Genomic DNA, 144,179 nt, shown 5'->3' with positions numbered 1-144,179 from the left:
ATGTTATTCCTTTTGTTGCAATGGTAAATGGGAGTGTTTCCTTAATTTCTCTTTTAGATTTTTCATCATTAGTGTATGGGACTGCAAGAGGTTCTGTGCATTAATTTTGTTTCCTGCTATTTTACCAAATTCATTGGTTAGCTATAATAGTTTTCTGGTAGAGTCTTTAGGATTCTCTATGTATGTATAGTATCATGTCATCTGTAAAGAGTGGCAGCTTTACATCTTCTTTTCCATTTTGTATTCTTTTTATTTCTTTTGCTTCTGTGATTGTTGTGGCTAAAACTTCCAAAACTATGTTGAATAATAGTAGTGAGATTGGGCAACCTTGTCTTTCTCCTGATCTTAGTGGAAATGGTTTCAATTTTTCACCATTGAGAATGATATTGGCTGTGATTTTGCCATATATGGCCTTTATTATGTTGAGGAAAGTTCCCTCTATGCCTACTTTCTGGAGGGATTTTACCATAAATTGCTGTTGAATTCTGTTGAAAGTTTTTTCTGCATCTATTGAGATGATTATATGGTTTTTATTCTTCAATTTTTTAATGTGGTGTATCATATTGATTGATTTGCATATATAGAAGAATCCTTGCATTCCTGGAATAAACCCTACTTAATCATGGTGTATGATCCTTTTAATGTGTTGTTGGATTCTGTTTGCTAGCATCTTGTTGAGGATTTTTTCATCTATGTTCATCAGTGATAATGGTCTGTAGTTATCTTTCTTTTTGACATCTTTGTTTGGTTTTGGTATCAGGGTGATGGTGGCCTCGTAGAATGAGTTTGGGAGTGTTCCTCCCTCTGCTATATTTTGGAAGAGTTTGAGAAGGATAGGTGTTAACTCTTCTCTAAATGTTTGATAGAATTTGTCTGTGAAGTCATCTGGTCCTGGGCTTCTGTTTTTTGGAAGATTTTTAATCACAGTCTCAATTTCAGTGCTTCTGTTTGGTCTGTTCATATTTTCTATTTCTTCCTGGTTCAGTCTCAGGAGGTGGTGCTTTTCTAAAAATGTGTCAATTTCTTCCAGGTTGTCCATTTTATGGGCATAGAGTTGCTTTTAATAATCTCTCATGATCCTTGGTATATCTGCCGTGTCACTTGTTACTTCTCCTTTCTCATTTCTAATTCTATTGATTTGAGGCTTCTCCCCTTTTTTGTTTTTTTGATGAGTCTGGCTAATAGTTTATCAATTTGTTTATCTTCTCAGAGAACCAGTTTTTACTTTTATTGATCTTTGTTATTGTTTCCTTCATTTCTTTTTCATGTATTTGGGATCTGTTCTTTATGATTTCTTTCCTTTTGCTAACTTTGCGGGGGGGTTGTTTTGTTTTTCTGTCTCTAATTGCTTTATGTGAAGGTTGGGTTGTTTATTTGAGATGTTTCCTGTTTCTTGAGGTAGGATTGTATTGTTATAAACTTACCTCTTAGGACTGCTTTTGGTGCATCCCATTGGTTTTGGGTCATCATGTTTTCATTGTCATTGGTTTCTAGGTATTTTTTGATTTCCTCTTTGATTTCTTCAGTGAGCTCGTGGTTATTAAGTAGTGTATTGTTTAGCCTCCATGTGCTTGTATTCTTTACAGATTTTTTCCTATAATTGATATGTAGTCTCATAGCATTATGGTCGGAAAAGGTACTTGATACGATTTCAATTTTCTTAAATTTACCAAGGCTTCTTTTGTGATGCAAAATACGATCTATCCTGGAGAATATTCCAAGAGCAACTGAGAAGAAAGTGTATTCTGTTGTTTTTGGTTGGAGTGTCCTAAAAGTATTAAGTCTATCTGGTCTATTGTGTCTTTTAAAGTTTGTGTTCCTTATTTATTTTCATTTTGCATGACCTGACCATTGGTGAAAGTCGGGTGTTAGAATCTCCCACTATGATTGTGTTACTGTGATTTTCCCCTTTTATGGTGGTTAGCATTTGCCTTATGTATTGAGGTGCTCCTATGTTGGGGCATAAATATTTACAATTGTTATATCTTCTTGGATTGATCCCTTGATCATTATATAATGTCATTCTTGGTCTTTTGTAATAATCTTTCTTTAAAGTGTATTTTGGCTGATATGAGAATTGCTACTCCAGCTTTCTTTTGATTCCCATTTGCATTGAATATCTTTTTCCATCCCTCACTTTCAGTCTGAATGTGTCCGTAGGTCTGAAGTGGGTCTCTTGTAGACAAAATATATATGGGTCTTGTTTTTGTATCCATTCAGCCAGTCTCTGTCTTTTGGTTGGAGCATTTAATCCATTTACATTTAAGGTAGTTATTGATATGCATGTTCTTATTACCATTTTCTTAATTGTTTTGGGTTTTTAATTTTAGGTCTTTTCCATCTCTTGTGTTTCCTGCCTAGAGGAGTTCCTGTAGCATTTATTGTAAAGCTGGTTTTGTGGTGCTGAATTCTCTTAGCTTTAGCTTGTCTGTAAAGTTTTTAATTTCTTCATCAAATCTGAAAGAGATCCTTGATGGGTAGAGTAATCGTGGTTTTAGGATTTTCCCTTTCATCACTTTAAATATGTCCTTCCACTACTTTCTGGCTTGCAGAGTTTTTGCTGAAAGATCAGCTTTTAACCTTATGGGGATTCCCTTGTATGGTATTTGTTGTTTTTCCCTTGCTGCTTTTAATATTTTTTATTTGTATTTAATGTTTGATAGTTTGATTAATGTGTGCCTTGGTGTGTTTCTCCTTGGATTAATCCTGTATAGGGCTCTCTGTGCTCCCTCTAATTGATTAACTATTTCCTTTCCCATATTAGGGAAGTTTTCAACTATAATCTCTTCAAATATTTTCTCAGTCCCTTTCTTTTCCTCTTCTTCTTCTGGAGCCCTATAATTCTAATGTTGGTGCATATAATGTTGTTCCAGTGGTCTCTGAGACTGTCTTCAAATCTTTTCATTCTTTTCTCTTTATTCTGCTCTGCAGTAGTTAGTTCCACTCTTTTATCTTCCAGGTCACTTATCCATTCTTCTGCCTCAGTTATTCTATTGATTCTTTGTAGAGAATTTTTTATTTCATTTATTGTGCTGTTTATCATTGTTTGTTTGCTCTTTAGTTCTTCTAGGTCTTTGTTAAACGTTTCTTTTATTTTCTCCAATCTATTTCCAAGATTTTGGATCATATTTACTATCATTACTCTGAATTCTTTTCCAGGTAGGCTACTTATATCCTGTTCATTTGTTTAGTCTGGTGGGTTTTTAAGTTGCTCCTTCATTTTCTGTGTGGTTCTCTGTCTTCTCTTTTTGCTTAAATTACTGTGTTTGGGGTCTCCTTTTTCCAGGGTGCAGGTTTGTAGTTACTCCTGTTCTTTGTGCCTGCCCCAGTGGCTAAGGTTTGTTCAATGGGTTGTTTTGGCTTCCTGATGGAGGGGAGTAGTGCCAGTGTTCTGGTGGATGAGGCTGGATCTTGTCATTCTGGTGGGCAGGTCCACGTGTGGTGGTGTGTTTTGAGGTGTCTGTTTCCTTATTTTGATTTTAGGCACCCTCTCTGCTAATGAGTGGAGTTGTGTTCCTGTCTTCCTAGTTGTTTGGCATAACATGTCCAGCACTGTAGCTTGCTGGTCATTGAGTGGAGCCTTGTCTTAGCATTGATATGGAGATCTCTCGGAGAGCTTTTGCTATGTGATATTACATGGAGCTGGGAGGTCTCCAGGGTGCTCCAGCCTGGCTAGCTGATTGACCAGTGTCCTGAACTCGGCTCTCCCACCTCAGAGGCACAGCCCTGACACCTGGCTGGAGCACCAAGATCCTGTCCACCACACAGATCAGAAAAAAAAAAAGAAAGAAAGAAAGAAAGAAAGAAAAGAAAATACAATAAAGTTATTAAAATAAAAAATAATAATTGAAAAGGATAAAACAATTAAAAAGTAATAAAGAAAGAAGTGAGCAACCAAACCAAAAATCACATCCACCAATGAAAACAAGTACCAAAAACTACACACACAAAAAAAGCCCAAATAAACGGACAGAGAGAACCCTAGGACATATGGTAAAAGCAAAGCTCTGCAGGCACAATCACACAAAGAAGCACAGACATACACACTCACAAAAAGAGACAAAGGAAAAAAAAAAAAAATATATATATATATATATAAAATTGTTCCCAAAGTCCACCACCTCCATTTTGGGATGATTTGTTGTCTAGTCAGGTATTCCACAGATGCAGGTACATCAGGTTGATTGTGGAGATTTAATCTGCTGTTCCTGAGGCTGCTGGGAGAGATTTCCCTTTTTCTACTTTGTTCACACAGCTACTTGGTTTCAGCTTTGGATTTGGTGCTGCCTCTGTATGTAGGTTGCGTGAGGGTGTCTGTTCTTTGCTCAGACAGGATGGGGTTAAAGTAGCAGCTGATTAGGGTTCTCTAGCTCACTCAGATCGGGAAGAGGGAGGGGTACGAAATGCGGGGGCACCCTGCAGCAGCAGAGCTTGCCTGATGTTGCAACAGCCTGAGGCGTGCCATGAATTCTCCCTGGGAAGTTGTCCATGGATCACAGGACCTTATCAGTGGAGGGGTGCACAGGCTCCCTGTAGGGGAAGTGTGGATAGTGACCTGTGCTTACACACATGTTTCTTGGTGACTGAAGCAGCATCCTTGGCATTTCACTCCCGTCTCTCGTGTCTGTGCTGATAGCCGTGGATCGCGCCTGTCTCTGGAGCTTAAGTGGTGCTCTGAATCCCCTCTCTTTGCACAACCCAAAACAATGGTCTCTTGCCTCTTAGGCATGTCCAGAGTTTTCCCCAGACTCCCTCCTGGCTAGCTGTGATGCACTAGCCTCCTTCAGCCTGTGTTCACACAGCCAACCCCAGTCCTCTCCCTAGGATCTGACCTCTGAAGCCTGAGCCTCAGCTCCCAGTCCCCACCCTGGCCAGTGGGTGAGCTGACAAGTATCTCAGGCTGGTGAGTGCAGGTCGACACCAATCCTCTGTGTGGGAATCTCTCTGCTTTGCCCTCTGCACCCCTGTTGCTGTGCTTTCCCCCATGGCTCCAAAGCTTCCCCCCTGCCACCCCCAGTCTCCACCAGTGAAGGGGCTTCCTAGTGTGTGGGAATATTTCCTCCTTCACAGCTCCCTCCCACTGGTGCAGGTCCCATCCCTAATTTTTGTGTCTGTTTTTTCTTTTTTCTTTTGCTTTACCTAGGTATGTGGGGAGTTTCTTGCCTTTTGGGAAGTCTGAGGTCTTCTGCCAGCATTCAGTAGGTGTTCTGTAGGAGTTGTTCCACATGTAGATTTATTTCTGATGTATTTGTGGAGAAGAAGGTGATCTCCATGTCTTACTCTTCCACTATCTTGAATGGACTGTCCCAATGGGTACATTTAACAGTGGGACTGAAGATAAGATCCTGTACAATAAATTTACCAAGAGCTTGTATTTAGTTATTCATTCATGTATCCCTAAAAGGTAGTGTTTCACACATGCTGTACTTTCTCTATAATTGTTCTTTTTAACAGAATCAAACTTTACTGTTAAACCTAAAATATAATACAAATGGTAGGCATTTTAAATGACTTAGGAAGAGGAGAAAATTGATTGATTCAAGAGTGGAACAAATGAAATTGTCCCCAAGATGTGTGTCTGGGTGTGACACAATAATGATGGCTCTAGCAAGTCTCTAGCAAGTTGATGGTAAGTCCAGTCCAGGGTCTTCTATTTCATCTGCTGTTAAGGTTTTTTTTCCCCAGGATCATAGACAGTTGGAGTGTGAGGGAAGTAGAGTTGGAAGGGTGAAGACAATAGATGAACAGCTTGAAGAGTTTTAAATTAAAGGCAGTAAAATGTCCATTATTGGGGATGTTCAAGCTTATTTTTTTCACATATTTGGCCATTGGGTTAAGTTTAACTGTCAGTGGCAGAAGCTAAGTTGCTAAATTGCATATTTTCTCATCTCCATGGCCAGGAGTAAATAAGTGCCTATTCTTTATGAATGGAAAATTCACAAAGACTGTTTCTGCAAGAAAGCCTCTAGGCAAGTTTGTCTTCTGCTCAATGCTACAGGCAATAACTAGGCAAAAAATTGTGCATTCACTGAAATAATCTGCACTTTCCACCAGATGCTGGGCCATAGAAAAGACATCATTATTTGTCAGAAACTGGCGATTAAAACTCAAGCAGTGAACCTGTAGCTAATACCTGACTCCCCCACTTCTATTTGTGTATCCTGGGGAAGTTTTCTTTGGGGATTAAAATTTTCTCATATGTAAAATGGAAATAATAAAATATGTATATCACTAGGTTCTTTTTTTTTTTTTTTTTTTTTACGGTATGTGGGCCTCTCACTGCTGTGGCCTCTCCCGTTGCGGAGCACAGGCTCCGGACGCGCAGGCTCAGCGGCCACGGCCCACGGGCCCAGCCGCTCCGCGGCACGTGGGATCCTCCCGGCCCGGGGCACGAACCCGCGTCCCCTGCATCGGCAGGCGGGCCCCCAACCACTGCACCACCAGGGAAGCCCTCACTAGGTTCTTTTGAAGATGGGTTAATGCCTGTAAAACAATTAGAACAATGACAGTTCTGCATCAGCACTCATTAAGTAATAGCCAAGAACTTGCTTTTACTCTCCCAAGGAAATATCACCTCCTAGTCATTTGGTTATTAAATATCAACAAGTCAGACATAAGCTATGCTTCTTTATTCAAACCTCAGGAATACTAGTTAGTCAATGATGTACCAAGGGCTTAATTTAGCACGAAGCAAAATCTGGTCCTGTATCTCAGTTTGTAAGTTAAGTTTGAGAAATTATACCTGAGGAAGGAGATAGATGAGTTTTCAATTTCTTCCAAATCTACATTTTCCCCTAGAACAAATGTCTCCATGCAACTCACCCAACCCTATTGAAGAAGAGGATTTAGTGTTTCAGATGGCAACTGTAAACAATAGATTAACTGTAAGTCAGCACAATTTACTTTTAATAATCCTTGAGACAATTAAAAATACAGACTCACAAAGCTGAACAGGGCTTTATGGTCATTGAGTTCAAAATTCACACTTCACAAATGAAGAAATGTGCCTTCATTTGGACTCCTTAATTAAACCCTTCCTTACCACTTTGAAAGGACAGTCGAGAATGGGAATTTTGTTCCTTAGCCATTACTGCCTGCTGTACAGGCTCCCATGTACTTGCTCTGAGAATGAGACTGCTGAAGGCAATTCAGGATAAAGGTCTTGATGTCTATGCTTTTCCAAATGCATAGTGCTTCATCCAACTCCCTCCAGCTATTGTATAATCATCAAGCCCATAGGTATAATTTTATCAGCACAAATGTGAAGCTTCTTTGGTTCCAAAGAACAACACGATTAATGTAGATGTAAATCTCTTACTGACCTTTAATTCTCTTGAATTTATTCATTTGTGACCTGGAATTAAAGTTTCCTCAACTTTATAATGTTCGCATTAAATATATATATATATATATATATATATATATATATATATATATATATATAATCTATTTGCAGTGGGTTCTGAATAATTAGACCTCACACATGACAATACTGAGGTTTTTCACTTCAGATTTAGAATTACATGATGACAAATATAAAAGTAACTGGACATAATGCATTTAATTTCCTAATAGATGACACAAATCAAATTTAGCATAGAGTAACTGCACATTCCAGCATTCACAGGAGCCCGTAGTACACATAAGGCAGACATCTAGCCAGAGGAAATGTGGTGGCCCAGATAGTGCAAATGGCAATTTTGGCCTGAGGTAAACAGGCAGCACACTGTCATATTTTAGATGACAGAAGAGGCTATCCAGGGCTGTGAGAGTTTTCAAAACAATACTCTTGCACTTTTAGGCTTCCATGACTGCTCAGAAGGAAGATATCACCTTCTGACTCCACTGTCTTAGAAAAGAGATAAACATTGTGGCACTACATGCCTAGGAAATGGGAATGGGGAATGTTATTATTATTTAAAATATTGAATAGAGTGTATTTGTATGTTGCTGAAAAACAAGACAAAACATGTATGTGTGTGTGCACAAAACATACATATTGTAAATCAACTGTATTTTAATTATAAATAAATGAATAAATAAATACCCATTGGAAGAAAAAAGTAGAAAAAATACAGCTATTGCAAATTTTTAAAATCTCACCTTTTTTCCCACTTAACTTGACAGTAATGCTTTATTTATGATCAGCTTATTTAGAATAACATATGTCAGGGAGGATGATATTTAGTATTTTGTTTTTATTTTTTCATTTCCACAAAGTTGAGTTTACAATGCATAGACATTTTCTTTAGAGCTGAATTAAAGTATTCTGAAAATTAAAGATCGTTAGTTCTTTTAAAATGATGTCAGTTCTTCCATATTGCTTAGTGAAGCCTTGACCCTTAAATGACAAGTTTTCCAAAAAAAATTTTTTTTTTAAATTTTATTCCTTAAAATAATAAAATGCTAATCCTCAACAAAAGACTATCAATGTACTGCATCATTTACATGATAATTCGTTTCTAGTATTGTCAATTAATTATAACATAGTCTAGTATATTTAGGTTAGGTTGAAGTCCCTAAGTAATTTCCATGGTCATTTGAAAGAATTGTCTTCATATTGTTTTTTGAAAGGAAAACAACTAACCCTTCATATCTAAGTAGGGCAGTAGGATTTCTTTGAAATCAATTTGAAATTCAATTCTAAAGTAGGGCACTAGCTACTCTCAGTTCAAAACAGACCCTTTTATTTCTCTGGAATTCTCTTCCTTATCCATGACTTCCATAAGTGAAGTCTCTCTGTGATTTGCATGGTTCTGTTACCTGCCATTGACTATTCACTTTCTGAGCAGAGACAGCTGACTTTGGTGGTCTGCTTAAGTACTAATTTTTCCAAACTTTGAGCCAGGTCAGATATTGATGCATCCTGCTTTCTCTGCCATTTTAAGATATATCCGAAATTGCCTGAGCTTGCTGAATATTTCAGCTCCAAAGAGTTTTTCTTTAACAATAGCTTTTTTTTTTTTTTCTGGATAAGGACAGAAAGCATGAATCTTTGAAATTGAAGAAGATAACATGCAGGTAATAGTGTTTTGTTAAAATTCTCTAACTCATCTTCATTGTGTCTGCATGATAGGCTTATCTTGAAAAGAAGTTCACAGACTTATACTTTCATTTTGCTCAGCTTGATCCCTAAAATTCAGTAAAATCTTGGAATTAAGTTCCGTTTTTTTGTTTCTTTACATACAAGTCCATGTCTCAAGAAGAACTTCATAACAAAGCCATCACTCCATTTCTCACCAGATCTCCATTATGGTGAATTGTCCGTTTTTGGGGGTTTTTTTGGTCCAGTTCACAACACACTGATTTATTGTGATATGTACCCCCAATTCTATTATCAAACAAGGAGAAGTGACTATTATTTCCTACTTTGTTCAGGTCTTTCTTACAGGACTTCTCAGAGTGGTTTTCTTCTACTTGCTTACACACCTTTCTCACTAAACATTTCCTATTTATTTTTATATTCCTGGTCTTTGATATATTGTTGTCAAATGAATGACTTGAATAACACATATTTATTTGTATATGCAAATGTAAAATTTGTCACTTAATTTTGTGCAAGGAATTTAATCACATTAAACCTCAATTTACTTGTTACACATAAAAACAATAATGCCTCCTCAGTATGGCTCAAAGAGTTTGAGGGTTAAATAATATAAAACATGAGAGGGGGCAGAGCCAAGATGGCGGACTAGGAGGACACAGAATTCACGTCTCTGAACAACTAGGGCACCTACCAGGCACCAGTGGGGGACCATGGACACCTAAGGTGACAGGAGGAACTCCCAGCAACTGGGTAGAAAATGAGTCATAAGAGGGAGTGAGGGGTGAGGAGAACTGGAGGCAGGATGGGACTGGTGCCCCTGAGGGGCTGCTGGGGGAGGGGAAGTGATCTCAAACATGAGGAGAGAAATTAAGGGACCATTAGGAGGGCAGAGGACCAAAAAGGAGCATGGCCAGACTTCCCCTGCCCACTTGGGCCCTGGGAATCTGCTGAGATCCCACACCTGATCCTCTGTCCACCTAGACCCTCTCCAGCCACGTGGGTCCTGAGGGAGGGGAAAAGAGGGAAGGGGGAGCAAAAGTAAAAGCTGGACCTCTGGGACCAGCATCCCTGAGGGGTTCCTGGAAGAGGGGAGGAGTTCCTACACCCAGCAGGACCCACCCATGGTTAGGGGTCCAGCAGGAATGGGGGAGACCCTGGGAGAGATGTGTGGGAAGGGCATGAAGGAATGGAAGGGAACATGACGAGTGCTTTCCCTGTCCACTTAGGCACCAGGAAGCCTCTTGGGCTCCCAGGCCTAATCCTCTGCTCTTGGAGCCTCTCTCCACTGTGCAGAGCCCAAGCCCCAGCCCTACCTCTACACATGGAGATCCCCTCTGAGAACCCCTCTAACCATGCTAGGCCTAAACGAAACCAACACAACCTCATCCAGGGCCTTACCTCAAAACTATGGAACTCAACACTCTGGAGGCCCTCTTTTGGAGGTGCTGCCTTTCACCTTCCATGCTCAGGTCCTAAGCAGAGACCCTGCCCAAAACTTGAACGTCACCCAACCTAGGCCACGCCCACAAGGCCTTTTCTGGCTGCATGGGTCCTGAGCATAGGCCCCGCTCCACACTCAAACATCATCCCCCAGCTGCCTAGGTCATGTCCAACACTATATACAGCCCCTGTCTAAATTCCACCCCTGCCTAAACTCTGATCCCATAGCCAAGCCTTTTTTTTTTTTTTTTTTTTTTTTTTTTGCGTTACGCGGGCCTCTCAATGCTGTGGCCTCTCCCGCCGCGGAGCACAGGCTCCGGACGCGCAGGCCCAGCGGCCATGGCTCACGGGCCCAGCCGCTCCGCGGCATGTGGGATCTTCCCGGACCGGGGCACGAACCCGCGTCCCCTGCATCGGCAGGCGGACTCTCAACCACTGCGCCACCAGGGAAGCCCGCCAAGCCTTTTTTAAATTTTTATATTTTCCTCTTTTAGACTGGGGTTCTGTTTTACCTTGTTTATTCATTTATATTTTTTGTAATAAAACTTTATTTTTCTAATTTTATCTTATTCTTTATAATTTGTTACTTTTCTGCTCCTTTTGGCTTGTTCCCCCCCATCCCTTTTTTTTTTTTTTTTTCTGTTGTGGTTTTATTTTACATTGTTGCAGTTGTTTCAATTATATTTTTATTTTTCCTGATATATTTTTTATCTTTAAATTTTTATTTTGTTTTGTTTTTTTATTATTTTGCATTTTTTTTTTTTTTTTTTTTTTTTTTGCTACACCACATGGCTTACAGGATCTTGGTTCCCAGGTCAGATGTAGGGCCTGAGCTCCTGTGGTGGGAGCTCTGAGTCCAAGCCACTGGACTAAGAGGGAACCTCATACCGCAGGGAATATTAATTGGACTGAGGACTCTGGAAGGTCCTTATCTCAGTAACAAGACCCAGCTCTATCCAACTGCCTGCAAACACAAGTGCTGGATGCCTCAGACCAAAAAACCAGTAGGACAGGAATACAGCCCCACCCATCAAAAAGAAAATTGAAATGACAAAAAAATATGTTACAGATGAAGGAGCAAGGTAAAAATCTGCAAGACCAAATAAATGAAGATGAAATAGGCAATCTACCTGAAAAAGAATTCAGAGTAACAATAGGAAACATGATCCAAAATCTTGGAGATAGAATGGGGAAAATACAAGACATTCAACAAGGATCTAGAAGAACTAAGGAGCAAACAAAGAGTGATGAATAACACAATAACTGAAACTAAAAATACTCTAGAAGGAATCAATAGCAGAAAAACTGAGGCACAAGAACAGATAAGTGAGCTGGAAAACAAAATGGTGTAAATAACTGTCAGGGAGCAGAATAAAGAAAAAAGAATGAAAAGAATTGAGGACAGTCTCAGAGACATCTGGGACAACATTAAATGCACCAACATTTGAATTTTAGGGGTCCCAGAAGAAGAAGAGGTAAAAAAAAGGTACTGAGAAGATATTTGAAGAGATTATAGTTGAAAACTTCCTTAACATGGGAAAGGAAATAGTCAATGAAGTCCAGGAAATGCAGAGAGTCCCACAGAAGATAAACCTAAAGAGAAGCACACCAAGGCACATATTAATCAAACTACCAAAAGTTAAATTCAAAGAAAAAATATTAAAAGCAGCAAGGGAAAAGCAACAAATAATATACAAGGGAATCCCCATAAGGTTAACAGCTGATCTTTCAGCAGAAATTCTGCAAGCCAGAAGGGAGTGGCAGTATATATTTAAAGTGATAAAAGGAAAATACCTAAAACCAAGATTACTCTACCCAGCAAGGATCTCATTCAGATTTGATGGAGAAATCAAAAGCTTTACAGACAAGCAAAAGCTAAGAGAATTCAGCACCACAAAACCAGGTTTGCAACAAATGCTAAAGGAACTTCTCTAAGCAGGAAACACAAGAGAAGAAAAAGACCCACAAAAACAAACCCAAATCAATTAAGAAAATGGTAATAGGAACATGAATATCAATAACTACCATAAATGTAAATGAATTAAATGTTCCAACCAAAAAAAACCCACAGGCTGGCTGAATGAATACAAAAGCAAGAACCTTATATATGCTGTCTAAGAGACCCACTTCTGACCTAGGGACACATACAGACTGAAAGTGAGGGGATGGAAAAAGATATCCCATGCAAGTGGAAATCACAAGAAAGCTGGAGTAGTAATACTCATATCACATAAAATAGACTTTAAAATAAAGACTGTTAAAAGAAATAAGGAAGGGCAGTACATAATGATCAAAGGGATCGATCCAAGAAGAAAATATAATAATTATAAATATGTATGCACCCAACATAGGAGCTCCTCAGTGTATAAGGCAAATGTTAACAGACATAAAAGGAGAAACTGACAGTACCACAATAATAGTGGAGGACTTTAACACCCCACTTACACCAATAGACAGATCATCCAGAAGGAAAATAAATAAGGAAACACAAGCTTTAAATGATACAATAAACCAGATAGATTTAATTGATATTTTTATGACATTTCACCAGAAAGCAGAAGAATGCAATTTCTTCTCAAGTGCACATGGAACGTTCTTCAGAATATATCACATGTTGGGTCACAAATCAAACATTGGAAAATTTAAGAAAATTAAAACTGTAGCAAGCAACATTTCTGACCACAACACTATGAGATTAGAAATCAAACACAGGAATAAAATAGTAGAAACACAAATACATGGAGGCTAAACAGTGTGCTGCTAAATAACCAAAAGATCACTGAAGGAATCAAAGAGGGAATCAGAAAATACCTAGAAACAAATGACAACAAAAACACGATGATCCAAAACCTATAGGACACAGCAAAAGCTGACAAGAGGGAAGTTCATAGAATTCAAGCTAACCTCAAGAAACAAAAAAAATCTCAAATAAACAATCTAACTTTACACCTAGAGCAACGAGAAAAAGAAGAACAAAGAAAATGCAAAATTAGTAGGAGGAAAGAAACCATAAAGATCAGAGCCTAAATAAATGAAATAGAAACAAAGAAAACAATTGCAAAGATCAACAAAACTAAAAGCTAATTCTTTGAGAAGATAAACAAAATTGATAAACCTTTAGCCAGACTCACCCAGAAAGAAAGGGAGAGGATGCAAATCAATAAAATTTGAAATGAAAAAAGAGAGATTACAACTGATATCACAGAAATACAAAAGATCATAAAAGACTACTACAAGCAACAATATGCCAATAAAATGGACAACCTGAAAGAAATGGATAAATTCTTGGAAAAATAGAACCTCCAAGACTGAATCAGGAAGAATTAGAAAATATAAACAGACAAATCACAGGTAATGAAATTGAAACTGTAATTAAATATCTTCCAAGAAACAAAAGTCCAGGATCAGGTGGCTTCACAGGGGAATTCTATCAAACATTTAGAAAAAGGATAATGCCTATCCTTCTCAAACTCTTCCAAAAAATTGCAGAGTTAAGAACACACCCAAACTTATTCTATGAGTCCACCAACACCAACACCCTGATACCAAAACCAGACAAAGCTATCACAAAAAAGAAAATATTAGACTGACATCACTGATGAACATAGATGCAAAATCCTCAACATATTACTAGAAAACAGAAACCAACAACATATTAAAAGGATCATACACCATGATCAAGTGGAATATATCCAAGAACTGCAAGGATTCTTCAATATACACAAAGAGTTATAATAAAATTTTCCAGAAAATGGGCATAGATTGAACATGCCTCAACACAATAAAAGCCATATATGACAAATCCACAGCAAACCTCATTCTCAATGGTGAAAAACCGAGAGCATTTCCTCTAAGGTCAGGAACAAACAAGGATGTCCACTCTAACCACAATTATTCAACATAGTATTGGAAGTCCTAGCCACCTCAATCAGAGAAGAAATAGAAATAAAAGAAATACAAATTGGAAAAGAAAAAGTAAAACTGTCACTCTTTGCCAATGACATGATACTATACATAGAAAATCCTAAAGATGCCACCAGAAAACTACTAGAACTAATCATGAATTTGTTAAGGTTGCAGGATACAATTTTTTTTTAACATCATTATGGAAGTATAATTGCTTTACATTGCTGTGTTAGTTACTGATGTATAACAAAGTAAGTCACCTCTACCTATACATATATCCCCATATCCCCTCCCTCTTGCATTTCCCTCCCACCCTCCCTATCCCACCCCTCTAGGTGGACACAAAGCACCAATCTGATCTCCCTGTGCTATGTGGCTGCTTCCCACTAGTTATTTATTTTACATTTGATAGATTATATATAACAATGCCACTCTCTCACTTCGTCCCAGCTTAGCTTCCGCTTCCCTGTGTCCTCAAGTCCATTCTCTAAGTCTGAGTCTTTAATCCTCTCCTGACCCTAGGTTCTTCAGAATCATTTTTAATTTTTTAGATTCCATATATATGTGTTAGCATACGATATTTGTTTTTGTCTTTCTGACTTACTTGACTGTGTATGGTAGTCTCTAGGTCCATCCACCTCACTACAAATAACTCAATTTCCTTTCTTTTTATGCCTGAGTAATATTCCATTGTATATATATGCCACATCTTCTTTATCCATTCATCTGCCAATGGACACTTAGGTTGCTTCCATGTCCTGGCTGTTGTAAATAGTTCTCCAATGAACATTGTGGTACATGACTCCTTTTGAGTTATGGTTTTCTAAGAGTATATGCCCAGTAGTAGGATTGCTGGGTCGTATGGTAGTTCTATTTTTATCTTCTTAAGGAACCTCCATACAGTTCTCCATAGTGGCAGTATCAATTTATATTCCCTCCAACAGTGCAAGATGGTTCCCTTTTCTACACATCCTCTCCAGCAATTATTGTTTGTAGATTACTCGATGATGGCCATTATGACGGCTGTGTGGTGATACCTCATCGAGTTTGATTTGAATTTCTCTAATGATTAGTGACATTGAGCATCTTTTCATGCATTTGTTGGCCATCTGTATGTCTTCTTTGGAGAAATGTCTATTTAGAACTTCTGCCCATTTTTGATTGGGTCGTTTTTTTTTTCTGATATTGAGTTGCATACGTTGCTTGTATACTTTGGAGATTAATCCTTTGTCAGTTGAATCATTTGCAAATGTTTTCTACCATTCTGAGGGTTGTCTTTTGGTCTTGTTTATGGTGTACTTTGTTGTGCAAAAGCTTTTAAGTTTCATTAGGTTCCATTTGTTTATTTTTATTTCCATTTCTCTAGGAGGTGGGTCAAAATTGATCTTCCTGTGATTTATGTCATAGAGTGTTTTGCCTATGTTTTCCTCTAAGAGTTTTATAGTGTGTGGCCCTACATTTAGGTCCTTAATCCATTTTGAGTTTATTTCTGTGTTTTGTGTTAGGGAGTGTTCTAATTTCATTCTTTTACATGTAGCTGTCCTTTTTTGCCCAGCACCAGCTATTGAAGAGGTTGTCTTTTCTCCACTGTATATTCTTGCCACCTTTATCAAAGATAAGGTGACCATATGTGTGTGGGTTTATCTCTGAGCTTTCTATCCTCTTCCATTGATCTGTATTTCTGTTTTTGTTGCCAGTACCATAAGGTCTTCATTACTGTAGATTTGTAGTATAGTCTGAAGTCCAGAAGCCTGATTCCTCCAAATCCGTTTTTTCCCCTCAAGACCGCTTTGGCTATTCAGGGTCTCTTGTGTCTCCATACAAATTTTAAGTTATTTTGTATTAGTTATGTAAAAAATGCCACTGGTAATTTGATAGGAGTTGCATTGAATCTGTAGATTGTTATGGGTAGTGTAGTTATTTTCACAATGTTGATTCTTCCAATCCAAGAACATGATATATCTCTCCATCTGTTTGTTTCACCTTTAATTCCTTTCATCAGTGTCTTATAGTTTCCTGCATACAGGTCTTCTGTCTCCCTAGGTAAGTTTATTCCTAGGTATTTTATTATTTTTGTTGAAATGGTAAATGAGAGTGTTTCCTTACTTTCTCTTTCAGGTTTTTCATCATTAGTGTATAGAAATGCCAGATATTTCTGTACATTAATTTTGCATCCTTCGACTTTACCAAATTCATTGATCAGCATTAGTAGTTTTCTGGTAGCATCTTTGGGATTCTCTATGTATAGTATCATGTCGTTTGCAAAGAGTAACAGTTTTACTTCTTCTCTGATTTGGATTCCTTTTATTTCTCTTTCTTCTCTGGTTGCTGTGGCTAGGACTTCCAATATTATGTTGAATAATAGTGGTGAGAGTGGGCAACCTTGTCTCATTCCTGACCTTAATGGAAATGATTTCAGTTTTTCACCATTGAGAATGATGTTTGCTTTGGGTTTTTCATATACTGCCTTTATTTTGTTCAGGTAAGTGCCCTCCATGCCTACATTTTGGAGAGTTTTTATCACTAATGGGTGTTGAATGTTGTCAAAATCTTTTTCTGCATCTGTTAAAATTATGGTTTTTATCCTTCAAGTTGTTAATATGTTGTATCTCATTGATTGATTTGCATATATTGAAGAATCCTTGCATTCCTGGGATAAACCCCACTTCATCATGGTGTATGATCCTTCTAATGTGCTCCTGAATTCTGCTTGCTAGTAATTTGTAGAGGATTTTTGCATCTATATTTATCAGTGATATTGGCCTGTAGTTTTCTGTTGTAAAATTTTTGGTTTTGGTATGAGAGTGATGGTGGCCTCTTTGAATGAGTTTGTGAGTGTTCCTCCCTGTGCTTATTTTGGAAGAGTTTGAGAAGAATAAGTTTTAGCTCTTCTCTATATGTTTGGTAGAATTCTCCTGTGAAGCCATCTGTCCCTAGGCTTTGTTTGTGGAAGAATTTTTTTATCAAAGTTTCAATTTCAGTGCTTGTGATTGGTCTGTTTATATTTTCTATTTCTTCCTAGTTCAGTCTCGGGTGGTTGTGCTTTTTTAGAATTTGTCCTTTTTTTTCCAGGTTGTCCATTTTATTGGCAAATAGTTGCTTGTAGTAATCTCTCATGATCTTTTGTAGTTCTTCAGTGTCAGTTGTTACTTCTTCTTCTTTTCCAATTCTGTTGATTTAAGTCTTCTTCCTTTTTTTTCTTGATGATTCTGGCTAATGGTTTATCATTTTTTTTATCTTCTCAAAGAGCCAGCTTTTAGTTTTATTGATCTTTTCTATTGTTTCCTTCATTTCTTTTTTATTTATTTCTGAACTGATCTTTATGATTTCTTTCCTTCTTCTATCTTTGGGTGCTTTTTGTTCTTCTTTCTTTACTTGCTTTAGGTGTAAGGTTAGGTTGTTTATTTGAGATGTTTCTTGTTTCTTGATGTAGGAGAGTATTGCTATAATCTTCCCTCTAAGAACTGTTTTGGCTGCATCCCATAGGTTTTGGGCTGTCATGTTTCCATTGCCATTTGTTTCTAGGTATTTTTTTATTTCCTCTTTGATTTATTCAGTGATCTCTTAGTTATTAAGTAGTGTGTTGTTTAGCCTCCATGTGTCTGTATTTTTTACGGAATTTTTCCTGTAATTGATATCTAGTCTCATGGCATTGTGGTCGAAAAAGATACTTGATATGATTTCAACTTTCTTAAATTTACCAAGGCTTCATTTTTGACTCAAGATATGATCTATCCTGGAGAATGTTCCATGAGCACTTGAGAAGAAAGTGTATTCTGTTGTTTTTGTATGGAATGTCCTATAAATATCAATTAAGTCTATCTTGTTTAATGTATCATTTAAAGCTTGTGTTTCCATATTTATTTTCACTTTGCATGATCTGTCCATTGGCGAAAATGGGGTGTTATAATCCTCTACTATGATTGTGTTACTGTTGATTTCCCCTTTATGGCTGTTAGCATTTGCCTTATGTATTGAGGTGTTCCTCCGTTGGGTGCATAACTGTTTACAATTATTATATCTTCTTATTGCTTTGATCCCTGAGCACTATCTGGTGTCCTTCTTTGTCGCTTGTAATAGTCTTTATTTTAAAGTCTATTTTGTCTGATATGAGAATTGCTACTCCAGCTTTCTTTTGATTTCCATTTGCATGGAATAACTTTTTCCATACCCTCACTTTCAGTATATATGTGTCCTTAGGTCTGAAGTGGGTCTCTTGTAGAGAGCATATATACGGGTCTTGTTTTTGTATCCATTCAGCCAGTCTATGTCTTTTGGTTGCAGTATTTAATCCATTTACATTTGAGGTATTATCAATATGTATATTACTCTTACCATGTTAATTGTTTTGGGTTTGTTATTGTAGATCTTTTCCTTCACTTATGTTTCTGACCTAGAGAAGTTCCTTTAACATTTGTTGTAAAGCTGGTTTGGTGGTGCTGAATTCCCTTAGCTTTTGCTTGTCTGTAAGTTTTTAATTTCTCTGTCAAATCTGAATGAGATCTATGCTGGGTAGAGTAATCCTGGATGTAGGTTTTTCCCTTTCATCACTTTAAATTTATCCTGCCACTCCCTTCTGGCTTTCAGGGTTTCTGCTGAATGATCAACTGTTAACCTTATGGGGATTCCCTTGTATTCTATTTGTTGTTTTTCCCTTGCTGCTTTTAATATTTTTTCTTTGTATTTAATTTCTAATAGTTTGATTAATATGTCTTGCTGTTTTTCTCCTTGGATTTATCCTGTATGGAACTCTTTGTGCTTTCTGGACTTGATTGACCCTTTCCTTTCCAATATTATGGACGTTTTCAACTGTAATATCTTCAAATATTTTCTCAGACACTTTCTTTTTCTCTACTTCTTCTGGGACCCCTATAATTCGAATGTTGATGTGTTTAATGTTGTCCCAGATGTCTCTAAGACTGACCTCAATTCTTTCATTCTTTTTTCTTTATTCTTCTCTGTGATATTTATTTCCAATACTTTATCTTCCAGGTCACTTTTCCATTCTTCTGTCTCTGTTTTTCTTCTATTGATTCTTTCTAGAGAATTTTTAATTTCATTTATTGTGTTTCTCATTATTGTTTTTTGCTCTTATTTTTTTCTAAGTCTTTGCTAAACATTTCTTGTACTTTCTTCATTCTAATTCCAAGGTTTCGGATCATCTTTACTATAATTACTCTGAATTCTTTTTCAGGTATACTGCCTATTTCCTCTTCATTTGTTTGGTCTGGTGGGTTTTTACCTTGCTCCTTCATCTGCTGTGTGTTTCTCTGTCTTCTCATTTTGCTTAACTTACTGTGTTTGGGGTCTCCTTTTCACAGGCTGCAGGTTTGTAGTTTCCTTTTTTTTATTTTTTGGTGTCTGCCCCCAGTGGTTAAAGTTGTTTCAGTGAGTTGAGTAGGCTTCCTGTTGGAGGGGACTGGAGCCTGTGTTCTGGCGAAAGAGGCTGGATCTTCTCTTTCTGGTGTGCAAAACTGTGTCCGGTGATGTGTTGTGGTGTGTCTGTGAACTTTCTATGAATTTAGGCCACCTCTCTGCTAATCAGTGAGGTAGTGTTTCATTTCTTGGTAGTTGTTTGGCATGGGTTGTCCAGCACTGGAGCTTGCTGGTCATTGAGTGGAGCTGGGTCTTAGCACTGAGAGGGAGATCTCTGCAAGAGCTCTTGCTGATTGATATTACACTGGACCAGGAGGTCTTTGGCTGTCCAATGTCCTGAACTTGGCTGTCCCACCTCAGAGGCTCAGGCCTGACACCCGGCTGGGACTGCAAGACCCTCTCAGCTACACAGCCAGGTCCGTGGGGATTTTCTTGGCTTTTGGTAAGTCTGAGGTCTTCTGCTGCCAGTGTTCCGTAAGTGTTATGTAGGAGTCCTTCCACTTATAGAAGTATTTTTGATGTATTTGTGGAGAAGAAGGTGATCTCCATGTCCTTCTCCTCTGTAATTTTGAAAGTCCTCCTCCCAGGATACAAAATTAATACAGAGAAACCTCTTGCATTCCTATACACTAACAACAAAAGATCAGAAAAAGAAATTAAGGGAACAATCCCATTTACTATTGCAAAAAAAGAAAAAAAAGAAAAAAACCTAGGAATAAACATACCTAATGAGGCACAACACCCGTAACTCAGAAAACTATGAAACATGGATGAAAAATCAAACATAACATAAACAGATGAAGAGATATACAATGCTCCTGGATTGGATGAATCAATATTGCAAAAATGACTAAACTACCCAAAGCAATCTACAGCATCAATGCAATCCCTATCAAATTACCAATGTCATTTTTCACAGAACTAAAACAAAAAAGTTCATCCAATTTATATGGGAACACAAAAGACCCTGAATAGCCAATGCAATCTTGAGAAAGAAAAACAGAACTGGAGGAATCAGGCTACAGTATTTCAGACTATACTACAAAGGTACACTAATCAAGACAGTATTGTACTGTCAGAAAAACAGAAATATATATCAATGGAATAAGATAGAAAGCCCAGAGATAAACCCACACACATATGGTCACCTTATCTTTGATAAAGGAGTCAAGAATATACAATGGAGAAAGACACTCTCTTCATTAAATTGTGCTGGGAAAACTGGACAGCTACATGTAAAAGAATGAAATTAGAACACACCCTGACACCAAACACAAAAATAAACTCAAAATGGATTAAAGACCTAAATATAAGACCAGGTACTGTAAAACTCTTAGAGGAAAACATAGGCAGAACCCTCTATGACATAAATTACAGCAAGATCCTTTTTGTCCCACCTCCTAGAGAAATAGAAATAAAAACAAAGATAAACCAATGAGACCTAATGAAACTTAAAAGCTTTTGCACAGCAAAGGAAACCATAAACAAGAGGAAACGACAACTTCAGAATGAAAGAAAATATTTGCAAATGAAGCAACTGACAAAGGATTATCTCCAAAATATACAAGCAGCTCAATACCACAAAAACAAACAACCCAGTCCAAAAATGAGTGGAAGATCTAAATAGACATTCCTCCAAAGAAGACATACAGATGGCCAACAAATACATGAAAAGATGCTCAGCATTACTAATCATTAGAGAAATGCAAAACAAAACCACATTGAAATATCACCTCACACTGTTCAGAATGTCCATCATCAAAACTCTACAAATGATAAAACCTGGAGAGAGTTCTAGAGAAATGGGAACCCTCTTGCACTATTGGTGGGAATGTAAATTGATAGAGCCACTATGGAGAACAGTATGGAGGTTCCTTAAAAAACTAAAAATAGAACTATCATATGACCCAGCAATCCCACTGCTGGACATATACCCTGAGAAAGACATAATTCAAAAAGAGACATGTACCACAGTGGTCATTGCAGCATTATTTACAATAGCCAGGATATGGAATCAACCTAAATGTCCATCAACAGATCATTGACTAAAGAAGATGTGGCACATATATACAATGGAATATTACTCAGCCATAAATAGAAACGAAATTGAGGTATTTGTAATGAAGTGGATGGATCTAGAATCTGTCATACAGCATGAAGTAAGTCAGAAAGAGAAAAACATATACTGTCTTTAAACCCATTTGTATGGAATTTTAAAAAGCGATACTGTTGAACCTAGTGGAAGTGCAGGAATAAAGATGCATACATATAGAACAGACTTGAGGGCACGGGGTGGGAATGGGAACCTGGAATGAAGTGAGAGAGTAGCATTGACATATATACACTACCAAATGTAAAATGGATGGCTGGTGGGAATCTTCTGTAGAGCAAAGGGAGATCATCTCAGTGTTTTGTGATGACCTAGAGTGATGGGATAAGGAGGGTGGGAGGGAGGTTTAAGAGGGAGGGGTTATGGAGTTATATGTATACATGTAGCTGTTTCACTTTGTTGTGCCACAGAAACTATCACAACATTGTAAAGCATTTGTACTCCAATAAAGATGTGAAGAAAAAAAAGATAACTAGTAAGACCCTACTGTATAGTACAGGGAACTCTACTGTACACTCTGTAATGGCCTATATGGGAAAATAATCTAAAAAATTGTGGATTTATGTATGTGTATAACCGATTCACTTTGCTATACACCTGAGACTAACACATTGTAAACCAACTATACTCCAATAAATTCTTTTTCTAAATGAGGAGATGGACTTCCCTGATGGCACAGTGGTTGAGAGTCCGCCTGTCAATGCAGGGCACATGGGTTTGTGCTCCGGTCCAGGAGGATCCCACATGCCGTGGAGCGGCTGGGCCTGTGAGCCATGGCCGCTGAGCCTGCACATCCGGAGCCTGTGCTCCACAACGGGAGAGGCCACGATAGTGAGAGACCTGCGCACTGCAAAAAAAAAAACAAAAAACAAAAAAAACAAACGAGGAGATAGTTTATAAAATGCATAATATATAGTTGTGGGTGGCATAAGATTTCAATCATCATTCATATAGACTCAAATTACCTCTCTTTTTATTTTTCTTTGCCAGAAGAACTTTTTTTTTCAAATAAGGCATTAAAATTAAAAGTTTAACTGAGGTCTACTAATATATGATTTTGAAAATAGCTTAGAGACCTAATAGCAGATAGATATATTATGATTCTATTTATTTTAAATTGTGGGCATTTAGAGGGACATGTGGAAATATGGTCAAAAAGTGTCAGTGTGATTTCAGGTGGGGTTTCATTAATTTTAGAAAGTTTTTGGATTCTTTATTTTTTGAGAGAGCAGTTATCATTTTTACAGTTACACAAGAATAAAATTCACAAGAAAACATGTAGGAAAAAGTTTGTTTCCCTTTACTGTTTTCCTCACACTTCATTCATTCTTAAAAATTCTACACTGTACTTGATAACCCCACCACTTTGTGAAAATACTCTTGCAGAAATATCAATGGTTACTTGGTTGCCAAGTGTAATAGACTTTTAAACTCTTTCAACTTACAAGACACCCTTGAGATATATGACCCCCCTTTCTCTTGAAACTTTTCCTCCCTTGATTTGGGGAATATATATTACACCTTGTGTTCTTTTGCTTCTCTGAACAATCATTTAATTGCCCTCTTTTAGCTGGCTTTTTTTCTTTAGTTTTCTTAAAGATAACTTTCAATAAAGGATAAAATAATGACTCTCATACAGATATAAAAATAAACATATTTTAAAGATCTAATCATTTGTAATGGAATCAGACATGTTATAACTGGTTCAAAAGAGAATTTAAAAACAAGCACATTCATAGACCAAGAATATGGAAATGAATATGTAAATGGTGGCAAGACTTGTTTTTCTACCCAGTAGAAGGGAAGATAACTGAACCTCTACTAAAAAAGTGTGTCTATCAATGACCTACAATTTACGAAGTGCTGTAAAATAGCTCAATCAAAGTTTAGAATTAAGCAATTCCTGGAAGGCTGTGCTATATGCAAAGAATGCATAGTATGCTATTGAAACTTACTTTTCCCCGTACAGTCCCCTATTAATATTATTTCTCTAAATTCTGATCTTTTCTCTTCTCATTCTACACACTCCTAATTCCATATTGAATTTATATATAAACAGCACTGATTTGTTTTTTAGAAACACTTAGGGACTGATTTCATGATCCTTCAACTTCTTATGTTAATTTTAATTACAATAAATACTTCTTGATTGTGGTTTATGATCCTTTAAATGTATAGTTGAATTTGGTTTGCTAACATTTTGTTAAGGATTTTTGCATCTATGAAAAAATATTGGGATATTGGCCTGCAGTTTTCTCTTCTTGTAGTGTCCTTGCCTGGCTTTGGTACTGGGGTAATGTCGTCTGTATAAAATGAGTTTGAGAGTGTTCTCTCCTCTATTCTTTGGTAGAATTTGAGGAGAATTGGTATTTTTTAAATGTTCGGTAGAACTCACCAGTGAAGTCATCTGTTCCTGGACTTTTCTTTGTTAGGAGGCTTTTGATTACTGATTCAATCTCCTTACTAGTAATTGGTCTGTTCAGATTTTTATTTCTTCCTGATTCATTCTTGTTAGGTTGTATGTGTTTAAGAATTTATTCATTTCTTCTAGGTTGTTTAATCAGTTGGCATAAAATTGTTCATAGTAGCCTCTTGTGATCCTTTTTATTTCTGTGATATCAGTTGTAACATCTCCTCTTTCATATATAATTTTATATATTGGAGACATCTCTGTCTTTTTCTTGATGAATCTAGCTGAAGATCGTTATATTTTGTTTAACTTTTTCAAAACCCAGCTATTACTTTCACTGCTAATTTCTATTGTGTTTTTTTCTGTCTATTTCATTTATTTTCATTCTGAACTTTGATATTTCCTTCCTTCTACTAACTTTAGCTTAGTTTCTTCTTCTCTGTCTAGTTCCTTGAGGTGTAAATTTAGGTTGTTTATTTGAGATCTGTCTTGGTTCTTAATGTAGGTATTTATAACTATGAAATTACCTTTTAGAGTTGCTTTGGATGCATCCCATAAGTTTTGATATGTTGTATTTCCATTTTCATCTGTATCAAGATATTTTTTATTGATCAATTTGATTTGTTCTTTGACCACTGGTAGCAGGTTGTTTAATCTCCACATGTTTGTGAATAATATTCTTCTCTTAATTAATTACTAGTTTCACAACAGAGAGGTCAGAAAAAAACTTGATATGATTTTAAACTTTTTAAATTTATTAAGACATGTTTTATGGCCTAACATATGATATATCTTGGAGAATGTTCCATGTGCCCTCAAGAAGACCGTGTATCCCATTGCTGCTGATTGGAATGTTCTGTACATATCTGTTAGGTCCATCTGGTCTAATGCAGAGTTTAAGTCCAGTGTTTCTTTATTGATTTTCTGTCTGGATAATCTATCCATTATTGAAAGTGTGATATTAAAGTCCCTACTATTATTGTATTGCTGTGTATTTTCCCCTTTATATCAGGTATTATTTGTTTTATGTATTTAAGTGCTTCTACGTTGAGTGTATAAATATTTACAAATGTTATATTTTCTTTATTCAAGAGTATATGCCCTTGCACTTTAAAAAAATCACTATTTTGGGCTTCCCTGGTGGCACAGTGGTTGAGAGTCCGCCTACCGATGCGGGGGACATGGGTTCATGCCCCAGTCCAGAAGGATCCCACATGCCATGGAGCAGCTGGGCCTGTGAGCCATGGCCACTGAGCCTGCATGTCCAGAGCCTGTGCTCCGCAATGGGAGAGGCCACAATGGTGAGAGGCCCGCATACCGCAAAAAAAAAATCACTATTTTGCATTTGCAGTTTATAGCAGTGTAATTTAATTTTGTTTGTTGTCGTTTCTTAAAGTGCGTGTACACTTCTGCTTCTTTGTATTATATAAGGCAGTGCAAAGCTATACACATATCAAAATGATACTACTTAATTCTTTTGGATTATCTGTATTCTTAGTAACTTCTGTTAATACAGTGGTGTGCAGATGGCAGCCATTAGCCCTACAAATTGATTTATATAAACATTATATATTTATTAGATATTTAATTGAAGTATATTTGACTTACAGTATTATATTAGCTTCAGTAGTACAGCATAGTGATTCAGTAGTTTTACAGATTATACTCCATTTAAAATTATTACATGATAATGGCTATAATTCCCTGTGCTGTACAATATATCCTTGTTGCTTACCTATTTTATACATAGTAATTTTTGTCTCTTAATCCCATATTCCTATCTTGCCCCCCCCGCTTGCCTTACACCTGTGGTATCCACTGATTTGTTTTCTGTATCTGTGAGTCTGTTTCTGTTTTGTAATATACATTTAAATGTTTTATTCTTTAGATTCCACATATAAGTTATAACGTACAGAATTTGTCTTTCTCTGGCTGACATTTCACTAAGCAAAATACTCTCTAGGTCCATCCACGTTGTTGCAAATGGCAAATTTTCAAATTTTTATGTATGAATAATATTCCATTATATATATTTCACATTATTTATCCATTCATCTGTTGAAGGACACTTTAGTTGTTTCCATATTTTGGTTATTATAAATAATGGTACTATGAACAGTGGAGTGCATGCATTTTTTTTTTTTTTTTTTTTTTTTTTTTTTTTTTTGTGGTACACGGGCCTCTCACTGTTGTGGCCTCTCCCATTGCAGAGCACAGGCTCTAGACGCACAGGCCCAGTGGCCATGGCTCATGGGCCCAGCCATTCCGCGGCATGTGGGATCTTCCCAGACTGGGGCACAAACCCATGTCCCCTGCATCAGCAGACGAACTCTCAACCACTGTGCCACCAGGGAAGCCCCTATGCATCTTTTTGAATTAGTGTTTTAGGTTTTTTCAGATATATACTCAGGAGTGAAATTCCTGGGCCATATAGTGGTTATACTTTTAGTTTTGAGGGGAACCTCAGTATTGTTTTCCAAAGTGGCTGCACCACTTTACATTCCCACCAACAGTGTACAAGGGTTCCCTTTTCCCCACATCCTTGACAACATTTGCTATAAGTAGACCTTTTGATGATAGACATTCTGACAGGGGTGATGTGATATGTCATGGTGGTTCTGATTTGCATTTCTCTAATAACTAGCAATGTTTATCATCTTTTTATATGCTTGTTAGCCATCTGTATGACTTCTTTGGAAAAATATCTATTTATGTTTTCTGCCTATTTTTAATCTGTTTTTGTTTTTTGTTTTATACTGAGTTGTATGAGTTTTTTTTTTTTTTTTTTTTTTATGTGGTACGTGGGCCTCTCACTGTTGTGGCCTCTCTCACTGCTGAGCACAGGCTCCAGACACACAGGCTCAGTGGCCATGGCTCACGGGTCCAGCCACTCCGCGGCATGTGGGATCTTCCCAGACTAGGGCACGAACACATGTCCCCTGCATCAGCAGGTGGACTCTCAACCACTGCGGCACCAGGGAAGCCCTATGAGCTGTTTTTGTATTTTGAATATTAGCCCTTTATTTGACATAGCATTGTTGTCTTTTTATTTTGTCAATGGTGTCTTTTGCTGTACAAATGCTTTTAAGTTTAGTTATGTCCCATTTGTTTATTTTTGCTTTTATTTCTTTTACATTAGGGCACTGATCCAAAACAAAACAAAACAAAACTCTTGCTACTACATATGTCAAAAAAATATTCTGCCTATTTTCTTCTAGGAGTTTTATGGCTTCTAGTCTTACACTTATGTCTTTAATGCACTCACTCTACTTATAATTTAAGCAGAAACACGTAACTGTATTGTTAGTTCAAGATCATGAATGACATTTTCACCCAGGAAAAGAATTTATATGTAAGAGAATAGAATTTATGAATGGAAATTGATGTTTCACATTTTATTAACATAGAGCTTAATTGCAAAAAATAAGTGTCATAATAGACTGGAAAAACCTCTATCTCTTTATTTGAAACTGAGATTATAAAAAAGTATCTTTCAGTATAGAATAGGGCACTATGAAAATAGGAAATGCATGCAAATCTGTTAACATACCTCCTGCTACATTGTTTCTGCTCAGTAAATATAAAATAGTAACTATCCAACCACTAGATGACCATTTGTTTAATGAATGAATGAATGTAACATTTTCTTCTCTTCTTTATTGCATATAACTATATATCTAGAAACATATATACAAACATCTATTTTAGCTAATCTCTGATCTAAAAAAGAATAAATAGAATGTTTTTCATGTAAAGGTGTGTATATTAATGACTTAAAATATTTTAAAATTGGGGATTAAAATAAAATGATGCTAATCAAGTGTCCTGGTTCCATGTGATTAGAAACACTATCTTATATCTTCAATCTTCAGTGCATGAGAGTTACTACATCATTTAAGGACATTGAGGTTTCTTTAATTGTGAAATATTCATATGATTGCTAAATATGTTCCATAGAGCAATTTGTGACATAGTTGACATTTATAAAAAAGATAATGCTGTCTACCTCAATATGTTAATTATACTTCTGTTTATTTATAATATTCTAATAGAATTTGCTTTTAAAGTGGTCTTTTTTGGTCCAGTGTATTATGGTCAATCTACATAGATTCAATCAGTGTTTTGTTTTGTTCCTCTACCTTCTGCATCACCCTTACCATAGAAAGCATTGGATGATCTTCTCTAGAAGGACATTTATGTTTTATCTTTTTGTTGTTGTTAGTTTCTGCTTTATAACAAAGTGAATCAGTTATACGTATACATATGTCCCCATATCTCTTCCCTCTTGTGTCTCCCTCCCTCCAACCCTCCCTATCCCACCCCTCTAGGTGGTCACAAAGCACAGAGCTGATCTCTGTGCTATGCTGTACTATGCTGCTGCTGCCCACTAGCTATCTATTTTACATTTGGTAGTGTATATATGTCCATTCCACTCTCTCACTTTGTCACAACTTACCCTTCCCCCTCGCCATATCCTCAAGTCCATTCTCTAGTAGGTCTGTGTCTTTATTCCCACCTTGCCCCTAGGTTCTTCATGACCTTTTTTCCCCCTTAGATTCCATATATGTATGTTAACATATGGTATTTGTTTTTCTCTTTCTGACTTACTTTACTCTGTATGACAAACTCTAGGTCCATTCACCTCACTACAAATAACTCAATTTAATTTTTTGTGGCTGAGTAATATTCCGTTGTATATATGTGCCACATCTTCTTTATTCATTCATCTGTTGATGGACACCTTGGTTGCTTCCATGTCCTGGCTATTGTAAATAGAGCTGCATTGAACATGCATTGGTACATGTCTCTTTTTGAATTATGGTTTCCTCAGGGTCTATGCCCTGTAGTGGGATTGTTGGGTCATATGGTAGATCTATTTTTAGTTTTTTAAGGAACCTCCATATGAGATATCATCTCACACCAGTCAGAATGGCCATCATGAAAATATCTACAAACAATGAATGATGGAGAGGGTGTGGAGAAAAGGGAACCCTCTTGTAGATTTTTATGATCATATGCCCATTCCCACACTTCCTTTGCTATAAAATGGGTTCCTTGGTTTACATAATATTATTTGAAAATCATATGTAGATGGAGATATATATGACCTTGGATAGTGTACTTGTTTAGGTCTTGTGGATAGGAAATGAATGAAAACTTAACCAAGAATATGTACTTATTCCAGTCACAATGACTTAATGACCTTTCCAGGATAGAAGGAATTCAATGTAATCAACATTCCAACAAATGGTTTGCTGTTATCCTCTATGGATAGTGCTCTATCAAGGGCTCAACATTGGTCTCTATCTTGGACAGATTGGACATTTGACAGTGGCAGTGGTCTTAGATATGTCAACCTTTGAGATACTTGATAAATATTTTTTGGTTGATACTTTACTAGGCATGCTTTAAAAATCAGGGAATCTAGCTCTAACTGAGCTCACACAGAGCTAAATTTTTCTGACAAGAAAATCCAAGAGGAATATTAAATACCTAAAGAAAGAAAAGATCAAATCTAGAAGACACAATAATCAAGAAATATTCAGTAGTAATGTTTGGAGTGAAATGCTTTGTGATGTGTAAAAAAACTTTTCTTCTGTTTCTCTTAAAAAGATAAAAGAAATTTAATGTATTTTCCCCACACTAATATTTATGGTATACATTTTCTTGGGTAATGCCAAGAAGGATTTTTTCCTGCCTCAAGGCTAGCATTAAACAAAAATATTGTAGCCACAACAGAGAGTGAATTTTACTATACTTATATATAAAACAGTGAAAGACACTATCTCATAAGCACATTGCTGAACAGCATTTAATAACTGAACTTTATATGCTGAAAAAGGAGGTACAACTTCTTCCTCTTGGTTGTTTCATCTGCAGTACATACCAGAATACCTCAAATATGTAAGGTTTCCACTTAATTTTTAATGAAATAGTCAACATATTTGTACTTTTTACACTGTCTAGTTGCACATATATATACATATGAATATTTTGTTTCATTGTGTATGAGTTAGTGAAAATAAAATATACTTCATTTAGTTGTTACTAATGCATTTATCTGTTCAACAAATATATATTTTATCTATATTATGTTTTAAGCATTATACTAGTAACCAGGGGCAGACAAAGTCTTCCTTGTATTTTATCTAACAGAGAGATATACCATTTAGCAACAATTAAAATAAAGAATGATAAATTCTATGAAAGGAGATAAACAGATATTAGTACCCAACATTCCTAATAGGTAAATTAGGAAAATCAAAAAATAAGTAATAGATTGATATTAAGACCAAAATGATGATTAAAAGTTATCTACCAAAACCAAGAGGAAGCAGAGATACACACCAAGTGGTCTCATGAAGAGGTGTAATGCATGTCTAAGGGAAAGCAAGAACAATGAAGGTCAAAAAGGATCTTGCTGTGATTCATGTCATAGAGTGTTCTGCCTATGTTTTCCTCTAAGAGCTTGATAATTTCTGGCCTTACATTTAAATCTTTAATCCATTTTGAGCTTATTTTTGTGTATGGTGTTTGGGAGTGTTCTAATCTCATACTTGTACATGTACCTGTCCAGTTTTCCCAGCACCACCTCCTAAAGAAATGGAAATAAAACCAAAAATAAACAAATGGGACCTAATGAAACTTAAAAGCTTTTACACAGCAAAGGAAACCATAAAGAAGACCAAAAGACAACCCTCAGAATGAGAGAAAATATTTGCAAGTTAAGCAACTGACAAAGGATTAATCTCCAAAATTTACAAGCAGCTCATGCAGCTCAATAACACAAAAACAAACAACCCAATCCAAAAATGGGCAGAAGCCCTAAATAGACATTTCTCCAAAGAAGATATACAGACTGACAACAAACACATGAAAGAATGCTCAACATCATTAATCATTAGAGAAATGCAAATCAAAACTACAATGAGATAACCTCTTACACCAGTCAGAATGGCCATCATCAAAAAATCTAGAAACCATAAATGCTGGAGAGGGTGTGGAGAAAAAGGAACACTCTTGCACTGCTGGTGGGAATGTAAATTAACACAGCCACTATGGAGAACAGTATGGAGGTTCCTTAAAAAACAACAAATAGAACTACAATACAACCCAGCAATCCCACTACTGGGCATATACCCTGAGAAAACCATAATTCAAAAAGGGTCATGTACCAAAATTTTCATTGCAGCTCAATTTACAATAATCAGGAGATGGAAGCAACCTAAGTGTCCATCATCGGATGAATGGATAAAGAAAATGTGGCATGTATATACAATGGAATATTACTCAGCCATAAAAAATGAAATTGAGTTATTTGAGTAAGGTGGATGGACATGGAGTCTGTCATACAGAGTGAAGTAAGTTGGAAAGAGAAAAACAAATACAGTATGCTAGCATATATATATGGAATCTAAGGGGGAAAAAAAAAGGTCATGAAGAACCTAGGGATATGATGGGCATAAAGACAAAGACCTGCTAGAGAATGGACTTGAGGATATGGGGAGGGGAAGGGTAAGCTGGGACAAAGTGAGAGAGTGGCATGGACATATATACACTACCAAACGTAAAATAGATAGCTAGTGGGAAGCAGCCGCATGGCACAGGGAGGTCAGCTCAGTGCTTTGTGACTACCTAGAGGGGTGGGATAGGGAGGGTGGGAGGGAGGGAGACGCAAGAGGGAAAAGATATGGGAACATATGTATATGTATAACTGATTCACTTTGTTATAAAGCAGAAACTAACACACCATTCTAAAGCAATTATACTCCAATAAAGATGTTTTTAAAAAGAAAAAGGAACAATGAAGGGATAAGGGGATTGGTTGTTACTTTATTTTAGAGTACAAGACAGGGAGTACCTAGAGATTATGAAAGGCAAGGCTTGACTATGTTAGATCAGGTCTGGTAGATTTAATCCTAAGGACAATGGGAAGATATTGGAGAATTTAAAGCAGGAAAACTTTCATAGGGTGAGGACTCCAGTAAGGAGATACGAAAAATTATTCTCGTGAAAGGCAATATTGGGCTTAATGAAAATTTTGGCAATAGAAATGGAGATAATGGGTAGCTTTGAGAGACATAGGATTTAGAGGTCGATTTGGTGTGGATGTAGAAAAAAAGGGAGACGGCAAGGAGGGCTCTTTGTTTCTGGCTTTGCTGCTGGTACCATTAACTTCAACAGAGAAATTTAGATGTATAGCATGTTGGGTGTTGAATTGCACCCTGCTAGCCTGCAAGCACTGTACTTACTCAGCTTCAAGACTGAAGAAAGAGCCCATATCCGCAGCAGAGATATCAATAGTTTAATGGATAGGAGGATCTTACATGTCTGAAGCAAGGTCCTGGAGTGACACACCACTGTGTGGGCAGGACATGGTGGCAGTCTTTGCACTGAGGGAGAGGGGCAGGTTACCAGTTATAGGAGGAACTGATGTCAGTTTGGCTCATCAGTTACTAGGGAAACTAACAGAGGGACATGGCCCTCACTACCCCTTTTTTAAGATATCGTGGTAGAGATGTTTTGATCTAAAGATTAGAACAATCACTAGCTGAGGTGGGGCAAATATGTAAGAAGGTCAGTCATGTAACTACTGTGTAGGTGAAGCAGACACTGGTTGAGCAGGGGATGTACAGAAAGCAAGAGAACAGCTATTTTCGGTGGCCTGACCATATACTGGGCAATCAGAGATAAGATGACATCACATTTGAACTTGCAATACATCCACTGGACAGTTTGAATAAAGGGTTGGGTTTATGGGTCTAGACCACAGGAAATACAGATTTTAAAACGATGTCTGTATACATGGCCACTGAATCCATAGAAATAAATAAGATATTCTACATATAAAAGAGGACAAGTGAGTCTATAAATAAGGAACTGAGAATATCAAATATAAAGTGAGTTGTAAAAGTGAAGCCTGTCTTTGGAAAATTAATGAGAGAAGTGCCACTGAATGCAAAGAATATAGGAGGTTAAAAATCAACCATGACTTTTTTTGGAGAGAAGTCAAGTAACTAATTTTTTCCTTTGGATTTAAGAGTGATTAGTGACCCTGGAAAATGCATTTTCTGTGAGGTAGTTGTGACAGGAGTCAGATTTCAGTAGCTTTACAAATGAGGGGACATTAGAAAATTAAGAATATAAATTGAAACAAGCCGTTGAATGATGCTATTATAAAGGACTTTGAGATTTTTAAGCTGGAAGAAATATGACCAAAGTCAGAAGATATCAGCAGAAAAGAAGCTGTGGTTACACATGATATCTACACAGAGTTATACAGGAGCTATGTGGCTCTAAGTAGAAGATAAGGATAAGTGGAAGGTTAGCATTCTATGTTCAAAAACTCCTATTACTTTCCACCATCTCCAAAACAAGTCACATCATTCATCCTCTCTCATTCTTTATGTCTTTATTTATGACTGTAGGAGTATTATTCTTATTATTCCCTTATTATTGACCAGCCATCACATTTTGGAGAGAAATAAAATCTTATCATATAAAACAATGAAGAAATTATACACTTACCTAACTGTCTTTTAAGAGTAAAAATACAATTAACTGTTTCCACAATGGCATTTCATTAATTAAACAAACATGAACTGAGGGTCTACTAAGTGTGAAACACTGGAGATATAGAAAGGAATGTAATATTTAAAAAAAAAAAAAAAGAGGTTCCAGTCCAAGAGGGTGATATAGGAGGGTCAGGAGCTCACTTCCTCCTATACACTGAATTCACAGTCACACACAGACCAACTCTTTCTGAAAGAGGTCCAGAAACTAACAAAAAACCCACAGTACCCACATCAAAATGGGTAGGACAGGCTGAGACACACTCTTGCCATAAGCACCACACCTGGCACAGTAAAATACCATCTGGAGGGAACTCACAGATTCCAGCTTCTCCTTGAGGTTCAAAGGGTTTGGATCCAATATATAGCACCTCATCTTATAATACGTCCACCTGAGGCACAGCCCACAAAACACCTAATTCTGAAAGTCAGTGAGGCTTGCATCATTGAGATGCACAAGACTGTAGCAGACAAAGAAGCAATTCTTTTTCTTTTAAATAATTTTTACTGGAGAATTGTTGATTTACAATGTTGTGTTAGTTTCTGCTCTACAGTAAAGTGAATCAGATATATATATATATCTCCACTCTTTTTTAGTTTGTATTCCCATATAGGTCATTATAGAGTATTGAGTAGAGTTCCCTGTGCTATACAGTAGGTTCTTACTAGTTATCTATTTTATATATATTAATAGTAGTGTGTACATGTCAATCCCAATCTCCCAATTTATCAAACCCCCTTCTTTCCCTCTTGGTAACCATAAGTTTGTTTTCTACAGCTGTGACTCTATTTCTGTTTTGTATATAAATTCATTTGTACCCTATTATAGATTCCACATATAAACAATATCATATGATATTTGTTTTTCTCTGTCTACATACTTCACTCAGTATGCCAATCTCTAGGTCCATCCATGTTGCTGCAAATGACATTATTTAGTTCTTTTTTATGGCTGAATAATATTCCATTGCATATATGTACAGAGTTTCTCTATCTATTCATCTGTTGATGAACATTTAGGTTGCACCCATGTCCTGGCTATTGTAAACAGTGTTGCAATGAACATTGGGGTATGTGTATCTTTTTGAATTATGGTTTTCTCCTGATATATGCACAGGAATGGGAATGTGGGATCATATGGTAGCTCTATTTTTAGTTTTATAAGGTACCATCACACTGTTCTCCATAGTGGCTGTACCAATTTACATTCCCACCAACAGTGTAGGTGGATAACCTTTCCTCGACATGCTCTCCAGCATTTATTCTTTGTCGATTTTTTTGATGATGATCAATCTGACTGATGTGGGGTGATACCTCATTGTATGTTGATTTGCATTTCTCTGATAATTAGTGATATTGAGCACCTTTCATGTGCTTTTTAGCCATCTGTATGTCTTCTTTGGAGAAATGTCTGTTTAGGTCTTCTGCCCATTTATTAATGGGTTTCTTGTTTTTTTGTATTTTTTTTTTTTTTTTATATTTAGCCACATGAACTTTTGTATATTTCAGAAATTAATCCCTTGTTGGTTGCTTCATTTGCAAATATTTTCTTCCATTCTGTGGGTTGTCTTTTTGTTTTGTCTATGTGCAAAACCTTTTAAGTTTAATTAGGTCCCATTTGTTAATTTTTGCTTTTATTTTCATTACTCTAGGAGATGGTTCAAAAAGATTCTGCTGTGATTTATGTCAGAGTATTCTACCAATGTTTTCCTCTAAGAGATTTTGTCTGGCCTTACATCCAGCTCTTTAATCCATTTTGAGTTTATTTTTGTGTATGGTGTTAGGGAGTGTTCTAATTTCATTCTTTTACATGTAGCTGTCCAGTTTTCCCAGCACCATTTATTGAAGAGACTGTCTTTTCTCAATTGTATATTCTTGCCTCCTTTGTCATAGATAATGTGACCACAGGTGTATGGGTTTATCTCTGGACTTTCTATCCTATTCCATTGATCTGTACTTCTATTTTTGTTTCAATACCTTACTGTTTTGATTATTGCAGGTTTGTAGTATAGTGTGAAGTCAGGGAACTGGATTCCTCCAGCTCCATTTTTCTTTCTCAAGATTACTTTGGCTATTTGGGGTCTTTTGTGTTTCCATACACATTGTTAATTTTTTTGTTCTAATTCTGTAAGAAGTGCTATTGGTAATTTGATAGGGATTGAATTGAATGTGTGGATTACTTTGGGTGGTATAATCATTTTGAAAATATTGATTCTTCCAATCCAAGAGCATGGTATATCTCTCTATCTGTTTGTGTCATCTTTTATTTCTTTCATCAGTATCTTATAGTTTTCTGAGTACAGGTCTTTTGCCTCCTTAGGTATGTTTATTCTTAGGTATTTTATTTTTTTGATGTGATGGTAAATGGGATTGTTTCCTTGATTTCTCTTTCTGATCTTTTGTGGTTAGTGTATAGGAATGCAAGAGATTTCTGTGTATTAATTTTGTATCCAACAACTTTACCAAAATTATTGATGAGCTCTAGTACTTTTCTGGTAACATATTTAGAATTTTCTATATATAACATCATATTATCTGCAAACAGTGACAGTTTTACTTCTTCTTTTCCAATTTTGATTCTTTTATTTCTTTTTCTTCTCTGATTGCCATGGGTAGGACTTTTAAAACTATGTTGAATGAAGGTGGCAAGGGTGGACACCTTCTTCTTGCTCCTGATCTCAGAGGAAATGCTTTCCATTTTTTACTGTTGAGAACAAAGAAGCAATTCTTAACAAGCTATCTCCCTAGGGCTCAACACAGGGAGAGCTGACAGAAACACTAATCTCTCAGTCTTTCTCTGAAAGAGGCCTATTTGCATACTTTAAAAGCTGCAGCCTGAGAGTCAAGCTTTTAATTTAGTGTGCATCTAGAGTATGACTGTGATCCTTTCATTAGACCCAGGAGTCCTATAGGTGCAATCTCTGTGTTCTCCCTCTGACCCACTCCAAGTACCTAGAGTCTCCCTGGAAGGAGCTTGTTCACAGATCTTGTTCTCCAGCTTTTGTAGCAGCCACCCAGGGAATGTACCCCTTGATTGACTGGCTCCATTAGCCAGATGGACTTCCATTCCCTAGCCCTGCAGAACTGTAGCAAGGAAAAAAATAGTTCTTTACCAGTTATCCTTCAGGGTTCAGTGCAGATAGTCTTTCCCTGAAATAGGCCTATTTGCATACTTTAAAATCCACTTCCTGAGCATCTGTCTTCCAATTTAGGTGTTGACTGAGATCATCACCCTTGGAACACTGACTGGTCTTGACACAATCTCAACTACTAGGAGCTGCTAAACAATCACAAAGGATTGAGAGAGAATCAAGAGCTTGGGCTGGGCTGAATGATAAGTTTTATCTCCTCCATGAGACCACACTTTCAAGACTGGGAGAGGTGATTTTATATCCAATGTATAGCACCAACATAGAGAGTTTAGGAAATTGAAGAAACAGAGAAATATGTTTCAAAAAAAGAACATTATAAAACTCCAGAAACAGATCTTAAAGAAATGGCCATAAATAATTAAAAAGATAAAAGTACTAAAAATAATTATAAAAATTTGTTAATAGATTCAGAAGGTAAAACTATGTAAATTGTGACATCAAAAGCATAAAATGGAGGGAGGAGAGTAAAAATGTAGAGCTTTAAGTTTTCTATTATTTATATGTGGAATTCTAAAAAAAAATAAAACTCATAGAAACAGAATTTTGAAAAGTAGTTGCTAGAGGCTGGGGTGTGGGAGAAACAAGGAGAAAATGGTAAAAGTGTACAAACTTTAGCTATAAGAAGGTCTGAGGGGGTTTCCCTGGTGGCGCAGTGGTTGAGAGTCCGCCTGCCGATGCAGGGGACATGGGTTTGTGACCTGGTCCGGGAAGATCCCACATGCCTCGAAGTGGCTGGGCCCATGAGCCATGGCTGCTGGGCCTGCATGTCCGGAGCCTGTGCTCTGCAATGGGAGAGGCCACAACAGTGAGAGGCCTGCATACCACACACAAAAAAAGAAGATCTGAGGAGCTAATTTAAAATATGGTGACTATAGTTGATAACACTGTATTGTATAATTGAAATTGGCTAAGAGAGTAGAACATAAATATTATAAAAATGAAGATAAACATATGAGGTGAAGGATGTGTTAATTAACTGGATGGGGGAACCGTTTCACAATACATATGTATATCAAATTACTATGATGTACATTTTAAATATCTTATAATTTTATTTGTCAATTGTACCTCAATAAATCTGAAATTAAAAATAAAATAAATAGTATAACAAAAACAAAAGCCTGCCTTATATTGCTAACATAGAGCCCTTACTTATAATTCATTTTTATATTAAAGTTAATGAGTTTCAAATATATTTTATATATAGATAAATTCCATTAAATTCCAAGGTAAGGGATGAGGTGTATCATTTCTTGTTCTTTCCCTTTTCCCTTCATGTCTAATACTTTATCTAATAGTTCTCTGAATAAATGAAATTAATATTAAAATCACCCATTTAATTACTACAAAATTTTTTTCTGCAAAAATATTGGTGACTAAATGATTAAGGATATTTACCAGTATGAGATATTGAATTGCTCTTGAATTTGAGGTAGTCATATTGTCTGGCTGTGTGTTATGTACATGAGGTTGGCCCAACTTGATATAATAAAGGGAGAAACCCAGAAATTTTCTAAGGGAGAGGACAGTAATCTTTATCACTGCCCTAACCTTAACCATTTTGCTTCAACTATTTTGGACTTAAAAGTATTTAGACTAGTCTTGGAAATTTCAAGGTGAACTCTTTATCATGTAACAAGACTTTATCATGTCAGCTTATAAATTGACCTTCATCTGTTTCATTTCTCATTTAATTCTCCATCAAATTAGAGAAAAGATATAGTAATTATTACCATTTCCTTTCAAAGTTACTTTAACAATAAACAACAATGTACAGGTAATTGGATCTCTGAAAGTAAAAATGAAAGTACTACCTAAAGTAAATATCTTCTCACTAATAAAAATGTGTTGTTCTCAAGTAACTCAATAGCAAAGACAATCTAATAAAAAAAATGGGCAGATGACTTGAATAGATGTTTTTCCAAAGAAGATACAAATGGCCAACAGATGTTTTAAAAGGTATTCAATATTACTCATCTTCAGGGAAATGCAAATCACAACCATAAGGAGGTATCAACTCATACATATCAGGATAACTATTATCAAAAAATATTAAAGATAACATGTTTTTGAGGGTGTGGAGAAAAAAGAATGCTTGTACTGTGTTGGTGGGAATGAAAATTAGTACAGCCATTATGGAACATAATGGTTCTTTAAAAAATTAAATAGAGGTTCTTCAAAAAATTAAATAAAACTGTTATGTGATCTAACAATTCCTCTTCTGGGTATATACCCAAAGGAAATGAAATCAGTTCCTGGAAGAGGTATCTGCACTGTCATGTTCATTTTAGCCTTATTCACAATAGCTAGGACATGGAAACAACAATCTAAGTGTCCACAGATGGATAAATAAAGAAATTATTGAATAAATCCAACCTTAAAATAGAAGATCTTTACATTTGCAACAACATGGATGAAACTGGAGGACATTATGCTGAGTGAGATAAGCAATACACAAAGAGAAATACTGCATGATTTCATTTATACATGGAATCTTAAAAATATTGAATGTGTAGAAGCAGAGAGTAGAACAGTGGTTATCAAGGGTGGGGAAATGGGGAGATGTTGGTCAAAGAGTACAAAATTGCAGTTATGTAGAAGTCTAGAGATCTAATGAACAGCATGATGACTGTAGTTAATAATACTGTATCGCATATTGAAAATTGCTGAGTAGATTTCAAGTGCTCTCACCACACATGCAAAAAATTGTAAATCTGTGACAAGACAGATATGTTAATTGGTTTGAAAGTAGTGATTATTTCACTATTATATGTATATTAAAATATCATGTTGTATAGCTAAATACATATAATTTTTAAAAAATAAAAAATGAATAAAAATGTATTGTGATTTTATTTTCAAGTCTATGTTGTAAATTCATACATAAAATGAAAAGTAATTTTAAAAATTATTTTAGTAAAGTGAAAGGCAGCACCACAAATAACTTTTACATGATTCTGACTAACTGGTATAAAGGAGTCATTGAAATGCAAAACCTGTCACTGTCGAGCTTGCACCATCTGTAAAGCATAGAAAGTAGTTTAGTTACAGTACTATGTATTTGAAAGTGTAACTTTAGTTTAGTATATTTTTGTTACACAAATTTGAAGTACAAAGGAAAAAGGAATAATAACAAAATAATGAGGCTCTCAACACAGCAAGCAAGTTGGAAATTCGCCAATTAACAATGATAGCAGATTCTGTATAGCAAGTATAGCACTTACTATACACTTTAAAGAAATGCCTCTTTAAGGAAACTGCAATTTAATATTTCTCATAAAAATATAGAAAACAACACTGTCTCAATACAAAATAAAATAAAAACATACTGATAGATGAAGTAATTGCTGTGTTCAAGTTATCTTGTCCATTTTTTCATTAAAAACATATGCCCTACTTTCTTATTCCCAGCTCCAGAGATGGAAAATATATATATATATATATATATATATATGTGTGTGTGTGTGTGTGTGTGTGTGTGTGTGTGTATTGCATTTTAGATTGAAGCCATGCTCACATACCTTGACAATAGTAATGTATACTTAAACTCTCATATTGGGAAAGAGTAGAATAAATCCACATTAACAATAGCTTGTAACATAATTAATATGTTTGTGCTACCATATTCTCTACCAAAATTTTTAGGAAAAAAGACAAAATATTTGTAGTTTAACATTTTGTCTGTTGTAAGGATGCAAAAACAGATACATTTTAAATAGTATTTTATTTCTCAGCTATTAGTATTTTATTTCTTATTATACTTTGTTTATTCAAGAATTCATCAAATATATATGGAAAATGCAGCTTTTTGCTTTTTTCTTTTTATTTTAAAATAATTATAGATTCATAGGAAGTAATAAAAATATGAACACAGTGTAGACATCAGTGAAAATGGCGTATTAGGGAACTCCAAAATTCCATCTCACCAATAAAGCAATGGATAATATACAACTGGCAAAAACTGTCAGAATCAACTTTTTTGGAATTTGGATACTACTCAAAAGCTTACAGTAAACTGAGGAATGTTTAAATAAGAAGAAAACAGCTGAATCTCAGGAGAGCTTGGTAACATTTTAGGTTACCATGATTCCATCCCCCTGATCCCCAACTTGGCAGTGGTCTTGAAAATACTGGCCTGCATTCCCAGTACAAGTATCTAACAATAGAGAGAGTAGAGTGGACCTTACTCATCAAGAATTGTGGTTGCTCATTTTGACCTGTCTGATGGCTCCCTGAGGGCATAGCCCGAATGGCTTGTCTCTATTTTGCCTAACTCAGAACTCTTCTAGGTCTGAGAAGGTTACCCAGTAGCATTTGTCAAAATTATTTAAAGGCAAATGTAATAGTTGCTGCTGCTTGGAGCAAGAGATAACAGTTGGAAAAGGTAATCGACTAATCAAAAATTTGAACAAAGAATTACCCAGCATTTCCACTCCTAGGTATTTCCAAACTATTTGAAAACATATGTTAAATGGAACAAACACTTGTACATGAATATTTATAGTAGCATTATTAATAATAACCAGAAAAGTGGCAACAACCTATCCATCATGTGACAAATACATTAAAAAAGTGATATATTCATACATGAAATATTATTTGGTCATAAAAAAGAATGATGCATGACATAACACTGATGAACCTTGAAAACCTTTTCCTGAGTGAAAGAATCCAGACATGATAGTCCACATATGGTATGATTCCATTTATATGAAGTGTATACAATTGGCAACTCTTTAGAGATAGAAAGATTAGCTGCCATAGGCTGGGGAAGGGGAACTGGGAGATTAATGGGCAAGGGATTTCCTTTTAGGGTGATAAAAATATTCTGAAATTAGATAGTGGTTATGGTTGCCCAATTCTGTGAATATACTAAAAGCCACTGAATTGTACATTTTAAAATGGTTAAAAGAATAGATTTTTTACCGTATGCTAACACATATATATGGAATTTAAGGGGAAAAAAATGTCATGAAGAACCTAGGGGTAAGACAGGAATAAAGACGCAGACCTACTGGAGAACGGACTTGGGGATATGGGGAGAGGGAAGGGTGAGCTTTGACAGGGCGAGGGAGAGTCATGGACATATATACACTAACAAACGCAGTAAGGTAGATAGCTAGTGGGAAGCAGCCGCATGGCACAGGGATATTAGCTCGGTGCTTTGTGACAGCCTGGAGGGGTGGGATAGGGAGAGTGGGAAGGAGGGAGACGCAAGAGGGAAGACATATGGGAACATATGTATATGTATAACTGATTCACTTTGTTATAAAGCAGAAACTAACACACCATTGTAAAGCAATTATACCCCAATAAAGATGTTAAAAAAAATAAAAATAAAAAAAATAAGGAGGAAAAAAGAAAAAGAATAGATTTTTTAATGTGAATTTTATCTCATATACATGTTCACCCATACACAAAAAAGTGGTTCTGGGCCATGGGTAGAAGTACAGGTTGTTCAGCTCTGACTTCCCTGCTGTATTCCAGGGTGGTAGGGACACTGGGATACCAATACCATAGATTTTCCCCTAAGTCTGTGTCAATATGCAAAGCCCCTTCCCCATAAATTGTCCTTTTTGCTTTTATTACAGTGTGCAGTTCAGCATTCATTAATGTGTTTATTTCATTTCTGTTTTTATCCACCATACAGAATCTCATCCAAGCTATTTGACACTGAGTTCTCACATCAAGATCAGAACAAATACTCACTGAATAAAGGAATATAAAACAGGAGGGGAAAATGTACAAAGAGATCCTGTGTACAATTTATCCATTTTCCCTCAGTGGTAAGATCTTGTGTAACTGTAGTACAATATCAAAATCAGAAAATTAACATTGATAAAATCCATTGGTCTTATTAAGATTTCACTAACCTTACATGCACTCATTTTATGTCTATAGTTCTACACAATTTTATGTATTTATTTTTCTTAATTTTTATTGGAGTATAGTTGCTTTGCAATGTTCTGTCAAGTTCTACTGTACAGCAAAGTGAATCAGCTATACATATACATATATCCCCAAATTTTTGGATTTCCTTCCCATTTAAGTCACCACAGAGAGCTGAGTAAAGTTCCCTGAGCTATACAGTAGGTTCTCATTAGTTATTTATTTTATACATAGTATCAATAGGGTATATATCTCAATCCCAATGTCCAATTCATCCCACATACCCCCTTCCCCCCCTTGGTGTCCATATGTTTGTTCTCTATGTCTGTGTCTCTATTTCTGTTTTGCAAATAAGATCACATACCATTTTTCTAGATTCCACATATATGCATTAATATATGAAACTTGTTTTCCTCTTTCTGACTTACTTCACTCTGTATGGCAGTCTCTAGATCCATCCACATCTCTACAAAAGACCCAATTTCATTCCTTTTTATGGCTGAGTAATATATCATTGTATATATGTACTACATCTTTATCCATTCTTCTGTTGATGGACATTTAGGTTGCTTCCATATTCTGGCTCTTGTAAATAGTGCTGCAATGAATATTGCATGCATATGTCTTTTTGAATTATTGTTTTCTCTGGGTATATGCCCAGTAGTGGGATTACTGAGTCATATGATAGTTCTATTTTTAGTTTTTTAAGGAAACTCCATACTGTTCTCCATAGTGGCTATATCAATTTACATTCCCACCAACAGTGTAAAAGGGTTCCCTTTTCTCCACACCCTCTCCAGAATTTATTGTTTGCAGATTTATTGATGATGGCCACTCTGACTGGTGTGAGGTGATACCTCATTGTAGTTTTGATCTGCATTTCTCTAATAATTAGTGATATTAAACACCTTTTCATGTGTTTGTTGGCTATCTGTATATCTTCTTTGGAGAAATGTCTATTTAGATTTTCTGCCCATTGTTTGATTGGGTCGTTTTTTTTTTTTTGATATTGAGCTGCCATATATGACAAACCCACAGCAAATATTATTCTCAATGGTGAAAAAATGAAAGCATTTCCTCTAAGATCAGGAACAAGACCAGGGTGTCCACTCTCACCACTATTATTCAACATTGTCTTGGAAGTCCTAGATGTAGCAGTCAGAGAAAAAAAAAAAAAAAGAAATAAAAGGAAACCAAATTGGAAAAGAAGTAAAGCTGTCACTGTTTGCAGATGACATGATGCTATACATAGAAAATCCTTAAAGATGCCACCAGAAAACTACTAGGGCTAATCAAAGAATTTAGTAAAGTTGTAGGACACAAAATTAATGCACAGAAATCTCTTGCATTCCTATACACTAGCAACGAAAGATCAGAAAGAGAAATTAAGAAAACAATGTCATTTACCATTGCAACAAAAACAAAAAAAAAAATACCTAGGAATAAATCTACCTAAAGAGGCAAAAGACCTGTATGCAGAAAACTATAAGATACTGATGAAAGAAATCAAAGAAAACACAGATGAGGAGATATACCATGTTCTTGGATTGGAAGAATCAATATTGTGAAAATTACTATACTACTCAAAGCAATCTACAGATTCAGTAAAATCCCTATGAAATTACCAGTGACATTTTTTGCAGAATGAGAACAAAAATATTTACACTTTGTATGGAAACACAAATGACCCCGAATAGCCAAAGAAATCTTGAGAAAGAAAAACGGAGCTGGAAGAATCAGGCTCCCTGACTTCAGACTATAATACAAACCTGCAGTAATAAAGACAGTATGGTACTGGCACAAGAACAGAAATATAGACCAATGGAACAGGTAGAGAGTCCAAAGATACACCTATGGTCACATATGGTCACATTATCTATGACAAAGAAGGCAAGAATATACAATGGAGAAAAGACAGCTTCCTCAATAAGTGATGCTGGGAAAACTGGACAGCTACATGTAAAATAATGACATTAGAACACTCCCTAACACCATACACAAAAATAAACTCAAAACAGATTAAAGAGCTGAATGTAAGGCCAGACACAATAAATGTCTTAGAAGAAACCATAGGCAGACACACTTTAGCCTAAAGTGCAGCAGGATCTTTTTTGACTCACCTCCTAGAGTAAAGAAGATAAAAACAAAAATAAACAAATAGGATTTAATGAAACTTAAAAGCTTTTGTACAGCAAAGGAAACCATAAACAAGATAATAAAACAGCCCTCAGCATAGGAGAAAATATTTGTAAACAAAGCAACTGACAAAAAATTCATCTCCAAAATACACACAGTTTTAATATATGTGATTTCTGTAACCACCACCACTGTTATGTTGATGAACTGATATACTTTTGTAGCCACATCAAACTCCCATTTCTGCATCTCTACCCTCTGACAAAACTGGTCTGCTCTTCATCTCTATATCTTCTTCTTATTTCAAGAATGTTTTAACTATAGAATCAAACAGTACATAAACTTTGAGATTGACTATTTTACTCAGAAAAATTTTCTTGAGGTCCACCCAAGTTGCTGTGTTAATGGTCCATCCCTTCATACTGCTGCATAGTATTCCATCGTGTAGAGGTACTAGTTTTTATTTAATCATTTGTTCATAGAAGAATACTTGCCTTATTTCCCATTTGGGGCTATTATAAATAAAGTTGCTATAAACACTCATAAACAAGTTTTTGTGTAAACATAAATATTCATTTCTCTGGGAACAATGTCCAAGAATGTCCAGTTTTTTTTTTGTTTGTTTGTTTTTGTTTTTTTGTTTTTGTTTTTTTCCGGTACGCGGGCCTCTCACTGTTGTGGCCTCTCCCATTGCGGTGCACAGGCTCCGGACGCGCAGGCTCAGCGGCCATGGCTCACGGGCCCAGCCGCTCCGCGGCATGTGGGATCTTCCCGGACCGGGGCACGAACCCGTGTCCCCTGCATCGGCAGGCGGACTCTCAACCACTGTGCCACCAGGGAAGCCCCGAGGATGTCCAGTTTTTGATAGACTTTATTCTATGCATTTGAAAACTAATAGACTATTAAAGAAAAAGTTTAGTTGAATGAAAAAAATGTATTTTAGTAGGAAGACAGACAATAAAGTAAATAAATAAATTTTAAAAGTAATGCAGATCATGATAAATGCTGTGAAAGAAAGAAGCTGTGATGCAATGGAGGGTGAGTAGGGCAGAAATCTACTTTAGAGAGTAGTCAGTGCAAAATTCTGAGAAGAGGTAAAATTTTTACTGAAAACTGAAGTGAAATGAACCAACTTTGAATATTAAAAGTTATTTTTTATTTTTCTCTATATTTTCTTGGAGAATTTACTAGGTCAGTGATTACAAAGCCCTGCCTTCTCTGTCATTACCACAAACAAATGAAGTTAAACTTAAAATATGAAACGTTTGCATAGTGGCCATTGATATATAAGTGGCTAATATTTCACAGAAAATGTAGTAACTATTATATCCTACCACATCAAGTTTAAAGATATATGTAGGACAAGCATTGCCAAAGTTTCCTGAAAATCAAAATCTAATTGAAAAGTGGGCAATTAGTGCAACTCTCTAGGGTAAAGGGTGGGTAATCTAACAACTACTGGGATATTGTACTTTTTTTGACTAGAGGAATTCCTTAAATGTTTCTTCAATTAGATCATGTTGTGACTTCAAAGATCATGACACAGAAACAATATATTGTCATCCATGGAAGTTATCAATAAACCATCATCCATGGAAGTTATTAATAAGGCTCTTGTTTTGGATAGGCTGTGCTCCAAAGCCTAAAGTCTACATAGATCATCCATAAAATAGGACATAGTGAAAAAGAATTTCTGAGTTGGGGAAGATGGCAACATTTAAAAGAGCCTTCTTACCCTCCTGGATGAGTGTAATCACGATGTAAGGAGATGGAATTGGATCAGTAAACCTGTTTGAAGACAGATTACATGGTAAGACTTTAAGATTCAACAGTCGTTAATTAGTCTATTGGGGTGCTCTGTTTTAGAAGTTTGTCTTATTTTCCAAACTGTAGAGGCAATAGTGAATATGATTCTGATCCTACCATGAACTTTTTGATGTAGAAAAAAGAAATAGGCTTATAATGCTTAGAACTGTGGGCTGGGGACTGCATTTAATGACCTTGCTTTCTGACCAAGACAGCCTAACATTTTCCTTGGCATGACTAAATTTTAGACAGGCTGTTACCTCACTATAGGACTCTGACCTCCCTTTTCTTAGAGCATTTACTTTAGAAAACTTACAATTGTAGATTTTCTCTCTGTTCCTTGAGATGTAAATCTTCTTCTAGTCTCTTGCCAGTATTACTACCCAAGAATGTCTTTCTCAAGAAATATAGTGCCCCTATCTTCCAGTCTTGGTGAGAAGGCAGGAGCCTAAATTCCATAAACACCAATCAGCAAACACATATGGCCTAATGCATTGACCAATCTCTCCACTAATGTCTCTCAGTACTTTTCCACTAGCTCACCCCAGTGCTTAAAAATTCTTCCTGTACTTTTCTCAATGGAGTTGACTTCAAACTTTCTCCCCTATTGCAATAAATTGTTTTTTGCCTATTTTTCTGGTCTGTTGAAAATTTTCTTTTACATTTCCTGAAACAATATTCTGATTAGGTTATAAATTTAAGTTGTAATCCAGTGTTTCCTAAAGTTGCTTAACACTTTCATTCTTAGTAGTGTGGATAGTCAAAAGTTGAGAGTGAAGGAAGGGTCTGGACCAGAAGATTGACATGTAAACATGTTTAGAGTTTTAAGTTAATGGAGATTAATAAAGGTAGAATTGTCAGATAGAAACAATATGACAACTCAGGAAGGGACTTGAGTACCTCGAGACTAGGTAAATCAAAGTAGAGGAGGAGTGGACACTTCCCCGCAGAAAAGAGATCGACAGAGTGAGGAATTTTAGCAGCACAAGCACCATTTAATAGATTGAGAGTGGGTGTGACGGTGGTAGAGAGAGGAAAAGAGCAAGAGATCCAAGCATATAGTATGTTTAAATAAAAGAGCAAATCTCAGCAAGAGTCTGTATATGGCATATGGCATAGGACCCTAGCCATAAAAACTATCCTTCCTTTCCAGGGAATTTACTGAGTCGTCCCAGACAAACAAATGATTACAGCTTGCATTTTAAGAACCAGTACCTCAAAAGAGATATAATCCCATTAATGAAACTTGTCATCATTCATCTATGCTTATATTACACTTATGTTGGGATTTTTTGTCTGAAATTATCTTCTCTGCCCTTTCTTATCTATCATTTACCCAATGTTTAAGACACAAATATTAGATTCTTTCTTTCTAGTGTATCTCTAGGTTATTTGCTCCTCCTTTCTGTTCTCTGTGTATCCTTTGTCCCAGATGCTTACCTTGAACATTAAATAGCTATTTGTGAGAAGACTCCCCATCAAACTGTCTGTGCCTTAAAGTCAAGGACCATATTTTATCTCTCTTTTTATCTCTAACTTCCATTAAAATCACTACATCAACTTTTACTCCAATATAGTTTATATTGGAGTATAGTTGATTAACAATGTTGGTGTCATGTCAGGTGTACAGCAAAGTGATTCACTTATACATATACATGGTAATCTATTTTTTTTCAGATTATTTTCCATTTTAGGTTATTACAGAATATTGAGCAGACTCCCCTGTGCTATACCATAGGTCCTTGTTGTTTATCTATTTTTAAATATGGCAGCGTGTACATGTCAATCCCAAACTCCCAGTCTATACCACCCTCCCACCCTTCCCCCTTGGTAACCATAAGTTCATTCCTTAGACTGTGAGTTTGTTTCTGTTTTGTAAATAAGTTCATGTTCATTGCATCACTGTTTACAATAGCCAAGTACAGAGAAGAAATCTAAATTTCCATCAACAGATGAATAGATAAAGAAGAATGTGGTACATTTTATTCAATGGACTATTACTCAGCCATTAAAAAGAATTAAATAATGCCATTTGGGGCAACATGGATGGACTCAGAGATTATCATACTAAGTGAAGTAAGTCAGACAGAGAAAGACAAATATCATGTGATATCACTTACATGTGGAATCTAAAGAACATGAAACAAGGTTGATCTAGTGATTTGAATGGAAGTAAAGGTTTCAAGTTTTGGTTTTGGAAATCCATTCTGGAGGGTACAAATATCATTGTGAAGAAGATTTTCTTGTGGTCAAATAGAATTGAAGTAAAGAGGAATAATCTCTCAAATTGCAACTCTTTTTATTATTCTATGAGTCTTTATCAATATCTAATACTCTTGAAAGAATCATGGAGGCCATGGATCATGTTTTATCTTCATGCCAAGATGCTAGAATCCCACGGATCAATGGACTTCTAGTATCTTGGCATGAAGATAAAACACTTTGAATTTCAGTCATAAATGGTATTTAAATTCTTATCTATAAGTGATTTTATTTCCTTTCCATCTAGCTTAACATCCAGTATATCCAGCATTGTTGAATTCACATACTTTTGGGGAACATATATCTTAGTTGGGAATTTTTCCCATATCATAAATATTTCTGAGGAACAATTCTGTTTCATATACTATGGTAGGTGCTATGTATACAGAAATAAAATAGGCATGTTCCTAATCCTAATGGAGCATTTAGTACTAAGGGAAGATAAACATTAAAAAAAAATAAAACACACAAACACACACACACACACACACACACACTGTAAAATATATAATTACAAATTGTGATGAATGCACTGAAGGAGAAGATAACAATAATTTTTATGCCAGTAAACAGCAAGTAAACAGAGTTTGTGGAGTAACTAAGGTGAGAAATTTCTTGGTTAATTGTGGTTCAGAGAATGGAGAAAAGACAGTCTCTTCAATAAGTGGTGCTGGGAAAACTGGACAGTTACATGTAAAAGAATAAAATTAGAACACTCCTTAACACCATACACAAAAATAAACTCAAAATGGATTAAAGACCTCAATGTAAGGTGGGATACTATAAAAACTCTTAGAGGAAAACATAGGCAGAACACTCTTTGACATAAATTGCAGCAAGATATTTTTTGACCTACATTCTAGAGTACTGAAAATAAAAACAAAAATAAACAAATGGGATCTAATTAAACTTAAGAGTGTTTGCACAGTGAAGGAAACCATAAACAAAACAAAAAGACAACCCACAGAATAGGAGAAGATATTTGCAAATATTTTTGCAACTGACAAAGGATTAATCTCCAAAATATACAAACAGCTCATACGGCTCAATATCAAAAAACAAACAACCCAATCAAAAAATGGGTGGAAGACCTAAATAGATGTTTCTCCAAAGAAGACATACAGATGCCCAAAAAGCACATGAAAAGATGCTCAACATCACTAATTATTAGAGAAATGCAGATCAAAACTACAATAAGGTATCACCTCACCATCTTCTCTCTATATAGTTTTCTTTAGATAAGGAAGAAAGTCAACACTCTCTTTTTCCAGTTCTAAAGCTTTTAGAAAATGTGAGTGATTCTTCCTGAGAATTGTCATGTCAGACCAAAGATACACTCAAATCCAGTAGAGGATTGAACACTTCTGAGACTGAAGGGCTATGAAGCATGCCAAAGCAAGACCGGGTGGGAGGTGTGTCTTCCTTCTCTCATATCTCAGAGTGTGTGTGTGTGCGTGTGTGTGTATGTATGTATGTGCACACTAGTTTAGGGAAACTATGTGTATTCTATGTAAGTTTCACTTATATAATTTCTTCTTATCTTCAAAATGCATATCTTCTTTTTTTATTTTGCTTTGTTTTTTGTGGTACTGTTTTGTTTTTTGTGGTACGCGGGCCTCTCACTGTTGTGGCCTCTCCCGTTGCGGAGCACAGGCTCCGGACGCGCAGGCTCAGCGGCCATGGCTCACAGGCCCAGCTGCTCCGCGGCAGCATATCTTCTTTTAAAGGCCAACTTTAATGAGAACATTTCTCCTATTTGCCTTCCTTAAACTCTCAAAGGATCCTAGACTCCCTTTTCCTTTTTGGATCTTTCAAAGTCTGGCGTCTCATATATTGGACTGATGTTAATGGAGGCTTCTTCAGCCTAAGGTTGGCTAACTCTGATAAAAGCCAAGGGCTCCATTCCCTTGAGATAGATAATCTTCTTCATTCTCTCCACCAGTAAATGTTAAAGATAATTTTTTCCCAAATTACTCAAGGGAAAACACATGAGTTTTAAGCATATTAAATATCCTCTAAAGAGTACATGGTTTAGTCTCACTAAAGAATGTAAATTTATCCTATAAATTTTATTTTGATCTGACTTGAAAAGTAATAGCCTTGACATTATTGTTCTCGAAGTATTTGCCTCCTTTGCAAGTCTTCTTTCAACACAAAAGCCCACAGCATTAGCTGAGAAGTATTATGTAGGAAATTATGTTAATGAAGTGGTAGTCTTCAATATACTAACCGAGAAGCTATCCCAGAATTTGAAACAGAAAGTCTTTCAGACTAAATAAAAATGAAAACGTGACTTATCAAGTCAATTAAAACACTGAGCAAGAAGGAAGGAGAATGAAATAGGTCAAATTAACACATTTAGATAGGTGCAAGCAGGTTAAAAGGACCACTCTCCCTGAGTCCCAATGTTCCCAATGTTCATAAATCCTGCTTCTCTCTTGCTATATCAGCCTTCCCAACTGAAGTTTTAGTGATGAGGACCAGAGTTGAGGTTGGATCAAGGAAGAGTAACAGAGGGATATATCTTGAGCCAGTGACACACACCTGTTCTGTCAGAGTTGCAGGGGAATTCTACTTGATGCAAGAGTATCTGCCAATTAGCTTGTTTAACAGCCTTTGGTCTTATTTGCATTCCTTGGGTAGAGCACTTGTATGACCAGAATGGGACTCTATTGGATTGTCAGCAAATGGTGTTAAATTCATATATGATCAAGTCCTAGTCTAGACGTTGCATGATCACAAAGTTGGTCTTTCATCCCTTTGTATCTTTAAGCAGCATATTTTTACTTCATTATATTTTATATTTATTCTGTCTTTGTCAGTCTTACTAACTTACTATCTATGAATCTAAATCATATGAATTTAGTAATCTAAATACTAAATCATATGAATTCTGCCTACATTCCAAGAGTTACTTTTTATTCATTATATATAAACCTATCCTATGAGTTTTGTTTATATCGCATATGTTTACTTTGTAGCATATTACTATTTATACTTAACATTTCTTATGAATTCCATCCACTTTGTTGTTTTCTTGTTTTCCAAGGTAGAATTGAATATTCTCAGCAGTACAGAAAATGCTCATTACAGAATGCCATTGGCTGAGTCATTTAATTTTTTTTTTTTTTTTTTTTTTTTTTTTTTTTTTTTTTTTTGCGTTACACGGGCCTCTCACTGTTGTGGTCTCTCCCGTTGCAGAGCACAGGCTCCGGACGCGCAGGCCCAGCAGCCATGGCTCACAGGCCCAGCCACTCCGAGGCATGTGGGATCTTCCCGGATCGGGGCACGAACCCATGTGCCCTGCATCGGCAGGCGAACCCTCAACCACTGCGCCACCAGGGAAACCCTGAGCCATTTAATTTGATGAGTATCATAATCACAAAACCTATTCTTTCTATTCGCCAATATATCCCCAACAAAAAAGGAGAATTTGCGTGTTTTAATGGCATTAAGACACACTTGCAGTAGTTCAGGTGAGAGATGATGGTGTCTCAGCCTGGACTGAAAGTATAGGATGTTGTGAAATGGATGAAACAGAGAGGGAATCTACATATCTAGGTGGACAAAATTTAAGTGAGGTTTTCAGAAGAGAATGATATCAAAGATACTCCCAAGTTTCTTTATCTATATGTGTATCACTAGATTAAAAAAAAAGTGAGAAGAGTGGAAAAGAAGTAAGTTGGGGACTGTAAAGGTGAGTAATTAACACAAATTCAATTTTGGAATTATGCTCCAAGGGAGATATCTAGTTTGTAATTAGTTAAATACTAATGTGAAATTTAGAAGACAAAACTATCAATTATATACAGTGAGAATATTTTAAAATATATCGATAGATAGTATTAAATACCACGAAATTGAAAAATATCATCTAGGAAGAGAATGTAGAAGGGAAGAGAGACTCAGTGAATCAATATTATGAGCAATATACATACATGTTTATAGGGTACCAAATGCAGGTTACTTTTGAGTTTTGTATTGTGTCAACTTACTAAGCTGGAACTAGGTTTCTCAGAATTTCCTTCCCTGCAAGTTCAAATTTAGACTTAGCCACAAGAGATATTTTCATGAGATTTGGAATGTCAGTGAAGCAGCAGCCATGTTTTCTTTAAATATGGAAGGTCAGTGAAGGACATGAGACAATTTACAGCATTACCACCTACATGCTTAGCTTGGAAAAACAGCCAGGCCCAAAACTCCTCCAGGTCCAGTCGATTTCCTCCTTCAGCTTTCTCATCTCTTGGGTCTGATAAATGTTGAATTACAGATGTGAGTCCTGAAGGACACAGCCATCTCTGAAGTTGGAGGCTTGGAAACAGTGAAAGACTGATGACTTTTATCTTGGTTTCTATGTAATCCTTGTAGGTTTCAGCTGAGTTGCTTCCTTCACTTCAAGTCCATCTTCCTCACCTCTTTGTTTCCCAGTGAACTTAGGCCCCAGTCATTGACACAGGCATTATCTTTACGCAGACCTTTTTATCAGCTTCCAGGTCGTTCAGCTTCTCTGACTGAATCCTGAATGATACAGTTATGAACAACCTGAATTTTGTGGTAATACTAATGTAGCACTGAGAAAAGAAGAGCAGAATGACATTGACAACCTACAGAACACAAAGCCCGGCACTGTACCAATCATTAAACGATTCTTTATTAATTTCAAATTCACCCTTCCATATTCTCCTTCATGATGTTGGGGCTGGAATTCTGCAAACAATTTTTCTTTGGTCAGCTAGCATCCAGTTAGGCTCTACCAATAAGGGGTAAAGACAGAGATAAGAAAGCATAAGGATAAGAGAATAAATTATTTGTTTATCTATTCCTGTCAGCATTGGCAAAGCAATGACCCTTTATTCCTGAAGTGGTAATTAGTTTCAGATCTGGGCTTATTGCAACACTCCTAGAAGCAGCTTCATCCCATCCCCTTGAGAGAACTCACGTCAAAAGTGGGTAGAGCATTTTCCTCAGAGGTCTAGAGTCTACTTCATGGAATTTCCATGATCAGGCTTTAAAAAACCAAAGCTACACCATTATGCCTTCCTCAGAGGTCTGAGTACTAATTTCGAAGACCCTCCCCTCTGAATATCAAAACTTAGGTTTTGATAACCCCAATTACTTCTTTTGAATTCCCTCTACCCTAGATTGATTGGTAAATGCTTCCTGCAGATATCACCTTAGTGTTTCCTCAATATTCCTTTTTTTTCTTTTTCAGTGTTTGAATACCAAATTAATAAATCCGTATATTAAGTTTCATCTCTTTATCTATATACAATAGTATCTTTTGTTGTCCTGTGTGGACAGTGCCTGATAAATACTGCCCCTCAAGAACATGTGAAAACATGTTGGAGGGGTTTTCCTGGTGGCGCAGTGGTTGAGAGTCCGCCTTCCGATGCAGGGGACACGGGTTCGTGCCCCGGTCCGGGAAGATTCCACATGAGGCGGAGCGGCTGGACCTGTGAGCCTGCGCATCCAGAGCCTGTGCTCCGCGATGGGAGAGGCCACAACAGTGAGAGGACCACGTACCGAAAAAAAAGAAAAAAAAAAAGAAAAAAGAAAAAAAAAGAAAAAAGAAAATGTTAGAGGAGTGCCCAATAGCTAGGAGAAAAGTATCAAAGAAAATTACCCTGGAAAACTGAATCTTCAATAAGAAAATATTTATAAAGTGTTTTGTGAGTTATTCCAGGGAAGCAAGATTAGTACACAGAAAGGCATATAGAGCATTCAGAGGCACATAAAACATGGAGACTTGAAAGTATTTCAGCATAGCTGGGATTCAAAATCGAAAAGGAAATGTTGGAGGAAGTAAGGACACAACAGAGTTTGTGAGTTATGAGAATATGTTTGTAGCTTACTCTGAAAAGAATAGGGAACTAATAAATTTGTGAATGATGAATGACATTCATTTCAGAGCAATCTCACCAATGATAGTCTAGTGTATTAGAAGAAGACAAATGTGAATTTATGTTGACCAGTTATGAGTCTATGTATTACTACAGATGACAAATAAAGGGGGTTTGACCTGAACAGGTGAGAGTGATTATGGGGAGAACAAAGAAGATTTGGAAATGCCAAAGTAAAGCTGGCAGATTTGGTGATTGATTTCATGTCAAAGGAGGAAAAAGAAGGAGCTAACTTACAAAGCTAGGATTCTGGCAAGGAAAAGTGTGGGGATGGAAATGCCAGCCATCAACATAACAATTTTGGAAAAAAACAGAATTGGACTGAGATTCTTAGTTCAGTTTTCAGAACATGATATTCATTTTAACATTTGGGCTGCTGTAACAAAATACCACAGGCTAGTGACCTATAAACAGAAGAAATGTACTGCATACAGTTCCAGAGGCTTCAAGTCTGAGATCAGGGTGCCAGCAAGGTCAGGTGAAGTCCCTCTTCTGGTCACAGATTTCCCCTCATATGTTCACAAGAGGAAAGGAGCTAGGAATCTCTCTGGAACCACTTTTATAATGGCACTAATCTCATTCATGAGGGTTCTACCCTCATGACCTAAGCATCTCCCAAAGCCCTCACTTTCTAATACTATCAAATTGAGCATTAGGATTTCAACATATGAATTTTGGGGGGGACACAAACATTCATTTGATAACAGTGTGTTTTAGATATTTATGTTAAATAAACTCTATATAAGTAGCAAAGCTGTCTATCTTTTTCATTGTTGTATCTCCAATGGCCACTATTGAATTAGTCAGAGAACAATCATACAAACTATTTATAGAATGAAAAATGTTTGGTTGTGAAGAAAACAATGTATTATGAATTTCTAGCACATAAATAGTAGATGTTCTCAAGAAGAATCTAGAAAAAATGGCTTAGGTTTAATAAAATAAAAAATAGCAATCCTCAACTAAAACAAAACCTAAGTTTTGCACTGAAAAAAGTTTGTATTGCAAAGCTATTTGCAAAGTGTATTACATATTTTATCTCTCTAGCTACATGGCAAAATGTTTTCTAGATATATTGATTCACCTAGTCAAAAATTGGTGTCTTCTCTGTGCCAGACACTATTCTACATTCTGTGAATACAATAACAAACAAAGTCACTGCTCTCATGAAATGAGATGGACATATAAATAGTCAAAACAAAATTATGTGGTGTGTCGTACGTTAATCAGTACTGTGAAACAAATAATGAAGCAGGATAAGGATGTAGGGAGTATCAGAGACAGGAAAGGGCATGCTGTGTTATTTAGAGTGGTTAGGGAAAGCTTCACTGATAAAGTTAGGTAATTTAGCAGACATCCAAAGAAGGGATGTAGTAAGTCTTACAGATATGGGGAAGGGAGGGGTTATTTTTCCAGCCAGGGGTTTTAGCAAATTCTGAAGTAAGAATGTGCTTTTAGTTAGAAGGACAAGCCCTGGAAGTGTTTGAAGTCACTGAGGTAGCCTAGGTGCCAGTTCCTATGAGTTTAAGACAACCCTATATAGAACTTGTGGGCAAGAGGAGGCACCAGCTAACATTTAAATAGTATACAATGACCAGTAAGTGTGGGAAAGAAGCTTAATCAATTTATAAATCAAATACATAAAAATTAAAATGATTTTGTTTTTAACCCGACAAATTAAGGAGATTGATCATGCATGATATTGATGAAAATATAGAAAAATAGACTATATCACTTTTGGCTCATGGGGAGGGCACATGTGGACAATTTTTTGAATAATACCTTACATAGAATTTTTAAATTTTAATGCTTTTGACCCTGTCATTTTAGTTTTGAGAGTTTATCCTAATAATATTATCAGAGAGAAACTTAAAGATATATTTATAAGGATTTTTTAAATTTTAAAATTGCTTAAGATAAAAAATTTGGAAATTACCTAAATTAGTAATATACATTCTAATATATCCGTTAAATGGGATATTAGGTATCCATTGACTATTGAAACAATGTATGGTAGAGACACTGTTGAGACCAAATATGTTTTCTTTTTCCTTTCCTAGTAGAAACTCCATTTTTTTTGGTTAGGCATGTGGCAACATGCAATAAACACTTAATTCCTCAGCTTCCATTGGAGCTATGATTTGCTTTTTGACTAAGTTATGATTAATTGCTTATTGGAAGAAAAGCTTTTCTGAAAGGGATTGGGCATGTGCTTTTTCATCTCCTCTTTTTTCTTGACAAAGATTTTATCTCAGTAATATAATCATTGCTTGATATCAGAACACCTATTAATATACTCTATCAGTAGTTCAAATAGAAAGATCATATTTTCTTTCTCTTTGCTCTAGTCTACATAAGGGCCTAAATAACGTTCATCTCTTAGAGGGAGAAAAAACATATGAAAATAACAATGTAAATATACACTTTATTATCAAAAAATCTTGCTTAAATCAGCAGAAGGAACACTATCCTTACTGATGAAACACTGGAGGCATTTCCACTAAAATAATAATTAAGAATGCCCACTATCACTATTTTAATGTTTATTTTATCTAGAGGTGTGTGATAAATATAAAATTTCATGAATATGAAATAAAAGCTGTGAATAGTGGCAAGGGAAAGACAAGTTTATGATTTGCAGATAACAAAATTTTATATGTAGGATTTTCAAAAGAAAAACTAAGTGAAAGATTCTCTACAACAATGAATTTCAATATAGCTGCTGAATTAAATTTATATATAATTAAGAATCAACAGTGCCTGTCATTTTCTTTTCTTAACACTCACAGCAATAACCATTTGGAAACTATGGAGGAAGGTATTTTCATTCAAAACTGTAAAAAATACAATCTATTCAGGAATATCTTTATCTAAAAATTTGAGAAAGTTATGTGAAGGAAAATCTAAACTTTTGCTTAAAGATACAAATATAATATGTGGCTTAATGATTACATAAAACATAGTCCTAAGGATGTACTTATTTTAATTCCATTAAAACCCCCTTTTAGTTGTCAGAAAACTTATAACATCTTTCTAAAATTCATCTGAAAACATGTACAATACAAGAATAAGAAGATTGTGAACAGGGAGAAATAAAGAAGACTATAAAGCAATAGTAATTAACAGTGTGATGTGGCATAGCCCTGAAAGATAAATCAGTGCATGTAACAGTAATGACTGCTACTATCAAAATTGCCCACTATGTGACAGGCAGTGTAACAGGGAGGCACTTCATACACATAATATTGTACCTGCTCTATATGAGTCAAGTGTTAGTGTACCCACTTCATACTTGGAAAATTGTGTCAGAGAAGTTAGCTAATTTATTAAAAATTATAGATTTTTATAGATGCAAGATTTAAAAGAAAGACTCATGCTACTTTGGAGGGGCTAATCAGAGAGAATGATTTCCTGACTTTCAGTTTTCTAGACCAGATTTCCAGAGACATGGCTATTTTTTTGTTTTCCACTTGTAGGAATATTAGATTACCTGCTGTATGCTTACTTTAAGACTGTTATTTTGGTGTTCTTTTTTTTTGTTTCTTTGTTTTGTTTTGTTTTGTTTTTTTGAGGCTAGTTTGAGTGGATTCCAATCCCTGGTAGTCAAAGACTCCCTAATGTAAAAACCAAAGTCTAGTATCTTTATTTTATATTATCCAAAAACAAGTAGCCCAGAGCACATTCTAAATTAATATTAAAGACAATTAGTAAGAAAATGAAGCATGAATCAACAAGTATTTCTTTAACAATTTGTAATTCGTTGGAAAAAATATCAATAATATCCTTAATAATAGTATCCCACAATTCATAGGAAACAACATATATAATTTAGAGAAAGATAAAAAAATCTTAAAAGCAATTAAAAAAATTATAGATGAAGTAGTGCAATATGTAATTTAAAAGGTAGAAGTAAATGCAGAAAAAATATAAGTGGATGTCATTACTGAAAATGTCAATGTTCTACATGTCACATAATATCATACACAAAATATAATATCAAACTAAGAAATACTTGCTAACATATGACAATGATCTAATAACATAAGAACATGGTCTAATCCTTCCTTCTAATACAGGGAGTATTTGCACAAGTTGATAAGAAAAACACAAAAAACTTGAAACAAAATAGGAAAATAATATGAATTAATAATTCATACTAGCTAATAAAGACATTAAAAATATGTTCCAATGAAATTTTTTTTTTAAAACATCTTTATTGGGGTATAATTGCTTTACAATGGTGTGTTAGTTTCTGCTTTATAACAAAGTGAATCAGTTATACATATACATATGTTCCCATATCTCTTCCCTCCTGCGTCTCCCTCCCTCACAGCCTCCCTACCCCACCCCTCCAGGTGGTCACAAAGCACAGAGCCGATATCCCTGTGCTATGCGGCTGCTTCACACTAGCTATCTGCCTTACATTTGTTAGTGTGTATATGTCCATGACTCTCTCTCGCCCTGTCAGAGCTCACTATCCCCCCCCCATATCCTCAAGTCCGTTCTCCAGTAGGTCTGTGTCTTTATTCCTGTCTTACCCCTAGGTTCTTCATGACATTTTTTTTCTTCTTAAATTCCATATATATGTGTTAGCATATGGTATTTGTCTTTTTCTTTCTGACTTACTTCACTCTGTATGACCGACTCTAGGTCTACCCACCTCATTACAAATAGCTCAATTTCGTTTCTTTTTATGACTGAGTAATATTCCATTGTATATATGTGCCACATCTTCTTTATCCATTCATCCGATGATGGGCACTAAGTTTCCATCTCCAGGCTATTGTAAATAGAGCTGCAATGAACATTTTGGTACATGACTATTTTGAATTTTGGATTTCTCAGGGTATATGCCCAGTAGTGGGATTGCTGGGTCATATGGTAGTTCTATTTGAAGTTTTTAAGGAGCCTCCATACTGTTCTCCATAGTGACTGAACCAATTCACATTCCCACCAGCAGTGCAAGAGTGTTCCCTATTCTCCACAACCTCTCCAGCATTTATTGTTTCCAGTTTTTTGATGATGGCCATTCTGACTGGTGTGAGATGATATCTCATTGTAGTTTTGATTTGCATTTCTCTAATGATTAAAGATGTTGAGCATTCTTTAATGTGTTTGTTGGCAGTCTGTATATCTTCTTTGGAGAAATGTCTATTTAGGGCTTCTGCCCATTTTTGGATTGGGTTGTTTGTTTTTTTGTTATTGAGCTTCATGAGCTGCTTGTAAATTTTGGAGTTTAATCCTTTGTCAGTTGCTTCATTTGCATATATTTTCTCCCATTCTGAGGGTTGTCTTTTGGTCTTGTTTATGGTTTCCTTTGCTGTGCAAAAGCTTTGAAGTTTCATTAGGTCACATTTGTTTATTTTTGTTTTTATTTCCATTACTCTAGGAGGTGAGTCATAAAGGATCTTGCTGTGATTTATGTCATAGAGTGTTCTGCCTATGTTTTCCTCTAAGAGTTTGATAGTTTCTGGCCTTATATTTAGGTCTTTAATCCATTTTGAGCTTATTTTTGTGTATGGTGTTAGGGAGTGATCTAATCTCATACTTTTACATGTACGTGTCCAGTTTTCCCAGCACCACTTATTGAAGAGGCTGTCCTTTCTCCACTGTATATTCCTGCCTCCTTTATCAAAGATAAGGTGTCCATATGTGCGTGGGTTTATCTCTGGGCTTTCTATCCTGTTCCATTGATCTATCTTTCTGTTTTTGTGCCAGTACCATACTGTCTTGATTACCGTAGCTTTGTAGTATAGTCCGAAGTCAGGGAGCCTGATTCCTCCAGCTCCTTTTTCATTCTCAAGATTGCTTTGGCTATTCGGGGTCTTTTGTGTTTCCATACAAATTGCGAAATTTTTTGTTCTAGTTCTGTGAAAAATGCCAGTGGTAGTTTGATAGGGATTGCATTGAATTTGTAGATTGCTTTGGGTAGTAGAGTCATTTTCACAATGTTGATTCTTCTAGTCCAAGAACATGGTATATCTCTCCATCTATTTGTATCATCTTTAATTTCTTTCATCAGTGTCTTATAATTTTCTGCATACAGGTGTTTTGTCTCCTTAGGTAGGTTTATTCCTAGAGATTTTATTTTTTTTGTTGCAATGGTAAATGGGAGTGTTTTCTTGATTTCAATTTCAGATATTTCATCATTAGTATAAAGGAATGCCAGAGATTTCTGTGCATTAATTTTGTATCCTGCTACTTTACCAAATTCACTGATTAGCTCTAGCAGTTTTCTGGTGGCATCTTTAGGATTCTCTATGTATAGTATCATGTCATCTCCAAAGAGTGAAAGCATTACTTCTCCTTTTGCAATTTGGATTCCTTTTATTTACTTTTCTTCTCTGATTGCTGTGGCTAAAACTTCCAAAACTATGTTGAATAACAGTGGTGAGAGTCGGCAACCTTGTCTTATTTCTGATCTTAGTGGAAATGCTTTCATTTTTTCACCATTGAAGATGATGTTGGCTGTGGGCTTGTCATATATGGCCTTTATTATGCTAAGAAAGTTCCCTCTATGCCTACTTTCTGCAGGGTTTTTATCATAAATGGGTGTTGAATTTTGTCAAAAGCTTTCTCTGCATCTATTGAGATGATCATATGGTTTTTCTCCTTCAGTTTGTTAATATGGTTTATCACATTGATAGATTTGCGTATATTGAAGAATCCTTGCATTCCTGGGATAAACCCCACTTGGTCATGGTGTATGATCCTTTTAATGTGCCGTTGGATTCTGTTTGCTAGTATTTTGTTGAGGATTTTTGCATCTATGTTCATCAGTGATATTGGCCTGTAATTTTCTTTCTTTGTGACATCCTTGTCTGGTTTTGTTATCAAGGTGATGGTGGCCCTGTAGAAGGAATTTGGGAGTGTTCCTCCCTCTGCTATATTTTGGAATCGTTTGAGAAGGATAGGTGTTAGCTCTTCTCTAAATGTTTGATAGAATTCACCTGTGAAGCCATCTGGTCCTGGACTTTTGTTTGATGGAAGAGTTTTAATCACATTTTCAATTTCAGTGCTTGTGATTGTTCTGTTCATATTTTCTATTTCTTCCTGATTCAGTCTTGGCAGGTTGTGCATTTCTAAGAATTTGTCCATTTCTTCCAGATTGTCCATTTTTTTGGCATAGATTTGCTTATAGTAATCTCTCATGATCTTTTTTTATTTCTGCAGTGTCAGTTGTTTCTTCTCCTTTTTCATTTCTAATTCTATTGATTTGAGTCTTCTCCCTTTTCTTCTTGATGAGTCTGGCTAGTGGTTTATCTATTTTGTTTATCTTCTCAAAGAACAAGCTTTTAGCTTAATTGATCTTTGCTATTGTTTCCTTCATTTCTTTTTCATTTATTTCTGATCTGATTTTTATTATTTCTTTCCTTTTGCTAGCTTTGGGGTTTTTTTGTTCTTCTTTCTCTAATTGCTTGAGGTGCAAGGTTCGGTTGTTTATTCGAGATGTTTCCTGCTTCTTAAGGTGGGCTTGTATTGTTATAAACTTCCCCCTTAGAACTGCTTTTACTGCATCCCATAGGTTTTGGGTCGTTGTGTCTCCATTGTCATTTTTTTCTAGGTATTTTTTAATTTCCTCTTTGATTTCTTCAATGATCACTTCATTGTTAAGTAGTGTATTGTTTAGCCTCCATGCATTTGTATTTTTTACAGATCTTTTGCTGTAATTGATATCGTGTCTCATGGCGTTGTGGTCGGAAAAGATACTTGATACAATTTCAATTTTCTTAAATTTACCAAGGCTTGATTTGTGACCCAAGATATGATCTATCCTGGAGAATGTTCCATGAGCACTTGAGAAGAATGTGTATTCTGTTCTTTTTGGATGGAGTGCGCTATAAATACCAATTAAGTCCATCTTGTTTAATGTATCATTTAAAACTTGTGTTTCCTTATTTATTTTCATTTTGGATGATCTGTTCATTGGTGAAAGTGGGGTGTTAAAGTCCCCTACTATGAATGTGTTACTGTCGATTTCCCCTTTTATGGCTGTTAGTATTTGCCTTATGTATTGAGGTGCTCCTATGTTGGGTGCATAAATATTTACAATTGTTATATCTTCTTCTTGGATCGATCCCTTGATCATTATGCAGTGTTCTTCTTTGTCTCTTCTATTAGTCCTTTTTTTAAAGTCTATTTTGTCTGATATGAGAATTGCTACTCCACCTTTCTTTTGGTTTCCATTTGCATGGAATATCTTTTTCCATCCCCTTACTTTCAGTCTGTATGTGTCTCTAGGTCTGAAGTGGGTCTCTTGTATACAGCATACATAAGGGTTTTGTTTTTGTATCCATTCAGCCAATCTGTGTCTTTTGGTGGGAGCATTTAGTCCATTTACATTTAAGGTAATTATCGATATGTATGTTCCTATTCGCATTTTCTAAATTGTTTTCGGTTTGTTATTATAGGTCTTTTCCTTCTCTTGTGTTTCTTGTCTAGAGAAGTTCCTTTAGCATTTGTTGTAAAGCTGGTTTGGTGGTGCTGAACTCTCAGCTTTTGCTTGTCTGTAAAGGTTTTAATTTCTCCATCAAATCTGAATGAGATCCTTGCTGGGTAGAGTAGTCTTGGTTGCAGGTTTTTCTCCTTCATCACTTTCAGTATGTCCTGCCACTCCCTTCTGGCTTGTAGGGTTTCTGCTGAGAGATCAGCTGTTAACCTTATGGGGATTCCCTTGTGTGTTATTTGTTGTTTTTCCCTTGCTGCTTTTAATATGCTTTCTTTGTATTTAATTTTTGACAGTTTGATTAATATGTGTTGTGGCATATTTCTCCTTGTATTTGTCCTGTATGGGACTCTCTGTGCTTCCTGGACTTGATTAACTATTTCCTTTCCCATATTAGGGAAGTTTTCAACTATAATCTCTTCAAATATTTTCTCAGTCCCTTTCTTTTTCTATTCTTCTTCTGGAACCCCTGTAATTTGAATGTTGGTGTGTTTAATGTTGTCCCAGAGGTCTCTGAGACTGTCCTCAGTTCTGTTCATTCTTTTTTCTTTATTCTGCTCGGCAGTAGTTATTTCCACTATTTTATCTTCCAGGTCACTTATCCATTCTTCTGCCTCAGTTATTCTGCTATTGATTCCATCTAGAGTACTTTTAATTTCATTTATTGTGTTGTTCATCATTGCTTGTTTCATCTTTATTTCTTCTAGGTCCTTGTTAACTGTTTCTTGCATTTTGTCCATTCTATTTCCAAGATTTTTGATCATCCTTACTATCATTATTCTGAATTCTTTTTCAGGTAGACTGCCAATTTCCTCTTCATTTGTTAAGTCTGGTGCATTTTTATCTTGCTCCTTCATCTGCTGTGTGTTTTTCTGCCTTCTCATTTTGCTTATCTTACTGTGTTTGGGGTCTCCTTTTTGCAGTTTGCAGGTTCATAGTTCCTGCTGTTTTTGATGTCTGTCTCCAGTGGCTAAGGTTGGTTCAATGGGTTGTGTAGGCTTCCTGGTGGAGGGTACTAGTGCCTGTGCTGTGGTGGATGAGGCTGGATCTTGTCTCTCTAGTGGGCAGGTTCACGTCTGGTGGTGTGTTTTGGGGTGTTTGTGGCCTTATTATTATTTTAGGCAGCCTCTCTGCTAATGGGTGGGGTTGTGTTCCTGTTTTGCTAGTTGTTTGGCATAGGTTGTCCAGCACTGTGGCTTGCTGGTTGTTGAGTGAAGCTGGGTGCTGGTGTTAAGATGAGGTCTCTGGGAGATTTTCGCCATTTGATATTATGTGGAGCTGGGAGGTCTCTTGTTGACCAGTGTCCTGAAGTTGGCTCTCCTACCTCAGAGGCAGAGCCCTGACTCCTGGCTGGAGCACCAAGAGCCTTTCATCCACACGGCTCAGAATAAAAGGGAGAAAAAGTAGAGAGAATTAGTAGAAGTATGAAGAAAGAAAGAAGGAAAGGACGGAAGGAAGGAAGGAAGGAAGAAAGAAAGAAAGAATCAAAGAAGGAAAGAAGGCAAGATGGAAAGAAAGGGGGACGGGAGGAAGGGAGGGAGGGAGGAAGGAAGGAAGGAGGGAAAGAAGGAAAAAAGACAGAAAGAAAGGAGATACAGTAAAATAAAGTATAATAAAGTTATTGAATTAAAAAATACTTATTTAGAAAAAAAAAAAAAAAGGGGACGGATAGAACCTTAGGACAAATGTTGGAAGCAAAGCTATACAGACAAAATCTTACACAGAAGCATATACATACACCCTCACAGAAAGAGGTAAAGGTGAAAAAAATCATAAATCTTGCTCTCAGAGACCACTTCCTCAATTTGGGATGATTCGTTGTCTAAAGGAGGGAAGGAAGGAAGGAAAGAAAGAAGGAAAGAAGGAAAGGAAGAAAGAAAGGAAGAAAGAAAGAAACAAAGAAAGAAAGAAAGAAAGAAAAAGAAAGAAGGAAAGAAAGAAAGAAGGAAAGAAAGAAAGAAAGAAGTTAAAGTATAATAAAGTTATTAAAATTAATTATTAAGAAAAAAATTTTTTAAAACACCATGGACGGATAGAACCCTAGGACAAATGGTGGAAGCAAGACTATACAGACAAGATCTAACACAGAAGCATACACATACACATTCACAAAAAGAGGAAAAGGGGAAAAAAATCATAGATCTTGCTCCTAAAGTCCACCTCCTCAATTTGGGATCATTCCTTGTCTATTCAGGTATTCCACAGATGCAGGGTACATCAAGTTGATTGTGGAGCTTTAATCCGCTGCTTCTGAGGCTGCTGGGAGAGATTTCCCTTTCTCTTCTTTGTTCTCACAGCTCACAGGGGCTCAGCTTTGGATTTGGCCCTGCCTCTGCGTGTAGGTCGCTGGAGGGCGTCTGTTTTTGGCTCACACAGGACGGGGTTAAAGGAGCCGCTGATTCGGGGGAGCCGCTGATTCGGGGGCTCTGGCGCACTTAGGCCAGGGGGAAGGGAGGGGCACTGTGTGCGGGGCGGGCCTGCGGCGGCAGAGGCCGGTGTGACGTTGCACCAGCCTGAGGCCAGCCGTGCGTTCGTTCTCCTGGGGAAGTTGTCCTTGGATCCTGGGAACCTGGCAGTGGCGGGCTGCACAGGCTCCGCGGAAGAGGGGTGTGGAGAGTGACCTGTGCTCGCACACAGGCCCCTTGGTGGTGGCAGCAGCAGCCTTAGCGTCTCCCGCCCGTCTCTGGGGTTCGCGCTTTTAGCCGCGGCTCGCGCCCGTCTCTGGAGTTCCTTTAAGCAGCGCTCTTAAACCCCTCTCCTCGCGCACCAGGAAACAAAGAGGGAAGAAAAAGTCTCTTGCCTCTTCGGCAGGTGCAGACATTTCCCCGAACTCCCTCCCGGCTAGCCGTGGTGCACTAAGCCCTTCAGGCTATGTTCAAGCTGCCAACCCCAGTCCTCTCCCTGCGCTCAGTCCAAAACCGAAACCCGAGCCTCAGCACGCAGCCCCGCCCGCCCCAGCGGGTGAGCAGACAAGCCTCTCGGTCTGGTGAGTGCCGGTCTGCACCGATCCTCTGTGCGGGAATCTCCCCGCTTTGCCCTCCGCACCCGTTGCTGTGCAGTCTTCCGGGGCTCCGAAGCTCCCCTCTCCGCCTCCCGCAGTCTCCGCCCGTGAAGGGACTTCCTAGTGTGTGGAAACTTTTCCTCCTTCACAGCTCCCTCCCACTGGTGCAGGTGCTGTCGCTATTCTTTTGTCTCTGTTTTTTCTTTTTTTGTTTTGCCCTACCCAGGTACGTGAGGAGTTTCTTGCCTTTTGGGAGGTCTGAGGTCTTCTGCCAGCCTTCAGTAGGTGTTCTGTAGGAGTTGTTCCACATGTAGATGTATTTCTGGTGTATCTGTGGGGAGGAAGATGATCTCCACGTCTTACTCTTCCGCCATCTTCAAGGTCCCCCGAAATTGACTATTTTTATCTATTAAATTAGTAACAGTCTTAAAAAGAGACATGTATCTTCATTTGTCTGCCAATTATTATCAGCATTATTTCTTGTATGCATATAACAAATCTTGGCAACAAAAAAATGTAGAAGTATTTAGACTTGCATCTAGAAATACCAAAAAGGTTAACAAGTATTATTTCTTCATTAAAATTTTTGTTTTTCTATACTTAAAATTTGTTTTGTAATGAGCATGACATATTTATGGTAAAATGAGAAAGCAAGCATAATTTTAAAAGAATTTATGAAGCATTAATACAGCAGTAGTATAGGAGTGATTTTACCCTGTTATTTTTGGAGGATGGGCAGTTGGGAAGTTTATATAAAAATATTCTTAATTAAGTTGACCTTTTAAAATAGTAGATTCATAGGAACCATAATGCCTTAATTTTCCTGGAAAAAATAAAGAGAAGAGAACATGAGTAATTGGGCTTCTAAAGATAAGATATAAATAGAACTCATCTCTCCTGTGAGATTTATCTTCACGAAAGGGCTATGGACCCGTCATCCCCAAATGGGAAGATCTACGCTAGAAGCTCATTGCCTCAGCATAGATCCAGCAATAACAGTTGACACTGTGGTCCAGGCAGCCCTCATCACAAAGAGAGAAGGGATGTGAATCAGCAAAACTGACTTCTCAGAAGTCAGGAAGCTAAACACCTGTTCTACATAGCATGTCCTATTATTTGGTTTTGTGCATGCATAAAAACTAAATATGTTATATTCACTGAGTAGATCCTTGAGAGAAATGAGGACTGAAATGTTTTCTAGCAAGCTACCATTGGACTTATCATTTCATGTGCAGTCATTATACAATGACCAAAGTCAAATAAAACTACAGTTTCACCAGCAGCCAGTAAGAAAAGGCAGATAAGACGAGCCTCAGTGACTACGGTGCTGCAGCACTCTGTCATTGTTCTCCTTTCTGTACAGACTTTTTGTATAGACTCTGAGCAGGGAGCACCCAAATCCACTTTTTGGATACATTTACCTGGATGCTTTGCATGATTTTAATTCCCAGGGAAGAGGTAGAAATATTGTGTCATGGATATTCTTTCAATCGTGGGCATCTGGGTCAGTACATTTGGGGTCTCAAATGTATGTTGAACCTAAAATACTAAAGAAATCTTTTTTAAAAAATTTAAAAGGGAATTCTGGACTTCTTCTCAGAAGTGAGTATATAGTATACAGTTTGTATTAAGGCTGTGGTCAGATAGTACAATATAAACAGAAGAACTTTTTAGCTTTTCCTTGGATATAGTACCTACACAAATGAAATAGTACTCTCAAAAGCACTCATTAAATAAGCAAGCCTATCAGAATCAGAAAAACTCACTCTGGTTCTACATAGTGTGCTTCCAAAAACTTCCTCTTTAAATAAACTTGGAGTGCAGGAAGGAGCATCAAGATGACTTAAGAGCTTCACGATTCACAGAAAAGCTTTGCAAACAGTTCTACAGGGTTTTCTGGGACATAAATTGAAAAGACATAGAGATTCCTACCTTTCGAAAAATCTTCTGCAACTGATAACACCAAGAATATTGGTTGAAGTAGTAGATAAGTTGGGAAATGAAGAGAGAGCCATTTGTGTCAAGTATCCGAGAAACATTGCCTGAAAATAAACGGTTTTAAAATAATGGGGGGATTCAGCCACCATATAAGTGTACAAGACTCTTAGAGCCATAGCTTTTGAACAAAGTTTGATTCTGGTGCTTCGTAGGAAGGAGGGAGGTCAAATCTGGATAATGCTGAGATGTCTCCATAACAGGTCCAGAGAAGCCATCATAGACCCTCAATTATAAATTCCTTTGACTTTCTTAGTAGGCAGGGCCAACATTACGGCCTCTAGGACTGCAAGTAGCAGAAAAGAACATAAATCCTTTGAGCATTTACTACATAATAGAATAAAAGAAGCCAGGTCTTGACAGTCGTTGACTCTGGGCCTCCTCTTCATCCATACTGTTTTAATACTATAATTTTTTGCACTCACTGTTTTATTGAGTAAACATCTATTTTTTTAACATCTTTATTGGAGTATAATTGCTTTACAATGGTGTGTTAGTTTCTGCTTTATTACAAAGTGAATCAGTTATACATATACATATGTTCCCATACCTCTTCCCTGTTGCATCTCCCTCCCTCCCACCCTCCCTATCCCACCCCTCTAGGTGGTCACAAACCACCAAGCTGATCTCCCTGTGCTATGAGGCTACTTCCCACTAGCTACCTATTTTACGTTTGGTAGTGTATATATGTCCATGCCACTCTCACTTTGTCCCAGCTTACCCTTCCCCCTCCACATATCCTCAAGTCCATGCTCTAGTACGTCTGTGTCTTTATTCCCATCTTACTCCTAGGTTCTTCATGACCTTTTTTTTTTTTCTTAGATTCCATATATATGTGTTAGCATACGGTATTTGTTTTTCTCTTTCTGACTTAACTTAACTCTGTATGACAGACTCTAGGTGAACATCTTTTGAATTATTACCTCTCTTTACCATTGCAATGTGATCAAATTTCTCTTATCAGAAAAAGCTAATATTCTCTGGTCACTTTATCTGAAACTACCTTCCTCTCCTTCCTTTTTATAGTTAAATTTATCCAATTTATCTATACTCAACATCTTCATTTCCTCCTAGCCTGCTCACTCCTGTCTGTCTTCTCCTTCCCACAACAATTTTACCAAATGACTTTCCCCAAGGTCATACATGACCTCTAATTCATTAAGTCTAATGGTCATTTATCAGGCCCCACATTTACCTGGTCTCCCATTCACATCAGAAAATATTGGTAACTCCAACAGATTCTTTCTTCATAACTCTGACAACATATCCTCCTAGTTTTCTTATTCCCTGACCATACTTTCTTAGTATAATTTGTTGACTAATATTTCTGTCTCAGATCGTAAACTCTAGAGTTCTTCAAACCTTAGCTTTAGGATTTATTCTCCTTCTATTCTCTGTTGCTAGATAAATTGATCCATTTTTAGAATATTAGATATCATTCTTAGGCAAGCATCTCCCAAAATTCAAATGCTCTCTCCTCTAGAATATACAGCTATGTAACTCTCCACTCTTCATTTCATCTTGAAATATGCCAAAGGCATCTCAAATTTTCTGGCAGGATTTCCATTTTAATGAATAAACCATAGTTCTCCACTGCAAACTTGAGTCACCTCAATCATGTCTTCATGTTCATCAGACATACTTACTAAACTACTAGGCCATATAAATTTTATATACTAATTATTTCCTGGATCCAAATATTTATCTCATCCCAAGAATATCATTATCACCTATGGCTTGTAATACTGCAATAGCATTTTAACCTATCTCCCTACATCTAATTTTGTTGTACTGTAATTCATTCTCCACAGAATCCTCACAGTGATCATCTTAAAAGAGACACACAGATGGCCAAAAGGGACATGAAAAGATGCTCAACATCACAAATTATTAGAGAAATACAAATCAAATCTATAGTGAGGTATCACTTCACACCAAGCAGAATGGCCAACATCAAAAAGTCTACAAATAATAAATGCTAGATAGGGTGTGGAGAAAAAGGAACCCTCCTAAATTATTGGTAGGAATGTAAATTGGTGTAGCCACTATGGAAAACAGTATGGAGTTTCCTTAAGAAACTAAGCATAGAGCTACCATATGTTCCTGCAATCCCACTCCTGAGCATATATCTGGAGAAAACCATAATTCAAAAAGATACATGCACCCCAATGTTCATAGAAGCACTATTTACAATAGCCAAGACATGGAAGAAACTTGTGTCTATTGACAGATGAATGGATAAAGAAAATGTGAGATTATATATATATATATATATATATATATATATATATATATATCACAATGGAATACTATTTAGCCATTAAAAAGAATGAAATAATGCCATTTGCAGCAACATGGATGGACCTAGAGATTATCATACTACGTGATGTAAGCCAGACAAAGACAAATATATGATATCACTTATATGTGGACTCTAAAAAAATGATAAAAATGAACTTATTCATAAAATAGAAATAGAAGCAGAGACATAGAAAACAAACTTATGGCTTCCAAAGGGGAAAGGGGGGATGGATAAATTAGGAGTTTGGGGTTAAAATATACACACTATGATATATAAAATAGGTAACCAACAAGGACCTACTGTATAGCATAGGAAACTATACTCAATATCTTGTAAAAACCTATAATGAAAGACAATTTAAAAAAAGAATCACTTTTCTGTACACCTGAAACTAAAATAACATTGTAAATCAACTATATTTCAATAAATTTTTTAAAAAGAAAAAAAAAGCAAGAAAATCTTATCATTTCATTGCTTAAAGGTCACCTAAGCAATGAAATAGTATAAAGTAAAATTAGTAGTATAAAGTAAAATTAGTATTAAAATATATTAATACAAAAGACCAAATCCTTCCTTAACATATGAGGCCTCAAATTATGTGGCTCTTGTGTACTTCTCCAAATTCCTTCTGGTTACTGTCCCCTGGCTCTGTGTTTTAGCCACACTGGTTCTCTGGTTCTCTTTTCTAAGCTCCTTTCTTTCTTTCTCACGCCTTCCTCGTACACTGCTTTTTTTTTTTCTGTCTGGAATATTCCTCTCTTACCCTTGTCAGCCTAAAAATGTTAAGAGGCAATAATCAAGCAAAAACATTTATTTGGGATTAAAGAATTGTTATTCAGGGCACACAGATTTGGGTAGCAATCCAAATAGTTTCCCACTAAGGGTCAAAATCAGAGGTTTTTAAAGACAGAAAAGGGAATGTTTACATAATTTGCTTACAAAGAATTTTGATTGGTGTTGCAAGGCAGAAAGCTAGACTTGACTGAACATGATTGGTTGCCAAGGCTATCACTCAGCAAAAGTCCATTGCTGGAGCAAGTAGCAGGTGTTCTTGCAGAGTTATTGGAATATTTGGCATATTTGTAGTTTGGTCCAGCTCAAAAGTTCATGTTTCAGGGCTTCCTTGGAAGCTTGGTGGCGCAGTGGTTGAGAGTCCGCTGCCAATTAATTTCTGTCTCCCTGGCCTGACCATACACTCTGTAATCTGTAATGTTTAGTGACCATGCCTGCTTTAACTGTGTATCACATGCCCTGCACCTAGTACATTATCTGCACATAGTTATGTATATAAAAATATTAATGCAAGAATTTCACATATTAGACTTTATTTCCTCAATTAAATTAAATAATCTCTTAGAGTATGTATCAGACTGCATATACTTTTTGAACTTCCTTCAATAGCTAAAAGCACAGAACTCTTCTTTCAAATAAAATATAATTAAAACTCCAGAACTCTAGAACTATTCCAGTTGTGTAATGGGTGTTTCCTGTACGGTCTCTTTCCTATTTCCCCAGGTAGACTCAGAGGGTCCTCTAATCCCTTCCTAGTCACAAGCAGCCATGAACCAACAACACTGCATCACCATGGAGCTTTTAAAAAATGAAGACTCTCAGGCCCTGCCCCAGACATACTGAATCAGAAATCTATGTTTTAATGAGGTTCTCAATGATTCCCATGCACATTAAAATTTGAAATTACTACACTAAAGCACTTAGAACTTGTATAAACTAGGTTTTTAAAACTGCCCTTGTTATCTAAATCATTGATAAAACAATATCACGAATGACTGTTAAATAGATTTTCTACAGGTATGACCATGAGCAATCAAGAATATTTTTTATTTCTACCTTCTACTCTGACTTTCCTGCCAAAGAAAGATTTTCAGTCACTGATTGCACTCTCATGAAGTCAGGCATTTGAATGTTAACTAATAACCTAAGACTAGATTCAAATAACAGGCCGATAGGTGTTGAGCAAGCATGTGTTGAGCAAGCTTTACAATTTCACTGGTTGGTTCATTTAGTTGTTAGTAGATCATCAGGTGGACCAAATCTGAGAAGATGATACATTTCTGTGCCATTGCTACATCTAAAAAACCTCTTGATTTATGTATAGACTGTCTTAAATCTGGGTCTTCACCGAAGTCCTGTTTATTTTGAAAATTTCCTCCAGTATCAATACATACACGTTTCCAGTCATGAAAATCTCAATACTTAAATATCTTCCCCACCTAAATATCTCATTAGTTAGGGAAGAAATGTTCTTATATTAGTGATAAGATATGATCATAACCAAGCCTGTGATCAAGAAACTAACAGGAGATCTAGAAATTGTTCTCTCTGAAGTCACTTACATGAAGTCAAAGATTTGAAAGCAATGAAGTCTTTCTCCACGTGGCTGTTTGTAATGGCAACATTCCAGATGGAACACTGCAAGAACTGGTCATACCTATATGCAGAGGCTTCTCTCATGTCAGTCACTCAAAAAACCCCAGCACCTTCTGAGACATCCATGTCTTATAAAAGATGTTATATTAACACACACACATACACACAGAAAGTCTTTTACAATTATTCCTTTCAATATGGCATTTATTAAAAATGCAAATATCTTGCTACTAGAAAAACTACCTCACTGACTGGGAACCACATAAAGCCCACTTAAGTTTAGAATGACCATGTTGAAAACCTAGTCCCAAATAATTAGGATATTCCTCATTATTCTAGGCTACTTACCATTTCTTAAAAAAAAGAAAAATAGTACAGGCTTATTAAAATTTCTTTCTGGACTGGACCTAAGAGTTGTACTGAAATATTGTTTCTCTCCCCATCCCTGGGAAAATGAAGGTTAGACACTAGACTAATAGAAAGAAGTACATGGCCACTCCCTGGGTTTCCTGAACTCAGACTCACTGCCTCAGCAGGCCTGCATAATGATGACCTTGGGTTTATCTTTTAGACTCTAGCAGTTACAGCTGTTGAAAATTTGGAAGATGGTATCATCACGAAGAATATCTGGGTCTGTCCCACAGATTCCATCCAGGGTGCCATGTGACATAAATACAAGGAATATGCTGTCTGAGGATTAGTGATCTTGGCAGGCAGCAAACTGTCTTAGTGCTGTTTCCATTTCCTGAAAAACACTCCAGAATTACTATTGAGGAATTCTCCTTATATAGTTTATACTCAAATATTAGGTGGAATTCACAAAAAGGAGCAAGCACTAAAGAATCAGGTGATTTGGACTGAATGGAATTGTAAGAGAAATTATATTCTGACATAAAACCAGGAAATTAGATGTGTAAAATATTAAAGTTAGTAGAGATTTTACATAACATCTAGCCCAATGGTTTTCAATAGAACCTTACACTTAAGAAGATACTGGGAGATGGAGTATAATGAGGGGCAAGTGAGATGATATGTCTCCAATACGAGAGCTTTGCTTTCATCTGTTTTACATGTTGGAGTTCCTGTAAGTTTTTATTAAAAAAGAGAGAGACAGAGACAGAGGCAGAGACAGAGACAGAGAGAATTTTCTATTGACAAAAATTAGAAACACAACAAATTCCTTCATCTTGGAACAGCAGAAAGTTAGGTTTAAAATGGTTTGTCTAAAGCCCTCTGGGATTATTTTTGGCATGGCCAGAATAATATTTTCTTTATGTGTGTATGTGCAATTTTTTTCTACACACTTTTACATTTACACAGATGATATTGAAATTGTAAAAGTCTCATAAGCTCTTTCTGTAGATATCAGTAACTTTCAGGGTCCAGAGCTTATGTCTCATCCAGGCTATCAAGTAATAGATGCCTCCCAGATTGAGAACTTCAGAAAGGTCCCACATTTGGGGGGAAATACTGCTACATAGAGCTGATCTAAATATTTTCTATGAGACTGTGCACGGGAGGAGGCTGAAATTAAGGGGATCATATTCTGGAGCAAATATAATTTCTATAACATGCATTTTATTCTTACAGCTGCTAAGAAAGAAGTTCAAAACTGTTTAGGAGGGAAGGAAGCTTGTCCCACTCTCCTGGTCCATTACCAGAACTGTGAGATCCTCTTTTACAACCACTGAGTATCCAAGGTTTTCAAGCAAATCTTGCATTCCCAAAAGGTCAACCCCAGAACCATATCGATTAGAAAGATAGTCAAATTCTTTGTTGCAGATGATGAGGGCCAGGCATGTCCAGACTTCATTCTCCATCACTGGATATAAATGCAATTAACAGACACAAAATGAGTTGCTCCAGACCTCCTAATTTTGCCTCCAAAGTTCATACAAAACAGCCCCTTTCAATTAAATAGTGGATGGCTGGAGAGCCTGGAAATGGAAATATATTCTCTTGAGGAAAGAGGCAATACCTGAAATTGAAAACATATACTAGGTCTGAGTATACACTCTAGGAACTTGGCTTTTGTTGGGTGGTGGATAGGAGTTCAGAATGTGATGGAAGAGACAGGAAATCAAATGTAAGAACCAGTTAATTAGATAAGATGATTAAATAACATCTTGTGCCTTTGGTCTGATCTTAGGACATTTGTAACAAGAACTAAAATTGAGTGAGTCCCGGTATCTTGTTTAAATGGAAAATCTTCCAAAGCATATCACCTCATCTGTCTTTGTTGTCTTCAGTGTATGGAAATGATCAGGAGGACAAAGTTTTAACTTCCCATGTTGGGAAGCCTGTGTTTCCTGAGGAGCTAAAAGAGAAAAAATAGCTCATTAAACAGTAGCATCCACTGTCATGAAGTCACACAGATCTTTTGACTGGGCTTTCATTTTCCAGAAATGCTTACTGCCAGCCCACCACAAAGTTTAATATAATAAGAAAATTATTTCATATTTAAAATGACTAAAACACAAATCTTGAATACTCCCCCTTTTGCTTTCTGCTTCTTACTGAACCCACCATAAATTTCTGTTTTTGGTAGTGGTCATAACTTTGATTGCTTTCTCAGACCCAACACACTAGACTCACATAAACATGATATCTAAGATTGGGAAGGAAGCCTAATGTTCATCTTGCCTAATAAGGTCATTATTCAGATATTTGAACTCTGCTGAGTATATACCTACTTTATTATTACCACTCTCTGAAATATCTCCACTAACAGGGTACTTACAACATTCTAAGGCATTTTTGAACAGTTCTGAGCATCATAAAGTGTGAACTTTCCAAGCACTAATATGTTTTTTCCACATTGGGAACATACAGAAAAAAAATCTAATTCCTTTTCCTGTAAAGCCCATGAATTCTCCCATGACTTCAACATATCTTTCCCTATGTTTCTATTTTTTTTGATGTAAATGCCCCATATAAATAATTATTTTTATCTTAATTGTGTTTACAGTACTGTAAGCATAATTAAGACAGGGAAGATGTCTTTAATCTCTGTATTCCTAGTATCTAGAATGATACCTGGCACAGATTAAAAGTTAATGACTGCTTGTTAATGAAGAGTTATCTTCTCATACTTGAAAATAGCTACCACATATCCCCTGGTTCACATTTTCCCTTAGGCAACAAACATTCTATTCCTTCTAATATTTTTGCATAAGAATATCATTGATGGAGGTCAAGATGGCAGAGAAGTAGGAGAATGTGGATGGAGCTCATATCTCCCTACAAATACATCAAAAATACATCTACAAATGGAAAAATTCTCACAGAACATGGCTAAACACTAGCAGAGGGGGGCTTCCCTGGTGGCACAGTGGTTGAGAGTCCGCCTGCTGATGCAGGGGACACGGGTTCGTGCCCCGGTCCGGGAAGATCCCACATGCCGTGGAGCAGCTGGGCCCGTGAGCCATGGCCACTGAGCCTGCGCGTCCAGAGCCTGTGCTCTGCAACGGGAGAGGCCACAGCAGGGAGAGGCCCGTGTACTGCAAAAAAATAAAATAAGATAAAATAAAACACTAGCAGTGGACCTCAGGCACCTAAAAGGACAAGAAAGATCCCTGCATAGCTGGGTAAGATGAGGAAAGGAGAAGGGAAAAGGAAGAGGAGAGGAAGCAGGATGGGAACGGCACCCCTGGGTTGGGGAGCTGAAGGAGAGGAGAGGTTGCTGCATCCAGGGAAGCACCTCACCTGTGGGAAGATCAGTTGGAACAAAAGGGGAGCTTCTGAGGCTGTTGGAAGAGAGTACAGCAACTGGTTTGTGGCAGGCAGGACAGAGTGAGACCTACACAGACAGTCTGTGCCACAGCCCTGCATGCCCCAGCCTGAGATGCGTGTCCACTGGTGTGCACAGGGCCTGGGTGTTGGAACATGGTGTATGGAGAGCAAACCCAGGGAAAGAACTACTGTTTGCTGCAAGGAGATAGCTTAAGGGTACAGGAGTGAGGAAATCCACAACCAGGAATTCTTGTGGAGGAAATCTGGACTGCCGTAGAAGCAAAGCACCAAGGTTAAGTGACAAGGGGTGGAGAAGCCGTTGCAGTCTTTCTCCCCACATGTTGGCCGCTGCCTCCCCAGGCCAGCTCCCTCATGCCCAGGACCACTGCCTTACTGCATTCCCATAACCACCAGGGCTCTTGTGACCCTGGCCTTAGTGCTGCATCCAAGCTCCCTCCCCACTGGGGCAGACTCGTGTGCTCCAGGGAAGACTCAGGAGCAGACCTCTGTGGGTGGCCCACATGCAGAGGTGGGGCTGAAACCACAGCTGATCCCACAGGGAACATGCAACTAAGGAAGAAAAACTCAAATCTCTCCTCACAGCTGTGTGAAGATTCAATTGACACCCCCGTGACCAGCCTTGTTATCTCAGCACCTACAGAATGTCTGAATGGGCAACAAGTGCTCCCACAGCCAAGATGGACCTAGCTTTAGCATTTGTAGACTTTGTGGGCACATATACATAGGGTTTGGGCCAGGCTAGAGTCAGAGCTGTCCCCATAGCACCCACAGTAGGTCCAGATCCATGACTACTTGCAATCCTGGGACCTGAATTCAGTGGATCTATGCTGGAGGTCTGGTGAAAAACATATCTGAGAGATACCAGGGACAGTGGCTGGCATACCCACAGTTAAAGTGGGACTGAAAGCAGTGCCAACAGCAGTGTAACCTGAGAGCTCTCACAATGGGTGAAAGGTGACACAACAGAGCACACCCATAGGTGAACAGTTCCAGAGGAGGAATACTCAGTGGCTTCCTTCCCAGTAGGAGTACTGCAATCCTGCCTACCTCAAACCACAGATCAGAAACACAGCTAAGAAACAGATCTGGGGGCCTCTCTTCCAACAACTAGGGAGCATACCCCACCTCTGGCAAGGAAGTAGCAACCACAGGGCAAAGGGGAGGCCCTGCTCAATATCCAGTGCAAGCTCTGGACACTACAACATCAGTCACACCTCCTATAAAGGGAATAACAGCCATCATACAGTGAGGAAAGAGGTGGCAGACATCTATATTAAAAACAACCCTTGCACCAAAAAATACTAAACCCATGCAGGCTACACGGAGAGGTTACACATAAAATAGCCCTCCAATACAGTCTGAGGGTCTGGCATTGGATGGAAGAAGCCACAGAGCATTTTAGTCTTGAAAGCCAGCAGGCTTGTGTGCAAGAGTTCCACAGTGCTGAGGGAAAAAGAGACTCCACTCTTGGAGGGAGACAGCACAAAGCAGTGCCTCCATAGGAACCCAGGCTACAACTACCTAGGGGTCTTAGAGGGTCTCCTGGGAAGGCAGATATTAACTATCACTCACTGTGAGTGCAAGGAAACTGGTAGCAGAAGCCCCAGGGAATATTGAATGGAGATCTCCCAGAGGTCCAAATTTCAGCAGAAAGACCTGGTCCCATCCAACAAACTTAGGCCCCAGAGCTGGAAAGTCTCATGCCAAACAACCAAGGTAGGAACACAGCTCCACCCATCAGAAGACATGCTGCCTAAAGTTGTACTAAGCTCACAACTGCCTCAAAACACACCCCTAGACATGGCCCTGCCCATCAGAGGGACAAGACACAGGCCCATCTGTGAGAGGGCAGGCACCAGTCCCTTCCACAAGGAGGCCTACACAAGCCCCTGGGCCAACATCACCCACTAGGGAGCAGACACCAGAAACAAGAGGAACTAAGATCCTGCAGCCTGTGTAAAGGGGACTGTAAACATAGAAAGTTAGATAAAATGAGATGATAGAGAAGTATGTCCCAGATAAAGAAACAAGATAAAACCCCACAAGAACAACTAAATGAAGAGAATATAGGCAATCTACCTGAAAAATAATTCAGAGTAATGATATTAAAGATGGTCCAAAATCTAAGAAAAAGAGTTGAGGCATAGATTGAGAAAATACAAGAAATATTTAACGAGGAACGAGTAGATTTAAAGAACAGAACGCACAATACAATAGATGAAATGAAAAATACACTAGAAGGAATAAAGAGCAGAACAACTTAGGCAGAAGAATGAATAGGTGAGCTGGAAGACAGAGTGGTGGAAATCACTGCCAAGAACAGAATAAAGAAAAAAGAATGAAAAGAAATGAGGACAGTCTCAGAGACCTCTGGGACAATATTAAATGCACCAAAATTTGCATTATAGGGGTCTCAAAGGAGAAGAAAAAGAGAAAGGGCCTGAGAAAATATTTGAAGAGATTGTAGATGAAAACTTCCCTAACATGAGAAAGGAAACACTCACTGAAGTCCAGGAAGTGCAGAGAATCCCATACAGGATAATAAACCCAAGGAGGGACACAGCAAGACACATATTAACCAAACTGATAAAAATTAAAGACAAACAAAAATATTAAAAGCAACAAGGGAAAAGCAACAAATAATATACAAGGGAATCCCCATAAGGTTATCAGCTGATTTTTCAGCAGAAACTCTGCAGGCCAGAAAGGAGTGGCAAGATATATTTCAAGCAATGAAAGGGAATAACCTACAACCAAGAATATTCTAACCAGTAGGTCTCTCATTCAGATTCGTTGGAGAAATCAAAGGCTTTACAGACAAGCAAAAGCTAAAAGAATTCAGCACTGTGAAGCTAGCTTTACAACAAACACTAAAGGAACTTCTCTAGGCATGAAAGAGACCAGCAACATAAAACAATCTTGTACATATATAGAGTACTAAATCAAAACCTCAAGGGAACAACAAACCCCAAAACTACAATAGATATATACATAAAAAAGAAAAATCAACACAAACACAACACTAAAGATGGTCATCAAACCATAAGAGAAGAGAACATAAGAGGAAGGGAAAAAAAAAAAAGACCTACAGAAACAAACCCAAAGCAATTAAGAAAATGGCAATAGGAGCATACATATCAATAATTACCTTAAATGTAAATGGATTAAATGTTCCATCTCAAAGACATAGACTGGCTGAATGAATATAAAAACAAGACCCATATATATATATATATATATATATATATATATATATATATATATATATATATATATATACACTGTCTACAAGAGACCCCACTTCACACCTAGAGACACATACAGATTGAAAGTGAGGGTATGGAAAAAGGCATTCCATGTAAATGGAAATAAAAAAAAAGTTGGGGTAGCAATATTTATAGACTTTAAAATAAAGACAAAAGAGGACAAAAGACAAAGAGGACACTACATAATGATCAAGGGATCAATCCATGAAGAAATTATAACAATTGTAAATATATATGCACCCAACAGAGGAGCACCTCAGTATGTAAGGTAAATGCTAACAGCCATGAAAGGGGAAAATGACAGTAATGCAATAGTGGGTGACTTTGGGCTTCCCTGGTGGCACAGTGGTTGAAAGTCCGCCTGCTGATGCAGGGGACATGGGTTTGTGACCCGGTCCAGGAAGATCCCACATGCCATGGAGTGGCTGGGTCCGTGAGCCATGGCTGCGGAGCCTGCGTGTCCGGAGCCTGCGCTCCGCAACAGGAGAGGCCACAACAGTAAGAGGTCTGCATGCCGCAAAAAATAAAAATAAATAAAAAATAAATGGTGGGTGACTTTAATACCCCAATTACACCAAAGGACAGATCTTCCAGACAGAAAATTAGTAAGGAAACACAGAGTTAAATGACATATTAGACCAGATAAACTTAACTGATATCGATAGGTAATTCCATCTAAAAGCAGCAGAATACACTTTTGTCTCAAGTGCACATGGAACATTCCCCACAACAGATTACATCCTGGGCCACAAATCAAGCCTCAGTAAATTTAAGAAAATTGAAATCATATCAAGCATCTTTTCTAAACACAACAGAAATCAATTACATGAAAAAAAACAACAAAACTGTAAAGAACCCAAACACATGGAGCCTAAACAGTATGTTACTAAACAACCAATGAATCACTGAAGAAATCAAAGTGGAAATTAAAAAATACCTAGAGGCAAATGACAACAACAACAATAATGATGATCCAAAACTTATTGGACACAGAAAAGCAGTTCTAAGAGGGAAATTTATAGCAATACAATCTTAGCTGTGGAAACAAGAAAAATCTTAAGTAAACAACTTAACCCTACACTGAAAGCAACTAGAGAAAGAAGAGCAAACAAAACCTAAAGTTAGTATGAAATAAATCATAAATATCAGAGCAGAAATAAATGAAATAGAGATGAAGAAAATAATAGCAAAGATCAATGAAACTAATATCTGGTTCAATTTTTAACAGAACTGATAGATTTTAGCCTGACTCATCAAGAACAAAATGGAGAGGACCCAAATCAATAAAAGTAGAAATGAAAAAGGAGAGGTTACAATGGACACCAGAGAAATACAGAGGATTATATGAGACTACTAAAAGCAACCTTATACCAATAAATGGATAGCCTCGAAGAAATGGGCAAATTCTTAGAAAGATACAAGACTGAACCAAACTGAACAAGAAAAAAATAGAAAATATGAACAGACCAATCACAAGTACTGAAATTGAAACTGTGATTAAAGAACTTCCAACAAACAAATGTCCAGGACTAGATGGCTTCACAGGTGAATTGTATGAAACATTTAGAGAAGAGTTAACACCTATCCTCTTTAAACTATTCCAAAAAAAATCACAGAGAAAGGAACATTCCCAAGCTCATTCTCCAAGGCCACCATCATCGTGATTCCAAAACCAGCCAAACATATCACAAAAAAAGAAAATTATAGGTCAATATCACTCATGAATATAGATGCAAAAATCCCCAATGAAACACTAGCAAACTGAATCCAACAACACATTAAAAGAATCATACACCATGTTTGAGTGGGATTTATCCCAGGGGTGCAAGAATTCTTCAACATATATAAGTCAATCAATATGATACACCACATTAACAAACTGAAGAATAAAAACCATAAGATCATCTCAATACATGCAGGAAAATCTTTTGACAATATTCAACACCCATTTATGATAAAAACTCTCCAGAAAGTGGGCATAGAGGGAACCTACCTCAACATAATAAAAGCCATATACCAGAAACCCACAGCAAACATCATTCCCAATGGTGAAAAACCAAAAGCATTTCCTCTAAGATCAAGAACAAGACAAGGATGTCCACTCTTGCCACTACTATTCAACATATATTTGGAAGTCCTAGCCACAGCAATCAGAAAATAAAAAGGAAAAAAAGGAATACAAATTGGAAAAGAGGAAGTAAACTGTCACTGTTTGCAAATGACATGATACTATACATAGAAAATCCTAAAGATGCTACCAGAAAACTACTAGAGCTCATCAATGAATTTGGTAAAGTTTCAGGACACAAAATTAATGCACAGAAATCACTTGCATTCCTATACACTAACAATGAAAGATCAGAAAAGGAAATTAAGGTAACGATCCCATTTACCATCGAATCAAAAAGAATAAAATACCTAAGAATAAACATACCTAAGGAAGCAAGAGAACTGTACTCAGAAAACTATAAGATACTGATGAAACAAATACAAAAAACAAAGAACCTTCTGTTCTTTCCCTCCTACTAAAAAGAAAGATATGGGGCTTCCCTGGTGGCGCAGTGGTTGAGAGTCCGCCTGCTGATGCAGGGGACACGGGTTTGTGCCCTGGTCCGGGAAGATCCCACATGCCGCGGAGCGGCTAGGCCCGTGAGCCATGGCCACTGAGCCTGCGCGTCTGGAGCCTGTGCTCCGCAGCGGGAGAGGCCACAACAGTGAGAGGCCTACATACCGCAAAAAAAAAAAGAAAAGAAAAAGAAAGGTATGTTCTTCCTCTGATCTAAGCGTGATACCACTCCTTATGAGTTCCTTTCCCTCTCACACACAGGAACTTTACTCAAGCATTTATTCAGCCCTATCTTCTAGAGCATCAATTTCTACCTCTCTCCCTTCTATGCTATCCCCGTTGGCATATTAGAATCTTAATTTATCTTTTAAAAACACATTTCCTTGACTCTGTTTCCCCTCCATCTATTGTACCATTTCTCTGCTCCACTTCTCAGCACAGTCGTTAAAGGCATTGTCTATTTTCACTATTTTCATGTTTTCAACTCTGATTTTTTTTTCTTGTATGCATAAAATGGCTATTATCCTCACAACTTAAGCAAAATACCTGTTATCAAGGTTACCACTGACTATTTGTTGCTTTCTTAGCATTTAGCATGGTTGAACACATCTTTCTTGAAAAATGCTCTCTAGGCTTCTGTGATCTTACATTTTCCAGCTACTCTTTCAAAATCTGTCTGTTCATTGCTAACTTTTCCTCTTTTGCCAAACTTCCCAAAGTGGGATTATTCTATATTAGAGTCTCTGTTATTCTCTATCAACATCTCTCCCTAGGTGGCCTCTTCTAGGTGGCACCAACATCTCTCTGTGAATTCCTCAGTTGTACATCACCTGTTTATTCAACATTTTCTCTTGGATGTAACATGTTTTAAACTAAACTTACAAAGAAGGACTTCTGATACCGTCTTCTTCTACAAATAGGTTTCTCCCAAGTTTTCTCTAAACCACAAATTTTCTCTCTCTCAGGAATTGATATCTTTCACCCAGTTGCCAAGCCCAAAACTTAGAATCATTTTTTTGCTATTTTTTTTTATTGGGGTATAGTTGCTTTACAATGTTGTGCTGGTTTCTGCTGTACAGTGAAGTGAATCAGCTGTATGTATACATATATCTCCTCTGTTTTGGATTTCCTTTCCATTTAGGTCACCACAGAGCATTGAGTAGAGTTCCCTATCCTATACAGCAGGTTTTCATTAGTTAACTATTTTATACATAGTAGTATAAAATACATACAGATTAGTGTATATATGTCAATCCCAATTTCCCAATTCATCTCACCTCCCTCTTTCCCCCCTTGATGTCCATAAATTTTTTCTCTACATCTGTGTCTCCATTTCTACTTTGCAAACAGGTTCATCTGTACCATTTTTCTAGATTCCACATACATGCATTAATATACCATATTTGTTTTTCTCTTTCTGACCTACTTCACTCTGTATGACAGCCTCTAGGTCTATTCATGTCTCTACAAATCCTTCATTTCTTTCATTAGCCCATATCCAATCCATCTGTAGTTTCTGTTGATTCTATCTCCAAAATAGATCCCAAATATAACCACTTGTTATCATCTCTATTACTGCAACACCAGCTTAAAAGCTATTATCTCTTAACTGAAACACTTAAATAGCTTACAAGTAGATTTTCTATTCTATGTTTATCACTCCTCTGCTCAAAAAATTCTAAAGGCTTTGCATTGCAAATAAAATCCAAATTGTTTTTCATTCTCTCAGAGACCCCACATACTGTGGCCGTCCCAGTGTATCTGACAGCTCCTGCACCCATACGCCCCTCATTTCCTACTCCCCAGCCAGACCAGCCTTCTCTATTACCCTTTTGCATGACAAGACCTTTCCTGACTCACAGCTCTTGTTCTTGTTTCCTCTTTCCATGGAATGTTTTTGCCTTAAAATTTGGCACAATTCCCTTCCTATTGTTCAGTTATATACTGAAATATAATCTCAAAAGAGTTCTCATAACTGTTCACCCTGACTCATGTGTACCACTTCCCTCAACAACAATATCGCTTTCTATGGCCTAATCCTCTTTCTTGTGTACATACCCTCAAATTATACTGTTTATTTTTTGAGAGTTTACTATATATCTGCCCTCACTACACTGTATGAAAGCAGTAACTTTATCTTGCTCACTGCTATAAACACAGTAATTAAAGTAGCATACTGTAGATTTTCAATTAGTATATGAATATATAATGTATGAATGGATATAACAATGAATAAAGATGACAAAGTTTTTATTCCTTTTGTAAGTTTTTCTGTAACTTTTGAAAATATAGTACTCAGAAGACAATACTATCATTACCCTTTTTATGGATGCTATGGTTCTTTAACGTGGCCCAATAATTCATCAGATTCTTTGGTGACCACATAGTATGTGTGACTCATGCTGTTTTTTTTAATGTGTTTTTCTTAATCACATCCTTATTCTGTTTTGTGCAGTTGGTAGTTGCCTATATCTTTGATGTTTTATGAATCCTTTCAAAGATGTGATCAACTCCATTTAAAAATGTGAGTCTCAGAAACGTTGGTTATACCAGCAAATATGGTTAATCAGTGACAGTGATGGGCTCAGTGTTACAGATTTCTTGGGTTTTACTTCAGTTCTCTTTACACTACACCATAAGGAGTTTCTTTATCTGTCTTTGCTCTAATAATGTCATTATGTGTCCATGATATTACCTATCATAATTAGAACAGATACCTGGGACAATCTAGCATTCTTCTCAGTTTCATAATCTTCACTTTCAACTTCTACATTCTTAGGAGAATTGAATATCAGGGATGTAAATGCTAACCTTACTTTTAAGGGACTTTGTTAGGTGCAGAGGAGAGAAATAAGCCAGATTTTCTGAGCCTCAGTTCAGTGGTCTTTCTACTATAATGTAGGGACGTTGTACAGCTGCCTTATCCCAAGTAATGAATGAGGGTTCCCTTGAGCCACTGGGTTTGGGGGCAGTCACCTGTTGGAGGGAGAGCCAATGCCTGGGCTGATTCAACTTTTTCCTCATCTCTACTTTTTTCACTTTCATCTTCAGATTCTGAGGTGGAATGAAAAAATTTAAGGATCAATGCTCTATTCTGAAGGTTATTTCCAAAGATGAAAACTGACTGAGAACATATAATTTCTAGGCTTTTAAGGAGATACTTTCTAACTGCACTAGAGGTCTAAGAGTTTTCACTTGAGATGTGAAACTTGGAGTCAGTTACCTGTCAAAGAAGAAGACGATTCAGTGCTCTAGATTCATCATTCTCAGTTTCCAGATGAGATCCTGAAATAATAGTAAAATAAAATTTGTTAGCAGAACTAAGTTTATAGAACCTATACACTTCAAACTCTTTCCCTTTCACTGACTAGGAAATGACTATGCTCAGCATGGGGCTGACTACTCTGTGGAGCATGGAGATTTGCCCCATTCTCTAAGTTCCAGGTTTGTTTTAGAAAACTGTAACTTTGTGCTAAGTGAAAGAGGAGGCAGATTTTCTCTGAAACAAAAAAGAGCTCATTATCTTCCTCTTCTGTAATTCAAGGAATATTCAAATTCATTAATCAAGGTTTTCTGAAATAGCACTTTTCATTATGAGGAAGAAAAATACATTGTTATACAAAAGTTAGTCTTTCAACAATAGCAAAATAGTCTCAGAGGGTGTTCCAAGAATTGGGGATATACTGATGTATAATTTTACTCTGAACTAGGGGTCAGCAAACTATGGCCCACTGTCCAAATTCAGCCTGACACCTGTTTTTGTAAATAAAGTTTTATTGGAACACATCCACACTTATTTTGTACTTACTTTCTATCGCTGATTCTATACTACAACAGCAGACTTGAGTAATTATTACAGAAACCATATGGTCCGAAAAGCTTGAAATATTTAATCTCTGGCTCATCAAAGAAAAAGTGTGCCAATACATGCTCTAGAGAGAAGGACACATCTATGTTCTTCAAACTTTCAATTTCCCTTTGTCTTCCTTTAACAAGGAGAAATACAGGTTCTCAGAGATTTTTTCCTTGGGTAATCCACAGCTAAGAATAAGATGGTGGATTTTGTTCCACTGATCATTCTATATCTGGGAATGACTCTAAAGGCCACAGTGTATGGCCAGAGTAGCACAGATTAATTAAAGACTATCATTTAATTTAATACAACACCAGCACCATTTATTCCTTTAACAAATATTTACTCATCACCTAATCTGCGTCAGACTGGGGATGATGGAACAGGGACTGGGTAGATCAGGGCATTTTGTGGCAGTAAATAAGATAGACAGTCAGGCAAAGAAGGTGCTAGAAATGTGAATAGTATATTATCCACTTGCAAAAAGAAATACAAAGGCAAAAACTGCATGAGGATAATAGATAAAGAACAAGTTACTAGCCCTTTACTGAGATACTCACTTAAACTCAGTTGTTTCTTGGGGTTGAAGAAATGGTCCTTAAATATTTTGCCTGCCATTTGCATTTTCTCCATGAGATCATCAACCAGGTCTCCAGTCCTGTTCACAATGTGGTCCACTTCTTCCCCTAATCTTTGTAACTCACCCCTATTTAACACTTTATTTTCCATCAAATCATCAAAAATACCATCAAGCACGTTCCTGGACATTAACTTCACCATGTTGACCGGATCTTCTTTTGGTAGTCTCTTCTCTGTGAGAATGATAGGATTTTAGATACGGAGAGGAGCTTAGATATCTTATTCCAGGCCAGTGGTTCTCGATTTTAAAAAGAAATCTCCTGAAAAAGCTTGATAAGCAGAGCTTTTTGCACTCTATTCCCAGAAATTATTTTTTGATAGATCAGGGTGGAGCCCATGAATTTACATTACTAACAATTTCTGAGATGGTGCCAAAGCTGCTAGTCTGAGGACCACACTTAGACTAATACTTATGGATGTTCAATTCTCTAATTTTTTTTTTTGGATGGGGAAACTGAGGTCCAGAGAAGTGAAGCAACTTCACTGTAAGTCAGTGAGAATTGACTGACTCAGTCTAGTCTTTGTATCACCGATGATGCCTTCACTTCCTGTCATTTTTATCAATACCTAATTTAAAAACACATTATATTCAATATGTATAGCAGTAAAACATATTACACCTGTAAAAGAATGCATTTTTATTTCCATGGGCAGGGCTGACAGGGCAACTCTCTGTGCAGAGATTGAGAGCACAAACTGTATCTGGTTTGCTCACTGTTATAAACTAAAATTCACACAGAGAGCAGAAATATGGAGGAAACTCAAGTTAACTCTGCATTTTTACTGCATGGCCTTTCACTGTGACAAGGTAACATTTAGGTGAGAACTCTGGGTCAAGTCCAGAAGTCCAAAGAAAAGCCTAAAATCAACAAGAAAGATTTAAAAACATAGGTCCAGATTTTCTAAATTTTCCATTTTTCCAAGAAGTTGTAATGTACTGTCTAAAACACTTTGTTAGCATACTCATTACTGTGCCCCAAGCTTCCATCCCTTACAGTCTCAGAGTAAAATAGTTGTGTCTTGTGTGTGCCCCCTTCATTGCTCCTTCTCCTCTCACCCATTCCTTCCTCCTGAGCTCTTTCTCCCCACAAAACATAGCCATAATGGAATATTACTCAGCCATAAAAAGAAGCGAAATTGAGCTATTTGTAATGAGGTGGATAGACCTAGAGTCTGTCATACAGAGTGAAGTAAGTCAGAAAGCGAAAGACAAATACCGTATGCTAACGCATATATATGGAATCTAAGAAAAATAATTGTCATGAAGAACCTAGGGGTAAGACAGGAACAAAGACACAGACCTACTAGAGAATGGACTTGAGGATATGGGGAGGGGGATGGGTAAGCTGTGACAAAGCGAGAGAGAGGCATGGACATATATACACTACCAAATGTAAGGTAGATAGCTAGTGGGAAGTGGCCGCATAGCACAGGGAGATCGGCTTGGTGCTTTGTGACCACCTAGAGGGGTGGGGTATGGAGGGTGGGAGGGAGGGAGACACAAGAGGGAAGAGATATGGGAACATATGTATATGTATAACTGATTGACTTTGTTATAAAGCAGAAATGAACACACCATTGTAAAGCAATTGAACTCCAATAAAGATGTAAAAAAAAAAAAAAAAAAACAGAAAACCTGGAGCGACTCACCAGCCATTGCTGCTCCAGCTCCCTGGGCAGGAAAAGCAATGAAAATGAAAGTAGCTTTCTTTCTTTGTTCTCAGTGGACCAGCATTACCTAAAAAGGAAACTGTAGCTTCTCAAATTCTCTCATACTTTGACAGGATAGAATTTGACTCCTCCTCTGATATGTAGCTTCTCTCTTTTAGAACACAGGAAGTGAATACTGACTTTTCTCCTTACTGTAACAAAGTCACCAGAATGAAATACACACACACACACACACATACACACACACACACACACACACACACAGGGGTACAAACATAAGTTTCTATGTTCTGTTTTCCAGACTATTTTTAACACAGTTAATAAGTCAAATTGACCCTTATTTGTCTCTGTGCCACCCCTTAGCCACTAAATAGTAGGGGTGCCTCACTTGACTGATGTCTCCTCAACCCCGGAAATGAAGTGTGAACTTAGAAGCCTTGGGTGAAGGGGAGCGAGAAATTGACTGAGATATGCCAAACAGTTTTAAAAACCCAGATAAATGATCTCTTTACTTCTCTCCTCATCTGCTATTTTGTCAGTTCTGGGTATTGTTTATCCATGAGATTCATGTGTATACTTTTATCTGTTAAATGCGCAAGGAACTCTTAAAAATTTCTTAAAATAATACATAGATGTTTTCCATGAAAATGAAACAATAGAAAATTACGTGAAACAGAGTAAGATCATCCAGCTTCTTTAATTTCACATTACAAACATACAACACTATAAATATATAATGCAATTATATGTTTAGCTTGCATCTTTGTGAATCTTTTTCTATTCTTATAAAAAACACATAGTACAATACTGATTTTATTAATGGCCACAATCATTGGCCTACTTGTATCCATGCCCCTTGCTCTGACTACAGACTGGCCTTGTAACTTGTTTTGGCCAACATGATACAGTAGAGGGACATTGTGTAGTTCTGAGCACAGATCTTCAGAAGCATTGTGCACTTTAACCTCTTGGACACCTGAACCTCCATGTGAATAAGCCTGGCCTAGCTTACTAGAGAATAAGAGACATCACATACAGGAAAGCCCAGTTGTCTTAGCCAAGGTCATGCTAGAACAGCTTTTTTTTTTTTTTTTAATTGGAGTATAGTTGTTTTACAATGTTGTGTTAGTTTTTACTGTACAGTGAAGTAGAGCTCCCTGTGCTATACAGCAGGTTCTTACACATTAGTGTATTTATGTCAATCCCAATCTCCCAATTCATCTCCCCCAACCTTCCCCGCTTTGTGTCCATATGTTTGTTTTCTACATCTGTGTCTCTGTTTCTGCCTTGCAAACTGGTTCGTCTGTAACATTTTTCTAGATTTCACATATATGCATTAATATATGATATTTGTTTTTCTCTTTCTGACTTACTTCACTCTGTATTTACACTTTAGAAAGCCAGATGCTTTCCAAAAATATAGTAGGTCCCAACAATGTCAGTATAGATGCTTACCCTACATGCAGGTGATCTCAGACACATGAATAATTCCAAAGAAAAGAGCCACTCAGTGAACTGGTCAACTTGTGAACAATAGTAAATGTTTATTGTTTTAAGCCACTGCAGTTTGGGGTAGTTTGTTGCTCAGCAATAGATAACTGATAAACACATATTTACCTATAACTTCTTTCCCATATTATCAATAATTTGCTTTTTAAAAAATTGACAATGTATGAAAAACCTCTAAAAAAGTCAACACATTAAGAACTATCTCATTTTTGATGACTATACAGTATTAAAGTGCTGATAGATTATAATTTTAAAATATTTTGTCAAATTATGCACACTTAAGGTAACTAATCCAGTAGTACAGCAAAGTGTTTAATAAAAAACATATTCTCCAGTATCTCTCCCAATCTTTGATCCCATATCCTACATGTCACTTGCCTAAATGATTTCTATTTTTATTTTCTAGTGGTAATCTTCAGAATTCTCAATAACTTGCCTATTTTATCCCTCTATTTTCTTATATATCAAATACAAACAATGCCATTGATTACCTTGAAAAATGAGATGCAGTTCATTTACACTGCCTCATTTACATCTTATTCTACCTAATATTTGATATCACAATTTTTAAATATTAAATAATATATTTAACCCTCATTTCCTCTTCCATCAGTGTTGCTCAGTAGCTTAATTTTCTTCTATGTAAATTGAAGATTTTTGCCCTCATACAATCTCCTCCGTCTTTTCTCACCTCCAATTATGCCAATATTTTTAACCTATATTTTTATTTTACATTGTCAACTTATTAAGATTTTCATTCACTTGTGTATCCACAACCAAGCCTTCTGTGCTTTGTCTGTTATAATAACCAAATGTTAAAGAACCAATGAAGAACATTTACATTATTTTTGGCTATGTACATATTGCAATCTGTCTGGAAAAGTGATATGTTGGGACTATACTTCCTTCTCTTTGGGCCCAATCTCCCAAATAATTTTATCCCAAAGAATATTTCTAGTCTCAAGATCTACTAACTCACAATTACCTGGTCTCCTATACTTGGCCTTCACTCCTGTAATTCTATCTAAGGCCAAGCCATCACTCTCTTCATTCTATTCACTCACTCTCACCTACACAAGGACATTGTTTAACAATAGTCACATTGCTCTCTTACATCATTGATTTTCCCACTTACTCATATCAACACTATAACCATAAAAATACATTATAATACTCCATATTAAAAAATCCTCCCTGATCCCACTTCCCCATAACTCCTCAAAATCATTATCTATCATTGCTGTCTCCAACTGTTTTTTATTCTGTCTTGAACCAGCTCCAATCACCTTTTTGTCTCTAGCCCCCTACCAAAATGACTCTTGTTAATGTAACCAGTGACTTCCACATTGTCAAATTAAATATTTAATCCGCAATAGCCTTTTTGACCTATAGAAGCATTTCACAGTAATATTTTCACCTCTTCCTGAAACCCTTCATTCATTTGCCTTTCAAATAACAACCCTGTGTTGATTCTCCTGCTACTTCAGCTGGCTGCTTCTTCTAGTAACGCTTGCCAGTTAATTCATATCTTTGGTCTCTGTTCTGTTTTTCCTCATTTAGCAGACTCATCCAGTATCTTGGTTTTCAATACTGTTTATGTATAGGAAGGCACCCAACATTTTAACATTCAGCCTATGCCTGTTCCCTGAATACCATATTCATATAGCCAATGTCAATGGGCATCTATTTGAATGTCTGGTAGATATCTCAATCTTGACACTTCAACCCCCAGCTCCCATCTACCTCCTCTGAGAGTGTTTTCCATTTTATTCTTACAGTTATTCAAGCCAATTTCATTGTTCCGGTTATTCAGAGTGGAACACGTAATTCTTTTTCTCCAAAACTTTATCCAATCTGTTGACTTTACTTTCAAAACATGAATTTTGCTCATGACCGTCACTTCTACTCTTATCTATTCTTACTATCTCACCTTCCAAACAAACAGTATAAACAACCTGTCAAGTTCAAGAAAATACTCTGTTAGATTTTCTAGGGGATTCTGTTGGGTTTATAGATTAATTTGGGTAGAAAATTGAAATTTTTACATTTATTTGTCTTATCGATGATGATGATCTATCCCTCATTCTAGTCAATCTTCTCTTATATCATTCAATGTTTTTAAAAAATATTTTTCCACATATACTTTGCAACTATTTGTTTAGAATTTTCTATAAGTATGTTATATTTGTTGCTTTTGCAAAGAGAGGCTTTAAAACAGCAAAAAGTACTTCCTAATTAGTTGTCTTTTGAATATAAGGATGCTATTAAATGTTGTATATTGACTCAATTCTTGCAAATGTGGGGACTATATATTAATTCTAAGAAATTTTCAAAAAATAATGTCATATTTTTCAGGAATAGTGATGGTTTTATTTCTTGGCTTCCAAATATTTTTACTTTTGGTTTTATTGTCTTGGAAGTCTAGTGCAAAATTGAATTTTTTAAAAATATTATTTTATCTAAAGATAATACTTCTGTATTTCTGTACAAGAAAGCTATAGATTTTCTCATATTAAGTGTTATTCCTCTGTTCCTTTTTTCCTGATAGGCTTTTATTAGATACATGCTTTTAGATTAAGGGATTGCTTTTCTCTCTGTTTTTCTTTTTTATTATGAACAAATTCTGAATACTATTGAATGCCTTCTAAACTTCTTAAAATATCACAATTTTCCCTTTAATCTCTTATTTTGAGGAATGCTATCATAATTATTTTTATTATCAAACTATAACTGCATTCCCAGAATAAACACTAGCTGGTTAAAAAATATTAGTAATGTTTCATATATGGCTAGAATTGCTTAACATGTTATTTAGAATGTTTACATCAATGTTCCTGAAAAATCATCCTGTATTTTTCTAACTTTGCTTCTACCTCTCTAGTTTCATATCAGTTTTGTACTAGATCTGTAAAAGAATTGGAGTTTACTTATCTTTTCATTTTATGGAAGCATTTATGTAAAATTGAGTTTATCAATTTCTTAAACGTTTTGTAAGACATTTGTCTACAGTCACTTGGGTCTGTTATTTTTGCAGTAGATATGACAAAAAATAATTAATTTAATGTTTATTGATCCATTTGTCTTTTAATTTCTTTATATATTAATTCACTTTTTGTAGAATTCCATCTATGTTATGTATTGTATTCTCTTATGATTTTTTTTATTTATGTTTATCTCTATTTGTTGCACTTTTTTATCTCTAATATTGTCTTTGTGCTAATTCTATTTTTTCATACTCAGTCTTGCTGAACATCTGCTATCTGACCATTCTTTTTTAAAGGACCAGGATTTTTCTTAAGTGATCTCTTCAATTTTTTGTTTTGTTACCATTTCATAATTTTTTTCTTTTAAGATTTATTATTTGCTTTCTTCTATTTTCTAAGTCGTTCAGTATTTTTCTGACTTCTCAAGTTGAATGCTTAGTTTATACTTTTTTCCTTTCTTCTTTTTATATGTGTTTATGTATATTTCATAATTTATGTTTGTATATGTATATACTATCTGTGTGTGTTCTTATTTCCAACTATGTGGAAATGTGTGGCAGTCTTTATGTTATTAGGTTTCTAATATTATCATGCAGTAGTCAGAGAATGAAGTCTCTCCCTGTATATTTTTGAACTTTGGGATGTGTCTCATGTCTCCACATGGACATGAAGTCCAGAAACCTAAACATCATGAATCTTTGTAGTGTTAGTTAACCTTACAATTCAAACTTCAGTAAAATTGAAGTTTGAATTACAATTCAAACCCATACAATTTCAGTTTCTCCTTGCTTTGGAGATGTAAGGTGGTACAGTGGTTAATAATTCAGATTCCAGAGCAAGCCAGATTGCCTTCAAATCCTGGTGCAGCCACCTACTAACTGTGTAACTTTGGGCACATCACTTAAGCTCTATTTTCTTTTGTTTCCTTACCTGTAAAATGGTAATATTGATAGTGATTACTTTATAGGGCTGTTATGAGGGTTAAAGTAGCTACTTATATACACACAATCCCTTATAACAATCAAAATCCTTAAAATAATCCTGACATACAATAATAAATATTACCTATTATGGTTGTATTTGACATCTAGAGAATCCTTTTATTTTTTTAATGCAGTTCATCATGTACTAAAATATTTATTCAGAATTCTGTGTGTATGTAACAGAAGTGGTACATCTCCTTACTTAGTAGCTCAGATGACCATGTGCCAGAATTCTTCTACCAAGATTCACCCTTCCAGAAATTTTAACATTCTCCTCTTCCATTGCTGACACTCCCCAATCTCTTTGCTGTTCTTTATCTAATAATATTTGTCTTTTCATACAAATATACTCAGTTACACAATCTTGAATCAAAATCCCAATTTATTTTAGACAATAACCAAATGTTTGCTAAATAATAAAATTTTCCTGAAGCTTGGAAATATGCAGAAATCTGGAAAGAAAATAATCAACAAGAAAGCAAATTAACTTATAGATGGGAAGAAAGATACATAGGCATACTTTGCTAAAATCATAACTTACTGAAGAAAAAAATGAACTCAAGCTATGATGTTGGTTAAATAATATATTAGGAAACTTCTTCTGCACAATTCTAGGCCTGGGGTTTGATGAGTGTATAAAGGAGGAGCTGACCAATTTACAGCTCTTGTCTCCAGATGGGCACCATCTCCTTTCACCTATTGCTGAGGGCAAGTCATGACCAGTTCCCCTTACTCAATGAAGTGCAGATATTATACGCAATAAAACTAGAAAATCCAGTTTGCTTCTTCCACTTCATTTCCATACATCCACCATTTTAACTGAAATTGTATTCTCTATTAGAAGACCCCCCCAAAAAGACAGTTCATTTGTTTTCATTTTCACTGAAAGACAAAAGGTTAAACATGTGTTCTGTACTGGTAAAAGTGCTTCTTGAAGTTGAAACAGCTGAACTTCCTGTGATTTTCTGTAGAAGAGAAAAAGAACAGATGGTTAAGATAGTGATCCCTGGAAGCCTTCAATCCAACCCTTACTGTGATTCTTCTTTGATTTTCTTCCATATGCTTTTGCCATTTCCCTTGGCTTCTATCTGTGAACTTTGTAGTCTATTCATCAAAAAGTACTCAGAGTGATCTTTGCAAAATCTAAGTTAGATTATATCATTTCTCTGTTCAAAAGCTCTTGAAGGGTTTCCTATCTCACTTAGGATAAAAGATTTTAAAACATTTACCATGTGATCATCAAGGCCCATGTGATCAAGCTTCTCACCATTTTTCTGAATTTTACTCTGCCATTTTTCCCACTCTTATTCTCTAGCCAGCTGCCTTCTTGCAGTACTTTAAAAGTCTTAAGCACACATGTGCCTCAGGGCATCCGTACTTCCTATTTCCGGTGTTGGGATTCATTTCCCACTAGAGCCATAAGGTTCACTCCCTTACTCTATCCATTCTTTGTTCTGATTTCAAATCACTTCGTTACTTCAAAGCAGCCTTTATTGAGTAATCTATTTATACCAGTATGGTATTCATCTTTTTTTTTTTTTCTTGCGGTGCGTTGGCCTCTCACTGTTGTGGCCTCTCCCGTTGCGGAGCACAGGCTCCGGACGTGCAGGCTCCGTGGCCATGGCTCACAGGCCTAGCCACTCCACGGCATGTGGGATCTTCCCGGACTGGCGCATGAACCCGTGTCCCCTGCATCGGCAGGCGGACTCTCAACCACTGCGCCACCAGGGAAGCCCCGGTATCCATCTTTTTGTGTCTCTTTAGCCTTTTTATTTTTTCTTATTAGCTCTTACCACTCTCTAACATATATTAACTTGCTTGTGTATTTAGAGTCTGTCTCCACTCACTAAAGTATGAGCTTTCTGAGAGCAAGGACTCCATTTATTTTGTTCACTGGTACATTCCAAGCATCTAGAACAGAACTTGGAACATAGAAAGTGCTTGATAAATATTAGTCAAATAAATAATTCAATCCCCAAATATGGTTCTATTGGACTAATTAGGCAGTCAAAGCTATTCTGCTGAAGTATCTATGCATTTATGTAGCCAAGGTGTCAGAAACCAGGGGTAGAAGATGGTGGGGTAAATATTTCAAGATTGAGATAAAATTTACTATAAAATATAACCTTAATTATGTTTCTGAGAGGGAGATTAATAATATGCTTATAATATAGTGTGATATAAGCTGTTATGAGTGAGTAAATACTTGTTGGGTCTAAACTCAATAAACCCATTCTAAAATAATTTGACCAAAAATTTTTTGTTTAAGTGTTAATATGGGTGATTGAAGGGGTTTCTGAGCAGTAATTAAGAATCTGAGTGGCTTCCCTGGTGGCGCAGTGGTTGAGAGTTCGCCTGCTGATGCAGGGGACACGGGTTCATGCTCTGGTCCAGGAAGATCCCACATGCCGTGGAGTGGCTAGGCCTATGAGCCATGGCCACGGAGCCTGTGCGTCTGGAGCCGGGAGAGGCCACAACAGTGAGAGGCCCTTGTACCACAAAAAAAAAAAAAAAAAAAAGAATCTGAGAACTGACTCAGAATGTTCTGTGATCTACACTGTGAGAACAGTCAGAGAACCAGAGTCTTCATTGACACAAACTCTTCCAGGGTGCATTTTATACTGTATAGTAATGGTGGCTCAGTATCAGTAATATGACACACCTGCACTCAGAGGACCACAGTCCTGCTTTCTCTACAGTCACCTCTTTTTCTGTTTTTTTTTTTTTTTTAATCTGAGGCAATATTTGGTAACTAATAATGTGTGTGTGTGTGTGTGTCAGAGAGAGAGAGAAAGAAAGAGAGAGAGAGAGACATGAATTTAAGTAATAATGGAAGCATGAGTACATGTCTATGCTAATAATTGTTACCCTGTGTCCTTCACTGTTTATTACTTTCTGTCTCGATTTGGCTTACCTTCTTGGTTGATTGATTTGATTGATGATTGTAGAGATGGAGGGGTGGATCCAGATGCATATAAATAAGGTAAAAATTAGCAACTAATCAACAAACTACATCAACAAGGAATACTAATTTACTAATTTGACCACTAAAGCAATAGGCTGTCATTGGTCATTGGACCTCACTACTAATATCACTGTCCCACTTATTTTGCCTGCCAACAAAAATTCTTGATACGTACTATTTTCAATTGCCAGGAAAGAGGTAGAAATATCTTGTCATGGAGAGTCGTTCAATGGTGGGCATCTGGGCTTTAACACTTGGTTTTTCAAATGCTTTTTGTACCTAAAAACAAAAAGAGGTTCTGGCTGATACATACCTCTTATGCATTCTCAAAAAATGTTTTGCACAATGAGCCAAAAAATTCTTCGAATGAAGGGTGCTCCTAGGATTGATGGAACCAAGCCCTTGGACATTCTTATTCCCTGTCACTGCTACCCTACCTCTTAGAAATGACACCTAATGTCAGAATATGCTCTTTATCTCAAAATACACACTTCACACCTAATTCAAGTCTTTTCAAACTGCATTTTTTTTCTAGTTTCCACTTCTGATCTACAGATCTGATGATTAATTATCCCTTGGTGTTTGTTCATGAAAAGTGGACCTCAGAGATCCTCTATCTTCAAACTCTCACAAGGTTAACTCCTCAATTCAATAAGGTTAAAATCCCAGGATTTTGTCCTTAAAGCCTGAATGATGAGCAATATTCACATTCACCATCAAGATGAGCTCTGAAGTATTTTTCTGTAGACTGATCAATGAGATCCTACTTACCTAGATCCACTATTTCTAATCTCTTCTGAGGAATTCCCTTGAAAGTATGTCTAAATCCTATTCATCCAATAGGACTTAACTTCCTAAGCTCCTAGTCACAGAGACTGTGACTCAGGTTACAATGTAATCTTCTCCAATTTACTAAAGGTATATCCTTCTTTTCCCATGGGAATGCTATTGTTCTTTATGGTTTTAGTTTAAAAATAACCACACTTTCCCATGTTCTTAATACCAATACTTTTCTCCCTAAAAAAGGAGGGACATTTATTCACTCATTCATACATTTATTTATTCAGTGAATATTAATTCCTCCCTTCCAGCTTGTTGAGTGTTGAACAAATCCCTGCCTTCATGAGCTTGCATGCAAGTGAATAAATACAGATAATAAGCAAACAAAATATATACTGGGTGGGTGGTAGTAAGAGCTATTGGAGGAAAATAAATTAGGAAGGAAGGGGTAAATAAGGAATGTCCTGAGTTGGGGAAGAAGTATCAAGTCTTCCCTTCTGGGCCACTCTATTCAAAGAATTTTTCTCATACATTCTCTTTCATGTGTCCTAGGACTTTCTCTTTTGGATCCTATCACAACCTGTATTACACACTTTTTATTGTTGTTGTTGGACTACTTATTCATTGCCCATCTCTCTCACAAGAATGTTAGTTCTAGGTAGCCTTATGTCACATATGTCTCATTTACCCCTGTGTCATGAAGATATAGCCCATTACTAAGTAGACCACCCAATGTATATTTATTGAATAAATGAAGCAGTGAAAATTAATCCAAAATACTTTCCATTCTTTGAATTTTAAGAACTTATAGCCCATAACACACAAGCTCACATGTTATAATATTTTGTTCTATTTTGATCTTTTGCTGTGGTGCATTAACATAGTCTTTTTGTAAATCAGATTTTAAACACATGGATTACAGAAACCAGTACCACTCTACTTTTGTTTGTCTGACAAAAATCTGTCATTGTCACTTGAAAGGCAAATAATAGTAAAGTCTTCCTGAATAAATACATGATTAGAAAAGGAGAGAGGAGCTTACCTTTCTAAATACTTCCTCTAGATGACAGCACCAAGAATATTTTTGGAAGCATGTGATGAGTTGAGTAATGAAGAGAGAACCTTTTGTGATGTCTCTCCAGGCCACATTATCTATGACGACAAGGAGTGGTAAGCCTTGGGCTGTGGCCTTCACCATTTTTTTTTTTTTACATTTTTTGTCTTTTAAAACATAGCTTGGGAATTATCTTGACATGTTTAGGGGAAGAACTTACAACCTTTCATTAACTCATTTTCCATAAAGAAGTTGAACTAAAGAAGCAGCTCATCAAAACTGCAGGTCATTGCATAGTGATTACCTTGTATTTTGGGAATTGACTTTCTACTTTGTGACTTATGCTTATTCATTTGGCTTTTAAAGGAGGCTTGAGAGATAATTGTAATTATCCCATTTTACAGATGAAAAATAGAAGCTCAGAAGGATTAAAGAATTTCCTCATGTTCACATAGGTGATTGTTTACAGATTATATACCATGATGTCTTTCACAATATAGTGAGCAAAATAAATAAAAAGACCTAATGAAACTTTTGGAGGGAAGGGAAATGTTTTTGGTATAGATAGTGGTAATAATTTCACAGGTATATACTTATCTCCAAACTCATTAAACTGTATACATTAAATATGTGCAGCTTTTTTATGTTAATTATACCTTCATAAAGTGGTAAAAGTACTTAAAAATATGTAAATTAGAAACCCTCAGATATAAGGCTTCTTAAGATGATTACCTAAAGTTCAAGGACTAGATACTGTTCCCCTAATAGTAGGCCTAATAAGTCCCATTGTATCATTTTCTTCTTCCTTTAAAAGGGCATCCACCTTCTTGCTGGGATACCACTCTAAATAGTACCAGATGGGAAATATGGAGAAAATGGCTTGGAGTTGATAATTTTTGAGAAATGGCCATCAGTCCCTAGATCCATAAAAACTCTACTCAAAATGTTGAATGGATTTAATAGAAAACTGAATCAATCATTTGTTTTTAACTAGTGTGATGGTAAAAGGGATTTTTTGTATTAGGTTGTTTTAATGGTTACTATACCTTTGTCTGTAAAGTGCAACATATAATAAAAGTCAATTTTTAGAAGTGAAGAATAAATAAAATATATTGACAGCATTCAAAATTTGCGTCAAATAATTGCTGCCCAGTGCTTATCTTGTTTTTCTGGAATCTTCAGAGGTAGCCTCAGACCCACAAATCCATGTCTGCAATTGAAAGACACATACGTGGGGTTGAGGAGCAGAAAGCAATGAAGTCCTTCTCCACATGGGTCTTGTAAATGGCATCCTCCTCCAGGTTCTCAGGTGACTGTGAAGAGCTGTCTGCCAAGGCTGCTGGAGAGTCACTGACCCACAATTCCCCATGATTTGCTGTAGAGACATCAATTTCCTACACACTGTGTCTCCCTCAGTATGACTATTACAATTGCCCACCTCATTCTTTTACAATGTTTATTCTAACCAGTTTCACACACACATGTGCACACATACATACACACATACAGGTGTATCTCCACCCCACATACAACAGTTTGCCTTTTTCTTGTGTTGTTGAGCAACATGCCAATTAATAGTGACAGCATTTTAGAACTGGAAGAACCCACTTGCTGAGAATAACAAAGAAGTTAAAGCCTTATCTGCATAATTTCAGAGCATAGTTATCATTTTATAGCTAAATTATTTTGGCTTTTCGTCTTCAAACACTGTTCCAAAAAGCTAAAAGGGAACTGGGAGTCAGGAAAAAGAAGCAAAGAAAAATGTCACTGCAATCCCAGTTTCCCTCATCTCCTTATTCATTTCCCTTTCAATAATATATGAGAAAAAAAAAAAGATACTGCTATCACATAATAGCCTGACTTTCAAATGAAATTATTCTCAAGCCAGAGAATGTCAAAATGTCTGTAAAACATTTACAAGTAAAGTTGCCATTTAAATGATTTCATTCCAAGGTTGGAATATTTTTGTTTAACTTTGATTTGAGAATTCTGGTGATCTCCTTCACCACTTACCTTGAATCAAATTGAACAGAAATTTCTCAGCTAACAAAACAGAGTCTCATGATACCAGCCCCCTAATTGGAATTTCCTAATAATTCAATTTAGTGTATTTTCACTGGATGGGGTTTAAGATTGTTTCCCCTAGAAACAAAACATACTACAATCCTCTGCAAACACCTTTATGACTTTTGGATTTTTCATCTCAGAACTTACCACCTCTGCAGGCCTGGACAATGATGACCTTAGGTTTGTCCTTTAGACTGAGGCAATTGCGGTTGTTGAATATCCGGAAGATGGTGTCATAAGGTAGCACATCTGGGTTTTCATCACTATGCATAGTCCCACAGATCCCATCCAGGATGCCATGAGACATGAACACCAAGAATGTGCTGTCTGAAGATTTGTGCTCTTCACAGGCAGCAAATCTGCACAGCACTGATTCCATATCCTGAAAAAGACTGCAAAGTGTTACTTTAACAGGACAAGCATTAAAATTAAACTGACCTCCTATTTATTATGATCAGTATAAGAAACATCTGTAACGTTCCAATCATGGTGGCTTTACATAGTGGTTACTTGATGATAGTTTTATTTTTATTTCTATAATGGATCAATGGATTCAACTTTTTGTTCCTTCTGACATTATATAACCTGTCCTCTTAATACATTTTACATTTGCTTATTGTCGTTATATACTTTCATTTTCATCTCTGTATTTTCTCTCATTACTTAATAAAAACCTTGAATAATAAATGTATCATACCACTTCCCTTCTAAGGCACTCCCCACCATACTTAAAATAAAATAAAACTTGTGACATAAGTATACTTCCCCTTCTGACATTCTTCTTCCTCTTCTAGGCTCTAGTCACACTGGTCTTTCTGTACTTTTCAAGTGCCAGTTTCATATTAGGTTCAGACTTTTCACTTGTAGTCACGCCTGCTTGGAATATATTTCATTCACATCTTTCCAGAGTTATCTTGTCTCTGATAGTCATGTGTCAGATCCCATATTACCTCCTCAAAATGTCTTTCTCGGCCATCCCATCAAACATTATTACTCCTCACTCACCAATTTGTTCTTATGTTTCCTTTTCATTTCCTTTTCACTTTTTTTCAATCTTAGAGACACACAGATACATCAAATATCTGAAATGCTCTGTTTTGCTTATAGTTTGATCACCCCCCACCAAGTGAACCTAGATCAGTGTGAGCTGGGAACCTTCAGTCTCATTTACAGACCCATCCGCAATGCCAAGATAGCCCCTGGAACAGTCAGGATTCAGTATTTATATGGTGATCACACTCCTGCTAACATTCATTACTCCAGAATTTTCTGGGAAATATTGGGGCTGAATCTCAATCATCCCACTTCAGAATTAAGAATTTTGTGGGTACATATGCCAATCACTTTTTGTACAGTTTTATGGAACTGAGGATATTTGAAGATCTAAAGAGATATAGATTTCACCTGTCTTAATATTTTTATTTTATAACACACATTCACACAATTAGATACACACACATACACACACACACACAACACACAAATGAGACCTATGGTTGTTAAAGTTATTTGCTTAATATTATAAAGTTCACTTGTTAGTAGGAAGATATGTGTTGAATATGTATGTGTTTGGGGTGGGTGAGGGGCCCTTACCCTGGCTGTGAGTTTCTCTTCCACATCCACACTGTAGCCAAGGCCCTCAAGCAGCCCCTTCATTCCCATGATGTCATGGGCAGCCCCATTCCTGAGAGGGAGATGATCAAACTCTGTATTGCATATGATGAGAGCCAGACGAGTGCGGGCCTTTATCTCCTTTATTGGATAGATCTGCAGGAAATTGATATGCAGTGAGTTTGATTTACCTAAATCTCTCTTAAACCCTCATACACCAATCACTGTTGCTTTTAAGGGCTTGCATAGATGTCCTCTCTCCTATCCTGTACCAGAAGACACTGTCTTCTCTCTTTTAGTAATGGATTGAGTCGATAATAGAAAGAAGTACAAATTGGAAGGGAATTATTTTTCAAAAGCCCAGACAATGATCCAGATTATATTTGTGATGGTTACTCGAGAATCTTCAGGAGACTAGAACAATTCCTACCCTCTCCTTCTCCTCTTTCTTCTCCACCTAGTCAAATCTTTCTTAACAATCAAGTTTCAGATCAAATTTTGTAAAAACCAGGAGATATTTGCCATTGACTCCAGCTAAAAATAAAGATCCTTTGCCTTGGGTAACATTATTCTGGTACTATTTTTTTTTTGTGTGTGTGTGTGTGTGGTATGCGGGCCTCTCACTGTTGTGGCTTCTCCCATTGTGGAGCACAGGCTCTGGATGTGCAGGCTCAGCAGCCATGGCTCACGGGCCCAGCCGCTCCGCGACGTGTGGGATCTTCCTGGACCGGGGCACAAACCTGTGTCCCCTGCATCGGCAGGCGGACTCTCAACCACTATGCCACCAGGGAAGCCCATTCTGATACTATTTTAATTTATAATGTTTTGCAGGTGTTAATAATTTTTAACTGGAATGCAAACAATTACTACTCAGCCATGTTATCTTATAAATATTTTGATTCTATGACTACAGCTAAAATTCTAATAAATCCCAAATATATAGGACAACAAATAAATGAAAAAAGTGAGAGACTTGTATTTTATCATAAGGTTGAAAGAGAATTGGAATCTGTGTGAAGCCATGCGATTTCTTCCTGCTCAAAGCATCTATGAAAAAGGAATCCACTGTCCCACCCTGCCACTCTGTAACTAATGCTTTAAGAAATTGTGTAATTAGTGAAAGCAATTGTTTTTCTCTCTTCCTCTCTTTCCTGTACAGAGCACAGTACCTCTTCAGCCCTTTCTTTACACAATTTAAGAAATTCTTCATGAGGGCAAAGCTTGAGGGTATCTGTAGTTTCTGCTGACTCATCTGGTCCAGTCACGATTTCCTCAGGAGCTGCAGAATACATCGCATAATATAAATTGTGATATCAGACTATGTGACCCAGTTATCACCTAAGAAAACTGACAGAAAAGGGTTATCCTGGGAAAAAGATTTTTAACATGTTGGGTTATAATTGCATCTAACCTGTGTGTGAGGAGACAGATGTATTACGACTGGGAAAGAAGGGAGAAATCCTTGGTAGTAAAAACAGATCCACTCAAAAATGCAATAATAGATTTTGATATTATGAAGAAGACACCTTAATGATTTAGGGTCAAAGTTAGCCTTCCTTTTACTCACGAAAACAGTTTGATTTTTCCAGTGGTTTTACTCTAGGGTATTACTCATCTGTGTGGACTTTCTACTGTCTCTGAGCAAGAGTACATTTAGTAAATATTTATCAGAGTGCTACCTACTAGAAATAGAATTAAGTCACACTCACATTGAGTCACTTTTTTTTTTGAGAGTATGCAGCACTTATTACAAAGCCAGGAGATACAAATATCCCAGGGCAGGAGGAGGATACAGCCACAGCACCTCAGACACAGGACAAGGTGCAAACACAGACAAACCTGTAGGGGGACACCTGACCCCAAACACATAGGTTGTGATAGAGTCTTGCCTCCTCCCTTCATCCTGATCTGATCTATGCACATTGGAGAAAAACTGGTGGGTGGGGGTCTGTTGGGGTCTGTCCCTCAGGGGTTGGACCACTTGACTTCTTGGGGATGGAGCTGAGGTCAGATCTCACAGGTTCTGCCTTCCTGTGCTTTTAGATGCCTGTTGCTCTTTCCTGACTTGGCCTCAGCTGCAGGTGGGAAGGGCACTGCAATTTAAAATTTTCTAATGTCCACATTGAATATAAACAGACACAATCAATTAATTTAATAATATATTTTGTTTAACAATATATACAAAATAGTATCATTTTAACCTGTTACTAGCCACAATTTATGCACTTGAAAGCCACATGTGCCCAGTAGCTATCATATTGGGTAATATGACATCCCAAGTCTACTCCTAATTCGCACAACAAACACAGACACATACACACTCAAATACTTAATAGAATCCTAAATCTTGTACCAACCAGGTATTATTTTTTCAGCAACCTCAGCGTGAATTTTTAACCTTTCCAGAGCAGATAGGCTTCAATGATTCACCGAGTTGTGAAATCAGCTATTTAAAGGAGAAATGCTATGCATTAATCATAGTATTGCATCCAGTGTCGAAGGTACAATTTTTTTTTTTTGTCAGAGATGCTACATTACTCTGAATGTCCTTGCCTCCAAAGTGCTGAATAACCAGCCCTAAATTTTCAACCCATGTTTTAAAATGTGAGGAAATAACTTCTCCTTGTTGGAAATGAGAAATGTAATATTTTCTGAAACTGTTTGGCCTCATTTGACTAAGATTGTGCAAGAGACTGGGAAAGTCCAGAGCCCTCCCTTGGAGAAGGAAGAGATTCCTCATAAACAAAAATCAGAAGAGGTTTATCAAGACCTAACATAACAAGGTTTTTGTCTATGAAAGGAATAAACCTTTATGTTCATTTACATGAACGAACCAAGACAGTCTCTTATTTTATTTTATTTTAATTAGAAAGGCAATATTATCTTCTGTAAATTTTTCAGTTTTTAAACTTTATAAATTTTTCAATTTCATTTATTTGTTTCCATTAGTTTTTAAATAATATTTTTTTTATAAATGTCTTTCTAAAAAGTATGCTAAAAATGTAAGCTCTGGAGATGCAGCAAATGGTATGTCTTTAAGTCTACCAAACTGTCTTAACATTTATTTCTTTTTTTTTTTTCCTTTTTTTTTTTTAACATTTATTTCTGTAGATAAAGTACTGACACATACTCTCCTTTCCTACTCCAGAAGATTCTGCCAATGTGAAGAAGTCTAGGATCTTGGGATAGTCCCTGGTCAGAGGGTATGTTTTGTCATTGAAAGTCTCCTGTTTCCAGGTCATTTACAAGTTTGGTGTACTCTTGAATTTAATAAATGTCATCTCCTAATGACCAGTATATGTCTATATATAGATACAGTATTTACAGAGAAAACTGAAAATTAGACTATCTTATGGCTAATAGTAAAATTATCATGAAACTGAATCATTTCATTACAATGTAATGTAGTGTAGCCTGCTGTTCAAAAGGAGTACCCATGGGCCTGAGAGCACAGCAAAAAGAAATAAGAAAATAAGCAGATTAGATAAAAACTTTAATATCTGAGTTTTATCTGTTACCTAATGAAATGCTCAAGAAACCCCTTAAACTGAAACAAAACTAAAGATACTGATATTAGATAAGACAAGTCCTTCTCCCTTGGCAAGTAGGAATTTGAGTAATTATCTCTCTGACTGAATAACAGTGCTTGGCACATAGTATGTACATATACTGCTAAATAATTGAAACAAATAGCTTAGATTCTTCCTATCCCCCACTCCATTTCCTCAGTATCTCATTAAGAACCCTCTGAATTATATCCATGCCCAAAAGGCCTGGCTAGAGCTTTTACATATTCTAATAGCCCCACTCACCAAGCTTCCTGTTCTCCTGGGCCAGTATACTCTAGGTGTCCTGAGATTCCTCTGGAGGTTCCATGTACAGTAGAACTCAGGGGGCTACTGGATACTTCATGAAACGGTCTATACCTGCTGCCTGCCTGACACAGACTCTGCTGATGGGATAGGTTATTTCAGTTTAAAGTTCATTCTAGTTCCTGGGGTTGCTAAAATCATTTTGGAGTTCCCCTTATTTCAATTCTGATTCCCATTTGTTGAATTATCTCTGATCTTGTTTTTATTTATTTTATTCTCTTCTCTTCTCTTCTCTTCTCTTCTATTCTATTCTATTCTATTCTATTCTATTCCTTTATGGCTTATTTTAGGATATTGAATATAGTTCCCTGTGCTATACAGTAGGACATTGTTATTTATCCATTATATATGTAATAGTTTGCATCTGCTAACCCTAAACTCCCAATCTATCCCTCCCCCACACCCCTCCCCCTTGGCAACCACAAGTCTGTTCTCTTATTTTGTTTTTAAATCCAAATTGTTTTTATCCTATCCCAGGTTTAAGAGAAAGTAATAAACCTGCACAAGGACCAACTTAAATGTTAATGATAACATAGCCTAGGCCACAATCTTGGACATCTATTAGACTAGTGTATACTTCCTGCTGGTGGGAGTGTCCCTTCTCCATAGAGAAGGGATTATTGAAAAAGCTTATTTGCTATAGTGAGGTCTCTACAGTTATGTTGCATGTTGTTTATTATTGCTTATTATTATTGATAAACTCTAGTATTCAGGCTGGAATTTTAGGTTAAACTCTATACCAAATTGAGTCCATCACTGGTGAACTTGGATCTGAGAATATTTAGACTCTAGTAATATTCATAATTCATTTAAAGTGAAGTTTTGAAAGATGTTAATATATTGGACAGTTTATATTGAATAAGTATTCTCCTGATCATATTTTGTAACTCACAGAAATGAATAAGCACAGTAAACATTGAAATATTATAAGCTAAAAATAATTCTGATAACTAATATTTATTACATGCATGTTCTTCATTTGCCTATTCATCCAATATTCATTACATGCCTGCTATGTCTCTGGCACTCTGCTAAGAGCTATTATTCATTGGTGAAGAAAATATTTGTGATCTGGATTAAGAAACTCAGTGGATTATAGTCCTGTCTAATGAGATAAACAGGGGAAAGAAGTGTAATAGATTTGATGTGGAGAATAAAGTGTTTCATTTTATATATCTTAGCTTTGTGAAGCCAGTGGAACCTTCAAGTGGAAATGTTGAATATGCAGCTAGAGCTAAATATATCTGGAGTTCAGAGGAGAGTTCCAGATGGGAGCTAACATACTAGGAATTTTCAATCTGTGTCTGCCATTATGTTCCTAGCTTTACAAAGCCTGTGATGAAGTGACTGAAATTGTCAAATTGTCCCCATTTCACAGATGCTCATACTGATGCTTAGGGAGGTTAAGAAACTTGAATGAAGTCACATAGTGTCCAAAGTGACAGAAACCTGAGTTCAACTCCAGGTATCCCTTACTACAAAGTCTCTGCAATTAGCTATCTCTATGATCAACCTAAACACAAGGACTCAACTTCTAAGCTAATTGGAAATTAGATGCCCTCCCACAAATGACAAGGTGGCCTCTAAAAGGACAATGATAGGTTTAGTGAAAATTATACTTTAGTAATAGGAGGATGGGGAACTTAGAGGACAGTGGAGCAGCCTTGGAGCCAAGTAGATCTGAAAAATTTAAGATATCCCTTGAAAATAATTCCAGTCTTACCTTTTATACTGGTGGAATTTTTGTCTATGTTTAGGAAGGTTTGAACAAAGATTTGACCTGCTTCATGGCGTTTCTGTCGCATACAGTCCACCAAGACCCATGCCTTGTCTTCAAGCTTGGCATTATAAATTTTTTTCTTCTCCTCTTCCTCCAATTTCAGGACATTTTTTCCCACCAAGTCATCCAAAACGCCAGTAATGAGCTCTTTGCCCACAGATTCCAAAATCTTAAGTGGGTTTTTGTTGCATGTGTCTTCTGTCAGAAATACAAAGCTTCCTTTTACTTGATCTTGTCTCAGTAAAAAATTTAGAATTGAAAATAATCTGATGACTGATCTTTCAATATGGTAGATCAATATGACACCAGGTTAATATATTACTGTCTGGGATAATTAGAACTTTTGTGGGTGATTAAGGAAGTCAAATTAATAAGTATTTTATTGTAATACCACAGGTATTATTTGAATGGATAGTGCATGGGAAGGCAGGGTATCTCATCAATACTTAATTAAATCTACAAAGACAGTTATAAAGTTCATCTAGATATAAAGATAGTCTTGACACAAAATGATATATTCTAAAAAAAAATGCACCAAGACATTAAAGAACTTTGCCCCAGAAGCACCAGCCTCATTGTTCTTGTTGTCTTGAAGTATTCTTTCAGTAAATGTTTATTGGGCAAATATTATGAGAAAGAAACATGGACATTACAAAGCATGAATAAAAAGTTACCCAATATCAGTTCATTTAATAACAGCTAACATCTATTATGCATTTAGGATTTAAAAAGAAATACATTTAAAGCAATATACAATATTTTTATTATTTACAAGTCTCTGTACTAAATACTTTATAAATATTAATATGATGGACCCTCACAATAATCCAATGAGATGGTTAATATTTTCCCTATTTTACAGATCATTTAAATAAAATGCCCAGATCACACAAATTAGTATTCAAATTCTGTTCTTACACCATATTCTATAAAGTTAAGCATAGCACAGCTTCAGTAATTAATAGTTGATATTCATTGAGGCCCCATTGGTCTCAAGTGCTTCATATGAATCTTATAAGTTAAAGTTAATAAAAATTCCATGTAACATGTATATTAATATTTCTATTATATAGTAAAGGAAACAGACACAGAGAAGTTAGTTAAATATTTGATCCAAATTGTGTGAATAGTACACCATGTTTAGTAAGAGGGTAGGAAGGAATTCAAACTCAGGGGTTCAGAATCGAGTCCCCACTCAAATCATCAAACTACTTTACATGATACTTGGTAAAGAGTTACTTAAGAGAATAGAAAGTGATTCAGGGACTCAGAAAAGACTGGGTTCATTTCTGCAGATGAGGTCACAAAATGCTTCTTCTTAGAAAAGGTGGCAGAAACACTGGTCTTACACTAGAGTATACACATGTCAGAACAGAAAGATTGAAGAATTATGAACAACATGCAGGTTAATCTATGAAATGTTTACTCTGACTGAATTCTGGGTTTCTATTTTATTTATTTCTGCCTTCAACAGGCTGAGTGTTGACTGAATAAGTGGTACTGGGAGAAATATGGTAAACAATAAAACCAAAGAATGTTTACTTTACATCCTCTTATTATCTACACATTCTCATGTCTTCAGTTATTAGCTTTAAATAATAAATAAATTATCCCTGAATTTATAGATTCAGCCCAAAGGTGGATCCCCAAATTGAGGGTCATATATTCATCCCTTCTCTGTATCCCACAAACTCATTACACTCAACTTTTAAAAGCTGAACTTCTCATTTTTCATCACCTGCTTCATTCCCTATATGTACTAGTTAATGGTTTCTTACAGTCAAGTGCACCAAATCAGTAAAAGCTGGTGATACTGAACCTCTTCTGCTTTCTTTATATCTTATTTTCCATCTCACTTCAAACTGTATTGATTTTATCTGCTAAATATTTGCAGAATCTGACTACTTCTCCCTCTCTAACTGTTTGATACTCTAGTTCAGGCCAACATCCCTTCTTGTTTAATTACTCTAAGAGTCTGATAAATCTACTCTTGTCCCCTTCTAATCTGTTCTTCTCAATGAAGCAAAGTCAGTGTTCTAAAAATCTAGACGTAACCATGAAATGTCTCAGCTTAATCTAATCTAGGTCTTCTCATTCAGCCTCATCCTCTGCTACTATACCCACCTTGCTCATTACATTTTAAACACTTTATCTTTCTTTCAGGTTCTACAAAGCCTTTACTTAGGGATCCTTATGTGTACAGTTTCTCACACCCAACATTCCTTTCTATTTCTCAACTGCTTCCTGTTTATCTTCAGGTCTCAGATGACATGGCATTTTCTTTAGGAAATTTTCCCTGATGCTTAAGACTAGACTGAGTGTCAGGGCAATATGCTCCCAGAGAAACTTGTTTCTCCCTAAGCTAACATTTTTTTCCTTATAGTTGTTAATTAGTTAACAATGGCAACCAAACTCATTAGTTTATGTTTATTGAGTCACTTTACTTGTTTTGTCTACTTCTTTTCAGTTTATCATATCTATTATCTAATGATGTCCTGATTCCAATTCAATAACAAGTAAGGTCATCCTGCCTAGCTAAAGAGGCAGCCATGAGTGTGAATTTAATGTACTACTCCCCAGTCAAATGCTGTATGAGCACCATGAAGAAGATAAGAAAACAGTCAGTCCTTACATTTTAGGAGTTTAAATTAAATGTGTGAGATGAGACAGAAACCTTGGAAAGAATTACACTACAGGGAAAATAAGAAATAAAGAAACACAATAGCAAGAAAGTGTGAGTGGGGGGAATGCAAGTAAATGTTTGTTAATGAAGCTGAAATCATGCTTTAGAGAGATTAATGGTAAAGTGAATAAATATATTTTGAAAGGTAGGAAAACCTGTCTGACAAGTTCAGACACTTTTTAAAAGGCAATACAGAGCCATTGTATGTTCCTGAGTAAGAAAATTGCATTTGTAAATACCTAGAAGGTAAGAACTGAAAGATAAGGATCTGATCATCTTTCCTAACAATGCTAATCTGCAGACAAACCTAGTCCAGCTACATAAGAATCATTTGTAGATCTCTAAAAGATTATAAATGCTTACAGTCTATCCATGGTTGAGTAATTCGGGGTTATGAAGGGGGAAATAATCTAAATTTGTTAATGTCTACAGATTATTTAGATTTGTTGTAAGGTTTAGAAACCACTGATCTAGTTGAACCTCTTCCTTTTCAAAATAAGAAAATGAAGCCAAAGAAGTGATATATACACTAATATGTTTAAAATGGATAACTAATAAGAACTTGCTACATAAAAAAAAAATAAATAAAATTTTAAATTCAAAAAGAAGTGATATGATATACCTGAATACTAGCTACATAAATAGCCAATGATTCCATCTCTTATACTTTCCAGTTTCTGTGCGTAAGATATGTGACCTGAAAGCAGTATGCAGTATGGATAGGAGGGTTAAATCCTGGAGATAGGGAGACCAGTTAAAAACTGTGATAGCAATCCAAGAAATACTGTGCTAGAGTAGTTAGCACCACAGCTAGAATGGGAGGAAAATGTAGTTACTTTACAAAGACAAAGAGCATAATTCAATATAGGATATAGTAAGGGGGGGGGGTGGGAATTCAAAGACTCACTTATCTGATTACGGGGACAATTTTATGGAATCAAGAGGAAGCTGAGAAGATTTCAGAGTGCATTTAGGAATTTTCAGAGTTTTCTCACACATAAATAACTTACTCTATTTGTCTTTATCCACCCTTCACTTTGATAACCAGGAGCTGCAAAAAAGGAAATAACTTCTTCCTGGCTCTGAGGTAATCTGGACACCATACTCTCCTTAGTATCTCCGAGACAGTGTCCCCCAGTTCAAGTTACACAGAGCTAATAAGGAGAATTTAGCTTGCACAGGATTGGCTCACTTCTCTTGTATATTTCTTCCGGTCACAAAGCAATTAATAAGTGTTTTCTAAGACCCAAGTTCCTGACCCTCAGCTAGGAAAGGACCCTTACTCACCAGCCATATGTAACAACCGTAGTCCCTTCCTGATAGCTTGAGAAGAGCACAGGCTTGAAAATGAAAGTTACTGGACACTTCCTCCATTCAGGGGGCAGGGACTCCTAATCATAGATTGGGAAACTGCTGCTCAGAACTTCTGCGTTCACTGTCAGGAAGTCCCCTGTAGTCAGCAAATGGATTTCCCAGTCCTTTGGGAAGGATTATTTCTTCCTTTTGGAAGAAAAAAAAATGAATTGACAAAATATTTTCCAACCTATGTTGGAACCTCTGACTGTTTTTTTCCCTCATTTTCTTTTTCTTTCCTTATTTCTCCACACCTCGTTCTCTCTGTCTTTCTGCTTTTGATCTCTCAGTATTTCTCCTTTGCTCAGCTACAAGTGCAAATCATGAAGAAGTTAAAACTAACAGGTTCCCTTTCATTTCCGGATAAGGATTACCCAAATAACTTTAGTTTCCTGTTTTAACTGTGCTGATCATGGTGGTATTATTCCCTCTTCATCTCCCTATCATCTTACATTTTTATTGGAAATAAGTTCTGAACCCTTGCCTCCATTCCTTTCATGATTTTCTTTAACTGCCTAAGCTTCCCTCAACATTTAATTTTTACTGAGGGTGACTATTCACCTCCCTTTTTGTTATATTCTGAACAAAGACTGACCATAGAAGTAGTCTCAGGCTGTAGTAGAATGATTGTGTGATAGTACAAAAGATATATATCCAGAAGAACTGTTAGTGAAAGGGGAAAAAAAAAAAGACTATGAAATGCTCAACTTGAAGGTCTTGAAAAGGTCAGAAATTCTAGGTCCATCCATGCTGCTGCAAATCATACTAAGTGAAGTAAGTCAGACAAGAAAGAAATATCATATGGTATCACTTATATGTGAAATTGAAAAAAAATGGTACAAATGAACTTATTTACAAAACAGAAATAGTCACAGAAGTAGTAAACAAACTTATGGTTACCAAAGGTGAAAGGGGGTGGGAGGGATAAATTAGGAGATTGAGATTAACATATACACATTGCTATAGATAAAATAGATAACTAATAAGGACCTACTGTATAGCACAGGGGACTCTAGTTAATATTCTGTAATAACCTATATGGGAAAAGAATCTAAAAAAGAGTGGATATATGTATATGTACACCTGATTCACTTGGCTGTACACCTGACACTAACACAACATCGTAAATCAACTCTGCTCCAAAAAATATATATGTACGCCAATAAAAAAAAAAAAATAGGTGTATTTTTGACAAGTCCAAAAAAAAAAAAGGACAAATTCACCTTCATTGTTAACGGGTTAGGATTAGAAAAGGCTCATATTTGCAAGTAAAAGAGTAGTTTTTCCAGTTCTTCCTAAGTCTAACCTTGCTAAGTGAAAACTTCACCCCAAACTCATTATCTGTGCACCACACAGGAACATTGTTTTGCATACAAGTCACCCTAGCATTTATTCATAGGGTGTCATGTACTGTCTGCTGATTGTTTCATGTTTGTTGACTGTCCCATCTTATCAATAAGACTATAAACTACCATGTACCTAGAGTTGAATCAAATTACTTTGTATATTGAAGAATCCTTGTATCCCTGGGACAAACCTCACTTGATCATGGTGTATGATCCTTTTAATGTGTTGTTAGATTCTGTTTGCTAGTATTTTGTTGAGTACTTTTGCATCTATGTTCATCAGTGATATTGGTCTGTAATTTTCTTTTTAGTGTGATATCTTTGTCTGGTTTTGGTATCAGGGTGATGGTGGCCTTTTAGAATGAGTTTGGGAGTGTTCCTTCCTCTGCAGTTTTTTGGAAGAGTTTGAGAAGGATGGGTGTTAGCTCTTCTCCAAATGTTTGATAGAATTCACCTGTGAATCCATCTGGTCCTGGACTTTTGTTTCTTGGAAGGTTTTTAATTGCAGTTTCAATTTCATTACTTGTAATCAGTCTCTTTATATTTTTCGTTTCTTCCTGGTTCAGTCTCAGAAGGTTGTACCTTTCTAAGAATTTGTCCATTTCTTCCAGGTTGTCCATTTTATTGGCTTATGGTCGCTTGTAGTGGTCTCTTATGAGCCTTTGTATTTCTGCAGTGTCAGTTGTAATTTCTCCTCTTTCATTTCTAATTTTAGTAATTTGAGCCCTCTCTGTTTTTTTTTCTTGATGAACCTGGCTAAAGGTTTATCAATTTTGTTTATCTTTTCAAAGAACCAGCTTTTAGTTTCACTGATATTTTCTATTGTGTTCTTTATATCTATTTCATTTATTTCTGCTCTGATCTTTATGATTTCTTTCCTTCTACTAACTTTGGGTTTTGTTTGTTCTTCTTCTAGTTGCTTCAGGTGTAAAGATAGGTTGTTTATTTGTGATTTTTCTTGTTCTCTGAGGTAAGATTGTATTGCTATAAACTTCCCTGTTAGAAATGCTTTTGCCACATCCAATAAGTTTTGGGTGGGTGTGCTTTCATTTTCATTTGTCTCTAGGTATTTTTTGATTTGATCTCTTCAATGATCCTTTGGTTGGTTACTAGCATATGGTTTACCCTCCTTGTGTTTTGTTTCTTAAAGTTTTTTCTTGTACTGGATTCCTAAGTTCCTTGTGTTTTGGTCATAAAAGATGCTTGATATGCTTTTAATTTTCTTAAATATACTGAGACTCACTTTGCGGCCCAGCATGTGATCAGTCCTGGAGAATGTTCCATGTGCATTTCAGAAGAATGTGTATTCTGTTGCTTTTGGATAGAATGCCCTATAAATATCAGTTAAGCTTATCTGCTCTACTGTGTCATTTAAAGTTTTTGTTTCCTTATTTATTTTCTGTCTGCATGATCTATCCATTGATGTAAGTCAGGTGTTAGAGACCCCCACTAGTATTGTGTTACTGTAACTTTCCCGTTTTATGGCACTTAGCATTTGCCTTATGTATTGAGGTGCTCCTATGTTGGGTTCATAAATATTTATAATTGTTATATCTTCTTCTTGGATTGATCCTTTGATCTTTATGTAGTATCCTTCCTTGTCTCTTATAACAGTCTTTATTTTAAAGTCTAGTTTATCTGATATGAGTATTGCTACTCCAGGTTTATTTTGATTTCCATTTGCATGGAAAATCTTTTTCCATCCCCACAGTTTCAGTCAGTCTGTATGTGTCTCTGGGTCCAATATGGGATTCTTTTTTTTTTTTTTTTGCAGTACACGGGCCTCTCACTTTTGTGGCCTCTCCTCCTGTTGCGGAGCACAGGCTCCGGACGTGCAGGGTCAGAGGCCATGGCTCATGGGCCCAGCTGCTCCATGACATGTGGGATCTTCCCAGACTGGGGCATAAACTCATGTCCCCTGAATCAGCAGGCAGACTCTCAACCACTGTGCCACCAAGGAAGCCCCAAAGTGGGATTCTTGTACACAGTATATATATGGGTCTTATTTTGGTATCCATTCATCCAGTCTGTGCCTTTTGGTTGGAGCATTTAATCCACTTACATTTAAGGTATTATCGATATGTATGTTCCTATTATCATTTGTTTTTTGCTTTGGGGTTTTTGTTTTTGTAGGTCTTTTTCTTCTTCTTCTCTTGTGTTTCCAGCCTAGAGAAGTTTCTTTGGCATTTGTTTTAAAGCTGGATTGATGGTGCTGAATTTTCTTAGTGTTTGCTTCTCTGTAAAGCTTTTGATTTCTCTGTCAACTCTGAGTGACAGCCTTGCTGGGTAGAGTATTCTTGGTTGTAGGTTTTTCTCTTTCATCACTTTAAGTATATCCTGCCACTTCCTTCTGGATTGCAGAGTTTCTGCTGAAAAATCAGCTGATAACCTTATGGGGATTCCTTTATATGTTATTTTTTGTTTTTCCCTTACTACTTTAAATATTTTTTTCTTTGAATTTTATTTTTGTTATTTTGATTAATGTGTGTCTCAGCATGTTTCTCCTTGGGTTTATGCTGCATGGGACTCTGCACTTCCTGAACTTGGGTGGCTATTTCCTTTCCCATATTAGGGAAGTTTTCTACTATAATCTCTTTAAATATTTTCTCAGACTATTTCTTTTTCTCTTCTTCTTCTGGGACCCCTATAATTTGAATGTTGGTGCATTTAGTGTTGTTGTAGATGTCTCTGAGACTGTCCTTATTTCTTTCCATTCTTTTTTTTCTTTATTCTGTGCCTTGGCAGTTATTTCCATTGTTCCAGCTCACTTATTCATTCTTCTGTCTCAATCAATGTGATACACCATATTGACAAATTAAAGAAGAAAAATCATACAATCATCTTAATAGATGCAGAAAAAGCTTTTGACAGAATTCAAAACCCATAATAAAAACTCTCCAGAAAGTGGGCATAGAGGGAACCTACCTTAACATAATAAAGGCCATATACAACAAACCCATAGCAAACATCATTCTCAATGGTGAAACACTGGAAGCATTTCCTCTAAGATCAGGAAAAAGACAAGGATGTCCTCTCTCACCACTCTTATTCAAGATAATTTTGGAAGTCCTAGCCATGGCAATCACAGAAGAAAAATAAATAAAAGGAGTCCAAATTGGAAAAGAAGAAGTAAAACTGTCACTGTTTGCAGATGACATGACATTATTCATAGAAAATCCTAAAGATGCCACCAGAAAACTACTAGAGCTAATGAATAAATTTGGAAAAGTTTCAGGTTACAAAATTAATGCACAAAAATATCTTGCATTCCTATACACTAACAATGAAAAATCAGAAAGAGAAGTTAAGGGGAAAAATCTCATGTACCATTGCAACAAAAACAATAAAATACCCAGGAATAAAGCTGACTAAGGAAGTAAAAGACCAGTATGCAAAAAACTATAAGACATTGATGAAAGAAATCAAAGATGACACAAACAGATGGAGAAATATACCATGTTCTTGGATTGGAAGAATCAATAATGTGAAAATGACTACACTACCCCAAACAACCTACAGATTCAATGCAATCCCTATCAAACCACCAATGGCATTTTTCACAGAACTAGAATAAAAAAAATTCACAATTTGTATGGAATAACAAAGACCCTGAATAGCCAAAGCAATGTTGAGAAAGAAAAAGAGAGCTGGAGGAATGAGGTTCCCTGTCTTCAGACTGTACTACAAAGCTACAGTAAAAGCAAAGCTACAGCACTGGCAGAGAAACAGAAATACAGATCAGAGTAACAGGATAGAAAGCCCAGAGACAAACACACACACCTATGAGCACCTAATCCACAACAAAGTAGGCAAGAATATAAAATAGAGAAAAGACAGTCTCTTCAATAAGTGGTGCCTGGAAAACTGGACAGCTACATATAAAAGAATGAACTTACAACACTCCCTAACACCATACACAAAAATAAACTTAAAATAGATTAAAAACCTAAATGTAAGATGGGAAACTATAAAACTCTTAGAGGAAAACATAGAAAGAACACTCTTTGACATAAATCACAGCAAGATCATTTTTGACTCACTTCCTAGAGTAATGAAAATAAAAACACACACACAAAAAACCAACAAATGGAACCTAGTAAAACTTAAAGCTTTTGTACAGCAAAGAAAACCATAAATGAGACAAAAAAGACAGCCCTCAGAATAGGAGAAAATATTTGTAAACAAAGCAACTGACAAGGCATTAATCTTCAATATACAAACAGCTCATGCAGCTCAATATCAAAAAAAGCACATGAAAAGATGCTTAACATCACTAATTATTAGAGAAATGCAGATCAAAACTACAATGAGATCTCACCTCACACTGGTCAGAATGGCCATCATCAAAAAATCTACAAACAATAAATGATGTAGAAGGTGTGGAAAAAAGGGAACCCTCTTATACTGTTGATGGGAATGTAAATTGATGCAGCTGCTTTGGAGAATATTTTGGAGGTTCCTTAAGAAACCAAAAAATATAACTACCATATGACCCAGTAGTCCCACTACTGAGCATATACCATGAGAAACCCATAATTTAAAAAGACACCTGCACCCCAATGTTCATTGAAGCACTATTTACAATAGCCAGGACATGGAAGCAACCTAAATGTCCATCGGCAGATGAATGGATAAAGAAGATGTGGTACATATACAAAATGGCATATCACTCAGTCATAAAAAGGAACAGAATTGGGTCATTTTTAGAGATGTGGATGTACCTAGAGACTGTCATACAGAGTGAAGTAAGTCAGAAAGAGGAAAACAAATATCATACATTAACGCATATATGTGGAATCTAGAAAAGTGGTACAGATGAACGTATTTGCAGGTCAGGAATAAGAATGCAGACATAGAGAACGGACATGTGGACATTGTGAGAGGAGGGGGCATGAGATGAATTTGGAGATTGGTATTGATGTACGTGCACTGCCCTGTGCAAAACAGATAGCTAATGGAAACCTGCTGTACAGTGCAGGGAGCTCCTGCACTGCAGTGACGTAGATGGGTGGGAAGCGGGGAGGTGGGAGGGAGATACAAGAGGGAGAGAATATATGTATACATATAGCTGATTCACTTCTTTGTACAGCAGAATCTAACACAACATTGTAAACCGACTATACCCAAATTAGAAAAAGAAAAAACTTACTTTGTATTCCTGAAATTCATTAAGGAAGGGTTAGAATTACATAAACTGTAGTCATGACTTTTTCATCCTAAATTCTGGGATTTTGGATAAGTTACTTATCACATTACCTTCTCTGAATCTCTTGTTGAGCTCTAAATTCTTTGAAGTCAGGTACCTACTGTAATTTTTTCTGTATTCCTAAAGCAGAAAGTCTAGCAAATGCTTTCTAGAAGGAAAGAATGGTGTTAGCCAGTTCAGTTCTTATGAAGTCTAAAGACTCCAAATCCATTACTTGCTCCAAATTCCATCCCCTGCCTTCTAAGAGTGGTGAAAAAAAAAAAAAAAAAAGACAGCCTTTCATTTTTATTTCAGATTTATTGGAATGTTTAAAGAAATGTCTCTTTTCTGCTGACAGGATCCCAAAACATGTATACAATGGCAGAACTCCTGGCTTCCTAAAGAAAAGGAAGAGGAAATAAAAGAAAAAAATGAATTCTACTAAAAGAAATTCAAGTTATAAAATCACTCCACCAAGGGGTCACACAGACTCATAAGAGGGAAGAGCCCATGTTGTGTCTAATATTGCCCTGCTGAGGTAAAGGGGAGGAACATCTAAAACTGAGCTTTCATCATCTCTGGCCACCTCTCAATCTATATCAGCTAACCTTGAGAAAGGGCCATCTATCTCTGAAGAACTCTGAGAGGAGTGCAGTGTGCTCTGCACTAAACAACAGAAAGGCATCCTTTCATTATCCACTGTTTATTATATTAGACCTTGAGATCTTGACCAGGATGTAGTTCAGCACTCTTCCCTCAACCTCGCCCCACCCATACTACACACACACACCTTTCCCTACAACTTACTTTTTTAATATCCTGGAAAGAGGTAGAAACATCTTGTCAAAGTCACTCTTTCAGCCGTGGGCATCTGTGCCCTACCATCTGGCAGCTCAAATGAAAATCGAACCTAAAAGTAAAAGAAGGTCTGTAGATTTTTTTTTTCCTGAGTAGAAGGATTTTCACTTATGCTGGAAAAATTGCAAAAAAGTATAGCAAAATAAGTGATAAAAACAAAAAGTTTGTGCCTCTGTACAGATCAGCAATACACATCTAAGATGGAATGACCATGCTTTTAAAAGCTACTGAATCTAATAGATATGAATACAAGCAAATTAAAGTCCACTCATTTGTCTATTCAGAAAAGAGAGGAGTTCAAATAATTGATTATCTTCTAGGGGGTTTCTAGGTCACAAAACTTGGAACTGGCTTCCAGATTGGCTGACTCACCAAAGACCCTCAAAACTCATTTGAAATGGAGAGCAGTTTTTAGTAGAAAAACATGTCCAGAGCTGCTCCATAGAGAGTTAGAACAAACAGGTAAGTAGAGTGTAAGAAGTATCTAGCACCTACCTTTCGGAAAATTTCTTCCAGGTCACAAAACCAGGCATATTCTTGCAAATGTTCAATGAGTTTAATAATAAAAAGAGAACCCAATACAGGATGTCGCCAAGAAACATTATCTGTGAAGAAAGCACATTCCAAATTTCATGCAAGGTCTTGCCTGACCACAAAAATGGAGTTCTAGGATTTCTATTCCAGCTGAGGCAGGATGTTGAGTTTATGTTGTTTCCTACAGACTGTATGCCATTTTAAAGTGAATATATTCATCATTTAGTGTGTATGTTTTCACTGATACTTGACAATAGTTAAAGTCATGTGAAGTATACTATATAAGGTATAGATGTTAGGACAGCACAGTCTCTGAGTTCAAGGAAACACAAGTCTATTAGACAAGGAGAGAAAGGCAGAATGGGGTGGAAGGGAGTGACTGGGCTTTGAGAAAGAAATACCTGAGTGTGGATCCCAGGAGTACTACTTAGTGACTTGATAGTTAATTATATGTTCTGAAATGCAATGGCTTTGACTGCAATGGGTAGGGTAATAACTTCTGCCACAAAGACATATTTTCATATTAGATGTAATGTATCACAAGGATCTGGGGGAATATAGGATATATAATACCCAGTCTATACAAAGTAATCATATTAATAATATTTCAGTTTATCTACTTTATAATTTAATTAAAATCAAATAATACTGACCATAAGGTATTTAGACAAAGAAAATATTAACTAAATATGAAAATGGTACCAACAGCAAAGAAATACATACCTAGAAAAAATTTAAGAAGGAAAGATCATATTCTATTGGAGGACAAAACAGTCTTATGGAAAAGACATTGAAAAAGAATAATTATACAAAATAGTAGGGACATAGAAGTTATAAGCCATTTTAAAGTTATGCAAAGGAATATATAAGAAAAGTATCAATAGCTGTGCATTTAACATGGTTACATGCTTTAAAAACCTTTTTGCCAATAAACATGGTAATAAAAGGTAAAATAGTAATGGATTAATATCCTGTCTAAAACTACAACTGTCTTATGAAGCTGGTTCCAGTTAAAGGAAGTAGGTGGGAGAGAGTTGCAGGCTGGTATCTCTGTAAGTTCTTTGTGAAATTAGGTAGGGGAAGGTCCCTTTTCTTCAGAAGAGCACTACATACAATGTAATTGGGATTAATACCAGAGAAGTGAAGCTAGGTTTACTTTTGGAAACTGAAGACAACTGAACTGGAGTTTCTATGAATCATCTGGAAAGGAGGGTAAGGAAAGTGAATGAAAAGGAGACAGAAATCACCAAGATAGTTGACAAGAAGACAGGGGGCTACAAAGTCTATAATTGCCAGAGGTAAATCTCTTGTGGAAGGCTGGGATCAAAGGATTAAAAAAAAATAGTTATGTCTAATATTAAGTCTGCTAAATATACACAAATGGTAAATGTGTGGAGGTTTTGCTTAGTGTCATTGTTTTCAATTGTTGAAAAAAATTGATTTCTACATCAAGATATAGTCAACACACGAAGTGAGAGAGTGTCATGGACATATATACACTGCCAAATGTAGAATAGATAGCTAGTGGGAAGCAGCCACATGGTACAGGGAGATAAGCTCGGTGCTTTGTGTCCAACTAGAGGTGTGGGATAGGGAAGGTGGGAGGGAGACGCAAGAGGGCAGAGATATGAGGATATATGTACATGTACAGCTGATTCACTTTGTTATAAAGCAGAAACTAACACACCATTGTAAAGCAATTATACTGCAATAAAGATTTTTTTTAAAAAGTTATGATCAACAGAATGCAAAAAGCAGGCTATCTCCGGAGAGATGGCACCTTATTATAGAAAATAATCTGGAAATGAAACTATTTGATCAGAGGCAAGTCTTTAAGGTTGGAAGTAATCAAGAGAATGTCAATGTCCAAGAAATTCCAAAGCATAGTGGATGACTTTTATTTAAACCTTTATATGGAAAGTAACTCAAGGTAAAACCTTGAATTAAGTTACAACATAGAAACATCTTTAATAGTTGCCATCGTTTAATGTGCACTTTACTCTGTCATGCTCAATATTTCATATTTATTATCTCATTTAATCCTTACAACAATGATATTTATATTCACATATATTAGTGAGGAATTCAAAGAAAGCCCAGAGAAGCTACATACAGAGTACTAAATGCCAGAGTCAAAATATAATTGGCAGTACTCTTAATCTAAAACCTAGATTTAGAATCATTCAGGTTGTTTCTGTTTCATAAACTCCATATTTCTGGTTGAAACAACTTTAACTTAGGGACCCAATATGATTTGTCTGCTTTTCTCCTTCTCCCTACCCCTTTTATAGATACCACAGTTTTATAATACTTGTCTAGGCAAATTGAACTGTTGAGTGATCCCAAAATGTAGACCTTTTGGTATGTGGAGTCAGATTCTAATTTACTTCAGTGTAGATATGTTTCTATTTATTTCTCACAGTCCAGGAAAATATTTTGCAACATGGGAGTTTACTAGTTACTAATTTAGTAAAAATATATTTATTTGGTCTCCATGGATAAGGGGAATTGAAGGTGTAACTGAAAGGAAGGCTTGAGTTAGTCTTTAAGAGTCTCATGAAAAGTTCAACACAGATATTCACACTCTAATGGATGGTTGTGAGTTTCTGCATTGGTAATGCCCACAAACATGTCTTATACAGATACCCATTACCTGGTGTTGAAGAGCAGAAAGCAATAAAATCCTTCTCTACGTGGGCTTTCTTAATGGCATCATCCTCAAAATCTTCTGGAGACAATAAGGAACAGTTTCCAGAAGCTTCTACTGAATCTTTTAGCCATACCACCCCTTGATTCTCTGGAAAGACAAGATTTGGTCCCTTGTTACTATCAATAGTCAAGAGAACTTTCTCCCCTAAACATCTGTTCAACCATATTTACTAATTTATTTGTCATTAGATTTAATTCACATGCAGATACACACATAACTTTCAAAAACTATCTTTTCAACAACGCTTATCTTAAGAGGCTCATCTTATCTCTCCTAACCCTCAAATGAATATATCCCATCCAAGTATCTCAACCAAGTATCAAAGTCTTAAGATTAAAAGTGGTATCTCAGTTGAAAATGGAACAAATATTTTCCAACCAGTCATACAATTCATAGAAGCTACAATCTTGTTTGTAATGTCAAAGAACATCTACCGTCACCGAAAAGATTGTGGCCTTTTTTGAGTAGACTAAAAGGAACTGAAAAATACTAGATACATACAGATGATGAGATCAAAACTTCAGCGTCTGTGTTCTAACAGACATCAGCACTCACCACCACGGCAGGCCTGGATAATGATCACCTTGGGTTTGTCTTTCAAACTTGGACAATTCCAGGTGTTCAAAATTTGAAAGATGGTGTTGACTTTTAATACATCTTGGACTTCTTCAGAGTATTTCTTCCCACAAACGCCAGTCCGGATTCCATGAGACATGAGAACCAGAAAAGTACTATCAGAGGTCCTGTGCTCTGGGCGAGCAGCAAATGCCTTCAGCTCTATAGTCATATCCTGAAAAAGACATACCACTGATTTTGAACTATGTGATTGGTTATCATGGCACCTTGGAATCCAATAGAGACATTAAGGAATTGCTGAATGATATGAAAATCAATGAAATACAAAAGGAAAATTTAAGTTTCAATTCACAGAAAGGTGAAGAAAGTGTTATGGGATGCCATTCAGGGATTTCTAGTAGAATGTAAGGGACTATTTATTTATTTATTTATTTATTTGGCTGTGGACATTATTGAATTAATAGAACACTTCCCAGTTAAAATTTTTACCAGACCCTTGCTAAAAGACTCTAGGTTAAAAAAAAAAAAAAAAGACTCTAGGTTAGAAGTATGAAGTACCCTACAAGAACAAATTTAGATTTTAGACTGTCGAGAGATTAAGTTTCTGGTTCTACAACCAATCTTTCTAACATATTTAGGAATATAAAGGTCATGACCATTGTCTCTACATTATGACAGACATTACCGAAGCGGTGAGATTTTCTTTCACATCCACACTGTACCCCAGACCTTCTAGCAGCATCTTCATGTTTCTGATATCAACATCAGCTCCATCTCTCCTGGGAAGATTTTCAAACTCTGTGTTGCAGATAATGAGGGCAATACGTGTGCGGATTGACCTTTCCATTATTGGGTAAATCTGTAAGAAATGCAGGTTGGATGCACAGTCTTTTTCTCTCTAATTAAATATTCATCTTGTAAGTATAAGACAGCTTCTCCTCCCTTAGTCTTACCCAGAAACCTAATCTTTTGTAACATAGATAAAAACAGGGAAGGAGAATGAGTCCTACCATAGGAGTGGAATGAAATTTGCAAATGCCCAGATGGCAGCTGAGCACTTGATTTAATTACTTTTGAGAGGTAAGGCTGTGTGAGATGAACTGGCTTGGAGTCAAAATGACTCAATTTTAAAATTTATTCCTTGACTTACTGGTTTAGCCAAAATAGTTAACAATCCATGTCTCAGTTTCCTGATCTCTAAAATGGGTTATTTTGAGGGTTCAAGGTGTTATTAATTGCAACTTCCTTAGAACAGTGTCTGATTCATATTAAGCATTAAATAGATACTATTGTTGTTATCATTATAATTATTCACTCAGGGGATTGGACCAAACTGAGAAATCTCTACATAAACCTGGGAAATAGGAATCCTTTATGTAAGGGAAGAGCAGTATGGTTTTCCAGAACCTCTCAAGGAAATTAGCTCTAAGGCAGAACACTGCAGTTTTGAATGGTCTCCAGTGTATATTTCACCCGGATCCTTATGTTCTGAGCACAGCACCTCTGCTGACTTTTCTTTCCATATCCTTTGGGCTGTTTCTAGGGGGCAAAGCTTGAGGTTCCTTCCTGGTCCTGAAGATGCAAGCTTAACTGGGTTGTCCTGCATTGCCTGAGGAGCTGCAAGAGACAAGAAACATTATGAATAATGGCATTCCTGAGTGTCCCATTTGGTGCTCCTCCTAGAATCATCTGTGTGTGAAGCCACGGAGGAGGAAATTAATCTTTAGGAAGACAATCCTGGGCTAGTCCTTAGCATCATTAAATGCATCTCTGCTAAAGGAATATATTCCAAGCCAGAGATTTCCAGTGGTGTGATACAGTTATCACAACCCTTCATCTCTTAGAATCAGCATTTCACAAATCTTTTTCATTAAAATAATCGAAAGGGAGTTTTTTAAGGCCATGCATGATAAAATTCTCAGAAAACAATATGTTAGATAAAATAGTTAAGATATAAATGTATTTCAAATAATTGAAAGTTAGGATAATGGAGGTAGACCTTAATGAATCTATTTCAATGATTCTTTTTAAAAATATGTTTATGTATCTATTCATTTAGTTATTTATTTGCTTAACAGGCATGATAGTAGGCATTAGAGATGTGAAGGAAAGAAAGAAAGAAAGAAAGAAAGAGAGAAAAAAAGTAAGAAAGAAAGAAAGTGAGCCTTTGCCCTAACCTTTAAGATCTCTCTACTGTGTGTACATATAGTGAGAAGGAGAAGTTATTGAATACATGAACTAGAATTAATATGAAATAGAATGATAAATACGAAAATCAAGGTGTACTCTTAGAGAGATTTAAAGCACTAAGCATTGATTGCACAAATATATGAGAAGAGTTTCCACAGCAGTTCATGTGAAAAAAGCCTTGGGGGTTTCTTTGATCACAAGTTCAACACCATCCAATAATGTGATGTATTTTCTAAAGAAATTAACATAATCTTTGTTTCAAAATAGAAATAAGTTTTCTTGATATTTGGAAGATCCTTTAGAAACTAAACTATTCAAGCAAGAAACATATTCAATTTTGAAGGGGAATTTGAAGAAAATGTTGTATATTCAGGTAAACCAATGTAGCATGAAGTGTGTTGACTGTGGAGAAAGTAAGAGATAATTAGAATGGATATATCTGAGAAAGCTATAGAAATCAGTATTATGTGGAAGAAATGTATTCCTTCATAAAGGAGTCTGAAGAACAATAGAAAACATTAAAGATAAATATTTGGATTTTATTAGAACTAATTTTTCTTATGGCATTTGGTTATATAGTGAGTGTCCCATTCCATGAAATAGCTAAGAAAATATGCACCCTTAATTGATTCACTAGAGTAATTTCTAAACTTGGTGAAATATTTGCTAATATTTCCCTAAATTTATGGTTGACTTTAATTTGATGGTGGAGCTTCTTAAATGCCTATTCATTCACTATTCATATATTCATGTAAGTTCAATAAAAGCAAGACCCTTTCTTGTTTCATTCATTACTCTCTAAATAGTTTATAGAATAGGGTCTGTAACACAGTTGGCATGTGCTAAATATTTTCTAATGGCATAGCAAATAGTAGTGACTCTGGCCACATTATTCAGTGAAATAGTCTTAACAAACATATGTTCATACACATTACAGGTCAACTTCTATTAGATGTTATCTATAAATAAATCAGATATGTTCAATTTCCTCATTAAGCTTAAAGTTCTGTGAGGGAAAAGGATGTATTTACTAAAAAAAATTATAAGAAAAATATATTGAGAATTATGACTGGAGAATTATGGAACACTGTAGTAATGGGGGCTCTGAAATCTAATTGTAGAAGTAGAAATGCAGAGACAGATCTGAATTTGAGAGAGAAATCAATAAAATCTGGCTGCTGCTTGAATGTTGGAAGTGAGGAAGAAGAAAGAGTCTATGATAATTTCAGGTTTCTGGTTTGAATAACTGGGTGATGGTGGCACCATTAATCAAGATAGGGGAAAGTGGAAGGGAAGCAAGGTGGGGGAAGGATGGAAAGCTATCACTGGGCTCATGTAGAGTAAAAGTGTCTGCAGGAGATATGAGTGTACATGTTCAGTAGACACTTTGTGAAGTGTGGCACTCAAGTGGTTAGTCAGGATTTGAGATACAGATTCAGAATTTGTTGGTATAAACATGATAGTGAAGCTGTAAAGCTTCACTGCTCCTGCTAAAGCAGAATAGATTAAGAAGTGAAAATGGTATAGAATAAATCTGTGAGAATTACTCATAGCCCCCCTTACCCTGGATTCATCCCATTAATCTGTAGTTAATGTCAGGGAAGGTGGGGTTCAAAGAATGTCATTGCTTTGAAAATACCATTACCTGGGAAAGGAGGAACCACCACTTGGGATTCTTGTGTATTAAGATAATTTCCAGATTGTGAACCTGAGGAAAGATGAAGGACATTAAAATAGTCACAGTCTCTGAAGATTCTTACCCCAATGTGTTAGACATACAGCCTCTGTAATCTGCATTTGTCTTACTCACTCAAATCTATTAATATCTTCTCTGGGGTCACTATGCATTGTGATTGTCAATTTCAAGGACAAGGATTGAGATTAAATTTATTTAAGGTTTTATAAGGATCTCACTGTAGCAACACCCACCTGAGAAACATATTCCAGAAACTTAAGAATTGGCATGAGCCAACAAATTAAAAATACTCCAAGTTTTTCTCTCATAGTACCTATTGAAGACAAGATTTCTATAGGCAAAATATGGTTCATGTCTCTGTTGTGAATGGAGGAGAGCCATAGGACATCCCACAAAACTTCAAGTCCAAGGAAGCAGGCTGCAGTTTGTCCCATCTTTCCCATGTAGACTGCTGGACTAAATTAACCATCAATAAATTCAAGAACATTTTCTGGAGGAGGCCTTGCTATTGTAGTATTATGTCTGCTAAGAAGTTATTTTATATCTCTCCCTTTACAGTACATTTAAATATTACATCCAATTATCATATACTAGCACCCTGAAACAACTGGCAAATAGATGAGAAGGAAACAAGTCATGACAACCCTGACAGAGGAGGCACCTGACAACTAGGGAGGCAGACTCCAGGAATTAGAATTATCACGAGTTGTATAAGTGCTTCTATGGTTCAAGGACTATGAGGTGAAAGAAATATGACAAGGAAGAAGACACTTTGGCTATTATACAAATATTCTAGAACCTTACTGTTATTGATTGATTATCTTTAATTCTTGAGGCAGGGGTTAAAGTAAAATATGTATCAAAAAAAAACAAACACACACAAAGAAATTCGACACACAAAACATTTGCTATGTCACTCAGAAAGGCACAGGCTTCTCTCAATCCTTAGGAAAAAAATGGCTTCTTGCTTTCAAATAACATCTTCTTCCCCTGAATGACTTCCAGAAGCACAAAAGAAACAAGTAACTGTAAGTCCATCAGAGCTCCTGTTTTTTTTGGGGTTTTTTTTGTTGTTTTTTTTTGTTTCTTTTTTTGTTTGTTTGTTTTTTTATGGAGGAACTAGGGAACCACAGAAGTGGCAGCTCAGATGGCTAAACCTGTATTGGGCCCTCAGGAGACTAGAGTAGGGGAGCTGGGCCTCCCAGAATGGTCCCCAGCAGAGTACCATGCTAGTGCACAATCTTATTCAAAAGAAAATGCAAGGGGGCAACTAAAAGAATCTGCTTAAAATCCTTACTTTTCTGTAAAAGTTGAATTTATTCTCTGAGAGTTCCACTATCCCTGAAATATATTTTATTCCACCTGGAGAGCAAAATTTTGGAGAGAAGTTGGACAAAGTATTTGATTACAGACCTTAAACCTTTGTGTCTGATGACTACATAAGTTCCTAGGGACCTCTAGGCTTTAACTAACTAACTAGATAAATCAATAGTGCCTTGCTAGGAGGACTAGAGGATATAGCATGAAGCTTTTCAAGACTGTTCTCATGACCTTCAACAAATGAGCTACGACATACTCGGGATAGGAAATAAGCTTTAATCAAAAGTAGGCCACTAAGGGCTTCCCTGGTGGCGCAGTGGTTGAGAGTCCGCCTGCCAATGCAGGGGACACGGGTTCGTGCCCCGGTCTGGGAAGATCCCACATGCCACGGAGCGGCTGGGCCCATAAGCCATGGCCGCTGAGCCTGCACGTCTGGAGCCTGTGCTCACAATGGGAGAGGCCACAGCAGTGAGAGGCCCGCGTACCGCAAAAAAAAAAAAAAAAAAAAAAAAAAAGAGAAGGCCTGTAAGACCAAAAGAACAGGAACAAAGAAGAAAAGAGACAGGGGGGATGCAGAATGACCACTGATATAGAAATGGGGCCCTGAAGCCAGAGGTAGGGAAGTTGTTTGCAAACTAACATGACCAATGAAGAAATCAGATGTTAGGCATAAAGAAACATGGCCTACATGAACTTCAGTCTGAGTCATTGACCCTTACCTGAGGAGAGCCCCAGTGTTCCTGCAAGGAGGGAGTCATCTTCACGAATATGACTGATGCAAATTTGGCATGCCTGGGGCCCTTTCCGAATAACAGAGTCTATCAAAGCTCGGGCCTTATCCATAACTGTAGCATTTTCATCTCTTACTTTCTCCATCTCCCCCTGGTTCAGCACTCTTTTCTCTAATAGTTCATCCAACAAGCCATTTATTGTACCCATGCCCACTGAATGGACAAACAGCTTTCTCTTCTCCTTCAGGACCTTGTCTGTTGGAAACACAAGGATGCCTCAAGTCACAGAAACAGCCTCATTTTCCTTTCATCTCAGCAATGGAGAATAGCCTCCTTTAGATTTAGTCAATAAAATGTCCCTCCCCACACAGTGTGGTAATCCTGAGGACACCCACATCTCTTATTCTTCCCTCAGTATTACCTATATATGCTCACTGAGTGGCCTGAAGACTCAGATTTACTACCTCCAACTTAGTACCTGAAAACCAGGGGTCATCATAACATGCCTCATGTTTATTCAACTGTGCATAATAAAATAATGAAATAGTGATTGCCCATTTCCTTTGGGGACAACAACTGCTGGTACAATTCTATGTCAATTCTGCATCCTCTGTCAGACTATGACATTTAAGAATTCAGTTAAGATTGCAAAATGACAGCAGGATACCAGCCAGTAAAGCCCGGTTCCTTTCTGGACCTTGTCTTCCCTTTTTAAAGACTGTGGGGTTTCTGGGCCCCTTCTCTCCTTCCCTTTGCCCCCACCCCTCCCTCTCTTTGCACTCCCTCTGTTCTGCTCACCTAAACATTCACATAACTTAATTATGGTTTCTGCAAAAACCAGCCCCTTCCAAAACTATTCTTTCAAGAAAGAAACTCACCGGCCATAGCTTTTCTCTCTTTGCCTTGGTGTGTTGTATGAAACTGAAAGCATGTTCCACCTTCCTTTTCAGCAGGGCGTGTACACATTGCAAAATACCCATGACACATGCATATATATGCATTTTTTGCTGTTGTTCCAAAGAAATTATCAGATTACTGAAACTTAGGCCACATCAGGGAGTGTATCCTTCACCAGAACTTGACTCACATCAGGGTAGGAAGGGAAAGGGGCTTACAGAATAAGAAAAGAGTGAGAAAGTATATATACAGTTAAACTCACATAATAATGAAGTGTGATCTGCAAGAGCAACTCATTCTTTGGTATCTTCATTCATTCAGGCTGCTCTAACAAAATACCACAGACTGTATGACTTATAAACAAGAGAAATGTATTCCTCACAGTTCCAGAGGCTCAGAGTCTAAGATCAGGGTGCCAGCATTGTTGAGTTGTGGTGAAGTTCCTTTTATGATTTGCAGACTGCCAACTTCTCACCATTGTCCTCACATGGCAGAAAGAACAAGGTATCTCTCTGGGAATCTCTGTTATAAGGGTTCTGCCCTCATGATCAATTCAACACCCAAAGGTCCCACCTCCTAATACCATCACCTTGGTCATTAGGTTTTGAACATGTGAATTTGGCACAGACATTCAATCTACAGTACTGGGAGAAGATGAACCACTGTGATCCATGATCCCACCTCATGGCTCTGGGCTGTGTCCTAGGAGCTGTGTGTCCCTGTGAAGCTTTTAGGAAGGGAACTTCCTAAAAGTTCTACTGAAAGAACTTCCTACATTTTCTATTTTTAGGAAAGAAACATTTCTCACCAGAATCAAATCTAACACTCTTCTATTTCAAGTGGCTCTGTTTTGAGGGGCAATGCAGAGATAAAAGCACAGGCTCCAGACTCAGAATGTTGGACTTAGCATTTTAACTATATGCTCTTGGGCAAGGTATAGAATTTTTCTATGCTTTGCTTCCTCTATCTGTAAAATGCTTTCATTAATAGTACATACATACACAGTTTTGAGCATTAAGTAGGTGAAAATGTGGAAATTGCATAGAACGTTTCCTGACACATGATAAACAAACAATAAGTGGTGTTATTATTTATAATATAAATATTTTACACTAGAAAAATAGCCAAGGTTAATTATCTGCAGATTTTCCTTTTATCTTTTGTGCAACACATTTATTCATTCATTTAGCAAATATATATGGATGACCTACTCCATACCAGACACTGCTATAGGTGCCAGGGTTTAGCCAAAACAAACAATGGTCCCCTACCCACCATGGCCTCACATTCAAAATGAAAAGATAAACATGAAACCTAATATGCGTAACTAGGATATTCAGAATATTAGATGTGGTAAGTGCTACGGAGGAGAAATTAATTAGGGAAGCAGGTTATGAATGTTGGAAGATTCATTAATACTAAAAATAGAGGAGTCCAGAAAGGCACAAGAAGTCATTGCTTTTTGTAAACACATGTACAATTAATTATCCCAGAAATAAACTCAATGTGGCCAATTTATTTTACATATATTTGATATATTTGATGAAAAATGGGCTAGCAAAAAATGCATATATTAGGCCTTCATGCTTATCAATTACTTACTGAAAATACTTTTGGAGAATGTAAATTGGTACAACCACTATGGAGAACAGTATAGGGGTTCCTTAAAACACTAAAAGTAGAACTACCATATGATCCAGCAATCCCACTCCTGGACATATATCCGGAAAAAAACGTAATTTGAAAAGATATATGCACCTCAAAATTCACTGCAGCACCATTTACAACAGCCAAGGCATGGATGCAACCCAAATGTCCATCAACAGAGGAATGGATAAAGAAGAGATGGTACATACAGACAATGGAATATTACTCATTCTTGCAAAAGAATGAAATAATGCCATTTGCAGCAACATGGATGGACCTAGAGATTATCATACTAAATTAAGGAAATCAGACAAAGACAAATATCATATGATATCACTTATATGTAGAATCTAAAAAATGATAAAATGAACTTATTTCCAAAACACAAACTGACTCACAGACTTTGAAAACAAACTTATGGTTACCAAAGGGAAAACGTGAGAGGGAGGGATAAATTAGGAGTTTGGAATTAACATATACATACTACTACATATAAAATAGATAATCAGCAAGGACTTAATGTCCATGGGAAACTCTACTCAGTATTCTGTAATAACCTATATGGAAAAAGAAGCTGAAAAAGAATGGATATATGTATATGCATAACTGAATCACTTTGCTGTACACCTGAATCTAACAGAACATTGTAAATCAACTATACTCCAATATAAAATAAAAATTAAATTAAAAACAATTTAAAAATAAAACACTTTGGGCATTATTACCTTATTATCTTAAGACAATAAGGATCCATAGTTACTAAAATGTTCTGTGTGTGTGTGTCTGTGTGTGTACATTCACACAGGCTTGAAATATCTAAATTAAATATTGATAGCTCTATGACTATTGTTTTAAAACTCTGTACAATTACAAACAAACTTGCTTTTGCTTGTGGGCACCAGTTTTGCTCCCTGCACTCTAGGCTAAGTGTTAAATTTATTTTAATTAGAAAATTCACTGTGTAGATTTTAGTAGTATGCCAGTGTATGCATATAATACAGTTTGTTTACTCCAGCACCTATAATGGGCATTTGGAATATCTTCCATGACTCTACTTAAATATTTGAAGATATAGAATACTGTCACAATACCTGTTTACTTCCTTTTCTGCTAATCCTAATACTTGTGCCAGTTATGGATCAGTTTTGAGTGACTTATTATTCAGCTAACGGTGAGTTTTACTTTCTTGATTCTTTGCATACTTGACATTTTAAAATTAGATGTCACATATTTTGAATTATATATTTTCAAGTGCTGAATATATATATATATATATATATATATATATATATATATATATTTGTAGTACGTGGGCCTCTCACTGTTGTGGCCTCTCCCGTTGCAGAGCACAGGCTCTGGATGTGCAAGCTCAGTGGCCATGGCTCACGGGTCTAGCTGCTCCACAGCATGTGTGATCTTCCTGGACCAGGGCACGAACCCATGTCCCATGCATCGGCAGGCGGGCTCTCAACCACTGTGCCACCAGGGAAGCTGCTGAATATTTTTGTATGTATTCTTGTGCTTTGTTCTCAGATTCATTAAGTTACTTGATAACAGTTTGATCTTTTTGGGTTTTGCTTTTAAGATCTGTTAGGAAGGACAGAATTATTTATTTCAGTGCTTTTTATACTCTACAATTTAGAAAAGACAATTATGAATAGTCTGAAGGCAAATTATGAGACTTTCTAGTCTGGCTGGTGGCAATAGGCACTATCCCTGGCTCTGTATATGCACCATAGTATTGTTCCCTCTAATTCCTTAGGATAGTTTTGTCTTGACTCAAGTAGTTTCCTCACACACATGCTGTACATTTCTAAAAACTCAATGAGGACCCTCTGAAGACCTCCAGAGTTCTCTATGATAGTTTATTCTCTTTGATAGTTTATTCTGTGAAATCCAGCTACATTTTTTTCTCCCTGAATTCTCAGTTCTGTCTCCTAAGGGATTCAAACAGCTTCTGCCTTGCTCCTGCCTCCCTGTGCTTTCACCTGGAAACTTCCTCGAGCTAGTAAGTTGAGGTAATTGTAGGACTCATCCTTGTTTATTTCACATTTCTCAGAGATCAGTATCCTTCATTACCTGATGTTCATTTCACTGAAAACTGTTGCTCATATTATATTTTGTTTATTTTTGTTTGTTTGTTTTAGATAGGAGTATAAATCTAGTCTCTATTAGGCCATCTTAGCTGGAAGCAGAAGTCTCTTACTCCTAGATTTTAGCAATAATTTTTACTTCAGGGTTTATGCACTGGAGACCTTAACCCTGAAGAATTTTTTCTTCAATCCCCATTGAAACCTGATTCTCTCAGTCTTCTGAGATTCTCATCCCAAATTCTTGTCCCTTAAGGCTTTACCTCAGATTCTTTTTCACTCATTTCCCACTCCCTGCCATCTCTCTTCCATTGGCCGGTAAATAAATATTATGCCAGTCAAAAACACACAAAAATTGTCCCATGCTACCAAACTTACAATTTACAGATGACCGCATCTGACATAGAACTTTTCCCGTATTCTTTCTCCAAGAACCCCATTATTCTTTTCCCTAGAAGTTGGAAATTACATATTTTTTTAACAATGAGATATTTACTAGTTGTACCTCCTATTAGAATATTAGCAGGAACGCATCTGTCTTTTTTACTGCTTTATCTGCATCAGATAGTTCTAGTTCTTATTTATAAAGGAAATAAATATATACCAAAAATAAATTTTTATACAAAAGATGTCCCATAATCAAATATTTAAGTAAATACTGTTTCATACCACATGTGATCTTAATAAATTATATTTTTCTCTACAATATTCTTTATCTCTTTCTTATAAGATTTTTAATATTTTGAATAGAGAAGTTCAACATGTATCAACTTTCTTCATCTACCAGAGCTTAGTAATTTAGAATAATTAAAAAAGCAAGGTGTGTCACAGTGAGAATAATACTCTGTCATTGGTATAAAATATGAGGATGAGTTGTTATACACGTTTGTTTTGGATTGTATGAATAAATACACAGCATGTCAGATAATATGGTACTTACCATCACAAATATTTCTGTCAGATAACACCAAGAATATTTTTGAACATAATTTGAGTTGTGATATGAAAAGAGAACCACTTGCACTTCTCCAGGAGACATTATCTGTGCATAAAGGAAATTATAAATCCTGTGTTACAACATTTATCCCTTAAATAGTGTCATAGATTGTGAATATCTCTAGACAGACTTAAGCAAGTAGGAAAAATAAAGACAGATTTCTGGGCTGGCTTTATATGTAAAGTAACATAGTGTACTTTGAACCACAGAAGACATCATGCAAGGATTATAGCATAGATGAGGGAATAAAGTTATATGGTTTAAAATGTAAAACTGATAGGTTTAAATTGATACTATAGATCATATTTTCTAATAAATATTCTCTCACCTAATCTTGAAAATTTTCTCAATTCAGAACAGCTACAAATTGATAGAGCAGTTATTGAACCTATGTCTATTTGGCTCAAAAGATGATTCAATACAACACCACTGATGCCCTCTTTAGATAACAGGCCACCCAGCAGGTAACCCTGAGGGTGGTTTCTCTTAATTAACAGTGTTTTTTCCAATTCCTAGAACAGTCACAGAGACTGCTTTTCTAAGTCTGCTATATTCTGTTTTTTTAGTAGCTCATTCCTGGACATAAAAGTCTACATGTTTCTGACTTTGGAATCATCCAAGGTTCTAAATAATATAGTCTCTCTATTGTTTTTGTTGGTTTAGCTAAAACGGTCTTAACTTCAGAGTTAACTGACTTGAATTCAAATCTAGCAAAATACTACCACTGTTTATTCAGGCAATTTATACGATTTTTGTGAACTTAAAACTTCCTTATATAAGAATGAAACAGAGTTTATCTGACAGAAATGTACTAAATATTACATAAGAATATACCTATATCTATCTAGCTAGCTAGCTAATACATGAATACATATAAATATATAGGTATAAAATAATTAGATAAATAAAATAATATATATTAAGAATAAGCTTTTACTTGAGCATTTTAGAAATTCTGCCTGTTTTTGTCCAGACCTGGAAATTCTCTTCTCTCTATTATACTGTCTTCTTTTTCAAATTATATCACCTTAAATATGATGGGCTTTGGACCCTCTAAAACTCTAAACTCTCTTTTATCCCTAGTTTGCAATTTCGCTTTACCAGGTGCTACTAATTATGATGATCTTTTAACAATATTTTATAACTGTATTTCTTATTTTCCAAACTAGAAAATACACTTTCTGAAAAGGAGGTCACCTCATTTTTCTCTTTTAAAAATCTCCTCAGTAGTAAAAACAATATTATTATGCAAATTAGATTCACTGAACCAATACTGTTGTATGTCCAGTGACTGATCACTTACTCAGAGCATAAAGAAGGCTGACATATGTGTAGATGTAGAGGCAGAAAGAGACTGGATGACCATTAAGAAGCTATAAAAAAGGCTTCAGAAACTTAGATGGGCTCTCTGTTCCTTTAAAGATGCCTTCCAACGACTTTTAGCCTATGTTCTTTCCTGGGATAATGAGCCAAGTCATGTAGGCAAGCAGGCCTTATCTCCATAAATCCTTGACTACAAATAAAAGATACATACATGGGGTTAAGGAGCAGAAAGCAATAAAAACTTCTCCACATGAGTCTTGTGGTCACCATCATCCTTCAGCTTTCTGGAGACTCTATGGAGCTGCCTGCTAAGGCTGCTGGGAATCACTAATCCACAGCTCTCCACTGTTTGCTGAGGGGACACCACCCTGTTATTCACTGACGAACCCATTTTAGCAATTCTTTGACAAGCAAATATTGATAAATAGGACACCCTTTTATGAAGGTGTTCCAATTAATTGCGTGCATGTGCACAAACACACAGTATATAGGCTTAACACAACTGTATCTCTACTGACATCTAACAAGATGTAGATGAATAGCAACTACCTTCTGGACCTGGAGGTACCTATGGATCGGGGCAGTAGTGGTGTAAAAAATACTATTGACTCTTCCTAAGTAAAGTGAGCAGTTTTTGGTTTAGTGATAGTACAATAACAACAGTGCAAAGTCAAGGAAGGTAATATCTGCTCTATTCAACAATAGACATAAGATACTAAAACAATCTTTTCATTCCCTTTTCTTTCCTATTGCTGCTCCTCTCTTCTAAGCTATTCCCCAAGTGAAATAATCATATTAAAGTCTGAAGTAAAATATTTATGAGAGAATGCAATACCATAATAATTTGTTTTAAGTGCCGGAGAGGGTGTGGAGAAAAGTGAACCCTCTTGCACTGTTGGTGGGAATGTAAATTGATACAGCCACTATGGAGGTTCCTTAAAAAACTAAAAATAGAATTACCATATGATCCAGCAATCCCACTACTGGGCATACACCCAGAGAAAACCATAATTCAAAAAGACACATGCTCCTCAATGTTCATTGCAGCACTATTTACAATAGCCAGGTCATGGAAGCAACCTAAATGCCCATCAACAGACGAATGGATAAAGAAGTTGTGATACCTATATACAATGGAATATTACCCAGCCATAAAAAGGAACAAAATTGAATCATTTGTTGAGACGTGGATGGATCTAGAGACTGTCATACAGAGTGAAGTAAGTCAGAAACAGAAAAACAAGTATGATATATTAACGCATGTATGTGGAACCTAGAAAAATGGTACAGATGAACTGGTTTACAGGGCAGAAGTTGAGACACAGATGTCGAGAACAAACATATGTGGGGAAAACCACGGTGGGGTGGGGATGCTGGTGTGCTGAATTGGGCGATTGTGATTGACATGTATACACTGATGTGTATAAAATTAATGACTTATAAGAACCTGCAGTATAAAAAAACAAACAAACAAAAACAACTAATACTAGACTTTCTTTGGGTTATTTGTATGGAAATATGTTAACATAAATGTTTCAGACATTACATGAAATCTCTAAAAATCTTATATGTTCTGGTATAATGTTATAAGTCATAATTCTAGTTATTACTTTAAAATGTATATCTCAGAAATAACTAAGTTTCCTTGTCAATTTCATTATTACGAATCTTCACCAAATCTTTAACCGTGGTCATTTTTAAGTCTTCTGTCACTTACAGACAGTCCTGGGTGTACTCTGATACTTTTGCAAAAATGTTCCTATAAAAGTGTTTCATCTTCAAGGAATTCATGAAAAAGACTCTGACAAGTACAGGTTTCTGGTAACTGACTATACTGCTGAACTGAATGAATAAGCATTTTCAGAACTCTAATGGAAAACTGATGAATTCATAAAAGTGCTAACAAAAGATCAAGATTAAAAAAATTAATTACATGGGACTGTGTGAACTGCTGAGGATGATTATAATTTTTGTGACTTTCTGTTTGAATTAAAAAAAAATCCCACAGAGACTCAGAGGCAAAAAATATACAAATCAATTATCACTGCAAAGTAAAGGAGCTGTCACAGTGGAGGATTACTGGACTGAATGTCAATATTATGGCATAGTATGAGTGTGCTTCGTGTTTGGTAATTGCAATCATTGTTGCTTTTTTTGTGGTCATCCATTTACAATGCTTGGTGTCAGTTTATCTCTTGTAAAAATAAAATACAGTGTGTATGTGTGAAAAAAAAATTGGTTTTGATTTATTGAGGTGTAATTTACATACAGTAAAATTCTCCCTTTTCAAGTGTACAGTTACTTAGTTTTTATAAATATATAAAGTCATGTAACTACCATTACAATCAAGATACAGCATAACCCTTACATCTTCAGCCCCTGACAATCATTCACTTGATTTTGTCCCTATACTTTTGCCTTTTGCTTAATGCCATATAAATGTAATCATATAATATGTAGAACTTGAGGTGTGGCTTTTTCCATTTACTTAGCATTGTATTAAATTTTGTTCCCTCACTATCATGTGAAACACTTCTCAGTTAAGAAATCATCAAATTTGATTAGCAAATGTTGAAGTTAAAGCCATTTTATGGCACAATTTTAATAATTCTATGTAAAGATAATTTAGAGTCAACATTAATATCATCATTTGCTGTAGTTCACTGAGAGTGGATGGCATTTATATTTAAGGTGTATACCAGTTTCTATTTGTCACCCTTAAGTATTCTTTCCAAAGATATCTATTTAGTATAATGGCACTAAAGTGAGGCACAAGGTCATTTTTCACTAGATATAAAACACACAGTAAAACCTTGCATGATACACACATCCCTGACCTCTGGATCCCATCAGAATTCATCACCTCTGCAGGTCTAGATGATGATGACCTTGGATTTATCCTTAAGATAAGAACAGTCTTGGTTGTTGAAAATTTGGGATATGGTATCATAAGAAAGCACATCTGGCTTTTCATCGCTATGCATAGTCCTACAGATTCTATCCAGGCTGCCATGAGACATGAACACCAAAAATGTGCTATCTGAGGACCTAAGTTCTGAGTGGGTAGCAAATGTCTTTAGGACTAACTACATGGTCTAAAAGAGATCCTTTAAACATCAGATAATAATGTCCACCCTTTCTAACAGTGATGCTTTGAGCAAGGGAAAGAATAAATGTAAAGTGCCTGGCAGTTTGCAGTGTCTGATGTATAGAAGGAGCTCAGAAGTGGCCGTTGCTATTGCTATTTTGTTGTTGTTGCTGTTTGAATCATATTATTATATTAATGCTGGCAAATTTACATGATATGACATTTTCATTTTAACCATTCATAAGTGTAAAATTCTGTGGCATTAAATACAGTCACAATGTTATATGACATCACCATTATCTATACTAACACTTTTTTATCATCGCCAAGAAAATCTCTCTACCCATTAAACAATAACTCCCACTTATCCCCTTCTCCCAAACTCTGGTAACCTCTGTTCTACTTTCTTTCCCTATGAATTTGCATATTCTAAGTACAGCATATAAGTGGAATGAAATAATAGTTGTCCTTCAGTGTCTAATTTATTTTAGTAAACATAATGTTTTTAAGGCCCATTCATCTTGTAGCATATATCAAAATTTCATTTCTTTTTATGGCTGAATAATATTCCATTTATATTTATACCATATGTTGTTTATCCATTCATTTGTTGATGAACGCTTGGATTATTTCTACCTTTAGCTATTGTGAATAATGCTGCTGTGAATATTGGTGTACAAATTTAAATTAAAATTCCTGATTTCAATTCTTTTGAATATATATACCCAGAAGTGGAATAAAACTTCTTAATTTTGATGAAGTCTAGTTTATCTATACATATTTTTTTTATTGCCTGTTCTGCTGACGTGAAGTTGTTTCCAAATCCAATGTGATGAAGATTTTCTCCAATGTTTTGAGAGTTTTACAGTTTTAGCTGTTAAATTTACTTAGATTCATTTTTGAGTTAGTTTTATATATGGTATAAGGTAAGGGTCCAGCTTTATTCTTTTGCATGTGGTTTATCCAGTTTTCCCAGTACCATTTGTTGAAAGACTGTCCTTTCCACTTTGAATAGTCTTGGCACTCTTCTAGAAAATTAATTAACCATATATATGAGATTTATTTATGGTTTTTCTATTCTGTTCCATTGATCTATATCTGTATCCTTATGTCAGTACCATATTGTTTCAATTACTATAACATTATAGTACATTTTAAAGTTGGGAAGTATGAGTCCTCCAACTTTATTCTTTTGTTTCAAGAATTGCTTTGGCTATTTGGGGTCCCTTGCAATTCCATATGAATTTGAGGATTGGCTTTTCTATTTCTAAGGAAAAAAAAGGCTATTGGAATTCTGAGAGGAATTGTATTGCATCTGTAGATCACTTTGGGTAGTATTCATATCTTAACAATATTAAGTCATGAAGATGGGCTGTATTTCCACTTACATAGACCTTCCTTAATTTCTTTTAGCATTTTTGTGTAGTTTTAAGTATACAAGTCTTCATCTCCTTGGTAGATTTATTCCTATGTATCTAATTATTTTTAGTGCTATTTTATAAGAAATTGCTTTCTTGATTTTCTTTTCGTATGTTCATTGCTGGTGGACAGAAACAAAACTAAATTTTGTGTGTGTTGATCTTGTACACTGCAACTTTGCTGAATTTATTAGTTCTAGTAGATTGTGAATTATTTAACCTTTCCTATATTTAGGAGATGTCATCTGTGAATGAAGATAATTTTACCTCTTCATTTTCAGTTTGGGAGTCTTTTATTTATTTTTCTGTTTGATAGCTCAAGCTAGAACTTCCATTACAATGTTAAATAACAGCAGTGAAAGCTGTACCCTTCTATTGTTCCTGAGCTCAGTGGGAAAGCTTCCACTATTTCATCATTGAGTATGATGTTAGCTGTGGGTTTTCTATAAACATATTTTATCATGCTGAGAAATTTCCCCTTTATTTCTAGTTTTCTGAAGAGTTTTTATCATGGAAGGATGTTGGATTTTGTCGTATGTCATTTTCTGTATCAACTGAGATTACCATGTTTTCCCCATTCATTCCTTTAATATGGTGCATTTTACTGATTTATTATTTATATGTTGAAACACCCTTACTTCCCCAGGACAAATCACCACTGGTCAAGATGAATATCCTCTTAATATGCTGTTGGACTCTATTTAATAATGTTTTGTTAGGATTTTTACATCTATACTCACAAGGGATATTATTCTATAATTTTCTTATGATGACTTTATTTGGCTTTAGTATTAGAATAATTCTGGTCTCACAAAATATGTTAGGAAGTATTCTTTGCTCTTTAATTTTTTTGAGAAGTATTGGTGTTAATTCTCCTTTAAATGTTTGGTGGAATTCACCAGTGAAGACATCTGGCCTGAGACTTTTCTTTGCTGTGAGGTTTTTATTATTAATTCAATCTCCTTACTAGTATAGGTTTATTCTGAATTTCTTTATCTTCATGATTAGGTTTTATTAGGTTGTATGTTTCTAAGAATTTTTCCATTTCATCTAAATTATCCTGTTTGTTGGTATACAATTGTTCATATACTCTTTTATAATACTTCTTTTATCTCTGTAAGGACAGAATTAATATCCCCACTTTCATTTCTGATTGTGTGTGTGTGTGTGTGTGTGTGTGTGTGTGTGTGGTACGCGGGCCTCCCATTGTTGTGGCCTCTCCCACTGTGGAGCACAGGCTCCGGACATGCAGGCTCAGCAGCCATGGCTCACGGGCCTAGCCGCTTCACGGCATATGGGATCCTCCTGGACTAGGGCACGAACCTGCATCCCCTGCATCGGCAGGCAGACTCTCAACCACTGCGCCACCAGGGAAGCCCCAATTTCTGATTTTTTTATTTGAATATTCATTCTTTCTTTTTTCTGTCAGTTTAAAGTTTTGTCAATTTTGCTGATCTTTTCAAAGAACCAAGATTTTCATTGATTTTCTCCGTCTTTTTATTCTATTCAGTTATCACACTTTTCAGTTCCAAAATTTCTTTTTGATTCCTTTTTGTAATTTCTATCTTTTTATTGATATCCTCATTTTGTACATATATGTTATTCTTGTCTTTGCCCATATCTTCCTTTAGCTTTTTTGTGCATTTTTAAAACAGTTGTTTAAAGACTTTATCTAGTAAGTCTGGGCTTCCTCAGGGATATTTTTTTTCCATTTTTATTTTTGTTCTTTTTGAATAATTTGTGCTTCATTGTTTCTTCATGTGCCTTGTGATATTTTGTTAAAAACTGGGTATTTGAATTTTATAAAGCAATGACACTTGAAATCATATTATTCTCTTACCCCAGGGTTTTCTGTTGTTGTTATTGATATTGTTGTTATTATTGTTACTATTATTTATTATTCATTATTTATTATTATTGTTTTTGTTTCAGTGTATCTCTGTACCAGAGCTCAGTCTGATATCTTAAGGTCTTATCCAGTATTTTTGATCCTGGGTACAAGTGGTGGCTTTCATTTTTGAACACTGAAGATATTCTCCACCTATTTCAGTCTACACTAACTTTCCCTCGTATTTTCAGTTGTTTTTGAGTGTCCAAAAATAATAAGTGTCCAAAAAATAATAACTGACTCCTTTAAGTCTCCTAGAAGCCATTTCAATACATGTGTATTGAATATATGGTATCCAGCTTCTGCACCCACTGCTCAGCAATCCAAAGCAGGAATGCACAGTCAGAACACAAAGCCCTGATATGTGGAGGACAAGGCTATTACTGCCCATTCTGGATCCAAGAAGTGGCACCATAAATGCATACCATGAGACTTGGGAGAGGGGTTAACCAATACTGCACTTAGAGTTGAAATGGACTGAAATTAGCAGAAATTTACCAGCGAGGTGTTCCCTGGAAGCTGCAAGTTTTCAAATAAACTCCAGAGTTCCAAAATAGTAACTTCAGAATGTTTCTGACAGGAGGAGAGATGGATTCTGGGCACTTCCTACTTCACTACCTCCCTGATGTCACTCACTTGGGCTGGTTATTTTTTACTTGCTGTCCTAAGATCCATTCTCTGCTCTTATCTTCCCTGTTTTGTGACTGTGGATCATACCCATTGGACTACTATTGTCAACAAATTTGAATTGTGATTGGCCAGTAGGATTCACTACCTGAGGAATGAAGGAAACTGGAGAGTAGTAGAAGACAGAAGTTAAGATATTCTACACTTCCACATACCTACATGCCCCAGTGTTAGCACAATTCTGTCAGTGGCTGTGTCCTCTATGACTGCAGTGCTTTCTGGATGAACCCCTTCCTCAGCTGTTACCACATCACCACAGTCTGGAACAAAGTGTGTGTGTGTGTGTGTGTGTGTGTGTGTGTGTGTGTGTGTGTGTGTAATTCCTAACAAAAGTGAGCAGTTTTTGGTTTAATAATAATCAAATAACTACAATAATAATGACAATATTATGGCTGAAATACATACACACATGGGCACACAAATATGTATGTGTGATATATTTATATATGTATGTATATACACTGCTCAAAGG

The 144,179-nt window shown here is 36.4% G+C and overlaps 2 protein-coding genes and 1 pseudogene across 5 annotated transcripts; all 3 read right to left on the bottom strand.

Moving 5' to 3' along the window:
- Window positions 1-68,093: 68,093 nt before the first annotated feature.
- Window positions 68,094-90,037, bottom strand: LOC116758716 (annotated as a pseudogene).
- Window positions 90,038-94,463: 4,426 nt separating this feature from the next.
- Window positions 94,464-112,793, bottom strand: CASP4 (caspase 4). 3 transcript variants are annotated; one of them, XM_032640138.1, is made up of 9 exons: window positions 112,461-112,791; window positions 108,434-108,688; window positions 104,008-104,117; window positions 102,821-102,994; window positions 101,375-101,609; window positions 100,392-100,535; window positions 99,149-99,258; window positions 97,502-97,605; window positions 94,464-95,326 (listed from the first exon to the last, which is right to left on the bottom strand). In XM_032640138.1, the coding sequence occupies exons 1-8, from the start codon at window positions 112,465-112,467 to the stop codon at window positions 97,507-97,509; spliced, it is 1,134 nt and encodes a 377-aa protein (XP_032496029.1). In that variant the 5' UTR covers window positions 112,468-112,791; the 3' UTR covers window positions 94,464-95,326; window positions 97,502-97,506. The 3 variants fall into 3 exon arrangements, with proteins under 3 accessions (XP_032496029.1, XP_032496030.1, XP_032496031.1); XM_032640139.1 differs by having other exon boundaries at window positions 94,726-95,326; window positions 108,434-108,685; window positions 112,461-112,793; XM_032640140.1 differs by lacking the exon at window positions 112,461-112,791 and adding an exon at window positions 112,184-112,325 and having other exon boundaries at window positions 94,726-95,326.
- Window positions 112,794-119,355: 6,562 nt separating this feature from the next.
- Window positions 119,356-130,603, bottom strand: CASP1 (caspase 1). 2 transcript variants are annotated; one of them, XM_032641428.1, is made up of 10 exons: window positions 130,551-130,603; window positions 129,661-129,927; window positions 127,571-127,633; window positions 125,237-125,352; window positions 124,421-124,594; window positions 123,715-123,949; window positions 123,103-123,246; window positions 120,411-120,520; window positions 119,865-119,967; window positions 119,356-119,455 (listed from the first exon to the last, which is right to left on the bottom strand). In XM_032641428.1, exons 1-9 carry the CDS (start codon window positions 130,555-130,557, stop codon window positions 119,869-119,871), a joined length of 1,215 nt encoding a protein of 404 aa, XP_032497319.1. In that variant the 5' UTR covers window positions 130,558-130,603; the 3' UTR covers window positions 119,356-119,455; window positions 119,865-119,868. The 2 variants fall into 2 exon arrangements, with proteins under 2 accessions (XP_032497319.1, XP_032497320.1); XM_032641429.1 differs by lacking the exon at window positions 129,661-129,927 and having other exon boundaries at window positions 130,551-130,595.
- Between the last annotated feature and the right edge of the window lie 13,576 nt (window positions 130,604-144,179).

This window comes from Phocoena sinus, chromosome 8 (genome assembly GCF_008692025.1).
Source record: "Phocoena sinus isolate mPhoSin1 chromosome 8, mPhoSin1.pri, whole genome shotgun sequence".
NCBI classification, from domain to species: Eukaryota; Metazoa; Chordata; class Mammalia; order Artiodactyla; family Phocoenidae; genus Phocoena; species Phocoena sinus.
This window is presented reverse-complemented; position numbering and strand designations above follow the sequence as displayed.

What these genes read in the sequence shown, in the direction of transcription:
- CASP4 (XM_032640138.1), bottom strand. An exon ending in TGTCCAGGCCTGCAGAGGTG is followed by an intron (nt 100,536 to 101,374) that starts GTAAGTTCTGAG and finishes ATGTCTCTACAG; the next exon opens with CAAATCATGGGGAATTGTGG. An exon ending in TTTCTGCTCCTCAACCCCAC is followed by an intron (nt 99,259 to 100,391) that starts GTATGTGTCTTT and finishes TTGTCGTCATAG; the next exon opens with ATAATGTGGCCTGGAGAGAC.
- CASP1 (XM_032641428.1), bottom strand. An exon ending in TATCCAGGCCTGCCGTGGTG is followed by an intron (nt 123,247 to 123,714) that starts GTGAGTGCTGAT and finishes TTGTCTTTCCAG; the next exon opens with AGAATCAAGGGGTGGTATGG. An exon ending in TGGAAGAAATTTTCCGAAAG is followed by an intron (nt 119,968 to 120,410) that starts GTAGGTGCTAGA and finishes TTTTACTTTTAG; the next exon opens with GTTCGATTTTCATTTGAGCT.